This window comes from Eubalaena glacialis, chromosome 2, assembly GCF_028564815.1.
Source record: "Eubalaena glacialis isolate mEubGla1 chromosome 2, mEubGla1.1.hap2.+ XY, whole genome shotgun sequence".
Classification (NCBI taxonomy): Eukaryota; Metazoa; Chordata; class Mammalia; order Artiodactyla; family Balaenidae; genus Eubalaena; species Eubalaena glacialis.
In genome coordinates this window covers 114,204,330-114,348,508 of record NC_083717.1, presented here as the reverse complement: position 1 = coordinate 114,348,508, position 144,179 = coordinate 114,204,330, and the positions used below count along the sequence as shown (strand labels likewise).

The 144,179-nt window shown below is 36.8% G+C and overlaps 1 pseudogene; it reads right to left on the bottom strand.

Annotated features, from left to right (window-relative positions):
• Window positions 1–44,130: 44,130 nt before the first annotated feature.
• Window positions 44,131–127,943, bottom strand: LOC133084658 (inosine-5'-monophosphate dehydrogenase 2-like; annotated as a pseudogene).
• Window positions 127,944–144,179: the final 16,236 nt, after the last annotated feature.

Sequence of the window (144,179 nt, the reverse complement as noted above, 5' to 3'; positions counted from 1 at the left end):
ATAATAAGTAATTGGTAGATCTGAAATTCAAGGCGTGGTCATTTGACTCCCAAAGTAACTCCACAGCTCCTTGTTTAACCACTGTGTTAGAAAGCAGAGGTTTAGTCCAGAGAGAGCATGGGCAGGAGTCCAAAATAAGTTGCTTGAATCAAAAGTCAGGTTAGTTTACTCATTAAAATGGCAAGCAGCAAAAAATCTGAGCTGAGTAAATGCATTGGGCCTCCACGTGCAGGTCTGAGATTAAAGGCATTAGAATTGGCACATATTTACTAGGGCAAGTAGGACAGACACTTTTGGTGACACAGCCATTTTCTACCTTTTTATCCCTGGCAGAGTCCCAGTTTGTATGTGTATTTTTCCCAGCAGTCATGTGCTTGGGGAATAGCCTAATCAATCATGGTGATTCCACACTCCTTACCAGTGAATTAGCCATGATTATGTGAGCCAATTCTGTCCAATGAGAAGTTCCTTCTGTCCAATGAAAGTCTGTTTTGGGGTGGGGATGGAGGGATACAAGGAAAATCTTCCTCTTTCATGAAAAGTGACATAGAAGGAAGTTATCACATGTATTCTACCTCTAATGAGGTTGCATGAGCATGTGACGCCTAGAAATGTAGCAGCCATCCTAGGAACATGAATAGCCTATACACCAAGCCAACATGCCGAGACTGGCAGAGCATAAAGGATGGAAGGAACCCAGCTCCTTGATGACTCCTCTGAGCCATGTAATTAATAAACATTGCACTATCTTTACATGCTATAATACATTTTCTTCATTATTTAAGCCACCAATAAACACTGTTACTTGATGCTGAAAACATCCTAACTGATATTGAGTCCCTTGTTGGCTTATATCAGGGGTTGACAAATTTTCTCTGTAAAATGGCCAGATAATACTTTCTCCTTTGCAGGCCATATGGTTTCTGTCACAAATACTCAACATTATTGTTATAGCATGAAAGCTGCTATAAACATAATGTAAACCAATGTGTGGCTGTATTCCAATTAAACGTTATTTATGAAAACAGGGGGCTAGTTCGGTCCATGGACTGTAGTTGGTCAACCTGACTTAGATGAATTCATGTGAACTTTGGTCTGTTGAGATACAATCTTTTTGGCCAGCCCTAGGTTGGATAGATTTGGGGGTACACTTAACAGTCTCTGTCACACGACTCTTATTCAGCCAACTGACCCATGAATGCTGCAGAGCACTCAGGACCAGCAGTATTCCATGTACTCAGTCTATAAGAATGTTCTGTCTTCTACCTAGTACTTCCCTTTTAACAAGGGTGAAGATGACTACATATTATTTGATATAGTAGTCATAGAACAATTGCCTTTCCTATATGTTTTCCAAGAGATTAGAGAATAATCTGACATAAATAAATACTTGTTCCTTATGTAAATAGATAAATAGATAAAAAGACATGGATGAATGAACAAAAAAGTGAGCAGAGATTGAATTGATAAAAGTCTTAAGGTAAAGTTGTGTGATTAAGCAAAAGGAAGAAAATTTAAGGGGAAGGAAAAGCAGAACACATTAACGAATTTGGCAGAGTAAGAGTCTCCAAATATGTCTACGTCTTAATCCCCCAAACCTGTGAATTTGTCCCCTTATGTGGCAAAAGGGACTTTGCAGAAGGGACTAAGGTTATGGACTTTGAGCTGGGAAGAGTATCCTGCATTATCCAGGTGGGCCCAATCTAATTGCATGAGTCTGTAAGCAGAAAATCCCTCCCAGCTGCAGAAAGAGACATGATGATGGAAGAAGTGTCAAAGAGGTGGGATGCTGCTGGCTTTGAAGGTGAAGGAAGGGGGCCACGAGTCAAGGAATGTGGGCAGCCTCTAGAATCTGGGAAAGGCAAGGAAAGGGACTCTCCCCAGAGCCTCCAGAAAAGAACACCACTCTGCCAACACCTCAGTTTTCACCCACTGAGACCTGTGTTGGACCTCTGACCCACAGAATTATAAGAGAAAAATTTATTTTGTTTTAAGCCGCCAAGCTTGTAGTAATTTGTTATAGCAACAGTAGACACTAATACAACTAATTAACTGTATAATATCTCTAATTTGAAGCAGTTTCTTGGAGATATGCTATTTCTATTTCCATTATTCCTTCTGTATTCTTCTACAACTCTATTCCCTACCCATTGGAGGAGGTCACAGAGAGAACGTGACTGCCAGTTGAGCCATGAACTGGACCCAGGCAATCAGAGGCTCCTTACCCCTCCCCTGTCCTTGGAACGTGCGTTCTGCCCACCGTTCCCAAAGTGGCAGCTGTTTTCAAGGATGCACCCTTGAGAGAGCAATGTGTTATTGACACCACCTGGGTGGTATATGTGATTGAAGCTTGTTAAGGACGCCATATAAATTTTTAAGGTTCTGGTGGGCAGGTGCAAAGATCTGCTCATCTTGTGGTCGCCCAAGACAAGCTTCTTACGTAAGTTCCCTTGCTGATTAAACCTGCTACCTACCAATCTGGAGTGACCTGCCTCTTTCTTTGCTCTCTCCTGGCCCTGTGTATAGGGGCCAGATTCAGATTTAACTCAGGGAACTCCCAGGTTTGTGAACCAACACTTCCCCCTCTCACATATATATATACTTTAGTTCTACATTTAAACAATATTGTCCTCTATTTTAATAACATCAGGACTAAATTTTTTTTTAAAATCCAAACAACATGATGGTTTCATAGTGACAGACCTGACAAGCCAGGCATAAGGCCAAAATAGCCACTATAAAGTGACCAAGAGAGAAGGGCTCTTGTCCTGATCCAGTGTAATTGGCTAGCATGGATCCCCCTTGTGCTACTGGGGACAGAACATGTTTCAGTATCAGTGGATCTGATACTCATAGAGGCATTATGGTAGCCTTCATGTGTAGTTTCCTACCTGTGCTTTACTCGTCTGTGTAAAATTACAGGTGAAACATAATTTTCATTCACCTCTTGCCATTTCTCAAAGATATCATATGTTTTAACTAACAAAAGTATTCCACAGGGCTTCCCTGGTGGCGCAGTGGTTGAGAATCTGCCTGCTAATGCAGGGGACACAGGTTCGAGCCCTGGTCTGGGAAGATCCCACATGCCGCGGAGCAACTGGGCCCGTGAGCCACAACTACTGAGCCTGCGCGTCTGGAGCCTGTGCTCCGCAACAAGAGAGGCCGCGATAGTGAGAGGCCCGCGCACCGCGATGAAGAGTGGCCCCCGCTTGCCGCAACTAGAGAAAGCCCTCGCACAGAAACGAAGACCCAACACAGCCAAAAATAAATAATAATAAAACAAATAAATTAATTTTAAAAAAAAGTATTCCACCAAGAGAAATTGCCAGACCAATGTTAACTAATAATAATAATAAACCTATAAAACCATGTAGGACTCATGTTGCTTCTTTCATGCTCTTGTTCTCTCTCTTCAGCTGCCGTAAGCAAAGAGACCGATAGATACATAGTGCCAGCTTAGTCACTCACACCAAGGGCTCACTCTCCACAAGGACTTAGGTCAGCGTGACTAACTCAAGAGCAGTGGGCTCCCCACCCTTCACTTTCATGTCTCTATACTCTGGGCAGTCAGGCTGGACCAGGATGGGCACTTCTGAAAATACTGAAGGCTTGGCCATGGTGGCATTCCTCTTTCTGGCCATCTGGGCCGTGTCACTGCTCCATGTATCTGTGTATCTTTTAAGCACTGTCCCAAGTCACTGTCCATTACTTGAAGTTGGTTTCAGGGAATACTGTGCACAAAAGACAGATCATTAGCCTCAGCAGAAGACACTGCTTCTCCAAAGCAGTGGCCTTCCCAAATAACCTGACTTTGTATGTTGCTAGTTCAACTCTCCTATTCTTCCAGCAAGTTATTTTGCTATAAACTGCCTTGCAGCCTGAACAAAAGGCAAATCCTTTTTTGTTGTTTATAACACATATCAAGCCAATTTTTTTGATCTGTAAGATGGACTAGTGGCTAACCTTCACTGCTTACACTGAACACCCTCTAAGGTAACTTTTAAACTTCAGTCTCTTCCCAAGAGTTTGCCTAGTAATAGATAAAATGTAAATTCATAATGTTACCAAATATTAATCAATGATACTCCAGCTTCTAGGGCACCCTCAGGCTTCACTCACCTATTTCAGTGCCAGTTTTCAGACTGCTTCCCAAGAGGCAAAAACAGCAACTTGACACTAGTCAAAGATTTCTTTAAAAGTCATATTAAGGAAGAGAACAGGTTCCTGGCTTTCCCAGGAAAGACAGTATGTGGCATTTACTAGTTTTCTAAGATAAGCTTTGGTTTCAGATTAGAGGTCTTAGGAGGCTTAGACAATAGATTCTAGAATCTGGTCTGGTATGATTTCTTCAGTTTGCAGGTTCTAATAAATTGGTCAGGGAAAGCCCCAGAAGCTCTTTTATTGTGGACTAACATCGGGGTCACCTAAATGAAAAAGGAGATTTTTTCTCACAGACTGCACAGCTCAATTCCAGAAAGAAGATGAAGGTTCAGACTATATTGGTGTTTATATTGGATTAAAGAAAACAGGATAGTAATAACCCAGATGTTACTTATTTACTGGACCTGATGAATTATTGTAAAATTCAACTTTTGTGGCTCCAATAGTTTTTTTGATGTACTAAGCAAAAATAAAATTTTCTCTAAATACCAAAAGATTATAGACAAACTGTCATTAAAAAAAGATGCAAGCTATTGTATTAATACAGAAAACTGTCACTCTTACCCTTATATAATGCTTGGCTACCTAAGTCTTAATTTGAAAAAATAAATAAATAAAAATAATGAGCAGTAACATCAGCTATTTGCTACAAAATACATTCCAGTCCCTTCACAATTGTTAACACATGCAAATAAACGGGCAGTGATTTGGATTCACCCACAGGGCAGCTGCAAAAGATCCCGAAGGTTTGTATCTCAAGGACTGGGTTTGACAGTTCAATGAGCTTTCCTACCTCAGGTCTCCTAGTAGTAAAAATTCAGACTTAAACTGTATAGAATTTCATAGAATGGCCCATACAACTTTGGAGGCATTTATGATTAAGATGTATTATATTTATGTTGAATTTATAAAACTCTCCATATGTTATTGTCCTTTTGCAACTGTTTAATCCTATATCGCCCTCTACAATAAAAGGTGGCTGACTGCAAGCACAATCAAATTTAACGATGTTTTGGAAAAAAACTACATACTCTTATATAAGACCAACCCTGAATATAAGATCAGCCTTTATACTTCTAATGAGAATGTACCAAAATCATTTACGAACAAGTTTTATATATATATATATATATATATATATATATGTATATATATATACATACATATAAATATAAAACTTTTAGGGATGTAGATGAAATTGTCAAATATTTACTTATTTCATTTATTAATTTAGTTATACTTTCATATTTAAATTGTCTATATTAAATATGTTACTTGGGACTGTTGCTTCATCTATTTATGCAAAATATCACATATTTTACAAAATAATTTTATTTAAACTTTTCACATGCGTCTTTAATTAACATCAGTTTATTGGTCATCACCAGGGCCAGGGCCTGAGTCATCTGACTCAGCTCTCCAGTGTGCTCTCTCCATTTGCTTCTGCCTGGGTCTGTGAGATACAGGCCTATTTCAATCCACATAAAATGCTGATACTTGCTGTTTTATCCGAAACACCTATTCACAACATTGAAACCGATTTTTTCCCCTGTGGGTGTATATTCTTGATTTCCATGCTAAATTGCTGTGATTTATGTAATAATATCCAACACTTGCACTTTTAATGTTTCATGAAATTATTACTAAATCTGTGTTAAATTTCTTTGTCCTCTTTTGGAACAATTGATTGAGGGAGTTTCAGGCTAACATACGTCTTCCACAAATAATCACTTGTGTCCAAAGTAAAATTACTGAGAAAACACCACAAAAGATGAGAGACTTTGCAAGGACTTGATTATAAAGTCTCTTTCTCTCTCTCTCCCTCCCTCCTTTCATGTGTGTAAAACATCTTATCTTTTTCTATGTATATAGAGATAGTGACATCATCAGTTTTTCAAAATTAATTTACAGTTCTTTAGTATATTCAGTTTTTCTTATGTCCCACTTATTGGTAGGACATAAATGGCAAGCCAGAATTTTTATCAGGGACTTAATACACTGCACACTCAGGTGAATAAAGAAAAAATACTGCATTCAGCTCTGGATTCAGCTTGTTAACAAGTGGAGAGGACTAATGAAAACCACAGATAATCCTCAAACCTCATTTCAGCCATTAGTTTCAATCTTGTCCCCTGCTCCTTCTTTGACCAGAATTGCTGACAAGGAGTAAAGTGGGGCTGACTAGGACTTCTCGTCCTACACACTTCTGGTAGAGGTGCTAATGAACAGCAGAATGGCCACAAGGCAGCTCACCCAAAGGAGAGAAGAGGCAAGAGAGTCAGGTAGTCCTCCAGCTAAATGATAAACCACTTATAATGCCAGCTTAATCTCCACTTCTGTCACCTATCCAGAGGCAGCAATCCTATCATTCTACTCATAAATACTAAATTATTAGAAAGACTTGGCATAAATGATGGAGTTCAACTATTTTGTATTCAATTATGATTGTTTGCATTAAAAGGTTTAGTTTAATATGAGTCTTCTAGCAGAATGTATAGCAAGGTGCGTATGAATTGTTCATTTACATTACCAATTAATAGCACAGTAGAATGATCTGCTAACCAAAGACATTTTGTTCCTGCTGAAACTGAGCTGGCATAGATTTAATATCCTATCAAGCTTGCCTTACAATTATTTGGAGGATATCAAGCTTGCCTTACAATTATTTGGAGGATATGCTTACAATTATTTGGAGGATATACAATTATTGGGAGGATATCCCATCTGTGTTTATTAAATATATACGGTGCCTACATTACCAGGATTTATAGCAGACATCGAGATAAAAATTAAAGACTGTAACATATCCATTCATATTATAGTGCTTCAACATATTTCAGCATAATTATGAAATTTATTAAGCAACTGAGAAAATATAGAGGTACAGATAAAGTTTGACTTTTCTTATTTCAAAATAAATCCAAGTTCCACACAATTCCATTCCTATCCCCGTTAAAGTATTCTTAACCCCAAATTTAAATTTCCTCTAACAGAGGATTCCAGGCTTCAAAAACCCTCAAATACACTGAAATGTTTTCTTTCAATGACCAAGAGCTTGTTGAGAATATGGATAATGCCAGGAGTATGTAAACCCCCAAAACAAGATCACTCAGTGAGCTCATGGAAAATCAAAAGTGAAACTGATTAGAAACAGGCAAAGTATAAAAGAAACCAACCAATTTAGTTTCATTACTCAAGCTGAGTGAAATGCAAAACATAAACAATGTAAGGAGATGCATGTCCTTTGTATTTTAGCAATTCTTAAATTTTTAATGATTCTGGGTTTTGTGGTAGCTTGGGAGAAATGTTTTCATGTAAGATTCATCTTGACAAGAATGTCTACAGCAATGGTGCTGCTTAGAATAGTCCAATTAAAATGTTCACATTTGGTAAGTTTGCATTATATAAAAAGTACACAATGGAATACGGATCATTATCACTTTTCTTTCTTGAAATCAAAGTACTGAATGTTGCTTGGCACCAAAATTGCCCCTCTGACCCCTGAAAAAGCCTAAAACTTCTGAATATCAACCAAGTTAATTAAGTCCACATGGGGAAACAGGAACCCTGGGTACTACTTACTTCTTAAAAGAAAATATATTGATTATAATCCACATATGTTAGCTTCTATTATTTTTATCTTTGTCCAACTATTTTTAACTATGTAAGTATTTGTTTTTATTGTCACCCCCTCCAGATTGTACATTGCATAAGTTGAAGGACTATGTCTGTTTTTAATTTTTTTCACTATTATAGACCCAAATGCCTAGATTTCATGGTTAAAATATGGCAGAAAACTAAACTAGTGCTAGCCTTGACTTATCTAAATAGTTGTATCCGTTCCTCACATCTCTTGGCCAAATCAGCCTAGCAGCTGATTCACTAATGATATACTTGATCTCCAACAATGCCATCATTTGCAAAATTCCCTTTAGCATCTAATGCCTCCTTCTCTATCACGCAGCCCAGGATTCCTGGAAAGGGGGACCCATGTAGGATAGTCCATGTAAAAAAGTCAGTAATTTTGCATATAAGCCATGCACAAGAGTCAAAGGTGGAGGTGGCCTTTGAGGTAGCTGCCCTCCAAAGCAGTTCCTGGGTATCACTTTACCACTGCCACCAGTTCTCTACAAATAACCTCCTCATTACAAAATAAAACGATAATTGGGGGTAAATCAATTTCACCATCTCATTTCACACATGAGTAATTTAAGTCAGGAAGAAATCTGGAGGACTTTCTTCACAACACTAAAGACCACCCATGACACCCATGACCTGTGAGTCTCAGACCACTGTTCAACTCACAGAGGACATTTCTGGAAAATCTTAATCATTTCTGTCCCTCCTGCCTACAGTTATCCTTCAGCTCAAGGAATTCACAAAACTTCATGGAACTGCTAAAGATCCAGCAGTAATAAGTAACAAAAGTATTTTGATCAGTTAGTGAACAGAAAGTTCCACTTAACAGGGGGTTTTAATGATAAATGCTGTGTTCAGACAGTGCTTTAGCACATTGTGGGCATGGAATAACTCTTCAACTGTGACTTCCATTCCTCTCTGTCCCCCAGAACGTACTGCCAGGCCAGACACAGCACTGACTGGTGATAAATAGGATTGTAAGAAAGAACAAAAGTTGAAACAGAATGTCTTTGGAGACTGCATCTAGATCTTTTCTCCACTTTATGACTAAATTAGCATACTTTTATCAGATAGCTATGAATAATATAACAAATATATAGTAATTATGGTTTCAAAAATATCTTGCATGTCATATTAAAACTCACAAAGTTCAAGGCTTACCAACATAAAGATGTTGTCTGAAAAAGAAAAATTAGATGACATAGATAAAAACCGTTTAAAACTTTATGTTGTTACCCTTTGAAACCCTCCTATCTCCTCTTAAAATAATATTTAATGATACTTAAAGCCAGAGATTTTTGCTTTAACTGCTACTTTATAGGCTGCCTTCGTGTTAAATAGCATACTTTAAGGATGATGTAACAATTGGATTTTGACTCCACTTATGGGGTCAGCCTCAGACTAGAAACTGGTTTTCCTCTGGGGAGGGAGGCTCCAACACGCCTCTTACTTTGTACAGACTTCATTGTAATCTACTTCAAGGAGCCACATTGTCTGGCAAAAGTTGAAGGAAATGTCTGTGTCTGGCTTCATTATCACCCTACCTCCGGTAGGGGTGTTTAAAAAGTGGACTCCCGAAATTGGGGTTGTGGTGATACTTGGGTCACAGCCCACTGATAAAATATCATCAGTTTGCTTCCTCCTTCTTTCTAACCTGGGAGGGTGTCATCTAAGAAGGTTCTGGGGGGAAAATAACACATATGGAGGGAAAGTTGTTGCATAAAGTAGGTCCCAGGCCCTGCAGGGAAATATTGAACTGAATATCAAATGACATGGTGTGGGACAGTGTGGATTAGCTCTCTTTGAGGTCCCCAGATTTCAGTCAGTTGGGATAAAGGATGTCAAGTTAGCACCAGTCAGACCAAAGCAGAGTATAAGATAGAGATGGTAGTTTCTTAGGGAAAAGAAACAGAATGTGTAAAAATTCTCAGGTATAATTTTAATGGTAAAAAAAAGAGAGAAGAAAAAAAGAAACCTTAATATTTACCAGAAAAATGATTTAAAATTCAAGCAACACATATTTGCCAGTGTGCACATGTTTCTCACATGTGGCGAAACAGCAACATATCTGTTCAATAAAACATTCACAATATTAAATTGTGGGGTTTTCCTGTTTTTAATTCAAAGGAATTATGTTAAACTTCTAGGGTTACCAAAACAAAAGACCACAGAATGGGTGGCTTAAACAACAGAAATCTATTTCTCACAGTTCTGGAGGCTGGAAGTCCAAGATCAAGCCATTGGCAAATTTGGTTTCTCCTAAGCCCTCTCTCCTTGGTTAGTAGATGGCTGCCTTCCCACTATGGCCTTACATGGCCTTTTCTCTGTGCTCAAGCCCCTGGTGTCTCTTCCCCTTCTTATAAGGACACCAGTTATATTGGATTAGGACCCCACCCTAACTGCCTCATTTTAACTTAATCACATCTTTAAAGACCTTATCTCCAAAAAGGGTTACATTCTGAGGTTCTGGAAGTTGAGATTTCAACACACAAATTTTTTTTGGGGGGGGGGTGTGGGGGACACAGTTCAGTGCATAACAAAAACGTTTAGGACATAGTATAAATTCCAGCTTTAAACTAAGATCCTCTTTCATAGTTACCCAGGACACTAATTGGATTAGTTTTTAACATTCATTCAGCAAATGTTTATTAAGCATCTACTATTCAAAAGGCATGCCAACCAGGTTCTATGCTGGATATAAAATGAGTGACAACAAACAGTCCCTTGTTATGTAAATGTTTATAACCTATTATAACTAGGGGACACCTATCCCAAACACATGAAGTTCTGTGATCAGTCTAATGAGCCTGTGTCATATTCATCAAAGGCTTTCTCCAGGTCATAAATGCTGCTCAAATATTAGGAGGAAAGAATAGTTTTCCAATTAAGTATTTTGTAGTTCATAAAAGAAACTCTTAATGAACTATAAAAGTAGCTCACTCTTTTAGGAAACTTTGCCCTATTTCACCATTTTGCCTAGAGTTGAATATTTATTCATTCATTTATGTATTCTTTTTGTCCAACATTTATTGCATGACTACTGTGTTCCAGGCACTGGACTTTTTAATGATGCCAATGCCGTAAGTAACAATTAAATGAAATCCAAATACAGAGTAGTGTCACTGCCCTAAAAATCCTCTGTGCTCTGCCTATTCATCCCTCTCTCCCCGCAACCCCTGATCCTTTTACTATCTCCACAGTTTTGTCATTTTCCAGAATGTCATGTAATTGGAATCATACAGTATCTAGCTTTTATAGATTACCCTCTTTAACTTAGTAGGATGCATTTAAGTTTCCTCTGGTTTTTTTTTTTTTTCTTTGCTTAATAGCCCATTTCTTTTTATCACTGAATAATATTCCATTGGCTGGATGTACCACAGAGTCTTTATCTACTAAAGATAGTTAGTACTATCTAACTACTAGAGGACATCTTGGTTGCTTCCAAGTTTGGGCAATTATTAATAAAGCTGCTATAAACATCTGTGTGCAGGTTTTTGTGCAAATATAAGCGTTCAATTCCCTTGGGTAAATACCAAGGAGCCCGAATGATGGCTCATACAGTGGGTATATTTAATTTTGTAAGAAATTACCAAATTATCTCCCAAAGTGGCTTACCATTTTGCATTCCCACCAGCAATATATGAGAGTCCCTGTGGTTCCACATCCTCACCAGCATCTGGTGTTATTAGTGTTTTGGATTTGGGCCATTCTAATTTTCTAATAGGTGTGTAAAGGTATCTTATTGTTGTTTTAATTTGCAATTCCCTAATGACATATGATGTTGAGCATCTTTTTATATGCTTTTTGTCTATGTGCATATCTTCTTTGGTGAAGTGTCTTTTCAGGTATTTTGCCCATTTTTAAATCAGGTTGTTCATTTTCTTATTGCTGAGTTTTTGTGTTCTTTGTATATTTTTAGATAACAGTTCTTTAACAGCTATGTCTTTTGCAAATATTTTCTCCCAGTCTGTGGCTTGTCTTCTTATTCCCTTGGCAGCATCTTTTGCAGGAAAGAAGTTTTTAATTTTAATGAAGTCCAGCTTATCAATTATTTCTTTCATGAATTCTGTCTATATATATCTAAAAACTTGCACCATGCCCAGTGTCATCAACATTTCCCCCTGTTATCTTCTAGGAGTTTTATAGTTTTGCATTTTACTCTTAGATCTATAAACCATTTTGAGTTAATTTTCTGAAGGGTGTAAGATCTGTATTTAGATTCTTTTTTTGCATGTGGATGTCCAGTTGTTCCAGTACCATTTGTTGAAAAGACTATCTTTGCTCCATTGTATTGCCTTTACTCTTTCGTCAAAGATCAGTTTACTATATTTGTGTGAGTCTGTTTCTGGGCTTTCTGTTCTGTTCCATTGATTTGTCTAGTTTTTTCATCAGTACCATACTCTCTTGATTACTGTAGCTTTACAGCAAGTATTGGAGTTGAGTAGTGTCAGTTCTCTGACTTTGTTCATCTTCAATATTTTGTTGGCTATTCTGGGCCTTTTGACTCTTAGTATAAACTTTAGAATCAGTTTGTCGATATCCACAAAATAACTTGCTAGGATTTTTATTGGGATTGCATTGAATCTATACATCAAGTTTGGAAGAACTGATATTTTGACAATATTGAGTCTTCCTGTCCATGAAAATGGAATATCTCTCTATTTACTTAGTTCTTTGGTTGCTTTCATCAGAGTTTTATAGTTTTTCTCATATAGATTTTACACATTTTGTTAAGTTTATGTTATTTTTAGTATTGACAATGTAAATGGTATTGGGTTTTTATCTTCCAATTCCACTTGTTTATCGTTGGTATATAGAAACTCCAGAGATTTCCTGGAGTTTTCTCTCAGTCCCCTAGCCCTGTCCCCTGGCATCATATGGGCTCACATGTCTGTGTTTTATGAAATGGAGGAGAATCTTATTCTGTTCTGACCCTTATCAACTACATGAAACTTTATACTACAAAAAAGACACAGTACAGGGAAAGTGTAAAAACCATTATAAACCTTTGTGAGTTTCTAATATATAAAACTTCTGTATTTTAGCAGAGGTTAGAAAGATTGATGCAAGTGTGTTGCTGTCACTTATTCATTTTCAAAATACTGTCTGCTCTCAAAAATAAATAAATCAATGTACACGAGTTTTCAACACAATGTTTCATTGTGTGATTTGTTAAGTCTTGGGAAGGACTTGAACATGAAATGATGGCAAAAACAACTTATTTCTGGGCTTCCCTGGTGGCACAATGGTTAAGAATCTGCCTGCCAATGCAGGGGACACGGGTTCGAGCCCTGGTCCGGGAAGATCCCACATGCCGCGGAGCAACTAAGCCCGTGCACCACAACTACTGATCCTGCGCTCTAGAGCCTGCGAGCCACAACTACTGAAGCCCCCGCGCCTACAGCCCGTGCTCTGCAACAAGAGAAGCCACTCCAATGAGAAGCCCGCACACCGCAACAAAGAGTAGACCCCGCTCACTGCAACTAGAGAAAGCCCGCACACAACAATGAAGACCCAACACAGCCAAAAATAAATAAATTAAATTTAATTTAAAAAAAAACAAAAAAAAACACCCAACTTATTTCTGTTGCTTATAATTTAAGCTCTCATTCACTATGAAAATATAAATATTTTCAGAAACAGGAGGACATCAAGGCAGGGACAAGCCAGCTACAAACTGGTCACAGCATTTTTTAAAGATACCTTTAAAAGCTATCAGAGAGACTTCTGCTTCCAAAAAGATGGAATAGAGATCATTTCCCCTATTTCTTCTGTTGCTTACAACTAAAACCCTTAGATAACACATTTTTAAAAGAAGAAGAAGAAGACAGACTTGTAAGGGATGTAAGACCCAAGAAACAACACATTAGTTAGTTACCTGAGTTTTTCTTTGGCCTCATATATCTGATTCTAGGAGCTAAAGAAGCTGGAAAGCTGCAAATGTCAACTGGCCCAAACAAACAAACAAAAAATCTCCAACAAAGCCTGCTCTCTCCAGAAAAAGGACCAGGAATGGGGAAGCCTAGCAAGATAGAAAATTTTGACAAATGTTTTACTCCAGCCCAACAGCACGGGAAAAAACTGTGGCCTCACCCCTAACCACACTGGCAAAGACTGAGTGGGCAGCCTAGACTTCTACCCTGCCAGGCTGCCACCACCTGCCAGGATGGTATCAGAGAAGATCATGTAAAGAGTCAGACTTTTATCACCACTGAACAGATATGAGGCCCTCCCAATGGATATCATGTGGGCACCCAGAACCTACACCCACCCCCATCCAGCGGTAAAGAACTGCATATCCCCCACCCTTCTGAAGTAGAGCCAGAGGAAGTTTAGTGAAGAATAAGGACTTTTACACCAAACAGCTGTAACAAGACCACTTCCCAGTGGTATCAGTGGAGGACTAACTAGTGAGGAGCTGGAAATCTCACTCTTACCCAGCAATAATGAGGAGCCCCTCCCCAACTTGTGTGTCAACAGAGGCTGAGTGAGGAACATGGACTTCTGTTCCCATTTGCCAGTAGCAGGGCAAAACTTCCACTTCCTATGTCATAGTGGAAACTAAAGAAGCAAGCTAAAACAGAAGGTGTAAATCAGATTCACAGTGTTATAACATAATATCCAAAATATCCAGGTTTAATAATTTTTAAAAATCTGTTACTAAGCACCAGAAAAAATCAACTTCAGTAAAAAAAGACAATCAATAGTTGCAAACACAGAGATGACAGAAATATTAAAATTATCTGACAAAAATATTTGTCAGCCATCATAAAAATGTTTCAATAAGAAATTACAAACACACTTGAAACAAATGAAAAAAAGAGAAAGCCTCAGCAAGGAAATAGAAACTCTCAGCAAAGGATATAAAATATAAACAAGAGCCAAATGAAAATGTTGAAACCAAAAAAAAAAAAATTAAATTAAATTAAAATTAAAAACTCAGTGAATGGGCTTAACAGCAGAATAGAAGGGACAGAGGAAAGAATCAGTGAACTTGAAAGTAGAATGATAGATATTACCCAATCTGAACAATAGAGAAAAAAATAGACTGAAGAAAATTAACTGAGCCTAAGCTACCTGTGGGACTATCACAAAAGATCTAACATTTTTGTCATTAGATCATAAAAAGAGAGAATACAGAGGGCAGGCGGAAAAAGTATTTAAAGAAATAATGGCTGAAAGCTTCCCAAATTTTGCAAAACACATGAACCTGGAGATTCACAAAGCTGAGCAGACCCCAAATAGGAGATAAGCAAAGCAATACATGCCAAGACATATTGTGGTGAAACTCTGAAAACTAAAAACAAAAAAAAGTCTTGAGAGCAGCAAGAGAGAAACAACATTTTACCTATGGGACAAAACCATTTTAATGGGAACAGATTTCTCATCTGAAGCTATGGAAGCCATAAGGAATTGGCATGATGCTTATGAAAGAAAAAGAGTCTCAATCCATAATTCTATATCTGAAGAAATTATCTTTCAGGATTAAAGAGGAAAAAAGCCATTCTCAGACAAAAGAAAACTAAGAGAATTTGTCATCAGTACATTACCTTAAAAGACTGGCTAAAGAAAAGGAAATGATAAAAGAAGGAATCATGAAATATCAAAAAAAGAAGAAAGAACAATGAAAAGAGTAAATATATAGATAAATACATTTTCCTTCTCCTGAAGGAAATTCTAAATTATTCTTGATGGTTGAAGTAAAAAATTATAATCATATCTGATATGGTTCTAAATATATGTAGAAAAATATTTAAGGCAATTATATTATTAACAAAGAAGAGTAAAGAGACATAAAGGGAAGTAAGTTTCTACATGTTACTCAAACTGGTAAAATGTTGATACAAGTAGACTGTGATGAGTTATGTATATACAGTATAATACCCAGAGCAACTACTAAAAGAGCTATACCAAGAGATATTCTTAAAATACTATAGATAAATAAAAAAGAAATTCTAAAAAATGTTTATGTGACCCACAGAAAGGCAAGAAATAAAAAAGGGAAACAAAATACAGAAATAACAAACCAAAAACAAAAAATAAAATATTTGACTTAAGCTCTAACACATCAAAAGTTAAATTAAATATATATGACCCAAGTATGGTGATTTAAAAACAGAGATTTTCATAATGTATTATTAAAATTACCCAACTATATACTGTGTATGAGAGATGCACTTCAACTACAATGCTATAGGCAGGTTGAAAGTTTAGGGATGGAAAAAAGATAGGTCATACAAATATTAATCAAAAGAAAGCAAGTGAGGCTATATTAATATCAGATAAAGTAGACTTCAGAGGAAAGAAAATTAGCACAGACATAGAAGGACTTTACATAATAATAAGAGTCAATTCACCAAGAAGACATAACAATTCTAAAATACAAGCACAAAATAACAGCTACAAAGTATGTGAAGCAAAACTTATAGAACTGTAAAGAAAAATAGACAAATCTATAGTTATAGTTAGAAACTTCCCCACTCTTCTCTCAACAATTGATAGAATAACCTTCTGACACACACACACAGACATACACACACAAATATATACACACTTACATACACACAAACAGATCCAGGCACAGGCATGCAAAGCCTGGTAAAGTCTAAGGTCAGGATAGGAGAAATAAGAGAAACCCTTCTGACACTTTAAATCTTACAATGAATGCAAGCAGTGGCCTCCCATGGCCGGAAGAGAGGTAAAAAAGCTCAAAAAGTTTCCCCATCTGATGTGTAGGTGTGTGAGACCTGCTAAAGAATAAAGGCAATGCAGGAGAACGAAGGAATATCCTTCAGGGACTCAAATCCAAAGCTGTGATAAAAGAAGTATATTGAACTTGCCCTCAAATCATTTGAAGACTGCTAAACTAAATCTAACTAAAAAACAATGTGGCCCAAACTCTACTCAAATAAAAATATATTGACAGTGCTTGCATGACAGAAGAGGCTAACCCTTCTCTTGGCACAAATATTTATTCAATGTCTACATCTATCTTACACAGATATACAGCATTCAGTCAAAAACTGAACCATGCAAAGAAACAAAAAAATGTGACCCATCATTAAGAAAAGAAACAGTCGAAAGAATCAGACTGAGATATGGCCCAGATGTTAGAAAAATCAGAGAGAGATTTTTAAATAAATACAATAAATATGTTAAAGGAATTATGAGTGAATGGCACAAGTGAGCAAACAGAAAATTTCATCAGCGAGATGGAAACTATATAAAAGATCCAAGTGAAAATTCTAGAACTAAACAAGATATTAACAGAGCCTATCAGAATTATTTTCATTCATTCTTGTCAACAGACAAGACACAGAGGAGGAAAAAAATGAGTGAACCTAAAGTCATTCTCATAGAAATTATTCAAACTGCAAAGCAAAGAGAAAGAAAATGAAAAAGATACAGCATCTGAAATCTGTGGAACAATATCAAATGAGCTGATGTACACATAATTGGAATTCCATATAAAGAAGAGAGAGAAAATGTGGCAAAAAAATATGTGAAGAGATAATAATTGAGAATATTGCAAAATTGATAAAAACTATCACCCACAATTGCAAGAAGCACAGTTCCTGTATTTACCCAAAGCAGGATTAATACAAAGAAAACCATACCTATACACATCATAGTCAAAGTGCTGAAAGCCAAATATAATCTTGAAAGCAACCTGAGGGGGAAGAAAAAAAATCACACTTTACGCACCAATGAACAACAGTAAGAATGAAGTATGACTATTCGTCAGAAACAATGGAGAAAGGAGAAAATGGAATGACATTTTTAAGTTCAGAAAGAAAAAACTGTCAACCTAGATTCTATATCCAGTGAAAATATCCTTTATGAAGGAAGAAAAAGAAATTTTCAGACAGACAAAGGCTGAAAGAATTCATCCTTAGCTGACTTGCACTACAGGAAATGCTAAAGGAAATCCTTTAGTCTGAAGGGAAATACTAGAGAAAAACTCACTCTGCATGAAGAAACAAAGAACACTAGGAGAGACACATATATAGATAAATATAAAGGATTTTTCAACTTACTCTGATATATATATAAAATATAAAATATTTTACATATAAAAATGTAAAAATATTTTAAATCCTATAAATTATTCCTATTATATATAAAATATAAAGTGTATTTTTAAATTCTAATATATCTATGCCTTTATCAGAAACAGAGAGCGAGAGAGAGATAAAACTTTTAAAAAGTCTATTGACTGTTAAAGCCAAAATTATATCAATGCATTATGGGGTTTATAGCCTATGTCAAAATAAAACATAATGATAACAGGAGCACAATGCGCAGACATGACCAGTAATTGGAAGTATATAAGTTTAAGGTTCTTGCACTGATTATAAAGAAATAGAATATTTTTTGAATGTAGGCTATGAAAAGTTAAAGAAGAATATTTTAATCTCTACAGCAGTCACTAAAAAATAATACCAAGAGACATAACCTAAAAGTAGGGAACAGCTAATGGAATATTAAATACACTCATTTCATTCAAAAGCAGGCAGGAAAGGAGAAATAGATTATCAAAAAGCAGATAAGACAGAAAGAAAACAAACATCAAGATAGTAAATCTAAATACAAACATCAATAATTACATTGAAAGTAAATGGGCTAATTACTGCAATTAAAAGGCAAAGACTGTCAGACTGGAAAAAAACAAAAACAAAGCTTAACTACATGCTGTTTACCAGAATATGGTTAAAAGATTAAGACACAGACAGATTGAAAGTGAAAGGGTGAAAAAAGTATATCATACAAACATTAAGCATAAGAAAGTTAACATGGTAGACTTGTGTCAGCCGAAGTAGACTTTGAGAAGAAAAGTACTATGAAATAAAGAAGAAAGTTTAATAATAAAAACACCAATTCAACAAGATGTCATAACAGTCTTAAATGTCTGTGAGCCTAATAACTAAGTTCCCAAATATATGAATCAAAAATGAAATAAATAAAGAAATAGACAGATGCACAGTTGGAGATATAATACCCCTCTCTTGACATTTGACAGAATAAACAGATAAATTAGAAAGGAGATAGAAGATTGGAACAACAATATCAACAACTTGGCCTGATATGCTTTTATAGAACACTATAACCCACAATAACGAAACACATTCTTCCCAAGTGCAATGGACCATTCACCAAGAGAGACCGTAGCTGAGGCATTAAGCAAGTCCTAGTGAACTGCAAAGGATCAAAATGATAGAGTATGTTCTATGATCAGAACAGTATTCAATTAGAATTCAGTAACAATAAGATATCTAAAAAATCTCCAAATATTTCAAAATTCAACAACAGACTTCTCAATAACACGAAGATCAAAGAAGAAATCTCAAGGGAAATTAGAAGCCCACTAAGCCTCAGCCACTTTTCCATCTTCACGGGAATGAGATTATCAGATCATTTCAGAGAGAAAGTTTTAATTAGTGGAACAAAAAGGAAGACTTGGAGGAGATGCATCTAAGAAGAAAAAGATCACTGAACATAGAATTAGAGGACCTAATACTGTTACTTACTGGATGTGGAACTTTTTGAAACCTCTTAGAGAATGCACTTGTTCATCTGAAAATGGGAATAATAACACTGCATGTCACGTCTTTGTGAAGTTTAAGTGTAATGCTTGCAAATGCATCTACCATGTCAAGTGCTTGGTCCATCCTTTGGATGCTCAACAAACACTGGTTGGATGAAAAAGTAGTTTGGAGCAATGAAACACAAACTCCATACATCTGTCTAGAACCCAACCTAGCAAGAAAGAGAAAAAAATATATTAGTTACATATGTGGATTTCAAGTCATACCTAACTAGCCCATATGAGAATTCTTTAAAGATAATTGAAAGGACAAAAGTTTTTTAAAGATATCTCTTTGGAGGGAACTAGGAGTTGAGCAAAGAGTGCATGTGTTCATATTCTTCCACTCTCTCTCTTAACGGAACCAATGCATTCCAGCTATTAAACAAACAGTATTTCCACTTCACTGCTATTTACAACCATAGCCTAAAGCACAAAGATCAGACTTAGCGTCTGATTAAACTAAGTTTTATAAAGAATGACAAAATAATTGGTAAAAACATTTCAGCTTGGGTATGTAAAATAGAAAAAACAAAGTAGCAAACGTTCAAAGCACAATGGGTTTGGGGGAACAACACTGTCTTTTCTCTTTGGCATTTCTCTAGGATTCCTATCTTGGCTGGATGACAAAAACCTGTCCATCAGCTACAAGTCTGAGCCTATCAGCCTTACAAATCAGAGTTAATAAAAGTCAATCAGCGATGGTTTAACTTGCTTGCTTCTGCCTGAAGCGGGATTGAGCCCCAGTGTCTGTCATCCACTTAGAAACACTTTCTATGGCCGCCCATAAATTCTAAAAATTTACTTATCTATATTTCTATAGATAGGAAAAAGTGATTTCTATAAATATGTACCAGGCTAACACAGGTGCCTATGAACCCCCTACAGGTAAATGCCCAGATATAAACTTAATCCTCCACAGATACAGATACATAGACGCAGTTTTCTTGAACCAAAACAAACAAAGAAAAGAACCCCACAGCCTCTTTACTTTAGCATTTTACCCTGTAATACATGTCTCTCAGTATGAAAGGCATATGTCATAATTGCCTTTACATGTATGTTGGCTTGTGACTTTTTCAATAAATATGTATTGATATATTCATTGGCCAAATCCTTATGACAACCACCACCAAGATTATGATATTGGGTCTAAAATTCACAAACTAGTAGAGTTGACATTTGCTCCTGTCAGATCCAAGTCTTTGTCTACACCAACAATAGCAGAATTTTCTGCCTCTACTAGGAGCTATCTATGCTACAGCCAAAGATGTGCATACCCAGGTAACTCTCAGAGGGACCCAGTAAGAGAGAGCCGGGAGAATACAAGAATCTAAGAGAGGCTGTTAGGACAAATATTAATCAGAGACAAGTTCTCTTCTAACCATAAATCCCATAGTTTTTGAGTCAAATTTAAAATTCAGAGGTCATGTCAAACAGAATCAAGGTACAATACAACGTGCTCATTCATTCATTCAACAAATATTTGCTGAATGACTACTGTGTGCCCTTTATGTCTACGCTTTTAACAGAAGTATAATGTGAGCCACATATGTGATTTTAAATTTTCTAATAGTCACATTTTTAAAAGTAAAAAGAAATGAGTAAAATTAATTTTAATAATATATTTTATTTAATCCAATATATCCATGTATTATCATGTCAACATGCAATCCATATAAATATTTATAAATATTAATTAAAGAGACAATTTACATCACAGTTTACACTAGCCATATTTCAAGTGCTCATAGCCACATGTAGCTACTGGCTACCATATTGAACAGAGCAGTTCTAAATGCTATGGGTATAGTGGTGAACAAAACAAAATACTTACCCTTGTAGAGATTAGTCCTTGTGGGGAAGACAGACAGTAAGCAAATAAATATAAAATGTCAGGTTGTTAACATGGCCTAAAAGGCCATATGTGATCTGGCCCCAGCCACCTCTCCAAATTCATCATCATCATCACCATCTCCCACTGCTCTCCTGCACTCACTGGGCTACAGCCTCAGTGCCCACCTGCCAGTCTGTGAATAAGCCTGCCAAGCACATACCACCTGAGGGTATGTCCATTCACCTGGAATATTCTTCCCCAAGACATTAAAGTACTTTGAAAACTTTAAAGAATAATGTACATAATAATAAACAGCTATAGAGTGCTTACTCTATACATTACATACATTTTTCTCAATTAATAAACTCCACAACAAAATAATGAGATAGAAACTGTTTTATGTACATTTTATAGATAAAGAAACTGTACTTTACGCTTGTTACGCATATATAGTTTATTTAACCAATCTCTCTTTTGTTCAATTTTTTTTTCATTTTTAAACTTTCATGCTTAGTGAATATTGCCTTAGGATTCATTCTTAGAGGTAGAATTGCTGGGCCAAAAACTAGGGGCACTTTTAGGCTTTCAGGATAGATTGTTAAATTACTTTCCAAAAAAGTTATACCAATTAAAGTCCCACCAGCATAAGCAACAGCCTATCTCTCATCTCTCTCCTGGTCTTCAATTTAGTGTGTTTTTATTTTTTTCAATCTTTACTCGTTCAATACGAGAAAAATAGCTTCTCAATGATGTTTTAAACTTTTTCATTTATTTGATTCTTTGTGAGGATAAATATTTTTCATGTTTGTCGAAAAATTTTATTTCTCCTTATTTAATTCTCCTTGTGTCTACTGTTATTTTTCATTCACATGTTTATCTTTTTTTCATTGCTAATAAGCACATGCTAAACAGGGATATTAACTCTTTGCTTATTTTGTTTATGATGCAAATGTCTTCTCCTGTTTTCCCCTTTGTCTTTTCATTCTGTTTTACTCCTGTTCATTTTTTTTTTCTTCATGATTGCTACTTTTGTTGGCATGCCTTAAAAATTCTTCCCCCCCAAATTTTGGAAATGCTTCTCCATTCTCTTCTTTCTAGCTGCCGTAACCGAGCAGCCTATGGGGCCATGATCTGAGACACTCTCCACTCCAGTATATCACAGAAGAATGGTTTATCTGCCTGTGTTCCCATTCTCCCCTTTTTTCAATCCTCCCTTATTAGCTGCCCAGAGAGTTCACGGAAACTTTGTGCTGGAGCAACCCCATGCCCCATGTCCCTTTAGGATCTAGCTTCCGCCGTCTTTCAGCAAAGCATTGATCTTATGCACTCACCTTATATCATTGTATTTTTGACAAACATCTGACAGATTTTTAGGGAAGTAATAGAAGTGGAGACAGGCCTTAAGTGGAGGAGAGAGAGAGCACTAAATTAGAAGTCAGATCCCTGCATGCTAATTCTGGTTCTGCTATTAACTACATAGTTCTTACACTTAAGTTCTCTGGATCCACTATTTCTTATAAGATAAAAGGGTTGGCACAATGACTATCAGCTGCACTGCATTCAAAGGCCAACATTTCTCATTGAACACTATGATATGAGTCTTCCTTTTCATCTGGCTTTGGGAGAAACATATTCCAAAGTACAGAAGAGATAATCTAATTAAATGACCTGCATAATGAGAGTTCCTGGCATAAATAATTCTGAATGAGGCTCAGCGGTCTAACTTTCTGCTTCTTAAGGCCATTTACTGTATGATAATACAGGGAAAATCAACTTCTCAACAGGCTAAGAAATTTTATTTATCAGTGAAGAGAAATAATCAAGGCTTGAAGATTCTGTACATGGTCATCAATTCAAACAGGAAATTACTTCTAATTCAGAAATATCACAAGTAATAGAGAGTTGACTTTTTACCTGAATTAGAAATAGCAAACTTTATTGGGCTTGGAATCATCAGTAAAATATTAAGCTTCTCTTTCATATCCTACCCAATGAATAATGAAGTGCTTCACTGGACTTGAACTTGTTTAGGACGTGAATTTATTGGACCATTTTCTGAGGGTAGAATTCCAGACCAGAATTATATGTTAGTAACTGAATACAAAAGTTGGCCTTCTTTGTCTAGTGTAGAAACTGCCACCTCTTCTAAAACACAGAACAGATTTTCCGGTTCGTTTTGCAGAAATGGCTTTCATGGGATTTGACAACACAAGAGTCATTCATTAATCTAATTGTCTTCTGCCATGAAATTACGCTTAATGTTAGTAATGTGGAGACAGTAATATTATAAAATATGAACTACTAAAGTAGCCTGGAATACGCTGGCAATTTCCAACCACTTGATGGATTAATGCCCAATTCTTGTAAATTTTAGATTCTGATTGATGAAGCCATTTAAAAGCAAATGTAATTAGGTTTAAACTTTATTTACCATTAAATTCCATATCTTTAAACCCTAAATATAATAACAAGTATGGATGAGAAATTCTTATCAGAAATGACCATCTTTAAAATAATCACTCACTGAAATTATTGCAGCATTTATCAGAATCCAATCCTAGTTCATATTTTCTCCTGTACTGTTGTCTACCTAATATTATCTTGGTAGTATCAATTATAAGAGAATTCATCCACATACATCCACATGCATACATACATTTTCACTTATTCTTTTTTTACCTTTTTTAGAAACTGCTATCATCAGAGAGACTCTAAAGTCATATTTTCTCAACATACATTTCCCTTGTGGGGAAAATATACATTTTCCTAATTTACTAAATAAGTTTGATAAAACCTAGGTGTTTTGGCCTTGAACACTTAAAAATTTTGAGCTGTTTAAACATCATTTATCTTAACCTATAAAATTTAAACTTCTGTGTGTTTGAGGTGTCAGACATTTCTGACAAAGGTCTCAGCCTAAAGAATTATACCTGTGGGTCTTTTCCCCTGATCTTTAGCTTTTTTAGAAGTGAGCCCACAGAGTATCTTGATGCCAGTTATACTAAGACTTAGTCTCAAATCAAATAAAGAACAACGTTTGTTTCTATGGTGAAAAAATGGGGAGAAAGTATTTGTGCAGTGATCATTGCTCCTACAGAGTCCCTCAGTGGACAAGTGCTCCCTGTGTTTCACAGGATGATTCCACCAGTAGCACCATCTCTGGCCAGTCCAGCCCCTTAACATTCCCTCCAGTCATAAACGAATCACAAAGTCAGAAAGTATTAGCTGAAAAGCTTTCTAGGACAGGATTCTCATCATGCTCTTCCCTCCTCTGAAAGTTATTCTACTTACAAATTGATTTACTGGGAAAATGACACCTAGTTGTTACATGTTGTACAATTCAGGGCATCTGAAATCACTGTGCCTTGGTTTATCTTTCAAATCCTGCCATTACCTCATCTTAAAGGATTACTGCAAAATAATATGTCTTGGAAAGGTCCTCAAAATCCAGCAAAGCCTAAATAGAATAAAACCCATCTGGTGGAGAGCTATTCCCCAGGGTGGACAAACACACAAGGGCAGTAATGAACACAGTTGCAGAGTTCCCTTTGGATGCATATTGCTCTCCAGGAAAAAGCAGGCTCACTTAGCAAAACCCTACCATTTGTTATTTTGTTGTCTTCACTCTCTCCTTGCCACCTAAAGAGCAACTACACATGATAATAATGACCGTAATATATTATTAGAGCTCACATCTATTTAGTGCTGAGTTAAGCAATTTACATCGGTTTCCTGATGATTCCTCACTACAACTCGATGAAGTTACAGATGAGAAAACTAGAGTTTAGTCTAAGGTCATGCTATTAGGAGGAGAAAGGACCAGGAGTCAAGCCAAGATTATTTGGCTCCAGAGGCTCAACTAGGAAATACAAGAGGAAAAAAAAAAAGCCTTTCAAAACTATTTTCCTGTCCACAGGTGTTTACAAAGAAATTGGCAAAGATAACCTCTCAACCTATCCCGAAAAAAAATTTCCCTATTAGTTTTAAAACTGCAAATTATCATTTGATCTCTGAGAAAGTATGGTAAATGGAAGTAGACAGTCAAACATGAAAATGATGATAATAATGTCAACTTCATTGCACACCTATTAGGTACCAGCTATTGTGCTAAATGCTTTCCATTCACTAGTTTAATAAATCTTCTCAGCAGTCCTTAAGCTAGGTACTGGTATTATCTCCATTTTACAGATGAAGAAACTGAGGCCTGGATGTTTCAGAGAAACTCATACATGTTAAAAATATTAATAATTTAGTATCTAAAGACAGAACTTTGCCTTTGTAAAAAAAAATTAAAAGGCACAATTATTTAAGATCTAACTTCTTCTGGTTATGTTTTATTTCATCAATCTGATGTTCCAACTATGAAGTCTGAAAATATTTTAAACAACTTGTTCCCATTGTGAGTGATCTAAGGAAGGAAGGAGGGAAGGAATAAATATCCCTCCCTCTCTCCTACCCTCCAGTCTCCCAAAGCCAGGGGCCAGGGGAGTGTGGTTAATGCAGCCCCAGAGCAGCAAAGATAGGTGGAGGATGGATTAGACGGAGGAGGCTTGGGCAAACTGAGAATAACCAGCATAGCCACTCTGTCTCCTAACTGGAAATGGTATTCAATAAGATGCATGTGATTTGGTGCCTAATGTCCACCTAGAGATAGCAGAAGTGATATGGGAAAATTTCCATTGCCTGATCTGCAAAAAAGTAAAATAATAATAATTCCAATGTATAATTTTTAGAGTACCCTATAAAGTATGTATACATACATAGAGCTAAATATTAAAAATGTAGAATGAATCCTGATGTTAGGTCCCAACCCCCTTGCCTAGAGAACAACCCTTAATCAGCATAGCTTAGGGAATAGTTCTGAACCCTTTTCTGTGTCTTCCACGTGGATTTGTGCTGCTGTGTTTGGGAAGACCAGCATTCTAAATTTGGGATTAACTACAGTTGGTGGTATGATTTCTTAAGCACATTTAATTTCTTGTTACTTCTCTTTGTTAACGTTGACTTTATTTTTTCTATAATAAATTCTTAGATGCAGGCTCCATGTCTACCTAAGTACAGGAGTATAGCTGTCATCGTGCTCCACATTCTCTTCAGTGCCCAATAAATGGTATTTGATTTTAAATCATCAAGAAACATGAAAAAAGTTTTTTTTGCAATGATTTGGTCATCTTTATGAAAATTTGAGATTGAAGGGATTGAGAATGCAGCTCTATGTTCGTTATAACCATTTGGTCAAAGTGTTGTTCTTGAGTCTCAAGTAGGTGAAAAACTGTCATATATCTCCATTCCAGCTGACTATAAAGAGCTAGCCACATTTTTTTTTTTTAAATATGGTTTGCCAGAGTCTAGCCCTCCATGTTATCTTGACTACACATATCTCTTGAGACAGATATCCAAAGTCAAGTTTGAAACAGAGGTTAAGAGATAATATTGGGCGGTTCCTACCTTCATTGGGATTACGTTGGTTACACGTTTCTACTTTATTTTCAATGGGGAGACTGCATAGAAGCCAGAGAACAGTGGCCTCAGTCTGAGTTTTAGTAAGAAAATTATTCTTAATCATTCTGGAACAGAAAGTTTGGAGCAGTAGAGATTCTGATATACTAGTGGTAGAAATATAAACTGGTAATTTGGCAATAGCTAGTAAAGCTGAAGATGTGCATACGCTGTGACCCAGAAATCCCGTTTTTTTGGTATGGGTCCTAGAGAAGATCTCATACTTGTGAACAAAGACGTGTGGCTGAGATTTAAATGTGTTCATACTATGAAATACTATGCCACAGTTAAAATGAATAACTTAAATCTACATGTATCAACACGTAAATGCAAAACAAATAATGTAGATGAAATAAGCAAGTTGCAAAAGGATGCATAAGATATAAAACCATCTTCAAAAGGTTTAAAAACCTGTAAGATAGCATATGTGTTGTTCGTAGTTGCAAAAATAGATAGCAAAAATAAAGTTCAAAAAATAAAGTATTTACATGCATAAACTCATGATAGCCATTCCCTTTGAGGAAAGAGAATGGAAAGGGATACATAGGAGCCCTCATCTGTATTTATAAGATTTACTTCTTTAAAACACACATACGCACACACACATACATCTGAAGCACAAGGTTAAGATTTGATAAAGTTGTGTTGTGGGTCCATGGATTTTTATTATATTATTCTCTATACTTGCCTGCATGTTTGAAATATTTCATTATACAATATATATTTTTAAATCATCCAAGCACAAGAATATTTCTCAGAGGGATCACCAAAGCAAGGAAAAATAAAACATCCCACTCAACTTCTTTCCCCTATAAGAAGCCATGAATTATGGAGCCAAGAATGTCTTGTATTTATGAGAGGGATCTTTCTAAAGGATGCCTCACATTTATAAGTGAGTATCCGTGTAAAGATCACTGCTTTTTCATTCTGAATTCCAGACAAGGATATCCCACATTGAATTTGGTATAAGCTCATGATCCCCAAAGTATTAAGGCTAGCTCTGCTTAACATTTTATTTCTTAGCAGAACACTTCAGGAATTCAGAGAGAGGATCACCCAGCTAGATCAGGGTGTTACCCTGCCCTTGGAGCATAGGGGAGATAAGATAACTGCAGAAATGAATGATGGAATGAACTGAGCCCTCAGTGTGCTATGTTGTTTATCAAACTCGTTAAGACCACAGCCATCAGAACATGTGTGTGCATTTTTCCCTTAAAACATCTTTTGAGTGGTAGTTGTGTGAAACAATGATCTGTTGAATTTAATTCACAGATCAAAGAGGGAGGAAATTAACCAACACAGTAAATTGATTATTTCATGGGTGACATAACCAAGGCAATGATTTATCTTAATAAAGAGCAACTTCCCTCTAGTCCTTAACTGAATTCCAGCCAATGCAATAATACTCGGCTGTTAATGACTTTGATGTTGATGTGGAAAAGTGAATGACTGCATAATCACTGAAATGGGACCTCATCACAGTTGGAAACGTTTAAGCCAAATCATTTTGGACTGTGAAAAGAGCCCTGAGTGGTGGAGATTGGCTGGGTCCCAGCTCTTCAGTCTTAACTAAACAGGGCCTGAAAACTTTATCATGTTGCACTGCTCTGGGCTGGACCATAACTCTGACAGCTCACAGGGACTGGAGTTTAATGTATATGTCTGTGGCCTCACAGAGGAAGAAAGAATTCCAGGGCTTATAGCACCGATAATAAATACATGTCTATCAGCATTCAGCTGAAAGTGTAATTAGTTAAATCCGTCTTTGGGAGAGGGAATAGAAGAAAGGAAACAGAAGTCTGCTTAAAAAAAATTGAACCAAAAGCTTATTTTTATACCCCATGTTACTAAATATGGCTTAAGAGCTTGCAAGACAGCATTAGTCATAGATGGCAGCCTCCACCTCCTCCCCTCCTCCACTCCCCATCTCTAAATAATAAAATGAACTAAAATTAGAGCTGCTTTCACGTTTGTTCACTTGTTTATTGTTATTGAATTACAGCTGAGAAGTCTATAAGGAAAGGGAGCATCCTTGGGAACATAAGTGACTCCCCGATACCCACATTTTTGACTTCCAAATGGGGAAAAGGAAAACATCTTCCATCTCAGTGCAGTCACCATCAGCCAACCCAATAGATTTCCTCTTGTGCTAATCAGATCCTGGATAACATCAGCTTCCTAGAGTTAAATTATTACATCCATGTATTATAATGCCAGTCTTTAGCATGTCCCTCCAATACTCCCCCTTTTTCTCCCCATCCCCTTGTCTCCACCCATCCACCCTCCTCACCACCTCCCACTGTCCTCAGATGCTCCTAAGCAGAAGTTCCAGGGAATTGTTCAAGAGAGCCAAGACCAAGCTCTGCAGCCAAAGCTTGGTGACCCAGCTTTACAAGAAATACAGTCGCAGGTAGAACTGGAGGAGTGCCAGGCATTTGGCCGGTTTAAACCCTGCAGAGCCCCCAGGCTCAAGAAACTCAAGATGCCACATTCTGATCATGTAAAAAAAAAAAAAAAAAATCTTTGTTTAGAGGCAAGAATTGTTAAACTGCTCATCCAGTCCTGCAGCTGAGGTTGACTCAGAGTGCAGAGCTGGAAAATGCCCTGGTGGCAGGATTAGAAACTCATTTGTGCGGTTTGTGTGGCCTTGCCAGGAGCCTCCTCTTTTCCTCTCCTCTCTCTTTTAATCCAAGCCTTGATCAGTTTATTACTTTAAAGGCACCCTTTTCCTGCTGGGAACCTGGCCTGGCTGTGTCCCGGCAGATTTTCTCCAGGGCATTGATGACCCTCGAGGTTTCATTCCTGTTCAGCCATCTACTTATGTGAGATCATCTGGGAAACTTTCAAATAGTCTGTATCTTTTTCTTTCTCTCTCTCTTTTTTTAAAATTTTGCCCTCCCCAAGCTGTCCTACCTCATGCACACACAATTCTTTTGTTTTATCCCTTCTCTTCAAGTTCAATCTGAAGCCAAGTGCTTTTGATTTTTAGCTGCGTTTTGCAAGCCTGGACTTTCAGGAATATATGTTATGAAAGCAGGGAAAGAAAAGACTTTCTTGTCATCAAAACCGTAATAATTATGTGTCAAAGATAATTACTGCTTGGTGTGTAATACATCTAATACCAAATGACAGAGAAAGTAGTCTACCGGCAGACGAGGGTAACTGCCGGCTGGCTGAAATCTGATATAAAATTAACCACCAGGCTCAAGCTCTCTGCCCACTGGAATTTTACCAGATAAAGGCCAACCCCACCCCCAAAAAGAAATTTGTAGCAATGGCTAGTTTATTTGTATTTGCTGCTGAGGTACTTTTTTTAAAGTGCATATATCTGCATACATATAAAATATTAGTTGGGTCTCTCATAAGGATACCAGACTACATTTCAAGTGCCTGCATCGCTGTTTGAGGAGTAAAATTATTAACAAAATAGCTAAGGAGCACAAGCAGACTCTGGGCAATAAGACTGAAAGCTTTCAGAGATATGCTAGTAGTTTTGCCCTATAACACCTAGATTTAGAATCTAAATTTTATCTGGAAAACCAAAAATTAAAAGCAAAGCAGTAAAGGTGTTTAGAAGATGAACTACACCACCACTGGAACAAAGGGAGGTGAATAGAAGTCTGGAGATGCTACTCAAGTAAAATGTGATGTTGTTTGAGAAATTTCCCTACATTAGGCTGGGAGTGATGTAGAGTAAGAATATCAAGATCAGCAAGCACGAGAATTCTGCTCCAAAGCTCCTTCTGCACAACTTTATAACTGAGGACGAAGCCCGGCTTCTTGTGGCTCCATGATCCCTCTGCCCCATTTCACCGTGAACAAAATCAGCTGTGCCAGGGAAAAGCTGGCTTGAGCCCAGCAGAGGCAAATGCTGGTTGCCAGTAGGCAAAGCGGCATGGTGTATGCATCACTTGGTGTACATCTGAATCTTACCCACTTCATCAGCAGCAAAAACTGTCTCCGTGACAGGAGAGGCCAGAAAGTTAGATAAAGGACTGAGTGCTTGGAAACTCTTCCCTGATTAGCTAAAACCACTCATCAGCTTGCAGACCTCCACCAGTCTGCTCACTCTCATGCAATAGACAGGCTTGGGTCCAGTTTGTACACAGAGGCACAAGCATGGAAGTTTTTAGAGAACTTCAGTGACCCTCTGACGTTCCAAGGTGACTGGTGGCCACCTATCCTCTCTGTTAGAACTAAGCCTGAATCTAGCACAACCTCATCTCTGCAGTCTTAAAAATGAGTCTTAAGCGGGCTTATTGAGTTCATACTCATCCCCATCAAAAACCCTGCAACTGCTTTATTGGAACATCATTTTGATCTATTGCTAAACTGCTCCTGTACCGTTCAGCTGTTCTGCATCAACTACACAGGAATCCCTCATTAACTTTGTGGGTTAACTTTGGGGGATAACTTTTCAACATTCCTGAAAAGTACTGAGGTTGGCAAAACTAAATTTGGCAAGACCAAGAATCAGAAAATAATTAAAATGGTATTAAGGACATATACTTAATAATAATGTATAAAATTTCTAGAAGGCATCTGATTTCAGAAAACTAGAATAATTCACATTAGAAATCTTCTCTGGTTGGTAATCATTTATTTGTTTAGGAAATATTGTTTCATTATCATGACTGGCTGAGGCAGAATCTCTTGCAAATTTTTTGCAACTCAAACTGCACCAGCTCAAATAGAATTTTTTTTAACTATTCCTCACTGGATTTAAATTCAATGTCCTTTGCACTTAGGTCCTTCCTTTTGATTTTGCTACCTCTGTGAAATTCTGAGATAACTGTCTATCCTTTTCCTAAGCATTAGCTTGCTTAAGTGTATATATTCCTCCTCAGTTTGAGGGGATAGAGCATAACGAATTTCCCTCTACACCATCCTACAGACCCTAACATATGGTCTGCTGCAGGGGTGATGGGACAGAGATGAACTGATTTGAACTGTGCATAAGGAAAACGACCGATTTTTTAAAAAAATATTTACTATACAAGTACAAAACTGTGCTGATCTCAAATCAAGAGCTAGTGAAGCTCAAATTTACTTTCCCTTCTCATCTCTAAGATTTTGATGTAGAAACTAAAGCTGCCTTCCAACTTGGCTGTTCGCAAGAGAAATTGGTGATGATTAAAACTGAAGTGCTCAGACATGAAAAGAATGACACAAAGTGTTCTCAAGAAATAAGGAAAGTATTCATATTGTGGCTTCTATGTTAATGTTTCAGAATTTTTTTCACAAAATATTAAAAAGTGTATTTCCACTATGGTTTTCTCAATACAAACTACTGTCTTGAGTCCACATTGCTTTTCTGAAGACTATTGTTTGAAATGGTTTAGATTTTTTTAAACTCCTGACCTAAAGATATTATTATTTCCAGCTAAAGAAAAAGTAAAATAGCCTTTTGAATATACATATGTATACATATAAACATATTCATATTACATGAATATTAAAAAATCAGTCCCAATAACATTCTTGGTAAGTCATAATGTAACAGAATTTGTGGTAAAGCTTAAGATGGAAAGTAAAGGCAAATATAGACTCTATAATCCCGAAACACATACAAATAAAGACAAATAGAAAAGAAGTGAAATGGCATTCACAGAATAAGTTCTTGACATTTTTATCATGTGGATTATTTAAAATCTTAAATAAAAAGTAGCCATTAGGATACTGTATTGTGTTGTACCATATATATATATATATGTATGTATATCCGTATATAGTCAGCAAGATAAAGCTTCTCTAAGCTACATCTCTGTGAGCCACTAAGGGTAGATTTCTTTCTGGCACTCAAAATAATATTTAAAAACCTGTCTCAACCATACATTTATTTATAATCTGGTTTCCGATATACCAAGTTATTAGATGTCAGTTCTCAATTTGCCAAGCATAAGGTATTATCTCTATTGAAAAGCCATGGCATACTTTAATGTTCCAGCACACTCCACCTACATTGAATTTTGATCCTGGACAGGCTTCAGTGATTCATCATTCCTGGCATCCACTTCCTTGAGACATCTGATTGGATTGAAATGATGTAAAGAGAAAGGCAACATATACAAACCAGGGAAATTCACCAAAAATTACAACTGGATTTCTCTTATTCTTGCTGTTACTGAAGAAAAGTTTTAAAATGAAACATATTTATCTTCAGCTACACACAAAAAATAAATAACCCTGGAAAATTGTAAAAGGAAAGCTAGCAAACAAGGTACAAATAACAAATGGTTAAGATGCTTGTTTTTACAAATCCAGTATCACAGCATACAACAGACAGGCACAGATTCTCAAAACATGCTAGCCATGATATTGCAATAGCAATGGCCCCTAGAAGAAAAGTGAGAAGATGACTAAGGCTGTTGTGAATTGCTTTGTCCAGTGCGATGAATGTATGGGAAACATTTCTGGGTGGCCCTGAAATGTGACCTGGGCCACTCATTACTCAAGTGTGCCTTATTAATTCCTCTTTGATATAAACGTTGTGTATCTGGTTTACCTGCATTTAACTATCTCATGAGTCAAAGCTAACCCTAACGGCTTTCTAGATTTCTTTAATTATTTTCTAGGAGTAAGAGCTGCAATGATTCCATCTAGTAGATACTGCTATTAGTTCTACTACCCAGCTGGTGGAATATAAAAATTACCTAAGGGTCAAAAGAAGCTTTAAATGTTAACAAAATCCTCTGGATTTTGTGTAAGGAAGCTAGCACAAAGTACCTACTCACATGCTATATCTTTACTACCACGCTTCCTCTTTGTTTGGAAATGCTTTTGTTTAGAGTGATGTTAAATATCATCTAACCAGACAGTGACAGGAGCATTGATCTGCTTAACCTTGCAATGAACTGAACATTGTTCATCCATTCCCACAGCCAAAACATGGGCCAAATGGGCGAATGGCCCTGACAGGGAAAAGTGGGAGCTTCCCTGATTAATAGCTAAGATGCAGAGTATTTGCAAAAGAAATTAGAAGAATGCATTATCTGGAGACATTTCCTGCCACCAAATCACCCCCACTTAGGTCGATGACTGAGAAATCCCAGAAGGCATTCTCCTCTGAATGTGGCCTACGTCAATGGCACATTTCTGAATTGTCAGGCTGAAAGCCCATCAATAGTCATAAAGAGAAGGATGTGTCTTCATTGGGGGTGTGTTGATGGATCTGATCCAGAACATGAGAGGTGATTCCCGGGTTAGTTGGATGTTGGGCATATTTGGGTCTGGTGACGGTGCTTCTGATTTTAAATCAAAACCATTCTCCCCGCTTCATTCAGTACATTACATAATATGAGTAGGGCTGTCTATATGCATAATTATCACCGCTCATGAGAAACAGGCCCAAAAGAATTCTCTGACCTTGTGCTGATAAATTGTGCTGAAGGAACAAGGGGCTCAGAACTGCCAGTCTCAGTTACAGAGTCTGAAAAATTAAGTTGGACTGAAGGGAAATCAAGCTTCTGCATGGCACATTTCTCAGTAGACTGATACTCTAATCTATTGAAGTCTGTTCCTCAGGACCCCAGTTCAAGCCCTACCTCTGCTCGTCGGTCAGCACATCATTCCTGGCACTAAACAACATGCTTTGTAATTTCCAACCTGACTGGAATTAGCTCCTGAGAGGAGCGGGGCGGGGGGCGGGGGGTGTGAGGGGGAAGGAAGTTAGAAAGAAATGGTTCAAAAAGTACTCTTTCTAAATCAGAAACATCTGGTAGAGTTATAAATGGTTTTAAGTAGACACCAGCAACAAGGGGGTCCACGTAGCAGAAGTAGAAAGGAACGAAGCTGCCCCTCACTGAAAGTTCCCAGGTAACGGAAACAAAAAATATCACCATATATTAGAGCAAACTTTTGAACCTGCTTGGTGGCTGACACTCTAGCATTTTGAATTTGGTTTCTATTACAAAGAACCACATAATATTAAGGATCTCCATGTGCCGTTCTGAATGCCTGAAGGGCCAGGGCATGTCTTAGCCGCTTTATACTATTTGTCGTCCATTAATCTCATTGAAGACCCTTCTTACTGTAATTCCTAAGGGGGCTTTTCTAGAAAAAGCAAGAAAAAAGAGGGACGCTCCTCGCCCTCAGCTCTGATAAAAGTCACACTCTGACTTACAGAATCTTTCTAAAGACACGAAAAATATGATGCAAAAAGGAGCTTCTATCTCTCTGGTGTCTACATGTGTGTCAATGTGTACTTTAGAAAGATCTTAACATTGGACATCCTAGAAGGAAATTATAAACTACTTGTCTTCTGTGTGAAGCTCTCCCAAACCTGCCTTGAGAAACCAAATTAAAAAATTTTAATTAAAAAGTGGCGGTGTGAGTTTTAAAGCAGTGTTGTCACAAGCACAGAAATTCTTTAGTCATACTTTAATAAAATCAGTCTCACCACACACAAAAAATAAACCTCTCTTCCTAATTCATGTTTTGATTAAAATTCAGAGATTGCCAGAGTTCAGCTAACACATAACCAACGGTGCTGTAGGTGTTTGCCTAAAAGAGGAGTAGTTCAAAGAAATAACCAGGTACCTCAAAAGCAATTGGAAGTTTAGGGGTAAAAATTAGCCAGGACTTCCTCACAATTTGCATTATTGTAACAAATGTGGAGTTACTAGGGAGGGGAGAATAGGAAGCACAGAAAACAGAAACCAACTTTCTTTTCATCCAACCCTGGAAGTCTGAATAAGGTGAGTATTGCTTCGTGATAAAGTATCTGGAGGAAGGAGTGGGGGCAGGTGGTAGGGGAGTAACAGTGAAATAAAGAATTTCTTTAAAAGAAAACATCAGATTGCAACCACATCAATCATTCCCTGATTTTAAAAAAATAAATGAGTGCTTTTCTCCACAGTTGGAAATTTCATTACTTCTGTATGTTCTCCTCTTTGTTTATAAGCTGACTAAGAACTCCTGGAAGTTTTGCTTTCGTTTGGGAAGAGGGGTCAGATTTTTGATGGCCCCAAATGTACCCCAGGGATTCTGCCCCAAGACTAAAGTTTAACTTTATTTTTCCTTCTCTTCTTGGTTTTTTCTTGAGGGGGAACAATAAATATATCTTTCAAATATACCATCATAAAACAGGCTCCCCGCCATGCTACAGTATCCAAAGAGTCACTCACATTATGGGATCCTAATGAAACACAGATCTTTCCAACTCACATCTAAAATGTCATTTTTCACATGACTATTTTATTGCATAAAATGCATTGGTCAAGCAGGCAAATGAGTCATTATTCTAAATTAAAAGACAGAAAAAAATGAGAATGCTTTTTACTTTGCAAAATATTATAAATTAATAATTGGCTGTTCCCCTTGAAAATGCAGGGTTTCAGAAGCCATAAAGAAAGTCCAGAGATGAGCAAGGACAAAAATGATTAATGAAAATGGTATTAGTTTTTGTAAAAGAATAGATGAAAATTCTGGAATTAATTATCTCTGAAAAGAATACAGTAAGGAAAGCACAACTTGGAAATGACTTTATAGCAAATAAGTTCTTCCTACAGAGCCCAGAGTGGAGGCAGAGAAAGAAAAATAAATGGGATAATAAATGATGCAGACAAACACCGGCCAAGTATCTTTCCAGTGATATCAAAACACATTTGGTAAAATTTGCAGGCTCTTAAAATCTTACTTTAAGATACAGGTGGAATATCAAGAGACCTAAAAGTAATTTTCCTTTATATCAGATGACCTGCTGGTACTGTATTTTTCTAAGAATATTTAAGTTTGATGCTGACCTTTAAAGTACTATTCTAGTACCCCGTTATGACACTCAATTCAGAAATACATTCAGATAAAGCAAATAGACCCTTTTTAGCTAATGTAAAAGATGTACATGTCCTAAATCGAATTCTGCTCTCAAGGAAACTCTATGTAATTAAATGTGCTTTAATTGTGTCTCACCAGATTATGTAGTTTGATTGTAGAGGTAACTTGAGAATTAAAACAAAGCAAAACAAAACAGTAACTTCACCACTGAGGGATTTCTTGTTCACTTTTTCATTTCTGGGAATTTCATCAGAGATGCCAGTGTAGTGGAGGCAGAAAGGCAAATAGCTTTAATTCTCCTGGATGATATCACCCTTGAACTCGTGTCCTCAGTTTTATTCTCCAGGACTTTGCTCATCATTTGCTTCCTGGAGTTGTTCTCCTTCCTGCCCCAGTCTATGCAAAGCATGGAGCTCTGCTTCATCACATCTATTGCATGTGATAAAATGTTATTATAGGTTTGCACAGAATGGAGAAGTACAGCACAGATTAATAAGCAATTTAAATTTTTTCTGCCAATCCTCCCAGTGGAATTTCTTACCAGCCAACGTCCTCTTTAACCCCATTGCTGCCTTGTGTCACTAAAGCCCTTTCCTACATCACCCTTCCATGATCCACAAACTCCAGTTTCTTGGCAGCTTTGTTACTAGTGTAATGTAATGGGTCAGATATTTTGGAAAGACCCCGCAAACTAAGTTTCCCTGATATTTAGGCCATTCTTTTCCTCTTTTCCATTCCTATCCTTGAATAATACTTAGCAAAAAGGCTGAAGTTCAGAAAAAGGAGACTAGGATATAGAAGAAGTCTCAGTTACAAAGTAAGAGGGAATATCAATTTACATTCCCACCAACAATGTATGAAGGTTCCCTTTTCTTGATACAGCCACTATGGAGAACAGTATGGAGGTTCCTTAAAAAGCTAGAAATAGAGCTACCATATGACCCAGAAATCCCACTACTGGGCGTATACCCAGAGAAAGCCATAATTCAAAAAGACACATGTACCCCAATGTTCACTGCAGCACTATTTACAATAGCCAGGACATGGAAGCAACCTAAATGTCCATCAACAGAGGAATGGATAAGGAAGATGTGGTACATATATACAATAGAATATTACTCAGCCATAAAAAGGAACGAAATTGGGTCATTTGTAGAGACATGGATGGACCTAGAGACTGTCATACAGAGTGAAGTAAGTCAGAAACAGAAAAACAAATATCGTATATTAACACATATATGTGGAATCTAGAAAAAAATGGTATAGATGATCTTATTAACAAAGCAGAAATAGAGACACAGACATAGAGAACAAACGTATGGATACCAAGGGGGAAAGGGGGGTGGGATGAATTGGGAGACTGGGATTGACATATATACACTCTTGATACTATGTATAAAACAGATAACTATTGAGAACCTACTGTATAGCACAGGGAACTCTACTCAGTGCTCTGTGGTGACCTAAATGGGAAGGAAATCCAAAAAAGAGGGGATATATGTATACATATAGCTGATTCACTTTGCTCTACAGTAGAGACTAACACAATATTGTAAAGCAACTATACTCCAATAAAATTTTTTTTAAAAGGCTGGAAACAAAAACAAACAAACAAAAAAAAAACAAAGTAAGAGGAAGTATTTTCTTAAAACTCTTGCCTCATTCAGTCTTGGAGGGTTCTGAGAAGAAAAAGGAGAAGGGAGCATGAGAAGTTGGGGATGAGAAAAGTGAATTCCCTTCTCTGAATTGAGTCTGGAAAGAGGATGTTATATCAGATAAATTGAGGTGAATATCAGCCTGAAGGACTCTAGGAGGAAACTGGTTCACAGGTGCCCCCATCCCAGGCACACCAATGAGGTGGCCATAGAAAAGTTAATTTGACAGTGATAGCACAGAAATTTGGCAGAAGAGTTGCCTGAGTTTAGTTTTCCTGAACCATTTTTGTTAATATGCTATGTATGGATGGGACCTAGAAGTCTCTAGAAGAAGGAACTCAGAGAACATCTGAGTTGAGAGCCAGCAAGATTCTCAGTGAGGCTCATCATGGGAGTTGGCTGCTGCAGAGTGAGTCCAGGCAGAGACTCAGAGGGGAACTGTGTGAGGCTGCAATAAGGGCCACAGCAGCCAGGATGCATCACTGGGCCTTTTTTTTTTTTTTTAATATCTTTATTGGAGTATAATTGCTTTACAATGTTGTGTTAGTTTCTGCTGTACAACAAAGTGAATCAGCTATATGTATACACATATCCCCATATCCCCTCCCTCTTGAGCCTCCCTCCCACCCTCCCTATCCCACCCCTCTAGCCGACATTGACTTTTAATATTGTAATGTTGCAATGTCTTCTGTAGAAATCAGTGGCTTCAAGTTTTCATTTAATCTTTCACCTAGACAGAACTTTGCAAAATAAAAGCTATGTATGAGACTTGAATTTTTTTTGAATTTCATTTTATTTTTTTATACAACAGGTTCTTATTAGTTATCTATTTTAAACATATTAGTGTATATATGTCAATCCCAATCTCCCAACTCATCCCAACACCACCACCACCCCGCTTTCCCCCCTTGGTGTCCATAGGTTTGTTCTCTGCATCTGTGTCTCTATTTCTGCCTTGCAAACCAGTTCATCTGTACCATTTTTCTAGATTCCACATATATGCGTTAATATACGATATTTGTTTTTCTCTTTCTGACTTACTTCACTCTGTATGACAGTCTCTAGGTCCATCCACGTCTCTACAAATGACCCAATTTCGTTCCTTTCTATGGCTGAGAAATATTCCATTGTATATATGCACCACATCTTCTTTATCCATTCGTCTGTCAATGGGCATTTAGGTTGACTCCATGACCTGGCTACTGTAAACAGTGCTTCAATGAACATTGTGGTACATGATTCTTTTTGAATTATGGTTTTCTCAGGGTATATGCCAGGTAGTGGGATTGCTGGGTCATATGGTAATTCTATTTTTATTTTTTTAAGGAACCTCCATACTGTTCTCCATACTGGCCGTACCAATTTACATTCCCACCAACAGTGCAAGAGGGTTCCCTTTTCTCCACACCCTCTCCAGCATTTATTGTTTGTAGATTTTTTCATGATGGCCATTCTGACTGGTGTGAGGTGATACCTCATTGTAGTTTTGATTTGCATTTCTCTAATGATTAGTGATGTTGAGCAGCTTTTCATGTGCCTCTTGGCCATCTGTATGTCTTCTTTGGAAAAATGTCTATTTAGGTCTTCTGCCCATTTTTTGACTGGGTTGTTTGTTTTTTTTAATATTGAGCTGCATGAGCTGTTTATATATTTTGGAGATTAATCCTTTGTCTATTTATTGGTTTGCAAATATTTTCTCTCACTCTGAGTGTTTGTCTTTTCGTCTTGTTTATAGTTTCCTTTGCTGTGCAAAAGCTTTTAAGTTTCATTAGGTTCCATTTGTTTATTTTTGTTTTTATTTCCATTTCTCTAGGAGGTGGGTCAGAAAAGATCTTGCTGTGATTTATGTCAAAGAGGCATCACTGGGCCTTTAACAACAGAGACCCAGACCGGCAGACCTGTGGACCATCACTTTATCCAAGACAGCCAGTTGGGCAAGCACAAAGGGACATTTTCACAGAAATCAGAGGAACTGGCAGACTTCATGGGTCCAAGGACCCCTTTCCCTCGAGAATGTGTTAGGCCATCTCATACACTCAGATCCCATCTTGGGAAAGAGGAGGAAAGGGGAGTGAAAGATTGTGCACTTACCCAAATGAGACTGAAATTATCAGATTAGACTAAATTTACCCCCCGGCATCCATTCCCCTATTTACCTAGCCAAGAAGAGCATGGGACCTATATATCTCTCCATATATCCATCTAGTATAAATAAGTTTTTTCACATTTTTACCATTAATTATATGTAGAATTTTGGCCTCCTACTTCATTGTATTAACAATTCCACCTTAAGAGCTTCTTAAAACTGTGAAAACCCTCTGAGGTAAATGCTGTCCCTCCCCCTCCCAATAATGCTGAAGCAGGGCAGATATTTGTTATTTGTCTTTCTCCTTCCTTCCTCTTTCTCTCCCTCTGTCCTTTCCTTCCTCCCTTCCTTTTTTTCTCTGTCCCTCTTTCTCTGCTTTTTTTCTTAAGCTATTTCTTTTCTTTTTATACAAGATAGTTTTACCATTAAGGCAGCATTTTGGTATTTTCCAGTATGGATCAGCCTTACAAAGAGGATCTGGGGCAAAGCTAGCAAATATCTTGAATTCCTTGCTCACCGTGAAGCATACTTCCCTATTCATTATTTCGTAGGTAAAAAATATTTTCTGTCTTTTTTCAAGGTATTTCATTAGTTATTTTTAATATACAATGGGAATTTCAAAGACAGAAAGCAAATGAGTAATTAAGGAGGCCCTTCTGTTTGTTTTATTACAGCTAATATATAAGATTTCTCTATTCTATAACATTAATATGCAAACAACCTACTGAATTCTAAGGGGATAAAGGATACAATGACCCATTCCTACGAACACTGATGTCAGAGAACCAATAGGAAAGTCTAAAACCCACAAGTTGATGTTTTTATCTTTATAATTTTAAGATATCACAATAGGATAATCAAACTTAAATATCATCAGAGTAATCCTGGCTGTCTTTGCCTTCTCTTTCCACATTACTGCTTCCACATTACTTTTAGGACTGTAAAGGCCTCAATATTTCCTTTTCACTCTGTCTCATTAGGAAAAAGCTCACCTGTTCTTGCTGCCTCTGGCACAATAAAACTTCTGTTTGCAAAATATTGGCAACTCAGCTAGACAAAGCTAGCATTATGTTCCTTAAATATCAATGCTTTTTGAAGGAAATTAGCTTCTGGTTTTGTGGGGTTTTTTTCACAACTAACGTTGTATTTACATCGCACATTTCCCTCAGTGACTTAAAGTGATTTACAGGTGTTAACTGATTCATGCTAAGAAAGGAGTTGATGGACGATGCGATAGTTTAGTCCCAATGTTAGAAATAAAGGTACAGGGAGATCATCACTCGCATGAAGTCAGAAAAGTGGGAAAATAAAAATCTGCCAATTGAAGCACACTTTGGCCTCATTCACTCACTCACCAAAGAGAGGCACAGTATGAAGAACATATCAGGAGTCAAAGGTGTAAGATAAGCCAGCTTTACTGGATCTCAGTTTCCTATCTTTAAAAAATATAGTGCTTCATATATACAATGGAATATTACTCAGCCATAAAAAGAAACGAAATTGAGTTATTTGTAGTGAGGTGGATGGACCTTAGAGTCTGTCATACAGAGTGAAGTAAGTCAGAAAGAGAAAAACAAATACCGTATGCTAACACATATATATATGGAATCTAAAAAACAAACAAACAAAAAGTGGTCATGAAGAACCTAGGGGCAAGACGGGAATAAAGACGCAGACGTACTGGAGAATGGACTTGAGGATACCGGGAGGGGGAAGGGTAAGCTGGGACAAAGTGAGAGAGTGGCATGGACATATATACACTACCAAATGTAAAATAGATAGCTAGTGGGAAGCAGCCGCATAGCACAGGGAGATCAGCTCGGTGCTTTGTGACCACCTAGAGGGGTGGGATAGGGAGGGTGGGAGGGAGGGAGATGCAAAAGGGAAGAGATATGGGGATATATGTATAGCTGATTCACTTTGTTATAAAGCAGAAACTAACACACCACTGTAAAGCAATTATACTCCAATAAAGATGTTAAAATATATATATATATATATAGTGCTTGATTATTGAGCTTGGAAGCCCATTAAACTCAAAACTGATCATTGCGTTTATTCAGCTACACACACGAGTGCCTGCACACGCACATATATTTGCTTAATTCCATTAAGATGAAATTCTACCCTCAATTTTTGTTTTAAAGAAAAAGTCATTTGGTCACATTAAGAATAGGCAAAACCACATTATTTCATTGATTTCCAGAGAGAAATATACCAAGAAGGCAAATATCTATACTTTGTACAGGCGCAATTTCTTTCACATTTCTTTCTGTTCCACTCCTGCTTCCCCAACACACAAACATTGGCAATATTTATTTCCTGCTAAAGTACTAATGTAATAAGCCAAATATTTCACAATTTTGACAATTAGTTGTGTTTCCATAGTTGAAATTCTGAGCACTTATCATTTTTAAAATGCCTTCTCATATGCCCATTCTTTATCAAGAAAAAAATGTGAAATTTGAGAATTTCAATGGCAGAATTTGTTGTTTTTACTTTTTGCTGCTTTTGGTCCTTTATTTGGTTCCTGAATGGATCTGTGAGTGTGTATGGTTACACAACCTGCACTATTTCCTCATCCCTCCTAGTCTTTCTCACTTGGTTCTACACTGAGTGAACTTGTGCCTACCATTGACATCCAGATAACATGATACTCTGCTCTGCTATTCAACTTTGACCACTTCCCTTTCCACCTTGCACCATAGCACTACCATTGAGAGATGAAAGAAGCAATTAATGATAGAAAATAACAAAAGGTTTTTTTCCTTATCACAGGATTGAGAAATCTACTGGACTAATATCCTTCCTGGGGCCATATTAAAAATGATGAAAATGTGTTGCGTTTGGTACAGTTGTCAAAATTTTCCAAGGGCACAGAATTAATTCAATTCTGTACTTCCCACACACTTCCACAAACTTTTTTTATTAGAATGAACTGGTTTTTTTTTTTGTATGCCCAAGAACGTTTGGGTTATCATTTACAATCAAGGGGAAAACGAATCAGAGTGATAGATCATATGGAGCTGCTTTTAACCACAATATGGTAACTGGGACCAGAAACAGTGGACAAGTTATTTTTTAATTGTTTTGTTTTGGTTTTGGTTCTTAATCTTTTCCATTTCAACAGCCTTACACTATACCAAAATGAGATCACAATCTTGATCAACTTGTGACTTAAGAAGAATACTGAGAGAATCTAAATATAGTGAAAAACAAATGACTGTCACTGATATCCAGGATAAAATATTTCAACCTTGTTTTTTAGAGGATGGGGTTATTTTACATATCCCAAATTAACCTCAACAGGAAAACTGCCTTATTTTGGGTAAATCAGGAAAACAGAATGAAATTTATGAATAGCAAGAATACGTAGTCATTCAAGACAATGCACTTTCTTTTTTGAGGAGTTTTTTTTAAACATCTATTTGAATCGATTAGTGGGAAACAGAGGTAGAACAAAGCCTAGATTTGGGGATTCCTCTTTCCCAAGCAGATATATTCTTCCTGTTAGCAGGGTCAATGTGGAGAGAATAAATAGCAGTGAGAAAATAATTCTTTTTTAAAGGATCATATGCATTATAAAAAGATGATTTGTCAAATAGAAATCCATTAGTAATTTTTCTTTCCAGAATGATATAACTTTGAAAAATGAAGATTATTAAATACAGAAAGTAACCTAACTCACAATAAATTCATTCTCATCATTACTGATAATGATAATCACTCACAAAACATATCCTGAGGTCCTTTGCATATTCATTCATTAACCAAGCTGGCAAATCATCACTTTGACACATGGGTTATCCATGACTATCAGGCACATGGCTCTGTAAGTTATCCAGCCAGGGACCCCTATTTTATCTAAAGAGTGAGACATTGGTCAAAATTTTTTTTTTCAAACTTTTATTGAAAAACCGAGGGTGTGCTGTATCCCTTTTCAGAAAAGACGCTTCTCATATGAGTGGAGGCTGTGGACAGCACCTTCCACCTGAGCTGAGGATGTTCCCTTCTCAAACTTGAGCTCTCCAGAATACATCATGGCTTGGACTTGGGTCGAACTCTTGGCACCAATGTCCTGGCAGGAGTGCTAGATGCTGGCAATCAGGTAGGGAACAAATTTGTGGATGGATCCTTTATCCTGCACAGCCCCAGAGAGCCCCTGGGCCACCTTGATATTGTCAGCTTCACTGAAGTATCGGTTCTGGCTGCTGAGATGTTTGTCCATGGCATCGAGAGAACCCATACCATGATATTTCTTTAGCTGGATCCCATCAGAGAAGAAAACTCGCCAGGGGCTTCAGTGGTAACAGCCAGGAGGGAGCCCATCATGACTGTGGAGGCCCCAAGGGCCAAAGCTTTGGCAATATGGCCCACATTTTGGATTCCTCCATCAGCGATGACAGGGGCACCAAAGCGCCGTCCATATTCTGACACCTTGTACGCTGCTGTTGCTTGGGGCCGTCCACAGGCCAGCACTTCTTGAGTGATGCAGATGGAGCCACTGCCCATTCCCACCCGCAGGGCATCTACACCAGCATCAGTGAGGTTCTTGGCCTGAGCAGCTGTGACCACATTGCCTCCAATGACTTGGAGACTGGGGTATTTCTCTTTGATGTATTTGATCATGTTGATCTGGAAGATGGAGTTTTCCCTGGGAGGAGTCCAAAACCATCACGTCCACACCAGCCTGGGCTAGCAAGTCCAGCCGATACTTGTCATCCTCATGAGTGCCAATGGCTGCTCCACAGAGCAGCTGCTTCTTGGCACCTTTGGAGGCCAGTGGGTAATCTCAGTTTTTCTTCAGGTCTGTCTGGGCAATGATGGCAACCAGCTTATCATCTTCATTTACAATGGGTAACTTTCCCTTCTTGCTGCGCTGCAGAATTTCATTTGCTTCCTTCAGTGTGATGCCTGCAGGGGCTACCACCAAGTCTTCCCTCTTTGTCATGATCGCTCCCAAAAACCAGTCATGCTCCTCCTCCTTGAGAAAATCAATGTCCCTTGAGGAGATGATGCCCACCAGGTGGCTCCCCATCCAGCCTGTGTCAGTGATGGGGATACCGCAGAAGCCATGCCGGGCCTTGGCTTCAAAGACATCCCACACTCGATTCTTGGGACTGAGGACCACAGGGTCCATGATGAATCCCTGCTCATATTTCTTCACTTCGCGAACTTCATTGGCCTGGAATTCTGATGTACAGTTGTGGTGGGTGAAGCCAATACCGCCTGTAAGCGCCATTGCTATGGCCATCCCAGCCTCTGTGACTGTGTCCATGGGTGAGGAAACCAGTGGGGTCTTCAGAATGATCTTTTTAGTCAGAGCAGAGGTCAGGTCCACTTGGTCTGCAGTGAAGTCGATGTACCCGGGGAGAATGAGAAAGTTGCTGTAGGTGAGACTGTCCTCGCAGTTGAACAGCTGCTGTGCAGTGAGTCCATCATCTGGCACGTAGGACGTGCCGCCGCTCTCAGGTAGTCGGCCATGGCTAGCACAGGGCAAGGCCGAGCATCTCCGAGGACCATGCCACAGAGCCAAAATTTTTATATACTGGTAATTTGGGGGGAAAGCTTAAATCATCATTATAACTTCTAGTCACTTAATTCTAAATGACTCAGACTGAATTTCTTATAATGTGTGTTGAGCTAAAAAGAAAAAGTACTTTTGATTATTTAGAAATTTCAAAATTCTGAAATTTGTGAAACACAGTTCTTACAGCAATGATTCATCCTCTAAGAAATAATATAAATGGGGTTGTCTATTATTTTAAGAGTCAACACATTTTTACTGACATGCATGTCTTCTTAAATAGCCTAAAGTTCTTTTCTATTATGTTAAACAACCATTATCCTCCAGATCTGAACTAGACAAACCAAGGTACACATTATTGAAAGTCTTGCCATGAGTCATTTGACAATTATCTGAGAATAATTACCCTTGGAATCCTGACTCACAAATAATTTAGCTATTCAGCCCACCTTCTTTGTACAAAAGCTTAGTGTGAAATGGGAACCAAGGAAATAAAATAAACGTCTGTTTCCAATATTAAGAACATCTGCATGAGTAAAAATTATTCAAAAAGATACCATGAATTTTTTAAAAGAAATGCAGCATGTAAGAATTAAGCACCTGGTCTTTTCCTTTATATTTCATTAAAAAATTCTAACTAGACTATCACCAGCTGTACATTTTACTACATTTTATATTATGGCAGGCAGTCAAAGCAATACTGCATTCTTTCTCATCTGAATTCCACATAAAAATTAATTTAAAAAAAAAAGGAAAAAAGCAGAGCATGTCTTTTGTCAGATGCAACAAAGAGTTAAGGATGTCACACAAACCAAGAAGAGACAATAAAAATGATCCAAAAACAAACTTGATTCCAAATAGAAAGTTTGAGATAAAAGAAAAGTGATATTGTTTGATTTCTTGTTAATATAGACTTCCTAAAAGAAATGGGAATTTGGATAAGAAATTTTGTTTAGCTCTGGAGAAAGGATGTACATAATTTATAAGTAAAAACTGAGGAAATGGAGAAAGTCATCTTACTGGTTATTTTTTGTCCTGTAGCCTGACGATTCATAAACCAAGCAAGAAGAATATGCAAGTTATAAATCAGGAATCAACCAATACCAATCAAGTTTCCATATTTTTAAGAGAAACAAAGAATAATTAGGGAAAACATTCCTAAGACAAGCAAGAATTATTGTCTTAAAACGGGCAGATCAAACAATATCACTTAGGTTCCAGTTGGCATATCCAATTGCTTTATGTAAATTGATTAGTCCAAGGATTTGAAAAGTTTTCCTCTTTAATTTAAAAATATTCATTCTGTTAACAAGTAAGCAAAACAAACATGGCTCACACCCTTAGCTTCATCTGTAAAATGAAAAATAGCATTGAGATAGCATCTCAATTAAGTGTTGTTCCCTTCCCCATTCGCTCTCTATCTCACATTAATGGAAAGTCACAGGCCATACAGAATGAATACCAGATAGATAAGATCCTTTAGGTTAAGTGACAACATGTGTCTTTTGCTTGGCTTTTGGAAAATGTTGATTGCCTCTAACAACAATATTGCCTGCAGTCCTCATCATATAATAAGAAATGAAAATAAGATATTATTATATTTTTCTCTTTTGAAAAAAATGTCATTGAATTTTTAAGATAGATGTATCATATTCTTACATGATAAAGTTTTTTTTAGAAATGCTATACATTTCTGTTACATTCAAAACACTAAACATTACTAAGATGTACCATAAAATTCAAGTATACTGTATATGTTCATTTTAAGACTTATATCCATGCTGTAGATAACGAAAATAAATTGAATGTTCTATAATATTTGTCTTTTAAACCAAAACCCAGGGTGGAGAGAGATGGGAAATAATAACACGGATTTACTTTTTTAATACTTAGCCACGGCTGATCTCATATTTGTAAAGGAAAGTAAAATTATGTTAATATTGTAGAACTGACAACACACTTAAAAGAATGTAACTCTACACTGTTTTCTATTGCCTATGAAATCCTAAGAAAACAGAATTTTATCAACAGAATTATTGCTAGGAAAATTATAATAATAACTGGCAGTATTTTCATGATTTTTTCTATTTACTAGGAAGAAAGTAGAAAAAGGATGAAGCACGTGATGCCTTTATTTAATATCGCACTACCTCACCTTAGCGTATGGCTACATAAGGATTGAAAAAATTGCATGGATTTTGTTTTGAATTTCATTTAAATTAAAATTTCTCACATGTTCAATCTTGTGAAATTTGCTAACGTTTGATCTTCGCTTCAGTAATCAATCTTTTGTTTTCCTTTTTTGTTGTTCTTGTTATGACTTTTTTCCCACTTCTACTATAATCTTCCCGAAAAAAAGTTATTAATATTTGGGCCTTTAAGAATAAACAGTGTCAATGAAAAAAAATCTAATATCCCTATATAATTTATACTATAACTTCTCATTACCCTCCAAAGAAGGGTAAAAACATTTTCATGAAAAAAAGCTATTTTAGTGACCTTTTGTCCCTCCCTAAGAGGAAGAAGTCTGACAGGTAGATATATGGAGAGTTTGTTATTGTAAATTCCAGATCTTGTGATTATCTCTGACTCAACTTCTGGGGTTTTATCTGGAATTCCTGTGAAGGGTCAACAAGTGTATTACTGCCTGTCTTCACCTTCTTGTGACCTTAATTTTAAAACTACACCTTATAGGACTCAGAAAGCAGATTATAGTGCTGCATTTCAGCAGATAGACTTTGGAATGGGACGCATCAGAAAATATATAATTATCTCAAGCAACCAGAAATTTACAACTTTTTAATATATTTATGTATATCTACTTTTGTTTATCTTTAATTGTAGCGTTTAAGGAAAAAAATTTAGGAACTTTTTGAGTCCAATACTTTTTCAGAGCCAAACATCCCACTGCATTATTTCTTCTGGGGGAAAATGTTTTTATAGTATTTCTATAATTAAATGATATCTAATATAGATAGATGTAGATGTATTTACATAAATACATCTTAATAGATAAACCATGGTGAATATTCACATTAAAATTTTGGAAAATAGACAAATGTAGATAAAGCAACACATTTTGATGATATAACTTGTCCACATATACTAGAAAACTGAAATGAGCAATTTCCGAGTAAATTTTAAGTATAAACTTAAGTTCACTGGTTCCAAGCCTCCAATTATTGCTCCAGAGACCTTGAGCAGTGGTTAAGAATAACAGAACTATTACTATTATGGGATGGTGAAAATTGGTTTACTAAAAAGAACACATAACATAGGTAACAAATGGTGGAAACAAAGGTACAAGAAGAAAGGAAATTAAAGATGAATATATAGAAAATTTCCTGGAAAGGAGATATTGCAGTGTAATGCTTCAAGACTATGGTTTTGATGTTGTGTAATGGGTTTCAGACCACTTGCTAGATGTGAGATGTGTGATCTTAGGCAGGTCATTTAACCTCTCTAAACGCATTTTTCTACCAGTGAAAAGAATATAAAATTGTGCCTATCTTATAGGTCTGACATGAGGATAAAAAGTTACACATTTGGCACAATACCTGGCATATAAGCCTTTGTTGTTATGAAAATGTCCACTGTAAATTTAACAAAATAATTGGATGATAAACAAAACCATCCAAATATTATAGATGATCCCAAAATGTTACTATAGTCTAAAATGTAAGGTCCCAATTAATCTCAAATGCAGTTATGGGATAAAATTAAATTCTTATTATTAGAAAAGGAAAAGAATTTCAATAAAGAACCAAGCTATGAATTTGGTTTATTGTCTGAAACAGAATAATACATGGAAATCATGAGCTATGGGTGCAACCGTCTTTTGTGCCATGCTTTATCCCTGTGACATTGTTAAAGACTTACAACAAATCAAAAGTTGAGAACATTTGAATACTAAAAGCACAAAAAATACCCCTAAGAATAATGATTATGTGAGATTAAGAAATCTAGCACATTCATATTTTCAACAGCAATTTTTCAGTTTCTTTTAATTTGAGAAAAATTTCTGCCATCTTAAACATTTTTCCCTGCAATCATTTAAAGACAAACAAGACTCAGAAGTAAAAATCTATGAGACCATTTCCACTTATTACCACATAGAAAATGTGAGCGGGAGCTTTTCCTTTTGATCAAGTTTGACTGGCAAATTTTGTCAAGCTACATTTAAATATTCCATCATGATTCCAATTCTTTCTGCACACATATCTTTCCAGTCATTTTGTTTCAAATGATTGTTAATACCCTGAAGTCCTAAAAAAGTTCAGTCAGTATAGTCAAACTGGATATGTACTTAGAAATAATCACAGAGAGCTCATGGCAATGTGTATTTTACACAATGAACTTGTCTGCTGGTCAGTTATGCCTGGTCTGAAATTAAATACTCTTGACCTATTTCTGTGATCTCTCTTACATTGTTGTCCTAAACTATTTATTATCTAAACATTATAATTTTATATGTTTATTCTATTTCTCAAATATTTATAGCCAAATCTTTTTTAGATATCTTGATGAAGTAACCTCACCGTCTATCTATATATTTACTAGACAAAATAACAGTAAAAATATTTTTTGAGATCTCTGATTCTCTTGGTACCACTGATAATTTAGCATATTGCCCTATCAACAGGCAATAGAATCCTGATTATCTATTAATTAAGGCATATTTTCTATGACAGCTAGGGCCTAACTAAGCCCAATATCTTTGTTTTGCCTTTTCAGTTCCTGCTTGATTGATTAGTTCATTTATGTATCCCAGTGTTCCAATAAGACATTATATATAGGCTTCAAAATATCAAATAGATCATGATTTCTACATTTCTTTTATTTTAATTGAATTTTATTATTAAATATTTGTAAAGAGGAGCATATTTAACATATATGGCTAGCTCAAAGAGTAGTAATAAAATGTATACCGGTTTTCCCATTAACCAATTTATGTAGTTGGGGCCTTGTATTTTCTAAAGCTTCATATTTTGTCATCTTTGCTTGCAATTCCCTCCATCAGAGATAACCAATTAATTTTGTATTATTCATTATCTCTTTTCTCTATGGATTTTGCCACATGTATCTATATACTTATACAACCTGTTCCTTTTGGCCCAAATTTGAACTTAACATGAAATTATACTGAAGAAACTCTTCTGTGACAAGATTTGACACTCGACATTAAGTTTTGAGATATGCTCATGTCTATCATTGTGCATTATTCCATCTTAGTATGATGCCATTGTTGACATATATCAAATTTTATTTATGCACTGCTGACAAATGTGTTGAGGGTTATGTTCTAGTCTGAGCCTCCTATCACAATACAAGAGAGACTTGAGGAGACCTATTGCTGGGTCATAGGGTACATTTTGAACTTTACTTGGAAAAGGCAAATTGTTTTCTAGAATACACCAATTTATAATTCCCACAGCAGTGTGTTAGAGTTCCTATTGTTCCTCATGTCTGAAAATATGTGATCTTATCGGCTTTTAAATTTATGTGTGGTAGGTATATCATTGGATCTTTAACTAATATTTTCCTCAGAACTAATAAACTTAAGCATCTTTTCATATATTTATTAAAATTTGTGTTTCCCTTCTAAGAAATAACTGTTCATAACTTTTTCACATCTTTTTCACTGGATTGTTGGTTTATGTATTTCCTTTTGATTCATGGGAATATACATGGCATATATATATATGCTAATCTGGTTTTTAATTTTCTTTTTACTTTTTTAATGAACATAAGTTCTTAATTTTAATGTAGATGAAACTATCAATTTTTTGACATTGTTTTGAGCTTTTTTAACATTAAGAAAGTATCCTCTACTTCAAGTGCATAAAGATATTCTCTATGATTGATGCTAAGGTTTGAAGAGCTGGTTTTCAGAGTTAAGTTTTTGTCCATCTAGAATTGACTTCTGTGGATGCTGTGAGCTATAGATCTAATGTTCCTGAATTTAATAAGCCATCCTTTCCCAATGCCAACTTTCACCTGTATCAAATGTTAATATAAACACCAGTTTATTTCTGGTTTCTCTGATTCATCAATATAGTTTTCCATCTCTGCACAAATACCAAACTGTCTTATTACAGGTTTATTTTGTCTTGATATGTCCTAGAGCTTAGGTTTAACAAGCCAGATACATTGCTCAGAGACAGGAGGCAAAATGTTGTTACTCTCTTTATTTCTAGAGATGTTTGTACCTTACAATTTATTTCATCCTCTTTCAATACAACTATACACACTTTGTTTTGTATAGAATGGGCATGGTATATCTTTCTTTGTACCTTTTACTCTGAACCTTTCTTTGTTTTTATATTTTACTTGTGTCTCTTATTTAGAACATATAGCCAGATTTTCTTTGTATTTCCATTTTGATAATCTTTTATTTTATTGAAGAATTTAGTCTATTTACATTTGTTGTGTTGTTGACATAAAATATTTGGAATTATTTCTGTCAACTTTTTTCTGTGTTTCTTACTACATTTTCCTCTACTAGTTTCACAGCTCAGTCTTTAATTCCTATTCACTTAGTGGTTACCCTAGATATTTAATTTATGTTACTTAAAAGGTTCTAAAGTTAATAGTATCATTAATTTGAACAATAATAGCATATAAGTTGGAAGGGAGCTAATTAGAATAAAGCAAGCCTAGGTCCTTGTATTATTTGAAGAGAAAGTTACATCTGGAGAACTTTATACCAGAAACACTTTATACTTAATTTTTTGCTTTTTTGTGGGACCACATAGGTAATATGGCTTGGGGCCTCAAACCAACAATAGGAAAGAATTCTTAGGGATTCTCATGGGAGACTTTCTTCATTCACCCAGAGCCGAAGTATCCTCACAATGCCACTCTGCAGAGCAGCTTTATATTGACATGGTTTATTTTTCATTATTTGCTTTTTGTTATTGTTACCGTGGTTTATCCACTGAACAGATCACCTTTGCAAGAATATCAGATATGATCTCCCAATTTTTGTAAACCCATCATTTTGTCTCCCACCTCTGAGCAGTGCATCAGCCTGTTAAACCTAAAGTTCTAGGCCAAAGCTTCTCAAATTACCTGAGGTGAAGAAGCAGGTTTTTTTGTTTTTGTTTTTTAATTTCCAATCCTTTGCAAGCAAGCCCTAGAATCACCCTCTTTTCAAAGGTTCCTTTTATTGAAGAATGGGTTCCAGTGGAACTTAGAAACCAAGATCTGGATACTGGATAGCTTGTTTCTACTGGGGTATCACTGCTTCTAGACCCTCCCAGCAAAGAGAGCTTTGAAATATGTGTATATTAACCCATGTACATGAACATATCTGTAATTATTTATGTGCATATATTGATATATTAAGCTGAAGATAAGTTTGTACTGCCTTTGCTTGAATTCTATATGACAGGGCATATATTTAAGCTTTAAGAATGGTATTTTCCTTATCCACAGAATAAAATTAATTTAAAAAAAATCACCTGGAAACACTAGCTTTTAGAAGCTTTTTGCAAGACGTATATTGATATTTTAAAATAATAAAACTGAGGTCAAGGCTGGAGGTGCCTTCAAGATGGCAGAGGAGTAAGACGTGAGATCACCTTCCTCCCCACAAATACATCAAAACTACATCTACATGTGGAACAGCTCCTACAGAACACCTACTGAACGCTGGCAGAAGACCTCAGACTTCCCAAAGGACAAGAAAATCCACACATACCTGGGTAGGGCAAAAGAAAAAAAAAGGAAACACAGAGACAAAAGAATAGGGATGGAACCTGCACCTCTGGGAGGGTGCTGTGAAGGAGGAAAAGTTTCCACACATTAGGAAGCCCCTTCACTGACGGAGAAGGGGGGTGGGCAGGGGGGGAAGCTTCAGAGGCACAGAGGAGAGCACAGCAAGAGGGATGCAGAGGGCAAAGCGGAGAGATTCCTGCATAGAGGATCGGTGCCGACCAGCACTCACCAGCCTGAGAGTGTTGTCTGCTCACCTGCTGGGGTGGGTGGGGGCTGGGAGCTGAGGCTCAGGCTTCAGAGGTCAGATCCCAGGGAGAGGACTGGGGCTGGCTGAGTGAACACAGCCTGAAGGGAGCTAGTGCACCACAACTAGCCGGGAGGGAGTCCAGGGAAAAGTCTGGAACTGCCTAAGAGGCAAGAGACCATTGTTTTGGGGTGCACAAGGAGAGGAGATTCAGAGCACCACCTAAATGAGCTCCAGAGACGGGCGTGAGCCGCGGCTATCAGCACAGACACCAGAGATGGGCATGAGACTCTAAGGCTGCTACTGCAGCCACAAAGAATCCTGTGTGCAAGCACAGGTCACTATCCACACCACCCCTCCCAGGAGCCTGTGCAGCCCGCCACTGCCAGGGTCCCGTGATCCAGGGACAACTTCCCCAGGAGATCACATGGCACACCTCAGGCTGTTGCAACGTCACACCGGCCTCTGCTGTCACAGGCTCGCCCTGCATTCCATACCTCTCCCTCCCCCAGGCCTGACTGAGCCAGAGCCCCCTAATCAGCTGCTACTTTAACCCCATCCAGTCTGGGTGGGGAACAGATGCCATCAGTCAACCTACACACAGAGGCAGGGCCAAATCCAAAGCTGAACCCCAGGAGCTGTGCCAACAAAGAAGAGAAAGGGAAATTTCTCACAGCATCCTCAGGAACAGCAGATTAAATCTTCACAGTCAACTTGATGTACCCTGCATCTCTGGAATAGACTTTGGGAGCAACTGTAGACTTGGGGTTTGCTTTCTGCATCTAATTTTTTCTGGTTTTATGTTTACGTTAGTTTAGTATTTAGAGTTTATTATCATTGGTAGATTTGTTTAATGATTTGGTTACTCTCTTCCTTTTTTATATATATATAGATATATATATTTTTTCCTATTTCTCTTTTTGTGAGTGTGTATGTGTATGCTTCTTTGTGTGATTTTTGTCTGTATAGCTTTGCTTTTGCCATTTGTCCTAGGGTTCTGTCTGTCCATTTTTTGTTTATTTTTTTAGTATAGCTTCTAGTGCTTCTTATCATTGGTGGATTTGTTTTTTGGTTTGGTTGCTCTCTTTCTTTCTTTCTTTTTCTTTATTACTTTTTAATTTTTAATAATTTTTTTATTTTAATGACTTTCTTTTATTTTATTATTGTTTCTTTCTTTCTTTCATTTTTTTCTCCCTTTTCTTCTGAACCATGTGGCTGACAGGGTCTTGGTGCTCCATCCAGGTGTCAGGCCTCTGCCTCTGAGGTGGGAGAGCCGAGTTCAGGACATTGGTCCACCAGAGACCTCCCAGCTCCACATAATATCAAACAGCAAAAGCTCTCACAGAGATCGCCATCTCAACACTAAGACCCAGCTCCACTCAACGACCAGCAGTCTACAGTGCTGGACACCCTATGTCAAACAACTAAAAAGACAGGAACACAACCCCACCCATTAGCAGATAGGAGCACCTAAAATCATAATAAGGTCACAGGCACCCCAAAACACACCACCGGATGTGGTCCTCTCCACCAGAAAGACAAGATCCAGCCTCATCCACCAGAACACAGGTACCAGTCCCATCCACCAGGAAGCCAACACAACCCACCGAACCAACCTTACCCACTGGAGGCAGACATCAAAAACAATGGGAACTACAAACCTGCAGCATGCAAAAGGGAGACACCAAACACAGAAAGGTAAGCAAAATGAGAAGACAGAGAAATACACAACAGATGAAGGAGCAAGGTAAAAACCCGCCAGACCAAATAAATGAAGAGGAAATAGGCAGTTTACCTGAAAAAGAATTCAGAGTAATGATAGTAAAGATGATTCAACTTCTTGGAAATAGAATGGAGAAAATACAAGAAACGTTTAACAAGGACCTAGAAGAACTAAAGAGCAAACAAACAATGATGAACAACACAATAAATGAAATTAAAAATTCTCTAGAAGGAATTAATAGCAGAATAACTGAGGCAGAAGAATGGATAAGTGACCTGGAAGATAAAATAGTGGAAATAACTACCGCAGAGCAGAATAAAGAAACAAGAATGAAAAGAATTGAGGACAGGCTCAGAGACCTCTGGGACAACATTTAACACACCAATATTCGAATTATATGGCTCCCAGAAGAAGAAGAGAAAAAGAAAGGGACAGAGAAAATATTTGAAGAGATTATACTTGAAAACTTCCCTAATATGGGAAAGGAAATATCAATCAATTCCAGGAAGCACAAAGAGTCCCATACAGGATAAATCCAAGGAGAAACATGCCAAGACACATATTAATCAAACTATCAAAAATTAAATACAAAGAAAAAATATTAAAAGCAGGAAGGGAAAAGCAACAAATAACATACATGGGAATCCCCATAAGGTTAACAGCTGATCTTTCAGCAGAACCTCTGCAAGCCAGAAGGGAGTGGCAGGACATATTCAGAGTGATGAAAGGGAAAAACCTACAGCCAAGATTACTCTACCCAGCCAGGATCTCATTCAGATTCGATGGAGAAATTAGAACCTTTACAGACAAGCAAAAGTTAAGAGAATTCAACACCACCAAACCAGCTTTACAACAAATGCTAAAGGAACTTGTCTAGGTAGGAAACACAAGAGAAGGAAAAGACCTTCAATAACAAAACAAAAACAATTAAGAAAATGATAATAGGAACATAGATATTGATAACTACCTTAAATGTAAATGGATTAAACGCTCGAACTAAAACATAGACTAGCTGAATGGATACAAAAACAAGACCCGTATATATGCTGTCTATAAGAGACCCACTTCAGACCTAAGGAAACATACAGACTGAAAGTGAGGGGATGGAAAAAATATTCCATGCAAATGGAAATCAAAAGAAAGCTGGAGTAGCAATTCTCATACCAGATAAAATAGACTTTAAAATAAAGACTATTACAAGAGACAAAGAAGGATACTACATAATGATCAAGGGATCAATCCAAGAAGAAGATGTAACAATTGTAAATATTTATGCACCCAACATAGGAGCACCTCAATACATAAGGCAAATGCTAACAGGCATAAAAGGGGAAATTCACAGTAACAGAATCATAGTAGGGGACTTTAACACCCCACTTTCACCAAAGGACACATCATCCAAAATGAAAATAAATAAGGAAACACAAGCTTTAAATGACACATTAGACCAGATGGAATTAATTGATATTTATATGACATTCCATCGAAAAACAACAGAATACACTTTCTTCTCAAGTGCTCATGGAACATTCTCCAGGATAAATCATATCTTGGGTCACAAATCAAGCCTTGGTAAATTTAAGAAAATTGAAATCGTATCAAGTATCTTTTCCGACCACAATGCTGTAAGACTAGATATCAATTACAGGAAAAAATCTGTAAAAAATACAAACACATGGAGGGTAAACAATACACTACTAAATAACCAAGAGAGCACTGAAGAAATCAAAAAGGAAATGAAAAAATACCTAGAAACAAATGACAATGAAAACACGTCGACCCAAAACCTATGGGAGGCAGCAAAAGCAGTTCAAAGACGGAAGTTTACAGCAACGCAATCTTACCTCAAGAAACAAGAAACATCTCAAATAAACAACCTAATCTTACAGCTAACGCAATTAGAGAAAGAAGCACACAAAAAACCCAAAGTTAGCAGAAGGAAAGAAATCATAAAGATCAGATCAGAAACAAATGAAAAAGAAATGAAGGAAACAATAGCAAAGATCAATAAAACTAAAAGTTGGTTCTTTGAGAAGATAAACAAAATTGATAAACCATTAGCCAGACTCATTAAGAAAAGAAGGGTAAAAACTCAAATCAATAGAATTAGAAATGAAAAGGAGAAGTAACAACTGCCACAGCAGAAATACAAAGGATCATGAGAGATTATTACAAGCAACTATATGTCAATAAAAAGGAAAACCTGGAAGAAATGGATAAATTCTTAGAAAAGCACAACCTTCCAAGGCTGAACCAGGAAGAAATAGAAAATATAAACAGACCAATCACAAGCACTGATATTGAGACTGTGATTAAAAATCTTCTAACAAACAAAAACCCAGGACCAGACGGATTCACAGGCGAATTCTATCAAACATTTAGAGAAGAGCTAACACCTATCCTTCTCAAACTCTTCCAAAATATAGCAGAGGGAGGAACACTCCCAAACTCATTTTACGAGGCCACCATCACCCTGATACCAAAACCAGAAAAAGATGTCACAAAGAAAGAAAACTATAGGCCAATATCACTGATGAACATAGATGCAAAAATCCTCAATAAAATACAAGCAAACAGAATCCAACAGCACATTAAAAGGATCATACACCATGATCAAGTGGGGTTTATCCGAGGAATGCAAGGATTCTTCAATATATGCAAATCCATCAATGTGATAAACCATATTAAAAAATTGAAGGAGAAAAACCATATGATCATCTCAATAGATGCAGAAAAAGCTTTCAACAAAATTCAACACCCATTTATGATAAAAACCCTCCAGAAAGCAGGCATAGAGGGAACTTACCTCAACATAATAAAGGCCATATAGGACAAACCCACAGCCAGTATCATTCACAAAGGTGAAAAACTGAAACCATTTCCTCTAAGATCAGGAACAACACAAGGTTGTCCACTCTCACCACTATTATTCAACATAGTTTTGGAAGTTTTAGCCACAGCAAACAGAAAAGAAAAAGAAATAAAGTGAATCCAAATCGGAAAAGAAGTAAACCTGTCACTGTTTGCAGATGACATGATACTATACATAGAGAATCGTAAAGATGCTACCAGAAAACTACTAGAGCTAATCAATGAATTTGGTAAAGTAGTAGGATACAAAATGAATGCACAGAAATCTCTTGCATTCCTATACACTAATGATGAAAAATCTGAAAGAGAAATTAAGGAAACACTCCCATTTACCATGGCAACAAAAAGAATAAAATACCTAGGAATAAACCTACCTAAGGAGACAAAAGTCCTGTATGCAGAAAACTATAAGACACTGATGAAAGAAGTTAAAGATGATACAAACAGATGGAGAGGTATACCATGTTCTTGGATTGGAAGAATTAACATTGAAAAAATGACTATACTACTCAAAGCAATCTACACATTCAATGCAATCCCTATGAAACTACCAATGGCATTTTTCACAGAACTAGAACAAAAAATTTCACAATTTGTATGGAAACACAAAAGACCCTGAATAGCCAAAGGAATCTTGAGAAAGAAAAACAGAGCTGGAGGTATAAGGCCTCTGGACTTCAGACTATACTACAAAGCTACAGTAATCAAGACACTATGGTACTGGCACAAAAACAGAAATATACATCAATGGAACAGGATAGAAAGCCCAGAGATAAACCCACACACCTATGGTCAACTAATCTATGACAAGGGAGGCAAGGATATACAATGGAGAAAAGACAGCCTCTTCAATAAGTGGTGCTGGGAAAACTGGACAGCTACATGTAGAAGAATGAAATTAGAACACTCCCTAACACCATACACAAAAATAAACTCAAAATGGATTAAAGACCTAAATGTAAGGCCAGACACTATCAAACTCTTAGAGGAAAACACAGGCAGAACACCCTATGACATAAATCACAGCAATATCCTTTTTGACCCACCTTCTAGAGAAATGGAAATGAAAACAAAAATAAACAAATGGGACCTAATGAAAATTAAAAGCTTTTGCACAGCAAAGGAAACCATAAACAAGACGAAAAGACAGCCCTCAGAATGGGAGAAAATATGTGCAAACGAATCAACTGACAAAGGATTAATCTCCAAAATATACAAGCAGCTCATGCAGCTCAATATCAAAAAAACCAACAACCCAATCCAAAAATGGGCAGAAGACATAAATACACATTTCTCCAAAGAAGATATAAAGATTGCCAACATCACATGAAAGGATGCTCAGCATTACTAATCATTAGAGAAATGCAAATAAAAACTACAATGAGGTATCACCTCACACCAGTCAGAATGGCCATCATCAAAAAATCTACAAACAATAAATGCTGGAGGGGGTGTGGAGAAAAGAGAACCCTCTTGCACTGTTGGTGGGAATGTAAATTGATACAGCCACTATGGAGAACAGTATGGAGGTTCCTTAAAAAACTAAAAATAGAACTACCATACGACCCAGCAATCCCACTACCTGGCATATACCCTGAGAAAACCATAATTCAAAAAGAATCATGTACCACAATGTTCATTGCAGCACTATTTACAATAGCCAGGACATGGAAGCAACCTAAGTGTCCATCGACAGATGAATGGATAAAGAAGATGTGGCACATATATACGATGGAGTATTACTCAGCCATAAAAAGAAATGAAATTGAGTTATTTGTACTGAGGTGGATGGACCTAGAGACTGTCATACAGAGTGAAGTAAGCCAGAAAGAGAAAAACAAATACCGTATGCTAACACATATATATGGAATCTAAAAAAAAAAAAAAAAAAAGGTTCTGAAGAACCTAGGGGCAGGACAGGAATAAAGACTCAGATGTAGAGAATGGACTTGATGACACAGGGAGGGGGAAGGGTAAGCTGGGATGAAGTGAGAGAGTAACATTAACATATATACACTACCAAATGTAAAATAGATAGCAAGTGGGAAGCAGCCGCATAGCACAGGGAGATCAGCTCGGTGCTTTGTGTCCACCTAGAGGGGTGGGAGGGAGATGCAAAAGGGAGGAGATATGGGGATATACGTATGCATATAGCTGATTCACTTTGTCATACAGCAGAAACTAACACACCATTGTAAAGCAATTATACTCTAATAGAGATGTTTAAAAAATAAATAAAATAATAAAATTATATTGCCTTCCAAAAAAATTATATAAGTTTCTACACATAATCTCTTTCAAAGACACCATTCCAAACCACAAGATATTCTACACAAATGAAATTTCCAAGCTTCCTGTGTTTCATAATGCCAAAAATGGGAGTCCCATATTTCTTTTCCTATTCTTGAAAAATTATTTTATATAACTATACTATATTCTTAAGTTAACCTTAGAAACTACTTCTTTTCTGAAAATATTGTGCTGCTGACATCCAAACTTAATTAAACTCATTTCTATATTACTTTCATAATAAAATAACTAGTAACTCTAAATTTCACTATTTATAAAGATTAATATTTTCTTCATCAATGCACATGATAGAGGTGAAGCTTCTATCTTCAAGACAATATTTTTCCATATGATAGCTTTATATTCACACATACACACAGAATCAGGTTTATAAATTTAATTGTGTTGAAAAAGTATATTAACTACTTAACTGTACCTAAACTGCCTTAAATTTAACTTATACTATTTTATGTACTATTTGCTGTCAAGATTGTTTTCTACTTAATAATTAAACAGAAGGGGGCAAATATGACATAGACATACAAGATTTGTGATAAAAATAAAACCAGGCAGGCTGAACCCTGCATTCTAACTTATATACACTCAATAACTGTTATATACCAAGTATGATTCCAGTATCATATATGAGAATTTACTATATTGGGCATGGTGCTACGAAACACAAATCCAAATAAGAAATGATTTTTTCTGACATTGCACTTCATTGAAGAAATTAAAGAGTTATTATGTCATGACTGCTGACAAAAGTGCAAAAATTAATAGAAAAATTAACCTGTGAAACATGGTATCTGACAGCTAATACTGAACCTGTACTATGAAAGGTTAAAGATATTTAAGGTTATTGCTGATAATGGAAGAAAGCAAAACAAGCAGAGACCCTGAGTTATAGCTTTAAATATATGATGTGAAAATAAATCTCTGATTTGAAAGAATGATTTGCTAACCCATTTCCATCCTGTGAAGAATATATAACCTTCTCAAAAATTTTTAAACATATTTGTGTTTGTTATGCATTAATATTCTGGATATTTTGAAAATTATGCAATCATTTTCTAACACAGGAATGAAAACAAGAAATAATAAGACCTTAGCCAAAGGAACTCACCATGGCTAATGCGGGTAGAGGTAGTGCATTTTTCCTGCTAAATTTTATATTTAACCTAATGTTTTCAAAATCATTTGTAAGAATGATTGAAAAAAAATTACTTGCTAATGTTGTCCTTCCACTACCACCCCTTCATAAATGTCATAAATTACAATTTTTCATTAGACTAGAACAATAAATACATTTCTACCAAAACATGTTTATTTTCATTATATTCCCATAACCGTTATAACAGAATTTTAATGCATTTTAATAAATAAATGGGAATGAAAATTTATCAGTGCCTAAAAACTCAGATTTTTTTAAACTACTAAATGATCATGATATTTTAAATACACAATTCTACATTGTTAATATGTATTGAAATAGAATTTATAGATGAATAATCATGCCATAAAGCACCTGTACTTTCATCCAACAGGACATGGAAAACAGCACTGTAACATTTCCAAGAAAATTGATACTCTGTAAAAATCTTGGAATAATTAGCAAAGATACCTCAGCTCCTTTTGCTTAAATATTTTGATAACTATAGATGTTCCATTCAAAAATCATTCACATAAACTTCTAACAGAATATATTCAGTAACAGGCTTAGTATAGATACCAATATTTTCTCATAAAACTTCATTTAACAACTGAATGTACGACTGCCATGTTTTCGTTCTACATATACTTATGAAAGAAGCATTCCTCAGTGATACATCATGTTACAAAATATGCAAGAAACAGCAAATCATTCTTTCAAATCAGAGTTTTATTTTCACATCATATATGGGTTAAAATTTTTTAATATTTCAAAGACTATAAGTGAAGATAATAACTGAAAATATTATACTCAAAAATTATTAGGTACAATAGTTAAGAACCCCCTACTCAGTTATTTTATACTAAAATTTTTGTGTGTGTATTAATCCAGAATAGAACCTGTAGAAAATATCTAATATTAGTCATTTGTATTCTTTACACACAAATGGATTAAAATTGTTCAGAATGTTGTCTCTGATTGAGCTGTACCTAAATTTTAAAAAAAGAAACTTTTAGAAAGTTGCTTTTAATAAAAATAGATAAATTATTAAAGTTGACTTTATCACTTTCAAATAATCTTGGACTATGTATTTAAATAAAGCAATTATTATTGGACACCTTCTATGGGTTCAACAATTTAAATTCTATACTTGTTTTAGCACATCTTATTTCACCTCTTCTACTTCTGCAACCAAAATCATGTCTTCTCACTGGAAAAATATCCTGAGTATCATTCCCCAAAAGAGAATTATAGAATATAGTGAAACAGTATCTTTACCAAATGTGAATTAAGTATTTTATATGGCTAACACTACATGAATTTCTCTCTGTATAAAGCCTTTCATTTAGATCATTGTATTCATAATTGCAGCTCAATTTCAAAAAAAATGTCCTCTGTTTAAAAAGAGAAATAATGACAAACACCTGTTGAAGAGAAAAAATTGTATAAAAATAATTAGGCATGTTTTCATAGCTATTTTGGCTTTGCAGAAGGTAGCAAAATCTTTTTCATGCTACTGAAATCTCTTATTTTCTTACTATCTTCCAGTGTCACTACATATTATAGGATCCAAATTGTGACATCAGAAAAATTAAACTCAGGACATTTGTGCATTCTGCATTCAAGCATACACTAGCAATGTAGCGATTTGACCTTTGAAAGAGGACAATTCATGTGCGCATATCTCATGCCTGTCTGCCTTCCATATACTTAGCAAGATGATGATTGCTCCCAGCTATGTTGATATACTTCTATCCACTTGACTGGCTGTGGATAGGAGGTAAATGATCTATCTGTTAAGAGGTGATCTTCTTTGTAGATGTCTCACCTAATCAGAGTAGAATATTTGTAAACATAAGCAGGTCTGCTACTTCATCTAGTCCCCCTACAACCTGCATAGCTTTCACTTGCCTTATATAAAAGGTCACTGCAAATACTGCTGTGAAATGGCCCAGGGAATGAGTTCCTTCAACAAGCTACCTGTGGCAATGCACAGTAGGAAACCCTTTCTGAGAAATATATTGCACCTCTTCAAAGATAATCCAACTATAATGTTGGTTTAATTTTCCTCAGGGAAAGGAATACTTTCCATTACATACTAGATTAAACTATATAAAATTGCCAACGTGCAAACATTTTTGATCCATAAGAATGCTGATTTCTTATGGTTCAACCTAATATATCTTACAATGTAATATAAAATTTAGGGGAAATTTGTCATCTCTATTTTTCTTTCAGATTTATATATTATTAAAAACAGAAATTTCTCTTTGGTGGCCTATACCTCTGCCTGAATTTCCAGAAACGTTAAAGAGCGACCAATGTAGCAGAACTCCTATAGCATTTTCTGTCAATACTGGTGGTTTTTAAAGGTGTGATACATGACTCACTCAGGTAAGGAGAATTTTGTGGTACACTGATAAACATGAGAGCTACTAGAAAATTCATAGCTAGCATTTTAAACTAGCATGCTTTAATGAGTAATATTTCTTAAAATAATTTAATTTATTTAAGTCTTAAAAAGTGAGTCATTGAAAAAAATTAAGTAGACAAATGGTACTCATATGGATGACAAAAATGTGAAAAACATTGACCTACACAACTACAATTTTCCATATATTACCACATATTATATTGCTGATATCCCAAGTTTCTCCAGAGAAGACAAAAGAACTTATATTTGAATGTACCATATGAATTATCATTTTTATTGATAAAAAACAGACTAATATTATCAATTTCATATGGTTTGACCTAGGTGTAGCTCTTCCACCACACAGCATTCAATGACTAAAATGTATTAAGTAAAAAGTAAATTTTGATTGAATGACTGAATTAACACAAAGACTTTGAGTTTTTCATGTCTCAATATGAATACAAAATATATCAACAAGTTTAAGAAAACTTGCCTGTAAACAAATGTCAACAGAAACATAAGGATAGAAGTCAACATGTTTAACTCATGCGTAAATATTAGAGATGCATGGATTCTTTTTACACAACACTCTTCCCTGATAGCAACACAAAAATAAATGATTATGCCTCCTAAGAACTCACACCTTTGTTGGTCTGCATCCAAATTGGATCAAGATCAAGGATAAATTCATTTCTCCATTTCCTCCAAAGATATGGAGTCTAACAAATTAAGAAAAAAAGACAAACTCAGACAGCCTATATGTCCATCCCATTAGAATAACATAAAATTGGAAGCAAACATTCAAAATCCAACAAACAACTTAAGAGGACTAAATCAAGCATATTTACCCCCCAAAATGTTCCTCTCTGGACATTGAGCACATAATAATGCAATGATGTAAAATATTTACTTTGGCAAACTAACATCACCAGAACCCAAATATCCCAACCTGCCTTAGCAGATCTCTCATCAGTTCTTTGAGAAAAGAATAGAAAGACTATGTATTAGTAATCTCCCCAATAAGCAATTAGAAATCTATTAATTCTTTGAACACTACTTGTATTGTTACCTGGAATAGGGATGCAGGCCAGAGGGAATGTCGAAGGATGACCAGAGTCAGCAACAGGTAAATAACCTTTAACACGCTTTTCACTATTGTATGGTTTCCACCCTTGTTTACTCCACTCAATCATACTCCTCTAGCATAGAATTTCTAGCTATGATAACAGTGACATAAAGAACTTAGGAAAAGGCACCCTTATTTAGAAATGTATGTAGGCCAACAATATAGAAACACACTCTATAAATAGATGTAAATGTTCTTGTGAATTCTGTATACAAAAAGGGTGGTTTAGTTTAGAAAAACATTACAAGTTTGAATTAAATTGCCAAGGAAGAATACTTGCATTTTTATGCCTTTGAGGATATTTCATTTCAAATCTAATGTCTGAATTTATTAACCAATGCTAGTGCAATAAAATCCAGGAAGCTTAAAATAATTAGGGTTACCAGGTAAAACACAGGATTCCCAGTTAAATTTGAATTTCAGGTAAATAATAAATAATTTTTTAGTATAAGTAGGTGTCAAATATTCCATGGAAGCACTTATACTAAAATATTATTCATAGTTTATCTAAAATTTAAATGTAGCTGGGTACCAGGTACTTTTATTTCCTAAATCTGGCAACCCTAAAAATAATGCATATGGAAAAGAAAAACAAAAGAAAACAAAAGTCTTTTTATTGAACAATCTAAAGAACAAAAGAGCATTCCTGGGTTGGTGGAGGTGGTCAAAGGGTCAGAAGTTTTGATTGTTCCCAAAACTAATATCTCCAAAATATCTTCCAGTAGGTCTCCCTTGACTTCACCATGTCTAGAAGTTGTTGGTTCTGTCATCTCTTCCCAGGTATTGTCTTTAGTATTGGCTATAGATTGCATTGGTTCCTTCTCAGATGTAGAAAATCATCAAGAGTTTGCTTTCATCACATCACAAGTTTGCTTTAAATCACATAGATTTAAAATTATGTACAGATTTATATATTTACATGAAGCCAATGAAGACCATCATTAAAAAGTAATACAGCCAAACAAAGTAATTAATTATAAGGTTAGAAGATAATATACTTTTGCTAATTACTCACAGCTTGGTGCCTATTTTTTCACAGCAGCCAACAACTGCATGTTTTTAATCTCCATAATAACAATAATGGCATACATCATTAACCCTATTTTATTCTTTTTAAAAATTTTTTATAATACCAATAACAAAGATCATTAACCTCTATTCTGTTTAACATCTAATCAGCCATTTTAGTTAAATAAATATCATAGAAAACATTAAATATCACTTTGCTAAGCTACACTGGCTCTCAGGAGGGGAATTCTTCCTAATGCATTATATTAACATCAGTGTACTCCACAAGTGTCAAACCATGAATGGTAACAAGGAAATAGATAAACAATAATTTATGACTTTAATCAAGTTAGTTCAAACCTGTCTTTTTCAAAGTAGTTTTAAATCTTATTTGTATAACTGCATTGTGTTTATGAAGTTATTTTCTGAAGCTATTTATAGAATAGAGCTGTCCCATTACTGAGATATTATAAGACAATAGCTCATGGGCATGCCAAGATAGCGAGACCCAATGTGTTTTGGAAGGGAATTTCTGAGAACAACTGCTCTCTGAAGTGTGGAAACCTGTACAGTATTGCTGGCCTTGGTAACAGTTACTCTGAATCAAGACTCTTATTAAGGCCAATATACCTGCTTGCCATAACATTTCTATGAGTTTATGACCTAAGTAACAATTTCACACAATCAGTGACATCAAAAGAACCAAAATGGTAAACAAGACTCCTACATAAAATATTTAGCAAAGCCTTGTCCCAGATCCCAAATAAATGGTCATTTCTCTACACATGAGTCCTTATTAACTCCTTATGAGAATAAGTACTTAGGCAGTCCCGCACTACTCAGTCTGCCTGCCCTATCAGGCTTGGTTTAGGAGACAGGTGAAAGAAAGATGGGTCAGAACCACAGATAAGATATAATATATATAATTTTAATGGTGTTACCCCAACCCTTTTCTTCTTTATAATATTTAGAGAGAGAGAGAGAGAGAATCTTAGCAGAGGCTTTTAGGGGAAACTAGTACTTACTTGATAAATGGCAGTACTTGTAAAATACCTCTGTGCCTCTCCCTAATTTCTGGGCCCAAGATTACAGATTTGCCTATCTTTTGAAAAGCAAAAAAATGATATTATGCCACACTGATTTAACAGCTAGAAATAAAAATGTGCTATTCTTTCCCAACATACATTTTAGCATCCGGTCTAATTTCCTATCATGCACATCCCAGAATACAATTTTGGTGGTTTTCTATCAAATACACTACATTATATATTTCTCAAAAGACATTCAGTTCCATCCATGATGCTTCTGTCTAATATATCTCTCAGTCAGACAGAGGACAGTAACTAAGAAAAGAAAGGAGTTTCTATTGGAGCAGGAAGAGAACGGCGTAAGTGGACTCTTCCTAGCTGGCTCCGATATCTCATATGCACCATGGGATGTACATATAAACAGTAATATGGCTCTATCCACCCTCCATTGTTTGACTCAGCATTAGTTAATCCTCTTTCAAATACTGTGTTTGGCTTCTGAATGCCATAGGCACAATATAGAAAACACAGGGGTCAGAAAACAGAAATTCAAAAATGGTTTGGACAAAAACATGGCTTAGGAGAAGAAGTTAGAAGAATTAGGGTTAGTTCTTCCCCAAAATAATAAGCTAAAAGAAAACCTAGCAATTACTTGATTTGTGTCCTTTTCCCTGAGTACATTTAAACCTTTGCTTTATTTTCTGAAGGAAAAGGAACATGACTTAATAATCAGAGAAGAGGCTCACTTCTCTCTGATTGACTTATTCTTTGACAAATTCACAGAGCCCATTCCACAGCCAGCATCAATGTCTCTGTTCCCCTCTTCCCTAGATGTATCAGAGAGGTGGCCTAGTGAATAGGAAGCACTCTGGATAGGACAGTAAGTGGGACACAGGATTCGGGAACACCAGGCTGTAGCAGACACTGCCACAGTTCTGCTCTCTCCTTTTTGGACTACATGTATTGCTTCCTTAATGCCAGTAACTAAATGGTGTTTATTCTTCCTGAACCTAACTTCTCCACTGAAAATTATAATCTGTATTATACTACTTCCATTCCTACTGTCCTATATTTATTTAGGAGTTCCTCTACTTTATGGACATTCTGGTAGAATATGGTAGAATGCTTTGAGCAATCTTTGATAAATGCAGGTATCTTATCTTAACTAGCCACAGACCTGGATATGTACAAAACTGAGTAGTGAGGGCAGAAACACTTTGAATTTTCTGTACAATGATGTCAGGAAAAAGAGAAAGCCTTTCTGCATTTTCCTATGCCTTATTTTGGCTAAAAATCCTGGTTGTCTAGCTCCCAGTGCAAAACACTTGATTTAAGACACTAAATGAGCTACACTGTCATGTAAGATTTGTTGACATTTCACACTGTCTTTCAAATAATTTATAACTAGTACACAGTTCAAGGAAACAAACAATGATTAAAATTTATATTCATCATAAATTAAAAAGTGATTCCTTTGGTTGTAGCACATTAGAATATCAGAACACAGTAACTATTTGTATTTTAAAATATGAAGCATCAATGCCAAGAAATATCTTTACATAACTCTTGAGTTTGATAGGATGGGCTTTGGTCTAAGAAGAAATACATTGTAAGTAAAAAATATCACTACATGGACATATATGATTAAATATTAGATACGTTTATCACAATAAGTGTTTTGAATGGACAAACTTATAAATATATTCTTGCTTCTTATTCAAAGAAAAGTATTATTACTATACTGTTATTATCATGGTGAGTTCTAATAGGACTGATCAGTAACAATAAAAATGAACAATTTTAAGATTTGTACTAGTCACCCTGCCCCTGACGGCTAGTATTTTGATTTCCAAAAAAAATTAAATCAGTTTTCATCTCAAACAAAATGTTATGTACTGGAGTCAAAAACAGAGGTGATAACTGATGAATTCATCATAAATTTCTAGACCGTCTTGAATCTTCCATCATTAGTCAAGACTCACCCCATAAACCATGCCTTCAAACTTTTTCAGAAACCTGCTCCAAGATGACTCTTCTTGTTAAAGTATGACCTAAATCCCGCCTTAGAGAAGGTAAATATTCTCCTTAATATTTTTTTAAAAAGAACGCAAATAGGCGCAGTGGTTAGGGATCCGCCTGCCAATGCAGGGAACACGGGTTCGAGCCCTGGTCCGGGAAGATCCCACATGCCACGGAGCAACTAAGCCCGTGCGCCACAACTACTGAGCCTGTGCTCTAGAGCCCGCCAGCCACAACTACTGAAGCCCATGGTCCTAGAGCCTGTGCTCCACAACAAGAGAAGCCACCACAACGAGAAGCCCGCGCATCGCAACAAAGAGTAGCCCCCGCTCACCGCAACTAGAGAAAGCCTGCGCGCAGCAACGAAGACCCAATGCAGCCAAAAATAAGTAAATAAACTTATTTAAAAAAAGAACACAAATAGGCTTTACTCTCCTATCCATATTAGTAAAACCCATATGACATTTCGGCTTTTATAGTTTTAAAAAATGGTCAAATATTAACAATTTCATATAGTTCAGCATGTTTTCCGGGCAGGTTCAATGTTCCTTATAAAAGTCATTTGTGAGACAAATATTTTGAAGTCAAATTTTCCTGGCCTTCATTAGGTTTAAAATAGAAAGTGCTACTGTTAGGCTATTTTCCAACTGTAGAAGTTGTATATTCCAGGCTATAAAATTTTCTGAGACATTATTTGATACCTAAACTCAACATTTCACTGAACATATTCTTCCGGTAGCAGTTATAAGAATCTAAGGAGATTTGTAAAACTATAAAAACAATACCACTATTCTAATTTCTTTTTTTGCTTTTGGAAAACATTAGTTATTTTGGAATATATAGTTATTTGCTTTGGAAATGTTTTTATGTTAATTACCATGGGTTTGTTATTTTTAAATGATTTAATGAATAAATATGTTTTAACTTCTCAGTTGTAATATCTAATGTAGTAAATATCAATAGCTATAACCCGCAAAAGTCAAAGCTCTGTGGAGTTTTCAATAATTTTTAAGAGTGTAAAATGTCACTGGGACAAAAAGTTTGAGAACCACTGGGTTAATTAAAGAGATAAATCAGAAAAAGAGAAGGGAAACAACAGACATAAGGCATTTTATAAATCAGACCATTCATTCAGTGCTAAGGGGACCTAGCCTAGACCTGCTTCCAATAAGGGAGTACCTGACTGACAGAATATCTGAGGACCTCATCTCATTTCTCATTTGGGGTGGGGTTAGGAGGGGATTCAGGGCTGAGTGCAGAGATTTCCATGGGCATATTTCTAAGCCTAATCCCATGCAATTTTTTAGTGCTCACAGGTGCTACAGAGAAACCTCTGGGCAAGAACAATCCTATCCATTAATACAGCACAGCAACAGGTATTTTCTTGCATGACTCATTGATTTTAGATATAATTTCAAGGGTCATCAGATTCTTTTTCCTTATCATAACAATCTTGAGAGATTAAGAAAAACAGAGGTGTTTTACTCTCACTTTACAGGTGGGGAAACAAAGCCGGGTTTCAGCGTTTTACCCTAAGGCACACAGGCTGTGTTGGGGCATGTGGTGGAATTTAACGCACCTGCTTCTAAGCACAGAACTTTATCCACCTAGGTCCCTGTCTTTAAAACAGATTTTTAGCACCAGAAATTTTTTAAAGTGAAATCGTACTCAGGAGCCCCATAATAGAGCACAAGAAAAAGAACTGTCGCAGGTGCAGAAGGAGCTGGAGATCTAGATTCCCACCCATTTTGCTTCCCTTCAGCCAGTTTTCTTCCTTTGCTCTCTCCATCTCTTGCCCTCTCTCCTCTTGGGACACCAGTCTGTCCAAGACCTTCTCTTGGTTATTTTTCCCCTTTATACCAAGATCCTGCTTCCGTTACTCTGCCTTTCTAGGCTCCTATTAAATATGCTTACTGTATTTCTTCAAATACACATATTCTGGTAAAATAGGTCCTGTTTTTTGTGCATATGTGTTTAAACTACACAAATGGTATTATGCTGTAAATCACATAAATCACGTTCTCCTTATTTTTGTCCTATTAACATTCTTCTACTCAGATTTTTAATCTCTACGTCTAGCTTATTTTTTATGCACATATGGTTCTATCATATGTATTAACATGCCATATTTTACTTATCCATTCTTCCATTGATGAATCCAACATTCCATCAAAGAAAACTGAAGATTTTTTTGACATATCACCTTGGGGTCAAGGGAGGAGAGTTTCTCTGGGATAGTCACTGGGCTGTTGGGTGTACCCAGACACAATCTTACCAAATGCTACAAAACTGCCCTGCAGAATGGCCCTCCCACCACAGATCACGAGAGTTGCTCTCTACACATTAAAACTTGCTGCTTTCATTTTCTAATATCCCATATGCTGTTGAGTATCAGGTGTCATCTCGGTTTTGTTCTAATTAACATTTCTCTGATAACAATTGATATTGAGCATTTCTTCAAACATCTGTTAAATTTCTGAGTTTTCTTGTCTGTGAAATTGTGTACACCTTCTGTGCATTTTCCTATGAATTTTATGTCTTTTTCTTGGGGATTTCCAGTTTTCTTTTCCATTGTAGGTATGAATTCCTTGCAGGTTTTAGATGTTTCAAACATCTTTGCCCAATATGTGAACTTTGTTCATTGTATCCTTCATTCAGCAAGAATCCTTCATTTTGATATTGTCACATTTCTCTCCCTATTTTTTTTCTTTTTTAATTTTTGGCTTCTTATTTTTCAGTCTTATATGAAAAATTATTTTTGTTAATCCCTAAGTCACAAAGATATCCTCCAACATTTTATTCTTTGTTTTATGGCTTAACCTTCACATTTAGATCTTTATTTGGTGTCCACCTATGTATATAGTATTATTAGGAATCCAGCTTTAGTTTTCTGCATTTAATGAACTAATTTCCTGAACACCTGCTGTCTATCCTTTCCTTCTGGTGCCTTATTTATCATATATCATATATTTTAATCCAATCACTGCTTCTATGTTTCATTAGTAAATTTTATCCATTTACTGTTATATTAGAATGTTTTTCTCCATTTCATATTTTTAGTCATTCTATATTTTTTTAATTTTTATTTTTCTTTCTTTTTTCTATTAGCAAGTATAAAATTTCTTCCACCCTTAAAATCAGATATTCACTTTCTCTTCTTCTGTTTATTGCTCATTCATATTATGTTTATCTGTCTCTAATAATTTCTTAGACGCATCTATACCTCATCTCTCTCCCTTAAAATAGACACATTCTTGGTCTCCTCCTTCATTTCCATTCCAAAATAGCATGTCTAGATTTTTAATTCTGTATTGTTCAGATATTATTTTGTCTGCTTCATTTGTCATGCTTTTTTAAAAAAAAAGATAAAACTAGCACTTAGTAAGATACTCACTCACCTTCTTACTTTCCACTTATTGCTACCTCCTATATTTATTTCTCATTTGTATTAGGAGTACAACCTCTCTACTACATTCACAAAGAATGTCTTTGTGTGATACATTTTCTGATTGCTTGTACACATGAGAATATATTTATTATACCTTTACATTTAAATGAGAGTTTAACTGGATTTTTTTTAAAATCCAGTTTTCAGATAATTTAACTTCAATATTTTAAAATAAGGGCTCCTTTGCCTTTGTGTCCCTTTATTTAGCTTCTTCTATTTGTTGCCACTGAAGGCCTAATGAACCCATAGAGACACAGGAGGAGATAAAAGATGGGGTAGGCTGGGGTGGAGGGGAGAACACACAGAGTGTAAGGAATACAGACTTCAGAGTCACGGGGACATGGATTTGGTTTCAACATAGAGCATTACCAGGCGAGAACAACAACAACAAAAAAATCCCCAAACTAGGGCAGTGACCAGGGTTTGTTAACTCAGGAAAAATAAATCCCCCAGTTTTTCAATGTTATCATAATCCATGAACTTCCTCACTATATTCAAGAGTTGTATCCAAGAACCCTCTTCAATTTCAGGAGCTGATGGCCAGATCCAGGTGTTTCACATGACTTATTATACCTAGGGATTTTGTGGCAAGAAGAAGCTGAAAAAATATACATACAAAAATTGAGGAAGGTTTCTCTGTAAGTTCATTACTTAGTAAATATAAATTTTGATGCTTTGCTGTACAGTACATAAATGTTGATACCAGATTTTCACTGAAGACTATACCTTTATCATTGTAAGATACTATGTGTTTGACTCGATGTGGTCTGATATTATTATACCACCTCCTGGTTTGTTTTTGCTTTGCATTCGCCTCTTACATCTTTGCTTGTCCTTTTCCCTTCAACTTGTCTCAGTCATTTTGATATAGGTGTGTCTTTCATAGATCTAATATGTCAGAAAACAAGGAATCCTTGAATACAGTGATGAACACACTAAACACATGCCCACCGTCATTGAGCCTATGTTCTCCAGGGAGAGCAGACACGAAGGCAGACACCTCCCACCCAGAAACTAGCACAGTGCCTGGCACATAAGAAGGTAGGAATAAATATATATTGATTGAACAAACTTAATTTTTTAAAAAATAATTACTAAGGAATTGAAATTTATGTCCACACAAAAACCTGCACATAGATATTTATGGCAACTTTATTCATAATTGCCAAAACTTGGAAGCAACCAAGACGTCCTTCAGGAGGTAAATAGAAAAATAAACTGTGGTACATTCAGACAATAGAATATTATTCAGCACTAAACAGAAATGAGCTATCAAGCCATGAAAAAACATGGAGCAAACTTAAATGCACATTGTTAAGTGAAAGAAGTCAATCTGAAAAATCTACACAGTGTATGATTCCAAATATATGACATCCTGGAAATGACAGAACTATGGAGACAGTAAAAAGATTCGTGACTGCAGGTGGGGAGGGATGAACAGGCAGAGCACAGAGGATTTTTAAAGCAGTGTGAATACTCTGTATGATACTATAATGGTGGATACATGCCATATATACTTTTCCATAGAATGTACGACATGCAGAGTGAACCATAATATAAAGTATGAACTTTGGGGGATAATGATGCATCACTGTAGTTTCACTGATTGTAACAAATGGACCACCATGGTGCTAGATATTGATAGTGGGGTAGGCTGTGAATGTGTGTGGGCAGGAGTATGTGAGAACTGTCTGCACCTTCTCCCCAGTTTTGCTTTGAACCTAAAACTGCTCTAAAAAAATAAAGTCTTAATTAAAAAAAGGAATTACTTAATAAAAACACTGCTAAATTCTTTGAGGGAGAATTATACAGAGCTAAAGGAACATTTAAAATAAAGACCTAATCTAGGGACCAGAAAGCTCCCCTGATAAGTGACTCTTTAGTTCAAGGATGCCAGACAATAAAGAAGGGGAAGAGTATGCTAGAAAGAGGGAGAATTTTTTTTCTATTTTCATTCAGCCATATTTTCTAGTTTTGTATAGAGAGTAACATTTATAAAGCCAGTAAACATATAAAGTGGAACAAGTGTTATAAATCAAATTTTCTAGCTACTATAAGGGCCTATGATAAACAAAACAAGGCAGGGTAGGCAATCAGGAAAGGCTCCCCCAACAGTGCCATTTAATGGATTGTTATGTAAATATAAAATGAATAAATGGAGCTTTATGAATAAATTAGAAGATCTTTTCATCTCTAAAATGAGATTTCCACTTTCAGAGTTGCTATGAAAATTAAAGAATAGTTAAATTAAGCTGCTTTAAATCTAGTTTCAAACAAGGCAATAAATAATCACATAAAAAAACAAGTAAGGCTCCTAGTACAATGTCTATTACACATTAGGAATTCAGTAAATTGTTGTTGTGGTTATTATTATTATTATAAGTAGATAAGTAAAAATATAGTTTTCTTTGGTAAAATGCCATAATACCGATCTTATGGGATTCTTTTGAGAATTAAATTAAATTAGAAAATGTGTATAAAGCATATATATTACTGTTTAGAATTTCATAGGTATCAAAATTATCATGTTTCACAGATAAACATATATAAATGGCTGTTAGGTAGGTATACAGATAGTCACAGATACTGTTAGCATAAAGAGATTAAATCTGATGGCGAAACGAGTCGACATGTACTTGGGAAGGCAAGGTGTCTCTGGCAAAGTTTCCAGAAGAAACCAGGATCCATAGAAAGGAGAAGAAATAGAATGAATAAGGGAAGAGGACCTATAGTGCTCACAGCAAGGAGTCGCCAGGGGACAGGGACGCTGCCACTCAAACAGAGCCTCAGAACTTCTTACCACTCAAAAACTGAAAATCAAGAGATTTCATAATTCTGTAATGAAGTCAGGGAAGTAACAGAAACAAAGTAAAATTCAGTTACCTATCATTTTACTCCTGGACTGAGAGAGATCTCAAATTCATGAAGAAGAGCAAAACTGCCCACTTTATACAGCAACTGCAAACTCCGAGAGCGTCTCCCATCACGGTTCATGAAAGCAACTCCGGGTGTCTTGTGTTAGACATTTTACACTGGAAAAATAAGGCAACATATCTATACCTTCTTAGGTTAGCCATTAATAGCAAGAGGAATAGAACTCAAAATACAGCTCAAAAATTACGACTTTGAAGGTTGACAGTTAAAGTATGAGACATCAAAGAGGAGAAAAATGAAAAAATAATTAAGCTGCTGGCCTGAAAGTCTTCTTAGTATTTCTTATGAAGATAAAGAGAATAGAGAAAAAACATAAAGGATAGTCTGTAATGGAAGCCCCTTGATAGATTTACTGATGGGTTGGGGAAAGGGTGAGCCTAGAAAAAGAAATAAATGGCATGTCTCAATAGAAGAGGTGGTGAGCATCTAAGCTAAATGTTCTTGTAATCGTTTCTTTTTGAAAAGGTAGATCAGATGGGCTTACAGAAGTTAACAATTAATACCCTCAAATGCACAAACATCATGGAATTACGAATAAACATCTGAGTAGGAGTGTCTGTTTTTATTGCAATGTCTCTATGGGAGAATGCCAGAGATAAAGTGAAACTGGTCAGACACCATAGCCTCTTAAAATGATAGCTTAGGGTTTGCTGCACACATATACTGTGGAAATAAAATGCTTCTTGGATTTTATTGGTTCAATCTATCCAGGATCATAAGTATGTAATCAGGTATGTTTCAGGATATTACATTTTAAAATAGCATTCTTATTTTATTTGCCTAATCTCTTATTGCCCTTCAAATCAGTGATTTGTGCACTTGACTTGGGCAATACATAACCTCATGTTTTCCTCTTGGATTCTGTAAACAATATAACAAAGGAAACAGTTTGGTACCATCAACTAAATATTAACTGAACATTTCAAAAGTAAAGAGTTTTCTTCAATGCTATACTGATTACCTGACACAATCCTTCCCTGGATGTAGCATATATTCTAAAAGCAAGAGCATATCCAAATTCAAAATAAGTTCTATTAGAATAGACTGCTAAGGCAATTATCAAAGATGATTCAGGATAAATTCCACTTTCACCCAAGCCTAAACATTATGCTCAGATGTAAAGACATTCTTAACCTAAATCAGGTACAATATTGTCCCAGTTCTCCATTTTACCAAAGCACCAGAAACACGGTAAAAAATGAAACAAAAAAGTGAATAAAAGTACATGCATATATTTTATATGATGTAAAAAGGGTTGCTTGAATGTGATTACAGGATCCAGTTAAAGAGAAAAAATTGTCATAAATCCCCAGTGTTTGCTTATGTTGCATTTTATAATAATATTACTTAAATTTTCATGGTACCAAAAATTTCACATATGGAACAAATATTTGGGAGGTGCCTACTTTATGCTAGGGCCTGAAATCGTAACATTATATATACCAAAAAAAAAGTAAAATTCAGTTTTTATCCTTGACAAATGTATCAGTGAGAAGTTGCATCCAGCTCCTAATAACAGAGGTGTACCTAAATTGGGTGAGTAGCCCAGGGATTGTATGGTGGTTTCTGAAGTCATCAGGTTCTTGGGCTTCTTGGATCTTTTCCCTTCACTATCTTGGTCCCTCAAAGTCACAATCTGGCTGCTAGAGCTCCAGCAATAAGACATTGGCAAAAAGACCACCCCCCTCCCCATTTAAGGAACTTTCCTCTCTGCCCCCTACAACAACTACAGCTTACATCTCACTGGAGAGAACTTAGAAACATGGCCACACGCAGCTGCAAGGAAACCTGAGAATCTTTTTATTAAAAAGAGGAGGATGGATACTGAGTAGGCAATGAAAAGTCTCTTTCATAACTAACAAAAACATAATTAACAATACAACGTGAGGAATATGTTAGTACTAGCTTTTTAGTATAAGTTTTATGAGTGGTTGGCTGAGTGCAAAGACCCTAGGTAGAATAATTAACATATGTCTGAAGTAATCAAGGAGCCAGTTACATCTGGGGTATGGAAAGAAAATTAGTGTGGATGAAGAGTAGAACACTTTGGGAAGTGATAGGTGAGGCTAAGGCTGGGCATCCTGTTACTCACAGTATAGCATAGAGGTTAAAGCTCAACTCTGGTGTCAAATTGCCTGGATGACCTTCAGAAAGTTAGTTAACCACTTTTTGTCTCATCTATGAAATGAGAATAATAACTGTATCTACCTTATATGAGTATTAAAAGAGATAAAAGTGGAGAAACCCTTAGAAAACATACTAAAATACAGTAATTGTTCAATAAATAGGATCTATTGCTAATAGACTATGAATGGTCTTGCATGTCTTTGCATAAGGAATGACAATCCCACTAACTAGGGATTTTGACCTACCAAGAGACCTGACATAATCAGATTTCTTTCTTTTTTTTTTTTTTTTAGTTTTTTTTTTAATTTTTAAAAACATTTTATTATAGAAAACAATAAAAGCAATAAAATAACAATAAAATATAAACAAAAATAGCAGTATAATGAACTCTTCTGTATCCATCTTCTGTATCTGTATCCAGATTTATTTCTTAGGAAGAAAATCTTGTCTGGTGTAGTAAGATTTAAACCGTTGTCAAGGAGGTTAAGAGGACATTTCAACTGAGATGATGAGATTCTGAAGTAAGTCAAGGAGATTGGCTATATTTTAGACTCTTGATAATATTGCCTAATTGCTTGTTAGAATACTAGCAATTTCGACTACCACCAAGATATGAGATATACCTCACAGAAACTTAACAAATGTGTTCATCTTTTCCTTTAAATTTTTACCAATTTATTAAGTGAAATGGAGTGTTTTATTATTTCTTTAATGTGAAATTCTTTTTTAAGGTTGAATATTTTTCATAAGAATATTAGCATTGTATTTCCTATGTATTTATCTATTTATATCCTTTTCCACCTATATATTAAAAGCAATGGCCCTTCTACTGTTTCTATAACTTCTTTATATATAAATATTTTTAACCATTTACATACCCTATTAGTTTACAAGATTTTAAGGGGAAGGGTCAAAGGAGGACCTCTCCTGCTTTAATTGATATACCAAAAAAGAGACAGAAGAGTGGAGAGATCCCAAGGGGGATGGTTTTGTGGAAAAAGTCATCTAAACCCTCCTCCCAAAAATCAGTGATATTTTTAGTAAATTCTACCGAATTCAAAAATATTTTGAAGAGTATATTTCCTATGGAGAGAATATGAACAATCACTGAGCCCTGCTTTGAAGTCAGTGAGAAGTAAAATCAGAATTTTCTCAAGGGGAAAACCAACCATAGGTTACCCTTATTAAGGTTATACTCATGCATTTCATATAATTGATGTTATTATGAATTGAAATGTTTTTCCATTATGGTTTCAAAGTGGTTGTTTCTGGCATGTAGGAAGGCAGTTTTATATAATTTTAATGGATTCTTAGAAATCCTGAGTTTTTCAGTTGATTGTCTTGAGTGCTAATGATGATTTTAGTGATTATAATTTTTGATTATACTAAATCAATGAGGGGAATATTGTTTAGATATATAAAGATCAAGGAAAGAATAGTATTTTACCAAGATATTCATAAATTATTATACCAGACATTTAATCCTGTTATTCCCCTTGAAATATTAATGTCTTACGTCAACTTAGAGTTAAAACGAGGCTTTGGAGAGCTGTAGTTATTACTCTGGTCACATATCTTCATAACATTTACTCACAAATTTTATTAAATATGCTAACTATATAAAATATATGCAGATTATGTAATTTAAAAAAACTCCCTGCAAACAAAAGTCCAGGACCAAGTGGCTTCACTGAGGAATTCTACCAATCATACAAAGAAGAACTTATACTGATCCTTCTCAAACTATTCCAAAACTCGAAGAGGAGGGAACACAACCAATGTCATTCTACGAAGCCACCATCACCCTGATACCAAAACCAGACAAAGACACTACCAAAAAATAAAATTACAGGCTAATACCTTTGATGAATATAGATGCAAAAATCCTCAACAAAATATTAGCAAACTGAATTCAACAACACAGAAAAAGAAACATACACCATGATCAAGTTGGATTCACCCCAGGATAACAAGGATGTTTCAACATACACAAATCAATCAATGTGATACACCACATCAACAAAAGAAAAGACAAAAACCTCATAATCACCTCAATAGATGCAGAAAAAGCATTTGATAAAATCCAACATTCATTCATGATTAAAATTCATATCAAAGTGGGTATAGAGGGAACATATCTCAGCATAATAAAAGCTATTTATGACAAACCCACAGCCAACATAATACTCAATGGTGAAAAGCTAAAAGCCTTCCCGCTAAATTCTAGAACAAGATAAGGATGCCCACTTTCAACACTTCTATTCAACATGTATTGGAAGTCCTAGCCACAGCAATCAGACAACAAAAAGAAATAAAATGTATCCAAATTGGGAGGGAAGTGGTAAAATTGTTATTATATGCAGATGGCACAATACTATATATAGAAAACCCTAAAGACTCCACACAATAACCACTAGAACTGATAAATGAATTCAGCAATTTAGCAGGATATGAGAAAACATACAGAAATATGTTGCATTTCTTTACACTAACAATGAACTATCAGAAAGGGAAAGTAAAAGATATATATATATATATATATATATATATATATATATATATATATATATATCCCCTTCAAAATCACATCAAAAATAAAATAAAGTAAAATACTTAGGAATAAACTTGACCAAGGAAGTAAAAGACTTATATGCTAAGAACTATAAAACATTGATAAAGGAAGTTAAAGATAATTCAAAGAAATGGAAAGATATCCCATGCTCTTGGATTTGAAGAATTAATACTGTTAAAATGGCCATACTATCCAAAGCAATTTACAGATTTAATGCAATCCCTATCAAATTACCCATGACATTTTTCACAGAACTAGAACAAATAATCCTAAAATTTATATAGAACCACAAAAGACCCAGAATTGCCAAAGCAATCCTGAGGAAAAAGAACAAAGCAGGGGAGGCATAACGCTTCCAGGCTTCAGACAATACTACAAAGCTACAGTAATCAAAACAGTGTGGTATTGGCACAAAAACAGACATATGGATCAATGGAACAAAATAGAGAGCCCAGAAATAAATCCACACACCTATGGTCAATTAATCTTCGATAAAGGAAGTCAGAATATACAATGGAGAAAAAGTCTCTTCAGCAAGTGGTGTTGGAAAAGTTGGACAGCTGCATGTAAATCAATGAAGTTAGAACACTCTCTCACACCATACACAAAAATAAACTCAAAATGACCTAAAGACTTAAAGGTAAGACATGACACCATAAAACTCCTAGAAGAGAACATAGTCAAAACATTCTCTGACATAAATCATAGCAATGTTTTCTTAGGTCACTCTCCCAAGGCAAAAGAAATAAAGCAAAGATAAATAAATAGGACCTAATCAAACTTATATGTTTTTGCACAGCAAAGGAAACCATAAACAAAATGAAAAGACAACATACCGACTGGGAGAAAATGTTTGCAAATGATGCAACCAACAGGGTTTAATTTCCAAAATATACAAACAGCTCATATAACTCAATAACAAAAAAACAAACAACCCAATCAAAAGTGGACAGAAGACCTAAATAGACATTTCTCCAAATAAGACATACAGATGGCCAATAGGCACATGAAAAATGCTCAACATCACGAATTATTAGAGAAATACAAGTCAAAACTACAATGAAGTATCACCTCACACCAGTCAGAATGGCCATCACCAAAAAGTCTACACATAATAAATGCTGGAGAGGGTGTGGAGAAAAGGGAAACCTCCTACACTGTTGGTGGGAATGTAAATTGGTGCAGCCACTATGGAAAACAGTATGCAGGTTCCTTAAAAAACTGAAAATAGAGTTACCATACGATTCAGCAATCCCACTCCTGGGCCTATAGCCAGTGAAAACTATAATTCAAAAAGATACATGCACCCTAATGTTCACAGCAGCCCTATTTACAATAGCCAAAACATGGAAGCAACCTAAATGTCCACTGACAGATGAATGGATAAAAAAGATGTGGTAGATATATACAACAGAATATTACTCAGCCATAAAAAAGAATGAAATAATACCATTTGCAGCAACATAGATGGACCCAGAGATTATCATACTAAGTGAAGTAAGTTGGCCAAAGACAAATATCATATGATATCACTTATATGTGGAATCTAAAAAAATGGTACAAATGAACTTATTTACAAAACAGAGACAGACTCACAGACAAAGAAACTTATGGCTACCAAAGGGGAAACAGGGGAGGGATCAATTAGGAGTTTGGGATTAGCAGATACAAACTACTATATATAAAATAGATAAACAACAAGGACCTACTGTTATGCACAGGAAACTATATTCAATATCTTGAAGTAAACTATAATGGAAAAGAATATAAAAAAGAATATACATAGATATGTATATATAACTGAATCACTTTGCCATACACTTGAAACTAACACAACATTGTAAATCAACTATAGATCAATTTTTTAAAAAGAGTAAAATGTATGCAGATTAAAAAAGTTGTTTGGTGAGGCTAAGATACCAAACGCAGGAATTAAAGGAAAAACAACTTTCCCTACTCACAACACTTCTGATGCCAAATGTATAAGGGTTTTTTTTCCTTATATTAAACAAGTCTGACACTAAGTGCACAGAGTTAGCACAGACTCCAGACTGCACAGAGTTAGCACAGACTCCAGAGGTTAAGGCTCAGTTTACAAGATTTTCCCCCACTTCAGATGATAAACACAATCCCAGGTTATCACATGTACTTCTGAGTGACCAGCTCTAAACTTGGAGATCTCCTGAGCTCTTCCTTGGGTTTGATAATTTGATAGAATGGCTCAGAGAACTCAGGAAAGCACTTGACTTACTATTACTCACTTATTATAAAGAATATAACTCAGGGAGAGTCAAATGGAAGAGATGCATAGGGCAAGGTATGTTGTAAGGGAATGGAGTTTCCATGCCTTCTCTGGGCACAGCACCTTCTGGCATCTCTAAATGTTCACAAACTCAGAGCTCTCTGAACCTCTTCAGTTAGGGTTTTTTTTTTTTTTTTTAAACATCTTTATTGAAGTATAATTGCTTTACAATGGTGTGCTAGCTTCTGCTTTACAACAGAGTGAATCAGTTACACATATACATATGTTGCCATATCTCTTCCCTCTTGCATCTCCCTCCCTCCCACCCTCCCTATCCCACCCCTCTAGGTGGTCACAAAGCACCGAGCTGATCTCCCTGTGCTATGCGGCTGCTTCCCACTAGTTATCTATTTTACATTTGGTAGTGTATATATGTCCATGACACTCTCTCACCCTGTCACATCTCACCCCTCCCCCTCCCCATATCCTCAAGTCCATTCTCTAGTAGGTCTGTGTCTTTATTCCCATCTTGCCACTAGGTTCTTCATGACCTCTTTTTTTTTTTTTTTCCCTTAGATTCCATATATATGTGTTAGCATACTCTATTTGTTTTTCTCTTTCTGACTTACTTCACTCTGTATGACAGACTCTAACTCCATCCACCTCATTACAAACACCTCCATTTCATTTCTTTTTATGGCTGAGTAATATTCCATTGTATATATGTGCCACATCTTCTTTATCCATTCATCCGATGATGGACACCTAGGTTGCTTCCATGTCTTGGCTATTGTAAACAGAGCTGCAATGAATATTTTGGTACATGACTCTTTCTGAATTATGGTTTTCTCAGGGTATATGCCCAGTAGTGGGATTGCTGGGTCATATGGTAGTTCTATTTTTAGTTTTTTAAGGAACCTCCATACTGTTCTCCATAGTGGCTGTATCAATTTACATTCCCACCAACAGTGCAAGAGTGTTCCCTTTTCTCCACACCCTCTCCAGCATTTATTGTTTCTAGATTTTTTGATGATGGCCATTCTGACCGGTGTGAGATGATACCTCATTGTAGTTTTGATTTGCATTTCTCTAATGATTAATGATGTTGAGCATTCTTTCATGTGTCTGTTGGCAATCTGTATCTCTTCTTTGGAGAAATGTCTATTTAGGTCTACTGCCCATTTTTGGATTGGGTTGTTTGTTTTTTTGTTATTGAGCTGCATGAGCTGCTTGTAAATCTTGGAGATTAATCCTTTGTCCGTTGCTTCATTTGCAAATATTTTCTCCCATTCTGAGGGTTGTCTTTTGGTCTTGTTTATGGTTTCCTTTGCTGTGCAAAAGCTTTTAAGTTTCATTAGGTCCCATTTGTTTATTTGTGTTTTTATTTCCATTTCTCTAGGACCTGGGTCAAAAAGGATCTTGCTGTGACTTATGTCATACAGTGTTCTGCCTATGTTTTCCTCTAAGAGTTTGATAGTGTCTGGCCTTACACTTAGGTCTTTAATCCATTTTGAGTTTATTTTTGTGTATGGTGTTAGGGAGTGTTCTAATTTCATACTTTTACATGTACCTGTCCAATTTTCCCAGCACCACTTATTGAAGAGGCTGTCTTTTCTCCACTGTATATGCTTGCCTCCTTTATCAAAGATAAGGTGACCATATGTGCGTGGGCTTATCTCTGGGCTTTCTATCCTGTTCCATTGATCTATATTTCTGTTTTTGTGCCAGTACCAAACTGTCTTGATTACTGTAGCTTTGTAATATAGTCTGAAGTCAGGGAGCCTGATTCCTCCAGCTCCATTTTTCGTTCTCAAGATTGCTTTGGCTATTCGGGGTCTTTTGTGTTTCCATACAAATTGTGAAATTTTTTGTTCTAGTTCTGTGAAAAATGCCAGTGGTAGTTTGATAGGGATTGCATTGAATCTGTAGATTGCTTTGGGTAGCAGAGTCATTTTCACAATGTTGATTCTTCCAATCCAAGAACATGGTATATCTCTCCATCTATTTGTATCATCTTTAATTTCTTTCATCAGTGTCCTATAATTTTCTACATACAGGTCTTTTGTCTCCTTAGGTAGGTTTATTCCTAGGTATTTTATTCTTTTTGTTGCAATGGTAAACGGGAGTGTTTTCTTAATTTCACTTTCAGATTTTTCATCATTAGTATACAGGAATGCAAGAGATTTCTGTGCATTAATTTTGTATCCTGCTACTTTACCAAATTCATTGATTAGCTCTAGTAGTTTTCTGGTAGTATCTTTTGGATTCTCTATGTATAGTATCATGTCATCTGCAAACAGTGACAGCTTTACTTCTTCTTTTCCGATTTGGATTCCTTTTATTTCTTTTTCGTCTCTGATTGCTGTGGCTAACACTTCCAAAACTATGTTGAATAATAGTGGTGAGAGTGGGCAACCTTGTCTTGTTCCTGATCTTAGTGGAAATGGTTTCAGTTTTTCACCATTGAGGACAATGTTGGCTGTGGGTTTCTCATATACGGCCTTTATTATGTTGAGGAAAGTTCCCTCTATGCCTACTTTCTGCAGGACTTTTATCATAAATGGGTGTTGAATTTTGTCGAAAGCTTGCTCTGCATCTATTGAGATGATCATATGGTTTTTCTCCTTCAATTTGTTAATATGATGTATCACGTTGATTGATTTGCGTATATTGAAGAATCCTTGCATTCCTGGAATAAACCCCACTTGATCATGGTGTATGATCCTTTTAATGTGCTGTTGGATTCTGTTTGCTAGTATTTTGTTGAGGATTTTTGCATCTATGTTCATCAGTGATATTGGCCTGTAGTTTTCTTTCTTTGTGACATCTTTGTCTGGTTTTGGTATCAGGGTGATGGTGGCCTCGTAGAATGAGTTGGGGAGTGTTCCTCCCTCTGCAATATTTTGGAAGAGTTTGAGAAGGATAGGTGTTAGCTCTTCTCTAAATGTTTGATAGAATTCGCCTGTGAAGCCATCTGGTCCTGGGCTTTTGTGTGTTGGAAGATTTTTAATCACAGTTTCAATTTCAGTGCTTGTGATTGGTCTGTTCATATTTTCTATTTCTTCCTGGTTCAGTCTCGGCAGGTTGTGCATTTCTAAGAATCTGTCCATTTCTTCCAGGTTGTCCATTTTATTAGCATAGAGTTGCTTGTAGTAATCTCTTATGATCGTTTGTATTTCTGCAGTGTCAGTGGTTACTTCTCCTTTTTCATTTCTAATTCTATTAATTTGAGTCTTCTCCTTTTTTCTCTTGATGAGTCTGGCTAATGGTTTATCAATTTTGTTTATCTTCTCAAAGAACCAGCTTTTAGTTTCATTGATTTTTGCTATTGTTTCCTTCATTTCTTTTTCATTTATTTCTGATCTGATCTTTATGATTTCTTTCCTTCTGCTAGCTTTGGGGTTTTTTTGTTCTTCTTTCTCTAATTGCTTTAGGTGCAAGGTTAGGTTGTTTATTCGAGATGTTTCCTGTTTCTTGATGTAGGCTTGTATTGCTATAAACTTCCCTCTTAGAACTGCTTTTGCTGCATCCCATAGGTTTTGGATCGTCGTGTCTCCATTGTCATTTGTTTCTAGGTATTTTTTGATTTCCCCTTTGATTTCTTCAGTGATCACTTCGTTATTAAGTAGTGTATTGTGTAGCCTCCATGTGTTTGTATTTTTTACAGATCTTTTCCTGTAATTGATATCTAGTCTCATAGCGTTGTGGTCGGAAAAGATACTTGATACGATTTCAATTTTCCTAAATTTACCAAGGCTTGATTTGTGACCCAAGATATGATCTATCCTGGAGAATGTTCCATGAGCACTTGAGAAAAATGTGTATTCTGTTGTTTTTGGGTGGAATGTCCTATAAATATCAATTAAGTCCATCTTGTTTAATGTATCATTTAAAGCTTGTGTTTCCTTATTTATTTTCATTTTGGATGATCTGTCCATTGGTGAAAGTGGGGTGTTAAAGTCCCCTACTATGATTGTGTTACTGTCGATTTCCCCTTTTATGGCTGTTAGTATTTGCCTTATGTATTGAGGTGCTCCTATGTTGGGTGCATAAATATTTACAATTGTTATACCTTCCTCTTGGATCGATCCCTTGATCATTATATAGTGTCCATCTTTGTCTCTTGTAATTGTCTTTATTTTAAAGTCTATTTTGTCTGATATGAGAATTGCTACTCCAGCTTTCTTTTGATTTCCATTTGCATGGAATATCTTTTTCCATCCCCTCACTTTCAGTCTGTATGTGTCTCTAGGTCTGAAGTGGGTCTCTTGTAGACAGCATATATATGGGTCTTGTTTTTGTATCCATTCAGCCAGTCTGTGTCTTTTGGTGGGAGCATTTAATCCATTTACATTTAAGGTAATTATCGATATGTATGTTCCTATTCCCATTTTCTTAAATGTTTTGGGTTTGTTATTGTAGGTGTTTTCCTTCTCTTGTGTTTCTTGCCTAGAGAAGTTCCTTTAGCATTTGTTGTAAAGCTGGTTTGGTGGTGCTGAACTCTCTCAGCTTTTGCTTGTCTGTAAAGGTTTTAATTTCTCCATCAAATCTGAATGAGATCCTTGCTGGGTAGAGTAATCTTGGTTGTAGGTTTTTCTCCTTCATCACTTTAAGTATATCCTGCCACTCCCTTCTGGCTTGCAGCGTTTCTGCTGAAAGATCAGCTGTTAACCTTATGGGGATGCCCTTGTGTGTTATCTGTTGTTTTTCCCTTGCTGCTTTTAATATGTTTTCTTTATATTTAATTTTTGATAGTTTGATTAATATGTGTCTTGGTGTGTTTCTCCTTGGATTTATCCTGTATGGGACTCTCTGTGCTTCCAGGACTTGATTAACTATTTCCTTTCCCATATTAGGGAAGTTTTCAACTATAATCTCTTCAAATATTTTCTCAGTCCCTTTCTTTTTCTCTTCTTCTTCTGGGACCCCTATAATTCGAATGTTGGTGCGTTTAATGTTGTCCCAGAGGTCTCTGAGACTGTCCTCAGTTCTTTTCATTCTTTTTTCTTTATTCTGGTCTGCAGTAGTTATTTCCACCATTTTATCTTCCAGGTCACTTATCCGTTCTTCTGCCTCAGTTATTCTGCTATTGATCCCATCTAGAGTATTTTTAATTTCATTTATTGTGCTTGTCATCGTTTCTTGGTTCCTCTTTAGTTCTTCTACGTCCTTGTTAAATGTTTCTTGCATTTTGTCTATTCTATTTCCAAGACTTTGGATCATCCTTACTATCATTATTCTGAATTCTTTTTCAGGTAGACTACCTATTTCCTCTTCATTTGTTAGGTCTGGTGTGTTTTGACCCTGCTCCTTCATCTGCTGTGTGTTTTTCTGTCTTCTCATTTTGCTTATCTTACTGTGTTTGGGGTCTCCTTTTCACAGGCTGCAGGTTCGTAGTTCCCGTTGTTTTTGGTATCTGTCCCCAGTGGCTAAGGTTGGTTCAGTGGGTTGTGTAGGTTTCCTGGTGGAGGGAACTAGTGCCTGTGTTCTGGTGGATGAGGCTGGATGTTGTCTTTCTGGTGGGTTCGTCCACGTCTGGTGGTGTGTTTTGGGGTGTCTGTGGCCTTATTATGATTTTAGGCAGCCTCTCTGTTAATGGATGGGGCTGTGTTCCTCTCTTGCTAGTTGTTTGGCATAGGGTGTCCAGCACTGTAGCTTGCTGGTCGTTGAGTGAAGCTGGGTCTTGATGTTGAGATGGAGATCTGTGAGAGATTTTCGCCGTTTGGTATTACGTGGAGCTGGGAGGTCTCTTGTGGACCAGTGTCCTGAAGTTGGCTCTCCCACCTCAGAGGCACAGCCCTGATGCCTGGCTGGAGCACCAAGAGCCTTTCATCCACACGGCTTTTGGGAGGTCTGACGTCTTCTGCCAGCGTTCAGTGGGTGTTCTGTAGGAGCAGTTCCACGTGTAGATGTATTTCTCATGTATCTGTGGGGAGGAAGGTGATCTCCGCGTCTTACTCTTCCGCCATCTTGCCCCTCCCCCTTCAGTTAGGGTTTTTATGGCATCTTCATTACATGGAGTTAAATGAACAGAATAACAGAAATAACAGAAATTATGTGTGTGTGTGTCTGTGTGTCTGTGTGTGCAGGTGTGGGTCATCTTTTGCTTCATTTCAAATCTGTTTCTTATCTAAATCAAATTCCTTCTTGGGATTTTCTTTAAGTATATCTCCAATATTCTAGCTCTGTGCTTGTATTTTTGTATACAGCTTAAAGATTTGTTTGAGTGTCTCCACTTTCCTAGCAGGAAAGTGGTACATGACTTCAAAGTAAATATAAAACTTTACTTATTGATATTCAGTTCTCCAAGTATTTTTTAAAAATAACTTTTCTCTCTTTATCCATCATTTCATGAACCTGAGATACAACTTCTGGAACATTCTCATTCTAGTCTCCTTGTTTTAAAATATAGAATTTCAAGTTATATGGGTTAATCAAACAAAAGAGGAAAAATCAAATAAAGGAGGAAACCTCATTAATTCCATTACTATTTTGTTTCTCTGCCCCCTAACTTTGGTAACATCCTGGATTCAGACATAGAAAGTCAATGGCTTCTGGCATCTATTTTAGAAGGTTGGTTTGCTTGTGCAGGGGATATTTGTATGTGCAATTGTGGTGGTAAGTTATTTTCATATACAGTCACTGCATTGAAATGAAAGGGACTGAGCATCAAACTCAAATTTTGTGGAAAACAAGACCGTAGTGTAATTTGAAAATAAACATTAGGAGATTGGTTCAAGATGGCAGAGTAGAAGGACGTGCGCTCACTCCCTCTTGCAAGAGCACTGGAATCACAACTGCTGAACAGTCATTGGCAGGAAGACACTGGAACTCACCAGAAAAGATACCCCACATCCAAAGACAAAGGAGAAGCTACAATGAGACGGTAGGAGGGGTGCAATCAAAATAAAATCAAATCCCATGACCGCTGTGTGGGTGACTCACAAACTGAAGAACAATTATACCACAGAAGTCCACTCACTGGAGTGAAGGCTCTGAGCCCCATGTCAGGCTTCCCAACCTGGGGGTCCAGCAATGCGAGGAGGACTTTCCAGAAAATCAGACTTTGAAGGCTAGTGGGATTTGATTGCAGGACTTCGACAGGATTAGGGGAAACAGAGACTCCACTCTTGGAGGGCACACACAAAGTAGTGTGCCCATCAGGACCCAGGGGGAAGGAGCAGTGACCCCATAGGAGACTGAACCAGACCTATCTGCTAGTGTTGGAGGGTCTCCTGCAGAGGCAGGGTGTGGCTGTGGCTCACTGTGGGGACAGGGACACTGGCAGCAAAAGTTCTGGGAAGTACTCCTTGGCATGAACCCTCCCAGAGTCTGTCCATCATTAGCCCCACAAAAGAGCCTGTAGCCTCCAGTGCTGGGTCACCTCAAGCTAAACAACCAACAGGGAGGGAATTCAGCCCCACCCATTAGCAGACAAGCAGACTGAACTTTTACTGAGCTCTGCCCACCACAGCAAAACCCAGCTCTACCCACCACCAGTCCCTCCCACCAGAAAGCTTGCACAAGCCCCTTAGATAGCCTCATCCACCAGAGGGCAGACAGCAGAAGCAAGAAGAAGTACAATCCTGCAGCCTGCAGAATGAAAATCACAATCACAGAAAGTCAGACAAAATAAAAAGGAAGAGGATTATGTCCCAGATGAAGGAACAGGGTAAAACCCCAGAAAAACAACTAAAAGAGGTGGAGATAGGCAACCTTTCAGAAAAAGAATTCAGAATAATGATAGCGAAAATGATCCAGGACCTCGGAAAAAGAAGGGAAGCAAAGATCGACAAGATGCAAGAAATGTTTAACAAAGACCTAGAAGAATTAAAGAACAAACAGAGATGAACAATATAATAACTGAAATGAAAAATACACCAGATGGAATCAATAGGAGAATAACTGAGGCAGAAGAACGGATAAGTGACTTGGAAGACAGAAAGGTGGAATTCACTGCCATGGAACAGAATAAAGAAAAAAGAATGAAAAGAAATGAAGACAGCCTAAGAGACCTCTGGGACAACAGTAAACGCACCAACATTTGCATTATAAGGGTCTCAGAAGGAGAAGAGAGAGAGAAAGGACCTGAGAAAATATTTGAAGAGATTATAGTTGAAAACTTCCCTAACATGGGAAAGGAAATAGCCACCTAAGTCCAGGAAGCTCAGAAAGTCCCAGGTAGGGTAAACCTAAGGAGAAACACACTGAGACACATAGTAATCAAATTGAAAAAAATTAAGGACAAAGAAAAATTATTAAAAGCAACAAGGGAAAAACAACAAAAAATATACAAGGGAACTCCCATAAGGTTAACAGCTGATTTCTCAGCAGAAACTCTACAAGCCAGAGGGGAGTCACATGATATATTTAAAGTGATGAAAGGGAAGAACCTACAACCCAGATTACTCTACCCAGCAAGGATCTCATTCAGATTCGACAGAGAAATCAAAAGCTTTACAGACAAGCAAAAGCTAAGAGAATTCAGCACCACCAAACCAGCCCTTCAACAAATGCTAAAGGAACTTCTCTAAGTGGGAAACACAAGAAAAAAAAAAGACCCACAGAAACAAACCCAAAACAATTAAGAAAATGGTAATAAGAATATACATATCGATAATTACCTTAAATGTGAATGGATTAAATGCTCCAACCAAAAGACACAGACTCGCTGGATGGATACAAAAACAAGACCGATATATATGCTGTCTACAAGAGACCCAGTTCAGACCTAGGGACACATACAGACTGAAAGTGGGGATGGAAAGAGATATTCCATGCAAATGGAAATCAAAAGAAAGCTGGAGTAGCAATACTCATATGAGATAAAGTAGACTTTAAAATAAAGAATGCTACAAGAGACAAGGAAGGACACTACATAATGATCAAGGGATCAATCCAAGAAGAAGATATAACAATTGTAAATATTTATGCACGCAACATAGGAGCACCTCAATACACAAGGCAAATGCTTAAGAGCTACGAAAAAGGAAATCGACAGTAACACAAAAATAGTGGGAGACTTTAATACCTCACTTACACCAGTGGACAGATCATCCAGACAGAAAACTAATAAGGACACAAAAGCTTTAAATGACAAAATAGACCAGATATATTTATTTGATATTTTTAGGACATTCCATCTGAAAACAGCAGATTACACTTTCTTCTCAAGTGCACACGGAACGTTCTCCAGGATAGATCACATTTTGGGTCACAAATCAAGCCTTGGTAAAATTAAGAAAATTGAAATCATATCAAGCATCTTTTCTGACCACAATGTTATGAGATTAGAAATAAATTACTGGGAAAAAAACGTAGAAAATACAAACAAATGGAGGCTAAACAATACATTACTAAATAACCAAGAGATCCCTGAAGAACTCAAAGAGGAAATCAAAAAATACCTAGAGAAAAATGACTGAAAACACGACGATCCAAAACCTATGGGATGCAGCAAAAGCAGTTCTAAGAGGGAAGTTATAGCAATACAATCCTACCTCAAGAAACAAGAAAAATCTCAAATAAACAATCTAACCTTACACCTAAAGGAACTAGAAAAAGAAGAACAAACAAAACCCAAAGTTAGTAGAAGGAAAGAAATCATAAAGATCAGAGAAGAAATAAATGAAATAGAAACCAAAAAAAACAATAGCAAAGATCAATAAAACTAAAAGCTGGTTCTTTGAGAAGAAAAACAAAATTGATAAACCTTTAGCCAGACTCATCAAGAAAAAGAGGGAGAGGACCCAAATCAATAAAATTAGAAATGAAAAAGGAGAAGTTACAACAGACAACGCAGAAATACAAAACATCCTAAGAGACTACTACAAGCAACTCTATGCCAATAAAATGGACAACCTGGAAGAAATGGACAAATTCTTAGAAAGGTACAGTCTCCCAAGACTGAACCAGGAAGAAACAGAAAATATGAACAGACAAATCACAAGTAATGTAATTGAAACTGTGATTAAAAATCTTCCAGAAAACAAAAGTCCAGGACCAGATGGCTTCACAGGTAAATTTTATCAATCATTTAGAGAAGAGCTAACACCCATCCTTCTCAAACTCTTCCAAAAAATTGCAGAGGAAGGAACATTCCCAAACTTATTGTACGAGGCCAACATCACACTGATACTAAAACCAGACAAAGATACGACAAAAAAGAAAATTTTCTTCTGATGAATTTTTATGCTGATGAATATAGATGCAAAAATCCTCAACAAAATACTAGAAAACAGAATCTAACAACACATTAAAAGGGTCATACACCATGAGCAAGTGGGATTTATCCTAGGGATGCAAGGATTCTTCAGTATACGCAAATCAATCAATGTGACACACCATATTAACAAATTGAAGAATAAAAACCATATGATCATCTCAATAGATGCAGAAAAAGCTTTTGAAAAAATTCAACACCCATTTATGACAAAAACTCCCCAGAAAGTGGGCATATAGGGAACCTATCTCAACATAATAAAGGCCATATATGACAAACCCACAGCAAACATCATTCTCAATGGTGAAAAACTACAGCATTTCCTCTAAGATCAGGAACAAGACAAGCATGTCCACTCTCGCCACTATTATTCAACATAGTTTTGGAAGTCACAGCCACAGCAATCAAAGAAGAAAAAGAAATAAAAGGAATACAAATTAGAAAAGAAGTAAAACTGTCGCTGCTTGCAGATGACATGATACTATACACAGATAATCCTAAAGATGCCACCAGAAAACTATTAGAGCTAATCAATGAATTTGCTAAAGTTGCAGGATACAAAATTAATGCACAGAAATCTCTTGCATTACTATACACTAACAACAAAAGATCAGAAAGAGAAATTAAGGAAACAATCCCATTCACCTTTGCAACAAAAAGAATAAAATACCTAGGAATAAATCTACATAAGGAGGTAAAAGACCTGTACTTGGAAAACTATAAGACACTGATGAAAGAAATAAAAGATGACACAAACAGATGGAGAGATATACAATGTTCTTGGATTGGAAGAATCAATACTGTGAAAATGACTATATTACCCAAAACAATCTACAGATTCAATACAATCCCTATCAAATTACCAATGTTATTTTTTACAGAACTAGAACAAAAAAATCTTTAAATTTGTATGGAAACACAAAAGACCCTGAATAGCCAAAGGAATCTTGAGAAAGAAAAATGGAGCTGGAGGAATCAGACTCCCTGACTTCACACTATACTATAAAGCTATAGTAATCAAGACTGTATGGTACTTACACAAAAACAGAAATATAGATCAATGGAACAAGATAGAAACCCCAGAGATAAACCCCCTCACCTATGGTCAACTAATCTATGACAAGGGAGGCAAGGATATACAATGGAGAAAAGACAGTCTCTTCAATAAGTGGTGCTGGGAAAACTGGACAGCTACATGTAAAAGAGTGAAATTAGAACACTCCTTAACACCATACACAAACATAAACTCAAAATGGATTAAAGACTTAAATGTAAGACCAGACACTATAAAACTCTTAGAGGAAAACATAGGAAGAACACTCTTTGACATAAATCACAGCAAGATCTTTTTTGACCCACCTCCTAGAGTAATAGAAATAAAAACAAAAATAAACAAATGTGACCTAATGAAACTTAAAAGCTTTTGCACAGCAAAGGAAACTATAAACAAGATGAAAAGACAGCCCTCAGAATGGGAGAAAATATTTGCAAACAAATCAACGGACAAAGGATTAATTTCCAAAATATATAAACAGCTCATGCAGCTCAATATTAAATGAACAAACAACCCTATCAAAAAATGGGCAGAAGACCTAAGTAGACATTTCTCCAAAGAAGACATACAGATGGCCAGGAGGCACTTGAAAAGCTGCTCAACATCTCTAATTATTAGAGAAATGCAAATCAAAACTACAGTAAGGTACCACCTCACACTGGTTAGAATGGGCATCATCAGAAAATCTACAAACAACAAATGCTGGAGAGGGTATGGAGAAAAGGGAACCCTTCTGCACTGTTGGTAGGAATGTAAATTGATACAGCCACTATGGAGAATACTATGGCGGTTCCTTAAAAAACTAAAAATAGAATTACCATATGACCCAGCAATCCCACTGCTGGGCATATACCCAGAGAAAACCGTAATTCAAATAGACACATGCACCCCATTGTTCACTGCAGCACTATTTACCATAGCCAGGTCATGGAAGCAACCTAAATGCCCATTGACAGATGAATGGATAAAGAAGATGTGGTACATATATACAAGGAATATTTCTCAGCCATAAAAAGGAACGAAATTGGGTCATTTGTAGAGATGTGGATGAACTTAGAGACTGTCATGCAGAGTGAAGTAAGTCAGAAAGAGAAAAATAAATATCGTATAGTAACACATATATGTGGAATCTAGAAAAATGGTACAGATGAACTGGTTTGCAAGGCAGAAATAGAGACACAGATGCTGAGAACAAACGTATGGACACCAAGGGGGTAAAGGGGGGGGGTGGGGAGTTGATGGTGGTGGTGGGATGAATTGGGAGATTGGGATTGACATATAAACACTAATATGTATAAAATAGATAAATAATAAGAACATGCTGTATAAAAAAAATAAAATTAAGAAAAAGAAACATTAGCCTTACAGGTGTTAAATTAATTAAACAAGGTGGTCATTAGACTGAGGTGGTTCTAATACCTTAGCAGTCTGCTTAAGTAACCCAAAACCTAAGCCTAAATTCCTCACGGTTAAGAAATCAAAACCTAAGGGCAACCAATCACAAAAGCCAACTCAGCTTTTTCATATAAGGCAAATGATTAAGTTACAGCCATCAAATAATTTCCATGCTTTGCTTCCACCTTTTCCACCAGTGGCACACTCCTAAACACTTCAGTTTGGTGCTGGCACTTGGAATCAATTTTTGCTTAAACTCTTAATTTTTTAAATATGCCTCAGTTTATCATTTAACCCAGGTGAAAGTCAACTTCAAACATTCATATTGACTACAACATGAATTAATATGGAATTTTTTGGAAGAATGAACACAATCAAATCTTTATTTTTATAAATGTGATTCAAACGTGTCCACCAATAGTTTTTCAAAAAAAAAAAACCACTATAAATAAGCAAACTGTATCTGCTCATTGATATGGAGATGGATACCCTAGGTGTCTCATTGGGCTTAATTAAGGGCCATTCACATTTTTAGTATAAAGTGTAGCATGATGTTAAGCCATTTTAGCTTTCACACATACATGTTGTACTTCTGGCTGAAAATGCCAAAAAAAGTGAAATGCGTCACCAATTTGCATGTCATCAAATTAGGTCATACTAATTTGTGTATCAGTCCAAATTTAGTATATGTGTTGCCAAAGCAAGCTCAATATTGGCACTTCTAATAAAAGTGAACTTTGAAATACTTTAAAATAATGCTACTTTATTATTTTGAGTGACTCAGTGGTTAAAATTTCCTTTCTCCAGAGCACATTTTGCATATTTCTTCTCTTTTCTCCACATAAACACTCAATTATCCAGAAAACTTTGAGTAGTTAAATTGCTGGGGAGTCGGTTTTTGCCCCTCCACCTGATAAGCACTGCATATCAAAGGTCTGGAGCTGAAATTTCTGAACCACAGATACGAAATGGCCATATTGACAATTATTCAATCCTTAGAGAGACAAGGACCCAGTGTTCTATCCTTACTGGGCAAAATTACTGTCCATGTTTAGCTGATGGGAATTCATTTGTCCCAAATCCAAAAGGTCTCTGAACTCATTCAGGACACAAAAACAAATTATAATAGTTTTAAGGCAGTGGAATTCTGAATAAGGATAAAGTAATATTTTGAGTTTTTTCTGCATCTTAGAATGCACACATCCTGGTTTAAGATTCAGACCAACAATTATGGTTGACCAGTAGGCTTTTTAGCTGACAAATGACTGGCTGACTTGGAAATCCATTCTGAAAGCCTCCAGAGAGCAACATGCTCATATCCCTGAGCTTCCAGCTCCTGGATTTCTCACATAGTTTTTACAAAAGAAACACCTCAGGTGTATCAAAGCTTTGTGTAATGAAATCTTTCAGAGCAGCCCAAAAAATATAACTTCCCCACCTGGATTCAGTTGTGAGTTAGAGCACATTTAATTTCAAGTCAATAGATTCCCTGCACATCAGCCCTTAAGGGATTAAAGACAATTCTAGTTTTGTTGCCCTAAATGTACTGTTATTGTTATCAATTCATGCAGCCTTGAAATAAGTTTTCAATAAATCTAAGATTAACTATTATTTTCTCACCTATAAATAAAATATAATCATCTTAAAAATCAATGAAGGGAAAACCATCATATCCATTAACCTGGCTCAGAATCCCTCTAGGCCCTTGCTATGAAACACAGTGCTGTGGATCTTTCATTTTATTGAGCTATATCTCTTTATATGGCAACCAGCAGGCAAAAGAAAAAATATCATATCTAAAAATCAAAGACTACAGTTTTTTGTTCTGGAAACCACTGAGGCAGGGGCTGAATATTCTTTTCTGCCTGCGGTTAATTTTTTTTACACTTTAATTTGCAATCAGATGCAATAAAAGAAAAAAATAAAATAAAATAAGGACATTGCCTCAAGCAGCTAGTGGCTTTATTACCATCTCTACTGACAGTTTCCACTTTTTATCACTTCCAAATCCTTTGTTTTTAAAGTCACCTGCACAACACTGCAATGTTATAAACACCTTTAGTTGTCTTCACCAACTGTCATTTCATACCATCTGCTGTTACAATCTCAAAAGCAGTAATGCTTGGGGGTCAAGGCCACTTTCTCTCAGGAAACTAAAAAACAACAGAGCCAAGTCATTTAGTGTTTTTTTTTTTCTTTCCCCTGTCAGCTTTACTACACCCTGGAGTGGACATTTTCCTTGCCTTTCAGTTGTGAATGTTCCTCAAAAGACGTGAACTTCACAATAAGGTAACCATACAAAAACAAGGTTTTATAGACAACCCATTATCAACTAGCAGAAGGGGGTGATTAGTCATCTGCTCCTCTTGAAATAGATCCAAAAACTTCAAGCCAGTACTGCAAAGAGAAATGCATTCATCTCAAGAATCTAGAACTAGAGCAATGTGAGGGTCATCTGCAGCAACCTTTTGAAAGGCTGTTAGTAATCTCAAAAGCTGAGCAACGAGGAGTTGACCAGCTCTCCCACTGCCCAAGATACAGTATTTTCCCCACCCCCATAGCGCCTCACCTTAGATGATCCACAGTTTTGACCTATCTTTGGACTAGAGTCATATAGGACCACCTTTTGTTTCTGCTTTTGCTGGCTACTAAAAATGATCTATTCAGTTTATCTAATGCAACCACTTTGTCCAGTTAGATTCTCTAAAGTCATAACCCTTTCTTAAAATGAAAGGAGTATTTATCAGCATGTTCCCCTCTCTTTATTTCAAGTCATTACAAATTCACGTTAAGATTTTTCAACGTGTGAGAGGCCTAGTTTGCCCTCAAGACAGTTCACATGCAATTCCAAGTTTTCCCCACATAAATAAAATATAATCACCTTAAAAATCAATATGAGAAAACAATCAGGACCATTAACCTATCTCAAAATCCCTTCAGCCACTTGTATCAACCACACAGTGCTGAGTCTTTCATTTTATTGAGCTGTAGAATTCTTTGTATGGCAACCAGCAAGGGAAAAAAAATCAAAGACTCGGGTGTTGTGTTCTGGAAATCGAAGAGAAGTGAGAATGTGAAAATAGATTTTGACCTTTTTTGATTGTATGAAAAAATAGATTTTGGAGACCCAGGAAACAATGGTTTTGAGATACTGTAAAGACATTAGCTTGGTTTGGATTCTGACTTTGACAATGCTTCATCATGAGCAAGTTATAAACCTGGGCATCAGTTTTGAAAATTGTCAGAAACTTTTCTTTAAGATTTAAAAAAAAAAAAAAGGAAGAGAAAGAAAAGACTGATTTTAAAAGTGGAAGTGTGTGTCAAATGCAATGAAAAGACAAGACTGATTCAGGCTCAGACCTGTAATAGATGAGCTGAAATGTAAATACTCATATGAACTTGGTCACTGTCACTGCTTATTGGTTACCTATTCTCTCCTTTCCCACTGAAATTTCTTTGTAAGGTTCAATAATGAGGAAAAAACAGAAACTTTAACTGGACTTTAAACATCTAATTTTATCAATGTTTGTAGAATCTCATAATACATTATAATATATCTCACTGAGACTCTTTAAGAAAATATCCTTCTTCCTTAACAATCCCCCATCCCTTTGAAAAACTGAAATTCCTCTTCAATTAATGCAAGGATAAAGTAAATAATTTTCTAGTAGTGTATCTAACAAGCCATGAACATGTTAAAAATATAAATAAGGACATTATTATAAAAACAACATAATAACTCTGTATAGGATGGTAAAAGGTATAACTGGGTAGTCAGTCATTATAAAAATTGACTAAAAAGCCAGTTTTTGGTAGAACTTTGAGAAAACAATCTCGTATTTTTAATGTTTGAGCAAAACAGAATTTAAATTATCGTTTTGCTCAATATCCCTAAACCCAACATAATAGCTAAACATTTATAGAAAGAAAACTATATCTGATTTCCTCAGGAAGAATGCAATAAGAAAATAATAGAATCTAAAATATAAATGCTATTTTCATAACTAAATGCATAAAAATCAAATTAATTTTAAAGTTTTAAATTGCATCTTATGCCAGAAAATTAAAAGTACTCCACAAAAGAGTAGAAGACATAGCATTCTTTACCAGCATCTAACATATGGCCAAGTACTCAGCCCATTTGATTTACTGAGATGGTTGGCTTTATTCCTTTAATCTTATTTTCTTTTTAGTGTTTATCTTAATTTAATATTGTTTCTTCTGTTTCCCTTTCTTACACTTTACTGGCTTGTCTACGTTTCTCTTCATTCTCCCTCTCACCCTCCCTCCCAGGTATTTTGGAAATAAAGTTCTGCTCATTGACTTCTCTAGTGATTATAGTCCCATCCCAAATAAAGATAATTTATAATATATATGCTATTAATGTGTCAACATTAAATAATATTTGTGCTTCACACCAATAGGCTTGCTTAATCACTGCTTCCTCTCCTCTTTCCCCTGCCATCGAAAGAGATTATCAGGATCTCTTATTCCCCAATTTTCCACCTTTCCCCCACTCTCAGGGACCATTAGAATGTTTCTCCCTGCCACAGAATTTTACTTAGATAGTCTATAATTTTTAATTTCAAGCTATGATTATGTTATCCTTTTCAGTGTTTCTCTTTTGTTTAACTAATCCTCACTTTATATAATAAATTCTCACTTAATTTTTAATCACCTACTGAGGCTTAATTATTGCAAGATTTCTTACCACTCTTTCCTCCCCTCATCTGCCATTGTCTTGAGACAGATGACCTGACCTTTGGCAAAAGATTGGAATTTCAAGGATTTTCTTCAAATAGGTGCCTGAGTGGTATATTCTCAAATGCTTTAACTTTGTCTTGCCCTGCCAGATAAATGATCTTGGATAGGTAAAGAGTCTCTGGTTAGCAGTTCTTTTTTCTGTTTTCTTTAAAAAAACAAAACCAAAAACAAAACAACAAAAACCTGTCTTTTCTTTATAAAGAATGATAAGATGTTTATTCTAGACTGATTCTCATTTTGTTTCCTTTATAATTTATTCTTAAAAATTCACCAGGATATATTTAGTTGTAAATTTGTTTGTTTTCCTTAATTCTCTTTGGGACTGAATGAGCCCTTTCAATATAAAGATTCAAGTCTTTTTTCAGCTCAAGGAAATTTTCTTCAATTATGTATTGAATTGTGTTGTATTTTTGTCATATTTTTACTGTGATTATGCTGCCTAACCTATAACCCCAAAATTGTACTGAGTTACAACAAGCCTGCTCCCAGGTCCATAGTTTGGCTACAGGTCAGCTGGTCTTGACTGGGCTCAGCTGGGCTGGTTAGTCCAGACCCTCAACCTTGTGTAGGGTTCAGATTAATTCCACATGTCTTTGTCCAGGACAGTATCTTAAGGAACCAGAGCTCTAGGGCATGTACTTCTCATGGTGAAGAAAAGTAGACACTTCAGAGAGCTGGCAGAAATTTGGCTGACTTCTGCAGGTCTCAGCTCAGAAACTGGCATACTGTCCATGTGGCCAAGACCAGAGTCAGTGGGGCAGGAAATACATTCTGCCATGAAGGGGTGAGGTGAAGAGTCTTTTTGAACAATAATCTAATCTTCCACCTATTGCTTTTTCATATATTCTATTTTCTCTTTCTAGAAGTCCTGTTATTCACGTTATATTTCCTGAATATTGCCTGATCCCTGCAGTCATGTTCCCCTGTGTTTTTGCTGTGTTGTATAAGTTATTTCTTCCCCTTGATCTCCCCGAACACTAATTCTATTCTCAGCAAACATTATACTCTTTTTCAGTTCAACTATTAAAATTTTTTCATTTGGAAATCAGTTATGGACTGAATGCTTATGTTCCCCCAAAATTTACATGTTGAAGCCATAACCCCAATGTGGTGGTAGTAGCAAGAGAGGCCTTTGGGATGTAATTAGGTTTAAATGAAGTCATAAGGGTGGAGCCCCCAGGATGGGATTAGTGCCCTTATAAGAAGAGACACCAGACCTTCTTCTCTCCACCATGTGAGAACACAAGAGAAGGCAGCTGTCTGCAAGACAGGAACAGGGCCCTGAACAAGAACTGAATCTGCTTACACCCTGATCTTAGATTTTCCAGACTCCAGAACTGTGAGAACTAAATGTCTGTTGTTTAAGTCACCCATACTCTGGTATTTTGTTATAGCAGCCCAAGCTGATTTAGCCAGTTCTCAAAAATCCTTTTTATACTCTAAATGTATCTTTGAGAGTCATTACTTTTTTGCTTAATTTCTCTTCCATCTTTTCATTACTTCTAATTTGATAGAACCCTTTCTATCCTAGTTATTCAATTTGGTCTTCTTTCCTCAAGTGACTTAGTCTCCCCAAATTAGTTGTGCTCCTTCTTCGTTTCTACAGGATTGTGTTTTCTCTCAATGTTACTGCAGGTCAGCCTCTTTGTCTCTCTCAGGGAGTGGCAATCAGACTCATGGTAGAAGGCACAGAAGTTTCTGTTTTTATGAGCTAGCATCAGAGCAGCATAAACTGGCAAAATGACATCCTTCTGCTGATACTTGGCAGAAGGCATACTCCCCACCTCTCCCAAGTCCCTCTTGGAGTCATCATATAGCTGCAAGACCTAGAGATGCTTCAACACTCTGCTGTTATCCTCCTTCAAGGGTCCCCAGTTAGCAGATCTAGCCGCCCCTCCTGGCCAAACGCAGTGAGCCAATAGGTGTGCCCCTTTCTGAGGAACCTCGAAATGGAGGCTCTTACCCTAGATCCTGAACAAAGGCAAGCCCTCACTTCCTACACTGGTCCCAGGTGTTTTCTCAGTGATACGAGCAATTCTCACTAACCAATATGGTAGCCACTGACCACATGTGACTATCAAGCACTTGAAATATGGCTAGACTGAATTGAGACGCCCCATAAGTGTAAAACATGAGCAAGTTTTGAAAGATTAGTACAAAAAAGATATCTTATTAATATTTTTACATTGGTTACATGTTGAAATGATAACATTTTACAATGAGTTAAATGTGTTATAAAAATTAATTTCTCTTTTTCCTTTTTTTTTTTAACGTGATTACTAGAAAGTTTTACATTATATATATGACTCATAACATGGCTCACTTTATTTTTCAGTTGGACAGTGCTGCCATGGAGATGGAGGCTCTGTTCTGGTCAATCTCTTCTAGGAGGTTTAGGGATAGATATTTTAATTTTCACATTCAGTGACTCAGAGTCACATCTGAATTTTGACATTACCCAACCTATTAACTTAGGTACCACCAACATAAGGGAATAAAGAGGCAAGGGATGTCAGAGCAGCTTCTTCTCAATGGCCTTGTCTTTTTTGTTTTTTTTAACATCTTTATTGGAGTATAATTGCTTTACAATGGTGTGTTAGTTTCTGCTTTATAACAAAGTGAATCAGCTATACATATACATATGTCCCCATATCTCCTCCCTCTTGCATCTCCCTCCCACCCTCCCTATCCCACCCCTCTAGGTGGTCACAAGGCACCGAGCTGATCTCCCTGTGCTATGCGTCTGCTTCTCACTAGCTATCTATTTTACTTTTGGTAGTGTATATATGTCCATGCCACTCTCTTTGTCACAGCTTACCCTTCCCACTCCCCGTGTTCTCAAGTCTATTCTCTACATCTGTGTCTTTATTCCTGTCCTGCCCCTAGGTTCTTCAGAACCATTTTTGTTTTTTTGTTTTTTTTAGATTCCATATATATGTGTTAGCGTACGATATTTGTTTTTCTCTTTCTAACTTCACTCTGTATGACAGACTCTAGGTCCATCCACCTCACTACAAATAACTCAATTTTGTTTCTTTCTATGGCTGAGTAATATTCCTCAATGGCCTTGTCTTAAAAGTAAGAATAAATCTCATTTTTGTCCATGAGCTTTACTCTTCAAATTATTTGTGATTTTTATTTTCTCAAATGGACATTTCACCTTGAAAAACAAGAGTAATTCCTAGGAAAATGATGTAAATTGAGAAATTCAGCTTTCAAAATATTTCTAATTAAGAGATCTGAGTGAAAGATTTTCAACATTCAAACACATTTGAAGTGTTAATAACAAATTTCTTTAAACATTCAGAATATCCAGTCTTCATTTGCACAGACTTTTGAAGGCACTTAACATATCTGAGATTTATATTATGAAATCTATATCCGGTTGTGGTTACAAATGTACTCCTAATAACTGGAATGTTTGACTAGTTCATACCAGACCAGAGAATTCCTAAATTTTAGAAGATTGAACAATGGGCATCACATTGTTATGGCCTTAAATCATCAATAGAGAAAAATAAAATAACCAGAGCCAGTTGGTTTTAATTTTGTTTCTAATCACTTGAGTCTTCCAAATTTATTGAGCCATTAGTGTTTATATAGCTCAATCATCTGTAAGCTTTTATTCATGGCATAGCATGCAAAATCCACAACCACACTTACAGGTTAAGCACACAGACTTAACAGAGGATGTTTAAGCAAAGGATGTTGGTCATCATATCTTCCTATCACAGCCTTCTTTTGCCAGCACTCAAGCACTTGGTGATGTTTTCAAGCTATGGGGGTCTCTTCCCCTCTCGTTCTGCAAGGTTCTTTCTCAGCCTTACCTCTCCTGAAAGGATGTTGTCCCCTAAAACTTGATCCTTCTTACTATCCCTGAAAACGTTTGCTATCTCTTTGCCCCCAAAACCCACGTCTATTGTCTAGGTTAATATGTTGGGGTAATGTCAAAATATAAATGTGACTCTGAGTCACTGACTGTGAAAATTAAAATATCTATGACTTATACGACACATTCTATAGAGAAGACCTGCAATTTGAGGCAACTTCATATATTATTTCATATCATTGTCAAGACTTAGCTTAGTCATCAACTAAAATTTTAAGGACTTCCTATTTAACAAAAATTTTTAATAAGAACTGTGAGAAAAATAAAAATTATAAGCTATAATCAACTCAAGAAAAATTTACTTGGGCAAATTTAAAATAATAAGAACTTTGAACTTCTAAGCACATTGTTAAACACACTCTCTTTTACTCAGATATTTAGCAGACTCTAAAATCCTAAACTACAGGTTTACCAGAGATTTCTTAATATTTCTTATCTATTTATTATTTATTTTAGAGATATATTAGAACTTACTTTAACTTACAACCCAGTAATAGAGAGAAGGCTTAAGCTTTGCCTCATAAGCTAACAAGGTCATGACATCCAGCAACATCTACCATATTTCTCTTTGATCCCCAATTTCCATACTGACCTATTAACTAGCCCTACAGTACTAAAATCCAAGTTCTGGTATTGCTAAGGTATTATTTTTCTGTAGGGGGAAATGTGACGAAGCTTTCAGCATCCTTCTCCTACAACTAGACATTCTATTTTACCGCATGCTCCAATTACGGGTTCAAATCCTAGCTCTGCAATTTGCCAGCTGTGTGGCATTGGCCAAGTTACTTAATAACTCTCTGAGCTTCAGTTTTCTCATCTTCATAGCAGAGATAATCCCTGTTTTAGATTGCTGTGAGAATTAAATGAGTATGTGAATCATGTAGAACACTGCCTGTCAACAAAATATGTATGCAATTAAAGTTAGCTAATGCACTGGTTCTCAATGTTGGATGCACATTCAAAGTACCAAGGGAGCTGTTTTAAAACACTGATGCCTGGACCCCTACCCAGACCAATGAAATTAGAATTTGGGGAGTAGGGCCCAAGGTTTTGTATTTGGTAGGACTCTAAAGCCAGAACATCCTTTAAAATAACAAGAATGAGAATTGTTATTCTTTGAGTCCTAATTTTGTGTCAGGCTCTTCCTTAATCACTTTACTTACACACAGGAAATGGGGTGATGCATGTGATGTAGTTCTATAAGTAGTCATAAATGTGACCTTCTTCATGAATGAGCCCAATCAAGATTAAGCTGGTGAGGTGCACTATTTTACAAGGTGTTCTCAGGAATTTGGTCCATTAAAGCTTGGAGCCAGGAGTTCCAAGAGGAGAAAGTAAAACTCACAAGCCACATTTCATACGTGGGCCTGAGAGTCTAGTCTCCTTTGTGGAGCTTTCCTAGCTATCACAGTTCGTGGCTGAAAAGTTTAAACTGGGGGCATGGGAGAAGAGAAGAAGAGACTGTTCACTGAATGAAGAACCAGCCTACTCCTTGACTTTCTTTCCCAAACTGCCCACACTTGCCCCTTTTCCATACTGGATGGATTTATAACATAAATTATATATATTATATATTAATGGTACTACAAAGTAGATATAAAAGTCCAACAGTTACCCCCTGCTATTGGTTCTTGCATAGATATTAGTGTGGATACTTTAAGAAGAAATATTAATTTAAAAATTAACTTACAAACACAACTAAAAAATTAATTTCTTATAAAAAATTAATATATGCTATGATATAGTAGAAAATGTATTCTAATATTTATGATATATTGTGAGTGAAAAAAGCAAAATATAAAATAATATGAACATTATGATCCTGTTTCTGCAAAAATTATTTTCAATTAATATTGTATACAGATATAGTCATGTATATTCATACCAAAATATTATCAGCCAGGCATACATATTATAACTATACCATTAACATCATTTTTAATAATAATTCAAGAATAATTTTAAGTTCTTTAAATAAAGTATGATACTGAAATGACCTTTCCATGACATAAAATCACCAAAAACAAGTCTAACATAATTTTTCCAAAAGACGTAAGGACAAAAATGTTCATGGTATTTTGAAAGCTTCTTTTTCTACATAAAAGCATGCTATGTCATATTTCTACATTCTATTGAACTTCTATTAAAAATATATGTAATCCAGATGTTCCTTGATTTCAAAAAGCAATTTTTCTTAAATCTGAACTTATTTCCATTAGATTCTTCTTTTTAACAAAAAAAATCAGAGAAATGTTCTTTTAAAGCACAAATTCCTCTGTAAATTTATTTAATTAAAATTATATGTTTCAACTCATCAGATGTTCCGATAATATAAATTACATTAGGTGTCCATATTATTTGCTTGTAAAATATAGTGACTAGATTTATGTACAATAATTTGGGAGGAGGTCACTTCCCCAATGCCCAAAGAGTGGCAGTCCACCTGTGCTTTTTCTACTGATGGAGGAAAAGGAATGTTATTCAAGGCAATGCCTCCTCCATTACCCCTCAGATCTCAAAAGTTGTAATATCTTATGCAGAATTTTTAGATGGCAACTTTAACTGTGGATCCAACTTCTAAATATCTCTTTCCTAATGAATTAATGTAGTTTTAATTCTTTCAAACTTTTTTTTTTTTACTAAATATGAAAAATATTAAAATGGAAAATTAAAAGAAATAACATTTTTTCTTAATATTTGCAATGAATTTTAGAAAGCTCACTCCAGTAGACTTGATATTGGTGACAAAGGCAATAGGGAGATAATTCAGGAGTCTATTAAAATAGCTCATGCCAGACATGATAAAATCCTGAACTCCAGGAAGAGCTGAGAAACTGAGGGGAGGTAGGAGAAGATGGAGAATATGACAGACACCCAATAGCTACTTTCTTACTTTCCTTCCTTCCTGGCAGAGCCCACTTCTAACTGCAGAGGCCCAGAGGGCCAGATAGGCAAAGAGCCTAGGTGCTGTAACCCAATCCTGCCCAAGGGACCTGAGGGAGAGCTGATGGTGGATGTGTGTGTGTATGTATGTATGTATTGGGTGGCAGGTAGAGGGGAACTCCTAGGAAAGATTTTCCACCCTGATAAAGATATTGAGGATTTCAAGAAATAACTTTATCCTTTTGGCCTCTGGATAATATTATGTGGAAGAGTGATGCTTACTGCTGCCCTACTATATGCAGCCCAGAGAGGAAGGCCAAAGACATTGCAGAAAAGATATCCTAGAGCTCTGACAGCTCTAGACTATCTAGACTGCTGAACTAGAGCTGGAGATAGCTTAACTCTAGTATCTTTGTCATGTGAAATTCCAAAGTCCTTGATGTTTAAACAACTTTTAGTCAGGTTGCTGTTATTATAAACACAACAGAGTGTATGGATTAAACACAATATTCAGTAGGTGGGATCTACAGTCCTTGATCAATGACAGATTATAGATGATGAGGAAAAGAAAGAAGTTATAGGATGACTCCCAGGAAATCTAGGTTGAAGGGCTTAGGGTAATATGATTTACAAAATAGAGGAATGGAAATATAGAAAAAGTAAAGATGGCAGGAGAGTGGGGAAGAATTAATAAAATGTAGGACATGTTGGGATATGTTAACATTTGTGTTTCTCTGGGACATTCAGATGACTGCATAGTATGTGGTGGGTTACAGTCCTAGAGCTCAAACATTAAACGAATGGAAGAAATAGAGTGGATAAGATTTGATATTTGTTGGGCTCTAGGCTATTTATCTAAATTTCTAGCATGGATTTCTTGCTTAATCCTACCTCATATATCTAAATGCCTAAAGTAAGTCACTTTAGAAATTTCACAGCTACCTTAAACTCAACATGACCACACCTGAACATCTAATTTTCCCCTCTTCCCCTGCTCTCTTTCCATTCTTGTATGTAATATATAAGATTATGACAAGAATGAATATTCTCCAAAAAGGCCAATGGGTCAAGAAACACAGTGGTTTTAAAAGCAGTCAGAGGAAGAAGTTCTCATGAAGAAACCAAGCAAGAAGAGCAAGGAAGATTGGAATTGACTCAGAAAAGTTTAGTAGGAGCAAAAGAATACAGTTTTATAGAGGACATGGTCAATAGTGTAAAATGCCACCCACATAGGGGCACAATGAAATACGGGCTTATAAACCAATGTCCAAAAAGGGTCAGCCACTTGCCCATAATGGAGACATTCAGTCATCAAAAACCATTTAGATAAGGACATTATTCATAGAAAACTACTTTCTAATATTAACACTACAAATACACTGTATAATTGCACATTTAGTGTTTTAGATACTTTAACCGAAAAGGTTAGAGGTGATTTTTAAATAAAAGTGTGAAATTAGAACTCAGAATCTCTTTTCTTAAATATCCAAAAAAGTTACAAATCGTAGTTTAAAGGCAGGTGGGGGCGTTGATCAGCAGCAACAACTAAACGTAAAAGGGGTATAAAATTACGAAAAGTAGACCTTCAAGATGGCGGAAGAGTAAGACAGGGAGATCACCTTACTCCCCACAAACACATCAGAAATACATCTACACGTGGAACAACCCCTACAGAACACCTACTGAACGCTGGCAGAAGACCTCAGACCTCCCAAAAGGCAAGAAACTCCCCACGTATCTGGGTAGGGCAAAAGAAAAAAGAAAAAAAAGAGACAAAAGAATAGGGACAGGACCTGCAACAGTGGGAGGGAGCTGTGAAGGAGGAAGTTTCCACACACTAGGAAGCCCCTTCACTGGCGGAGACGGCGGGTGGCTGGGGGAAAGCTTCGGAGCCACGGAGGAGAGCGCAGCAACAGGGGTGCAGAGGGCACGGTGGAGAGATTCCCGCACAGAGGATTGGTGCCGACCAGCACTCACCAGCCCAAGAGGCTTCTCTGCTCATCCACAGGGGTGGGTTGCGGATGGGAGCTGAGACTCCAGGCTTCAAAGGTCAGATCCCAGGGAAAGGACTGGTGTTGGCTGCGTGAACACAGCCTGAAGGGGGCTAGTGCGCCACAGCTAGCTGGGAGGGAGTCGGGGAAATGGTCTGGAACTGCCTGAGAGGCAAGAGACCATTGTTTTGGGGTGCGCGAGGAGAGGGAATTCAGAGCACCACCTAAACGAGCTCCAGAGACGGGCGCAAGCCGTGGCTATCAGCGCAGACACCAGAGACGGGCATGAAACGCTAAGGCTGCTGCTGCAGCCACCAAGAAGCCTGTGTGCAAGCACAGGTCACTATCAACACCTCCCCTCCTGGGAGCCTATGAAGCCCACCACTGCCAGGGTCCCGTGATCCAGGGACAATTTCCCCGGAAGAACAAATGGCGCGCCTGAGGCTCATGCAACGTCATGCCGGCCTCTGCCGCTGCAGTCTCACCCTGCATTCTGTACCCCTCCCTCTCTCCGGCCTGAGTTAGCCAGAGCCCGCTAATCAGCTGCTCCTTTAACCCCGTCCTATCTGGGCAGGGAACAGATGCCCTCAGGCAACCTACATGCAGAGGCGGGGCCAAATCCAAAGCTGAACCCCAGGAGCTGTGCGAACAAAGAAGAGAAAGGGAAATCTCTCTCAGCAGCCTCAGGAGCAGAGGTTTAAATCTCCACAATCAACTTGATGTTCCCGGCATCTGTGGATTACCTGAATAAACAACGAATCATCCCAAATTAAGGCGGTGGACTTTGAGAGCAACGATATGTATGTTTTTCCTTTTTCTCTTTTTGTGAGTTTGTATGTGTATGCTTCTGTGTGTGATTTTGTCTGTATAGCTTTGCTTTTAACATTTGTCCTAGGTTCTGTCTCTCCGTTTTTTTCTTTCTTTGTTTGTTTTTTTAGTATAGTTTTTAGCACTTGTTATCAGTGGTGGATGTGTTTCTTGGTTTGGTTGCTCTCTTCTTTCTTTCTTTCTTTTTTTTTTATTACTTTTTAATTTTTTTATTCATAATAATTATTTTTTATTTTAATAAATTTATTTTATTTTATTATATTTATTTTCTTTTTTCTTTCTTTTTTTCTCCCTTTTATTTGGAGCCGTGTGGATGATAGGGTCTTGGTGCTCCAGCCAGGTGTCAGGCCTCTGCCTCTGAGGTGGGAGAGCCGAGTTCAGGACACTGGTCCACCAGAGACCTCCCAGCTCCACATAATATCAAACGGCGAAAATCTCCCAGAGATCTCCATCTGAATGCCAAGACCCAGCTCCACTCAATGACCAGCAAGCTACAGTGCTGGACAGCCTATGCCAAACAACTAGCAAGACAGGAGCACAACCCCCTCCATTAGCAGACAGGCTGCCTAAAATCATAATAAGGTCACAGACACCCCAAAACACACCACAGGACGAGGACCTGCCCACCAGAAAGACAAGATCCAGCCACATCCACCAGGACACAGGCAATAGTCCCCTCCACCAGGAAGCCTACAAAACCCACTGAACCAACCTTACCAACTGGGGGCAGACACCAAAAACAACGAGAACTACGAACATGCAGGCTGCAAAAAGGAGACTCCAAACACAGTAAGGTAAGCAAAATGAGAAGACAGAGAAACATACAGCAGATGAAGGAGCAAGGTAAAAACCCACAGGACCAAACAAATGAAGAGGAAATAGGCAGTCTACCTGAAAAGAATTCAGAGTAATGATAGTAAAGATGATCCAAAATCTTGGAAATAGAATGGAGAAAAGACAAGAAACGTTTATCAAGGAACTAGAAGAACTAAAGAGCAAACAAATAATGATGAACACAATAAATGAAATTAAAAATTCTCTAGAAGGAATCAATAGCAGAATAACTGAGGCAGAAGAACGGATGAGTGACCTGGAAGATAAAATAATGGAAATAACTACTGCAGAGCAGAATAAAGAAAAAAGAATGAAAAGAATTGAGGACAGCCTCAGAGACCTCTGGGACAACATTAAACACACCAACATTTGAATTATAGGGGTCCCAGAAGAAGAAGAGAAAAAGAAAGGGACTGAGAAAATATTTGAAGAGATTATAGTTGAAAACTTCCCTAATATGGGAAAGGAAATAGTTAATCAAGTCCAGGAAGCACAGAGAGTCCCATACAGGATAAATCCAAGGAAAAACACACCAACACACATATTAATCAAACTATCAAAAATTAAATACAAAGAAAAAATATTAAAAGCAGCAAGGGAAAAGCAAAAACTACATACAAGGGAATCCCCATAAGGATAAAAGCTGATCTTTCAGCAGAAACTCTGCAAGCTAGAAGGGCGTGGCAGAACATATTTAAAGTGATGAAAGGGAAAAACCTACAACCAAGATTACTATACCCAGCAAGGATCTCATTCAGATTCAACAGAGAAATTAAAACGTTTACAGACAAGCAAAAGCTAAGAGAATTCAGCACCACCAAACCAGCTTTACAACAAATGCTAAAGGAACTTCTCTAGGCAGGAAACACAAGAGAAGGAAAAGATCTACAATAACAAACCCAAAAGAATTAAGAAAGTGGTAATAGGAACATACATATCTATAACTACGTTAAATGTAAATGGATTAAATGCTCCAACCCAAAGACATAGACTGGCTGAATGGATACAAAAACAAGACCCGTATATATGCTGTCTACAAGAGACCCACTTCAGACCTAGGGACACATCGAGACTGAAAGTGAGGGGATGGAAAAAGATATTCCATGCAAATGGAAATCAAAAGAAAGCTGGAGTAGCAATTCTCATATCAGACAAAATAGACTTTAAAAAAAAGACTACTACAAGAAACAAAGAAGGACACTGCATAATGATCAAGGGATCAATCCAAGAAGAAGATATAACAATTGTAAATATTTATGCACCCAACATGGGAGCACTTTAATACATAAGGCAAATGCTAACAGCCATAAAAGGGGGAAATCGACAGTAACACAATCATAGTAGGGGACTTTAACACCCCACTTTCACCAATGGACAGATCATCCAAAATAAAAATAAATAAGGAAACACAAGCTTTAAATGACACATTAGACAAGATGGACTTAACTGATATTTATAGGACATTCCATCCAAAAAACAATAGAATACACTTTCTTCTCAAGTGCTCATGCAACATTCTCCAGGATAGATCATATCTTGGGTCACAAATCAAGCCTTGAGAAATTTACAAAAATTGAAATCGTACCAAGTATCTTTTCCAACCACAACGCTATGAGACTAGATTATCAATTACAGGAAAAAATCTGTAAAAAATACAAACACGTGGAGGCTAAACAATACACTACTTAATGACCAAGAGATCATTGAAGAAATCAAAGAGGAAATGAAAAAATACCTAGAAACAAATTACAATGAAAACACGATGACCCAAAACCTATGGGATGCAGCAAAAGCAGTTCTAAGAGGGAAGTTTATAGCAATAGAGTCGTAACTTAAGAAACAAGAAACATCTCAAATAAACAACCTAACCTTATACCTAGAGCAATCAGAGAAAGAAGAACAAAAAAACCACAAGGTTAGCAGAAGGAAAGAAATCATAAAGATCAGATCAGAAATAAATGTAAAAGAAATGAAGGAAACAATAGCAAAAATCAATAAAATTAAAAGCTGGTTCTTTGAGAAGATAAACAATATTGATAAACCATTAGCCAGACTCATCAAGAAAAAAAAGGGAGAAGACTCAAATCACTAGAATTAGAAATGAAAAAGGAGAAGTAACAACTGACACTGCAGACATACAAAGAATCATGAGAGATTACTACTACAAGCAACTGTATGCCAATAAAATGGACAACCTGGAAGAAATGGACAAATTCTTAGAAAAGCACAACCTTCTGAGACTGAACCAGGAAGAAATAGAAAATATACACAGACCAGTCACAAGCAATGAAATTGAAACTGTGATTAAAAATCTTCCAACAAACAAAAACCCAGGACCAGATGGCTTCACAGGCGAATCCCATCGAACATTTAGAGAAGAGTTAACACCTATCCTTCTCAAACTCTTCCGAAATATAACAGAGGGAGGAACAATCCCAAACTCATTCTACGAGGCCATCATCACCCTGACACCAAAACCAGACAAAGATGTCACAAAGAAAGAAAACTACAGGCCAATATCACTGAGGGACATAGATGCCAAAATCCTGAACAAAATACTAGGAAACAGAATCCAACAGCACATTAAAAGGATCATACACCATGATCAAGTGGGGTTTATTCCAGGAATGGATTGAAATGAAATGAAAGGATTCTTCAATATACGCAAATCAATCAATGTGATACACCATATTAACAAAGTGAAGAATAAAAACCATATGATCATCTCAATAGATGCAGAAAAAGCTTTCGACAAAATTCGACACCATTTATGATAAAAACCCTCCAGAAAGTAGGTATAGAGGGAACTTACCTAAACCTAATAAAGGCCATATATGGGAAACCCACAGCCAACATCGTCCTCAATGGCGAAAAACTGAAACCATTTCCACTAAGATCAGGAACAAGACAAGGTGGCCCACTCTCATCACTATTATTCAACATTGTTTTGGAAGTTTTAGCCACAGCAATCAGAGAAGAAAAAGAAATAAAAGGAATCCAAACCGGAAAAGAAGAAGTAAAGCTGTCTCTGTTTGCAGATGACATGATACTATACATAGACAATCCTAAAGATGCTACTAGAAAACTACTAGAGCTAATCAATGAATTTGGTAAAGTAGCAGGATACAAAATTAATGCACAGAAGTCTCTTGCATTCCTATACACTAATGATGAAAAATCTGAAAGAGAAATTAAGGAACACTCCCATTTACCATTGCAACAAAAAGAATAAAATACCTAGGAATAAACCTATCTAAGGAGACAAAAGACCTCTATGCAGAAAACTATAAGACACTGATGAAAGAAATTAAAGATGATACAAACAGATGGAAAGATATACCGTGTTCTTGGACTAGAAGAATCAACATTGTGAACATGACTATACTACCTAAAGCAATCTACAGATCAATGCAATCCCTATCAAGCTACAACCAGCATTTTTCACAGAACTAGAACAAAAAACTGCACAATTTGTATGGAAACACAAAAGACCCAGAATAGCCAAAGCAATCTTGAGAAAGAAAAACGGAGTTGGAGGAATCAGGCTCCATGACTTCAGACTATACTACAAAGCTACAGTAATCAAGACAGTATGGTAATGGCACAAAAACAGAAATATACATCAATGGAACAGGATAGAAAGCCCACAGATAAACCCACTCACATATGGTTACCTTATTTTTGATAAAGGAAGCAAGAATATACAATGGAGAAAAAACAGCCTCTTCAATAAGTGGTGCTGGGAAAACTGGACAGCTACATGTAAAAGAATGAAATTAGAACACTCCCTAACACCATACACAAAAATAAACTCAAAATGGATTAAAGACCTAAATGTAAGGCCAGACGCTATCAAACTCTTAGAGGAAAACATAGACAGAACACTCTATGACATAAATCACAGCAAGATCCTTTTTGACCCTCCTCGTAGAGAAATGTAAATAAAAACTAAACTAAACTAATGGGACCTAATGAAACTCAAAAGCTTTTGCATAGCAAAGGAAACCATAAACAAGACTAAAAGACAACCCTCAGAATGGGAGAAAATATTTGCAAATGAAGTAACTGAGAAAGGATTAATCTCCAAAATATACAAGCAGCTCAATATCAAAAAAGCAAACAACCCAATTAAAAAATGGGCAGAAGACCTAAATAGACATTTCTCCAAAGAAGATACACAGATTGCCAACAAACACATGAAAGAATGCTCAACATCCTTAATCATTAGAGAAATGCAAATCAAAACTACAATGAGGTACCATCTCACACCAGTCAGAATGGCCATGATCAAAAAATCTACAAACAATAAGTGCTGGAGAGGGTGTGGAGAAAAGGGAACCCTCTCGCACTGTTGGTGGGAATGTAAATTGATACAGCCACTATGGAGAACAGTATGGAGGTTCCTTATAAAACTAAAAATAGTACTACCATACAACCCAGCAGTCCCACTACTGGGCATATACCCTGAGAAAACAATAATTCAAAAGAGTCATGTACCACAATGTTCATTGCAGCTCTATTTACAATAATCAGGACGTGGAAGCAACCTAAGTGTCCATCGACAGATGAATGGATAAAGAAGATGTGGCACATATATACAATGAAATATTACTCAATCATAAAAAGAAACGAAATTGAGTTATTTGTAGTGAGGTGGATGGACCTAGAGTCTGTCATACAGAGTGAAGTCAGAAAGAGAAAAACAAATACCGTATGCTAGCACATACATATGGAATCTAAAAAAAAATAAAATGGTCATGAAACCTAGGGGCAGGATGGGAATAAAGACACAGACCTACTAGAGAATGGACTTGAGGACACGGGGAGGGGGAACAGTAAGCTGGGACAAAGTGAGAGAATGGCATGGACATATATACACTACCAAATGTAAAATTGATAGCTAGTGGGAAGTAGCCACATAGCACAGGGAGATCAGCTCGGTGCTTTGTGACCACCTAGATGGGTGGGATACGGAGGGTGGGAGGGAGAGAGATGCAAGAGGGAAGAGATATGGGGATATATGTATATGTATAGCTGATTCACTTTGTTATAAAGCAGAAACTAACACACCATTGTAAAGCAATTATACTCCAATAAAGATGTTAAAAAAAAAAAATCACTAAACATCTTTTCAGTGGGGTTGCTACCATTCCCAACCCAAATGCACATCCTGGAGGTAATACCAGAAAAAGAAGGTGAGTCAACAAAACCTCACTAATAGCCCCGATTGGTTCAAGATGGTGGAGTAGAAGGACATGCACTCACCTCTTCTTGCAAGAGCACTGAAATCACAACTAACTGCTGAACAGCCATCAACAGGAAGATGCTAAAACCCACCAGAAAGCACACCCCACATCCAAAGACAAAGGAGAAGCCACAACGAGACATAGGAGGGGCACAATCACGATAAAATCACATCCCATAACTGCCAGGTGGGCAACTCACAAGCTAGAGAACAATTATACCACAGAAGTTCTCCCAATGAAATGAAGGTTCTGAGCCCCACATCAGGCTTCCCAGTCTGGGGGTCCAGCAATGGGAGTAGGAATCCCCAGAGAATCAGACTTTGAAGTCTAGTGGGATTTGATTGCAGGACTTTGACAGGACTGGGGGAAACAGAGACTCCACTCTTAGAGGGACACACAAAGTCTTGTGTGCATCAGGACCCAGAGGAAGGAGCAGTGACCCCATAGGGGACTGAGCCAGACCTACCTGCTAGTGTTGGAGGGTTTCCTGCAGAGGTGGGGAGTGGCTGCATCTCACCACAGGGACAAGGGCACTGGTAGCAGCAGTTCTGGGAAGTACTCATTGGCATGAACCCTCCCAGAGGCCACCATTAGCCCCACCAAACAAGCTGTAGGCTCCAGTGCTGGGTTGCCTCAGGCCAACAGGGAGGGAACACAGCCCCACCCATCAGCAGACAAGCAGATTAAAGTTTTACTGAACACAGTCCTGCCCACAAGAGCAAGACCCAGTTCTACCCATCACCAGTCCCTCCCATCAAGAAGCTTGCACAAGCCTCTTAGATAGCCTCATCCACCAGAGGGCAGGCAGCAGAAGCAAGAAGAACTACAATCCTGCAGCCTGCAGAATGAAAACCACATTCAAAGAAAGTCAGACAAAATGAAAAGGCAGAGGATTATGTTCCAGATGAAGGAACAGGATAAAACCCGAGATACAACTAAATGAAGAGGAGATAGGCAACCTTTCAGAAAAAGAACTCAGAATAATGATAGCGAAGATGATCCAGGATCTCGGAAAAAGAATGGAGGTAAAGATCAAGAAGGTTCAAGAAATGTTTAACAAAGACCTAGAAGAACTAAAGAACAAACAAACAGAGGTAAACAGTACAATAACTAAAATGAAAAATAGACTAGAAGGAATCAATAGCAGAATAACTGAGGCAGAAGAACGGATAAGTGATCTGGAAGACACAATTGTGGAAATCACTGCCATGGAACAGAATAAAGGATAAAGAACAAAGAATGAAAAGAAATGAAGACAGCCTAAGAGACTTCTGGGACAACATTAAATGCACCAACCTTTGCATTATATGGGTCCCAGAAGGAGAAGAGAGAGAGAAAGTACCTGAGAAAATATTTGAAGGGATAATAGCTGAAAACTTGGCTAACATGGGAAAGGAAACAGTCAACCAAGTCCAAGAAGCACAGAGAGTCCCAGGCAGGATAAACCCAAGGAGGAACACACCGAGACACATAGTAATCAAATTGACAAAAATTAAAGACAAAGAAAAAATATTAAAAGCAACAAGGGAAAAATGACAAATAACATACAAGGGAACTCCCATAAGGTTATCAGCTGATTTCTCAGTAGAAACTTTGCAAGCCAGAATGGAGTGGCACGATATATTTAAAATTATGAAAGGAAAGAATCTACAACCAAGAATACTCTACCCAGCAACGCTTTCCTTCAGATTTGATGGAGAAATCAAAAGCTTTACATACAAGCAAAAGCTAAGAGAATTCAGCACCACCAGACCAGCTTTGCAACAAAAGCTAGAGGAAATCCTCTAGGCGGGAAGGAGACTAGCAACTTAAAAAAAAAACCTTGTACGTACATAGACTGCTATATCAAAACCTCATGGAAACAGCAAACCCAAAAACTACAATAGATAAACACAAACAAAAGAAAAGGAAACCCAAACACAACATTAAAGATGGTCATCAAACCACAGGAGAAGAGAACAAAAGAGGAAGGGAAGAAAAAAGACCTACAAAAACAAACACAAAACAATTAAGAAAATGGCAATAGGAATACACATATTGATAATTACCTTCAAAATAAATGGATTAAATGTGCCAACCAAAGACATAGCATGGCTGAACGGATACAAAAACAAGACCCGTACATACGTTGTCTACAAGAGACCACCTCAGACCTAGGGACACATACAGACTGAGAGTGAGGGGATGGAAGAAGGTATTCCATGAAAATGGAACTCAGAAGAAAGCTGGAGTAGCAACACTCGTATCAGACAAAATAGACTTTAAAATAAAGACTGTTATAAGAGACAATGGCACTACATAATGATCAAGGGATCAATCCAAGAAGAAGATATAACAATTGTAAATATATATGCACCCAACATAGGAGCACCTCAATATATAAGGCAAATACTAACAGCCATAATGGGAGAAATCGACAGTAACACAATAATAGTGGGGGACTTTAACACCCCACTTTCATCAATGGACATATCATCCAGACAGAAAATCAATAAGGAACCATAGGCCTTAAATGACACATTAAACTAGATGGACTTAATTGATATCTATAGAACATTTCATCGAAAAGCAGCAGAATATACATTCTTCTCAAGTGCACACAGAACATTCTCCACGATTGACCACATGCTGGTCCACAAGGAGAGCCTAGGTAAATTTAAGAAAATTGAAATCATTTCAAGCATCTTTTCCAACCACAACACTATGAGATTAGAAATCAACTACAAGAAAAATAACTATAAAAACCACAAACATGGGAGGTTAAACAATATGCTACTAAACAACCAATGGATCACTGAAGAAATCAAAGAGGAAATCAGAAAATACCTAGAGACAAATGATAATGAAAGCACAATGATCCAAAACCTATGGGATGCAGCAAAAGCAGTTCTAAGAGGGAAGTTTATAGCAATACAATCTTACCTCAGGAAACAGAAAAATCTCAAATAAACAACTTAACCTTACACCTAAAGCAACTAGAGAAAGAAGAACAAATAAAACCTAAAGTTAGTAGAAGGAAAGAAATCATAAAGATCAGAGCTGCTTCTTTGAAAAGATAAACAAAATTGATAATTCTTTAGCCAGACTCATCAAGAAAAAAAGGGACAGGACTCAAATCAATAAAATTACAAATGAAAAGGGAGAAGTTACAACTAACACCACAGAAATACAAAGGATCATAAGAGACTACTACAAGCAACTGTATGCCAATAAAATGGACAACCTGGAAGAAATGGACAAATTCTTAGAAAGTCTCCCAAGACTGAACCAGGAAGAAATAGAAAATATGAACAGACCAATCACAAGCACTGAAATTGAAACTGTGATTTAAAAACTCCCAACAAACAAAAGTCCAGGACCTGATGGCTTCACAGTTGAATTCTAACAAACCTTTAGAGAAGAGCTAACACTTATCCTTCTGAAACTGTTCCAAGAAATTTCAGAGGAAGGAAAACTCCCTAACTCATTCTATGAGGCCATCATCACCCTGATACCAAAACCAGACAAAGGTACCACAAAAAAAAAGAAAATTACAGGCCAATATCACTGATGAACATAGACGCAAAAATCCTCAACAAAATACTAGCAATCCAAATCCAACAATACATTAAAAGGATCATACACCATGATCAAGTGGGCTTTATCCTAGGGATGCAAGGATTTTTCGATATCCACAGATCAATCAGTGTGATACATCACATCAACAAATTGAAGAATAAAAAATATATGATCATCTCAATAGATGCAGAAAAAGCTTTTGACAAAATTCAACACACATTTATGATAAAAACTCTCCAGAAAGTGGGCACAGAGGGAACATACCGCAACACAATAAAGGCCATATACAGCAAAGCTACAGCTAACATCATACTCAATGGTGAAATGCTGAAAGCATTTCTTCTAAGATCAGGAACAAGACAAAGATGTCCACTCTCGCCAATTTTATTCAACATAGTTTTGGAAGTTTTAGCCACAGCAATCAGAGAAGAAAAAGATATAAAAGGAATCCAAACTGGAAAAGAAGAAGTTAAACTGTCACTGTTTGCAGATGACATGATACTATACATAGAAAATCCTAAAGACGCTACCAGAAAACTAGTAGAGCTCATCAATGAATTTGGTAAAGTTGCAGGATACAAAATTAATACACAGAAATCTGTTGCATTTCTATACACTAACAACAAAAGATCAGAAAGAGAAATTCCAGATACAATCCCATTTACCATTGCATCAGAAAGAATAAAATACCTACGAAGGAACGTACCTAAGGAGACAAAAGACCTCTACTCCAAAATCTATAAGATGCCAATGAAAGAAATCGAAAAAGATACAAACAGATGGAAAGATATACCAGGTTCATGGATTGGAACAATCAATATTGTCAAATGACTATACTACCCAAGGCAATCTACAGATTCAATGCAATCCCTATCAAATTACCAATGGCATTTTTCACAGAACTAGAACAAGAAATCTTAAAATTTGTATGGAGACTCAAAAGACCCCAAATAGCCAAAGGAATCTAGAGAAAGAAAACTGGAGCTGAAGGAATCAGGCTTCCTGAATTCAGACTATACTACAAAGCTATAGTCATCAAAACAGTATGGTACTGGCATAAAAATAGAAATATAGATCAATGGAACAGGATAGAAAGCCCAGAAATAAAACCACGCACCTATGGTCAATTAATCTACGACAAAGAAGGCAAGACTACACAATGGTGGAAAGACAGTCTCTTCAACAAATAGTGCTGGTAAAACTGGACAGCTACATGTAAAAAAAATGAAATTAGATCATTCTTTAACACCATACACAAAAATAAGCTCAAAATGGATTAAAGACCTAAATGTGAGACCAGACACTATAAAACTCCCAGAGGAAAACATAGGCAGAACACTCTCTGACATAAATCGCAGCAATATCTTTTTCAATCTGTCTCCCAGAATAATGGAATGAAAACAAAAACAAACAAATGGGGTCTAGATAAACTCAAAAGCTTTTTCACAGCAAAGGAAACCATAAACAAAATGAAAAGGCAACCCACAGATTGGGAGAAAATATTTGCAAATGATGTGCCCAACAAGGGATTAGTCTCCAAAATTTACAAACAGCTCACGAGGTGTAATATTATCAAAATAAACAAACCAATCAAAAAATGGGCAGAAGACCTAAATAGACATTTCTCCAAAGAAGACATACAGATGGCCAAGAGACACATGAAAAGATGTTCAACACTGCTAATTATTAGAGAAATGCAAGTCAAAACTACAATCAGATATCATCTCACACCAGTCAGAATGCCATCATCAGAAACTCTACAAACAATAAATGCCGGAGAGGGTGTGGAGAAAAGGGAACCTTCCTACACTGTGGCGGGCAGGTAAACTGGTACAGCCACTATGGAGAACAGTATGGAGGTTCCTTAAAAAACTAAAAATACAGCTGCCATATGACCCTGCAATCCCACTCCTGGGCGTATATCTGGACAAAAACATGGTCCGAAAGAATACTTGCACCCCAATGTTCATTGCAGCACTGTTTACAATAGCCAAGACATGGAAGCAACTTAAATGTCCATCAACAGAGGAAAGGATAAAGAATTGTACATATATACAATGGAATATTACTCAGCCATTAAGAAGAATGAAATAATGCCATTTGCAGCAACCTGGATGGACCTAGAGGTTGTCATACTGAGTGAAGTAAGTCAGACAGAGAAAGAGAAATAACTTATGATATCCCTTATATGTGGAATCTAAAAAGAAATGATACAAATGAACTTATTTACAAAACAACTCTGCTCAATGTTATGTGGCAGCCTGGATGGGAGGGGAGTTTGGGGGAGAATGGATACATGTATATGTATGGCTGAGTCGCTTTGCTATGCACCTGAAACTATCACAACATTGTTAATCGGCAATACTACAACATAAAATAGTTTTAAAAAAACCTTAATAATAGCCCCAAAATTCAGAAACATATATATAGCGAAAGAATAAGTAGGCAACTCAGAAAAGTTTCAAGAATAGGAGCACCCTCCTAAGACTCCAGGATGACAGCAGAAATAGTTACCAGGGTCTTAGCATTTGTGGTCTCTATTTTGGTCTTTCTAGGAAGGAATCAGTAGAACAGGAAAGGAAAGTGACTGCAAACAGCCAAAGCTATTTACCCTTAGCAGTTAAACACGGATTTAGAGAACTGAACCCAAAAGAGGAGATAAATAGACAAGATCCTGTGGGACATCATAAGATTTTAACAAAACTTCAGTGCTGACTTTGCAACTGTTTCATTTCCTATTAAATGTATGGAATGTATAATTTGTCCAGCTTACCTGGAAACAATATTGCCCTCAGTCATTTGGTAATTGGGTAGATATTTATTGTAACATCTCATACTCTCCATGTAAACAATTGATATTACTAGCTATTCATAACTGCAGCTTGGCATGTTCATGAAATTAAACAAAGTAATTAATTTAGTTTCAGGCATAAAACAAGGAAATATGCAGGGCTACTGAAGCAGCACGCACATATGAAAACTCATAGAATTATTGCAATAACAAAAATGTGTAGCCTGCAGTAATAAAGTGATTTTTAAATTATTTTGTCAAAGGAATACATTTATCATTAGTAGCCTTAAAGATACAAATTTTAATATTTCTCCCTTACATTATCAGACTACTTTCCATATATATTGACTATAATTATTCTGTAAGATCCCAAATTAAACTACTACACGTGAGACATATCATTTCTTATGTCTGAAAATCTCCTTATTTCACTAAGGCAAAACATCAACAGGATAATATCATTCAAAACCACCTGTAATCTAGCGTGAACATCATGGGAGGAAAACAATCATGAATATAATCAAAGTTAAGGAGGTAGGAGAAAAGGAAAAAAAAAAATCTTCTCTGTTCTCAAAATGTCACCTAGTTTAGGCATCTGACTTGGTATCCTGATTAATCCATCAGCAACAAGAGAATGCAAAGTGCTTCAAAATATTTATATAAAAATACTACCTGGCATGGATGGAGAATGAAGCATTCTAGTCAACTTTCACGTAGTCATTATATACGCCACACCTGGATTTCCACTTCTCAGATGATTACAATATAGTAAAAAAACTATAACACTATAACCCACACTGGATAGAAGTTATTCTTTCACAATTCCAAACTTTATGCATAATCTTGCCATATCAGTATGATCATGAATTATACTGAAGCTACATAAGAATCCCAGCTAAAGTGTGCATATTGGTAAAAGGCTGGGTAGCAGAGCATTTAATATATTTCAAAACTAAAATGTGATTAAAATTATACATTAAGAAACAATTCTCCATTGAAAAGGTGAACAAATTAAAGGCAAATGACTAACTTAAGATTTACATATCAACTACTGAAATTTTATTAATAAAGCATTGATTTATGCCTTGCATGCTTTGTACATTTAATAAACATTTTGGGATAATAAGACAGAAAGAAGGAAGAGTGAAAAGAAAGAAGGAAGGAAAAAAGAGGGGGAGGGAGGAAAAGAAGGAGAAAAGCAGGCAAACCAGGGGTGAAGTGAATTACAGGGACCACCTTTTTGTAACATAATTTTTTTCTCATACCTTCAAAAAATCATTTTTCATCATATTAAATGAGACAGAAAAAATATCCCTCCACAACCTACAAGTTGTAATCAAATCAGGAACATCAAAAGGGCCAGTCATTTTAAACACCATATTTAGTAAAGGTGAGAAGAGAACGTTGCTAAATACAGTAATTGAAAGGAAGAAAGAAAAAGCTATGTGAGAATTAACATGGCTTTGGCTGTAGAAATCTCCCACTGGTGGTTACCACTTTTCTGTCTCTGTCTCTCTCTCCCCAACACCAAAGAAGGTTAATATTTTCCCCTTTATTTTGCCAAACCTGACAAATTGCTTTGTTTGTTCATTTAAAACTCAGAAATCCTTGAGGGTTGGTGATGCTCTATCCATGCTAAAGACTTTAAGAATTCTGTTGCCCCATTGTCATAGTGAACAGTGGCTAAGAGTTGTCCAAAGTTATTAACAGGATGCTGCTCCTCACTCAGCCTTCTGTCTTCACAGCTGTGCTTAGCTTTCTTCTCTCATTTCTGCTGAACTGAAGCTGCCAGATGGGGCACAAAAATCCTTTTTATATTTTTCTTTGACCCTATCAACAATGAATGTGAGGTTTTGGAGGACCCCACAGCTCAAAAATTTTGTATCACTACCATTTCTAAACATGCACACACACAACTAGCTTTTCAAATGAACAAATAGATGCCAGTGACAAACCACAGTAGTTTTTCTAGCTTTGTAAAATTATCCTAGAGTTTGAAAGTTTGAAATTTCAGTTTGTTTCCAATGACAGTCAAAAGCCTATCTTTTTTTTTTGGAGTATGTTGTTGTGGCTATTGTTATAATTTGCTTGGTTTAGTTTGATTTTTACTGTTAACTCTCCATTGAGAATTAAAAGCAAAATTCACCAACACCATTTCTCTTCTACTATTGTGTTCTGCTTTATTAACCTGACTGGGTTATTTGGTTATGCCATAAGGATATTTTCTGTCTGTGTAAATCAAGTGTCAAAATACCTGTAAATGTGGTGAGGGACACGTTACCAAACCAAAGCAGGTTGGGATCTACCGGTAGGGTCCAAGCCTGCTCAACTTATGCTTCACTTGCAAAGCACTGCTAACAAATCTCATTCTCTGAAGTTTTCCAAGTTTCCAAAAGTAAGAGAATAAGCACTCCCACTATAACTGAGACGCATACAAATGTCTTCCTCACTTCACCTTTTATTAATATCACCTCCAGATTTGGGGACTTAACTGCCAACACTACACCCAACCACTTCAGTGATAATAGAAAGATGACCACTGAAAAATTAGAACTAGCTTCATCTTACAAAATTGTTGATAAATCATCACCAAGAAAATCATTCTTATTCTGTATTTACCTTCAGATAATGGTTTTCAATTAACAGATTTATCAGAGAAAGGAGACTTGATTCTGATACGTAAGATACTGGCTTACGGGAACCACTAAAATACTGAATTAGCCAAAATAATTTATTTCTTTTGCCTCATAAATTAAGCATATCATTTAACTTATTTCTGCCTCCATTCCCCATATTATAAAGTGGTTAGAAAAACTAGTGTTCTTCACCATGCTACAGAAGACTAAAAAAATCATTAGATAACAAGCATGGTATCTTTATAAAATGTAACAGTAAATCAGTCAAGCTAATAACTTTCTATATGAATTAATTTCTAAAGATAGGTTTTGAGGAATTTTAATTGAAGATATCTATTTCTCTAGTCTTTTCCTATACTTAATGTGCATTTTGTTATTATGATCTTGCTAGGAGTTCTGAGTACATTCATCTCTTTAGAATCTCAATTACAAACCAGATTTATTGCACATTTTTATTTTGTTATATTCTACATCTTGACCACAGTTGGGCACTGGGTTGGGAAAAAAAGGAAATTGAGAGAAGGAAAGGAATGGGGATGGGTTTTATAGGACATTAAAGGGATATCCAGGATGAACTGATTTCCTTACAGGGAATGTGTGTAAATAAACTGAAATGACACCATTTCACAGAATTAAAAGTAAAACTTGATTTATTGAAAAAGAATAAGAATATAAACAATATGGGGTATTATATAACATAAGCCTGCTACATGAGTATCTTATTACCCCATATATTGTATTCATAAGATTGCAGATTTCATAGGATAATCAGAAGCAGCTCTTGAATGAGGAAGTGTCCTCTTTCTCTCATTTAAAATGAGGGTATAATCTGCAGGCACCCTGCAACACTATCAGAATATTCTGTCTGACCATTTCTTAGGCTCTCCCTCTCTAACTGATTACAGCCCATGTCTTTAATGCAGCAAAGCTATCTACCAAGTTCTTAATTGGAAAAGACACAAAAACCCTTTCTGATGGGAAACCCTGATTCCAGTTTGTACATAGCCTGCCTTATGTAGCTTGTCTGTTTGAATGGTGGTGTCTTCCCTTAACTGCAAGGAAACAAATAAGGTTCATGCACAGGTTTCATTTGGCATCGAGCTCCCACTTAGTCCCTTGTGCTTGCTTATTGCACATCTGCAGCTGTTCCTCTTTTTCCTCCCCTGTCTGCTGCTTTCCTCCACAACCTGCGGGCTGTCACTCCTCTTGGTTTTCCCCTTCAGTGTGTGTGCCCCATTTTCACTGATGACCTTATCCTTGCCCTGCGGAGTAACTGAAAAACATTTTCTTCATAATATATTTTTGAATAACATGTTCGAAAAGAGTATCTGAGATTTCTTTTTAATCATTACTTTTTAATGAATAAAAGAAAAACCAAATCAAATGCCAGTATGTCTCGTGTTGCAAAGTTGATGAGATTTTACTTAACTTTTTCTCCTTTAGTTCTTTTTTTGCTACGGCCCAAGACTCACAACAAAATACTAAATGTTGACTAATTCTCATAATGGTCTCTCTGGAAAAACAGCAATGAGCTTCTAAATTCTGGGGTGTCAGATTGCTCAAATTGTGCAAACTAAGAAGATTAAGAACAAAATCTTTAAAACGCTTCATCAGGTCTCAGCAGAGTCTCTTGGGATAGTAGGCAAAGTCAAGTGGTGCCATTCTTTCTTAATACTGGAATTCTCAAATGATCATCTGTGATTTTGCCACTCCAACAATGATTCTTCCCATCTTCCTTCAAACTCCAATTCGATTGTTCTTGATTTTATTCCTGAAATCTCACTCCCTTATGTATTCATCAATTCATTTATTCATTCCACAGTTATTTGATAGATATTTAGTGGGACCCTGGGGCCAGACGCAGAACTTCAAAGGAAAAAGAGTGGGGAATGGGGAGAAAAGAGCACTGGATCTAGACTTAGAAGACCAGAGTTCACTGAGAAGCAGGTACCAGGCTACCTGACCATCCTCACACCACTCTGTAGATCACCCTGGCATGCATAATAAGAACAAATATACGTTCATTACCTCGGGCTATCTGACCATGTAAAGAAACAGATTCCATAAATGGCACAACAGGTAAGCATGTGCCCAGAGTACCTGGGTTCAGATCTCAATTTTGCAGCTTTTAGCCATATGACCTCAAAAACACTCCATGAGGGGCTTCCCTGGTGGCGCAGTGGTTGAGAATCTGCCTGCCAATGCAGGGGCCACGGGTTCGAGCCCTGGTCTGGGAAGATCCCACATGCCGCGGAGCAACTAGACCCGTGCGCCACACCTACTGAGCCTGCGCGTCTGGAGCCTGTGCTCCGCAACAAGAGAGGCCGCGACAGTGAGAGGCCTGCGCACCGCGATGAAGAGTGGCCCCCGCTCGCCGCAACTAGAGAAAGCCCTCACACAGAAACGAAGACTCAACACAGCCAAAAATAATAAATAAATAAATAAAAATTAAAAAAAAAAGAAACAAACACTCCATGAGTCTTTGCCCATAAAATGAGATAATAATAGTAACTACCTCATAAGTTCTCATTAAATGAATCAATCGTTGTAAAGTACTTAGAACAGTGCCTGGTACAGAGTAACTGCTATATATATTTATAATACTTATAAATGTTTACATAAATTTATATTTATATAAAGTTTCTTATATTTGTTAAATAAATAAAAACAAATTATGTAAGTTATGAACATTAAACGAGTTAGTACATATGTAAAATGCTCAGACCTGTGCCGCGTGTTCTAACTAAACATTAGCTATAAATACAACAATCCCCTTCTGGGAAGCCCAGGCCCCTTCTGCGGGAATTCCTACATACATTTCACCATGATACCTGCCATCCAGTCATGACTGGCTTGACTACAGAGAAAGCACCTGGCCAAAGGCTGATGCTCCACTATGAGTCACTGGACCAATCTGATTGACCCTCTCTGGAATTTCCACTGAGGATACAGGAGAGAGTCAGTGAGTTGGTAGTAAGAGCTAGAGTGAAAATTCACACAGAGAAATAGCAGGGATTGGGAAGGTAGCTGAGGCGTATTCACAGCACAACATGAGAAGGGACCCCTGGACCCCTGCTGATCACTCGGCTACACAGCTTAACCCTGAATCACCTTCCTATCTCTGAACTTCAATCCAGTCACCCGGGCATCCAAGCATGCTCTCTGTCCCATACTGCCTACTGCCCAGCTGTTGTTGGCTTCCCTGAGCCACAACCAAGTGTCATGATTCCTCTCTTTCTTATTTCCACTTACATCTTAACACTAAACCACCAGAATGTATGGAAATTTCTTGCAACTTAAATAGCCTCCTCACTAAATCATAAGGAGCTATTGGGTAAAGAGCAAGTTCAAAAGGAAGCTTTCAATCCTGTCTGGACATCAGAATCACCAGGAATGATTTTCTGAATGCATGGCCTGAGCCCTACCAACCAGATGCTAACTTTACAGTCTGGAGAAAAACTTAGACATTAATATATTTCTAAAGTTTCATAGAAGATTATCAATGTACACCTCAGGCTGAGAATTACATAAAGAATGACATAGGCCAGGACCAGGAAAAGGAAGAGAACAAAATTAAGATCGTGATCTCATCACTGATCCTGTACCAATGGACACTTTTCCAACCCATTGTAATAGGGTGTAGGATAATCTTTCCAGAATACGTAAAACTCTTTCAAAACCTTCACTGACTCCCTACTGGGTGTAAAATAAAGCCCAAATCTGTAGCCCAGCATTCAGGCCCTCCTTGAATGACTCCAAGTACTTCTTTCCACACCTTTCTATTCCAGTCACACCAGTGTTCTGGTCATTTCCCGAACACTCTTGTGTCATTATACTTCCATGCCTTTAATTCATGCTTGTCTCTCAGCCTAAATGGCCCTCCCATCCTTTCTGTCCACCTCAAAGTAGTAATTGTAAGAGAAATAACAATTTTCAGATCACATTATGCTTTCCTCAAACACTGTTACATTTCTTCCTCACAGCAGCAACCATGAAAAATAGGCTTTTTATCTCAACTTTCTGATCCAGAGACTGAGGCTCACACAGGGTAAATGACATACCCAGTGTTTCACATATAGGAGAAAGTCAATAAAAATTGACCAGAAATAGGAGACTGAACCAAGTATCTTAACATCAAAGTCCAATTTTTTTATATTTTTCACTTTGTTTTAATTAACTATACCACACTACTTCCCAAGGTTGAAATCTTAATTTTTCAAAAATCAGATCCAATGACATGCCATTAAATCTTCCATAATATCCCTAATCATAGTACTTATAATGATTAATAATGATAGCCACCATTTTGAATACTCCATATAGGCCCGGCATTATGATAAGGGCTGCAGATATATTACAGCATAGCGGCTTAGGGGCTGCTTTATCAAGGAGGAGATAGGTGTAGAGAGCTGAAAAAACTTGTCCAGCTAATAAGTGGCAGAGCCAGGCCATTGATTACAGAGCTCATGTGCTCAACCCTTATGCAATCCTCCCTCTCTACCTGGCTATTACTTTGTTTTGCTTGCTTTCAGGTTAATTATTAACATAACTTTCTTCTCTCCACTCTCAAACTCTTTGGGTTTAGGAAATTTCCCTCATCACATCCCACCACCATGGTGCTTCAGACATTTAATAACTATCTAGAAAACTTGTTAATGTGAGTCTGCCAAAGATGAGATGAGAATTTTTGAGAATCAAATGCTCACAAGAGATTCAATTTAATTTCATTTGATCTCTAGTTACCTTTATTTTCATGGTGGCTCAACAATTCACCTTGGACAAAACACTTCATGAAAGCATTTTGCTGGTAAACCTTCTTTCACCCTGCCTGCCAAATGAGGGTCAAATGAGGTAAGGTTTGGGAATTCCTAGGCAAGTATGAAACAGCTGAAAAATCTGTGCACCCCGAACCCCTGCAACATGTCATGCTCCAACGAGAGTCAAGTATCTGTTCCAAGATGCTCTTCACCTCAAAAGTTGGGTACTCTCTTTCTCAATACCGTATAGGTTTTCTGAAGCTGTGGAGTCTCCTGACGACTCAATGCCTAGCTTAATTAGTGTAAATAATATCAATGGTGAATGAATCCAGGAATCCCAATCTTCCAGACTGCCATGCAGTGAGTCATAATCTCATCCCTTGGAAACACACTCCTGCCATGCTTCTGACGAAGTCACACCTGTTTCTGCATTCTTTGTTCTTGATGTTTTCATCACCATGTGACTCATTGTTATTTTACCCATCTTATTTACACTATTTTGACCTGGATCCCTGATGATTTTCACCATTCCCAAACCTGTCTGGCTTACAGGTGGTTCTCATTGCAACCCATTTAAGTGCATCAACAGCGGTTTAGCAACAGGGACGCTGTTCTCCCAAACAGCTTGTGACAGTCCATGTGCAGATTTTTATCTCTTTACATAAAACTCCAGCAATGTTGCAGGCTCAGACACAGAACTTTAAAACCATATGTTTCTGATATTTGAGGTTTTTTCCCCCTTAGGCTTTGTGAGTGGAAGAGAGATATGACATCCTTCTTGTTCTTTCACTGACAAAGGGTTCATTCACACAACCTAAAGGCGTTTGAGAATGAGTCTTCATGACGCCTTATTTTCAAGTATTGTTATCAATTCTGTCAAATTTATAAAGATTGCAATCCATGCTCACATAAGAGGTACACTCAGTGAATCACTCTTGTCCCAGAATAGTCAGTATTTTATATTTGTCCACTTTTAATAATAACGTTTCAGCTTCCACTCTCAGAAAGCATTTAAAATGTCTCCCCGCTGCAATGTTTTCACAGGTGATGAAAATAAGAATGAATCCAAGTTATTTTTTTTAACCCAATGTGTTACCAATAGGGTGTTTCAGTTATATGAAGCCAACACTGATTTTATGGACTGTATGTTTACCATGATCATATCAGCTTCCATGTATTAGCTTCTCTTGTGACTAATTATCTAAACTGTATTGTGCACATGCTAAGTGCCAGGACCTCTCTGCTAAGCAGATTCCACACAGAATCTCATTTGTAGGAGAGGTATACTATTATTGAACTCATTTTACAGGAGAAGAAATTGAACATAAAGAGATTTAGTAAATTTTTCAGGCACCCAGCTAGTAACTGTGGAGCTAGGATTTGAACCTAGGTGTGTCTGCCTCCAAAGCCCAAGCTTTTAACCACATGAACTAATTACAAAGATGCTGACTCATTACATAAGATGAGCATTCTGTCCCAGTCAGGGTTCAGTGGGCTCTACTGACTGGTTTTTCTTTGTGCACAATCCATGTAATAGTCACACCAACTACACTGGCCATTTAGCAACAGCTGTGTCTGACCTTCTTGCTCCTCAGGCCTTCCATTGTAATTGGAAAGAAACGGAGATCAGTGATGTCCTCCTCCAGATTGTATTGAAAGGGATTTTCCAGAACCTATTCTCTGTTGCCATCAGTTCAGTCTCTCTACTGCCTTTCTTCACATTATTTTAGCTAGTATCCTGTGGGTTATGCAGTAAAAACTGCCCAGGTTTTAGTATGCTTAAAAATAAATCTCCTGGACTTCCCTGGTGGTGCAGTGGTTAAGAATCCGCCTGCCAATGCAGGGGATATGGGTTTGATCCCTGGTCCGGGAAGATCCCACATGCCGCGGAGAAACTAAGCCCATGCGCCACAACTACTGAGCCTCCGCTCTAGAACCCACGTGCCACAACTACTGAAGCCCACACACCTAGAGCCCCATGCACTGCAACGAAGACCCAACGAAGCCAAAAATAAAAAAATAAAGTAAATAAATTTAAAAAAATAAATTTCCATGTCAATTTTTACCCCCTCTTTCCTCTACCCAACATAAAAAACCTCCCAAATTCCTAATTTCCCTGGCCAGAGGAATAGGGAATTGCATAACAATTTGCAATATATCTTTCCAAGTACCCTTTCAGGGGTCTCTGACATTATGTGGAGTGACTATGTAAGAGCAAAATCAAGTCTCTGGAACCGTTCTCTGCTACAGAGTGACAGGTTATTTAAGATTTTAAAAAACCTTTACCCTAGATAATACTTGAAAATCCAGCCACATATAAAGAGTTGCTTTCTCTTCTTTAAATCTGTTCCAGGGCCTCAATTCCTTGTTTCCCAGCCTACATACGCCATCATATATAATGTCTGTGGAAACATATTGATTTAAAGATCAAGTCAGCAGTGGAATTGGGCTCTTTGCAAGTTACCTTGGTTTAACTACTGAAAACCTCTGTAACTGCCTCGGAGCCGTGAGTCACTGGAACTTTAATTCACTGGTGCTCTCACATGGAAGAACATAACCGCTCACTCTGGGCTTCTCCTCCTAAGTACCTTTGGAAGGGAATGACAAACCAAGCAAACTGCCTGTTTGTGGGCATGAGGGGCAACTCCAGTAAAACCTTAGCCACAAATAGCATTCTGGATATTACCCATCTGTAAGACTGGTTATTTGCCACAGCTGTCTTGGGAATCATACAACCTATGACAGTCATGAATTTTAAAAAGTACCCTGACTTCTGACCTGTTGATTTTGAGAAGGTGAGTAAGCAAACAGTAGAGACTGTGACTCAAAGTTAAACATATTTCAAGGAAAACCTGAAGGAGAGGTCAGAGCAGTGAAACTAGAAAGCAGAGCAATGGCTTCTCCAGAAGGAACTTTCAGTTTCCCAGTGGGGCACACAGACTTTCCATGTCTCCTATGAAACCATGTAAATTACATACTTGATATCTGTGTGAACAATTTCTTGAATTTAAAGGGTACTTTTCCATAAAAGTCCAAAGCATTTTCTTGTTTCAAGATACACTGAGGCACTAAAAAATTATGTGTAGGATACCTCTAGAATTAATTTATTGGACTCTCCCCTTTCTCAATCAACTGTATTTTGTATATACATGCATAAATGTGTGCATAAGATGTTACCATTGTTCAAGGCCACGTGGTAATGAGCTTTTTAATGTTTTCATATGTATGCATGTATGTTTCTTGTCGAGACAGTTAAGTGAGTTATCTGTCAGTTCATCAGTAAGAAACAATATTGAAAATAATTTCCTTTTCCTATTATTTGCATTGAAAACGAAAAGTCATTGTGTAGAAAGATGAAAGAAATACCAGTCACTCCTGATTTTTTCACACTAATGTACTTTTTTTTTCCCAGTTTAAACCCCATGAATTAATCAGCGTTCTCCAGAGAAACAGAACCAACAGGATGTACATATATAGAAAGAGATTTATTACAAGGAATTGGCTCATGTGATTATGGAAGCTGAGAAGTTCCAGGATCTGCACTTGAAAGCTGAAGAGCCAGGGTAGCCAATGGTATAGCTCCAGTCTGAGTTCAAAGGCCTAAGAACCAGGAGAGGTGATAGTGTAAGAGTCGACGTTTCAGTTTGAGTCTGAAGTCAGAAAAAGACCAAAGTCCCATATCAAGCAGTCAGGCAGGAGGAGTTCTCTCTTGCTTAAGGGAGGGTCAGACTTCTTGTTCTATTCAGGCCTTTGACTGATTAGATGAGGCCCACCCATATTAGGAAGAAAAATCTGCTTTACTCAGTCTACTGATTCAAATGTTAATCTCATCCAAAAACAACCTTACAAACACAACCAGAATAATGTTTGAAAAATCTGGGCACCCTGTGGCCCCATCAAGTTGACATCTAAAATTAACTGTCACACCCCATACTATAACCTTTCTAGTTCACTACTTGGATCAGACCTAATTTTACTCTACTTGACATCTTACTGAGGTTTAGTAAGTTAGTCAAAGATATTCACTAAGTTTAATAGCAATATTTTTTAAATATTTAAGAGGTAAAAGTGCTTTGAGAGTTAATATACTATGAGGTAGGCAAAACACTTTATTTCCCAAGCCATTTATTTATCTTTCTCTATGGTAATGCATATAAAACAAAATAGGAATGATCCTCTTGCTGAATGGATCTTAATTAATGTCAACAAAGGAAGGTTTCAATAAAATATGATGTGTTATTCTGTATAGTGTGGTCAGGTCAATAGGTCTGAGATTTTCTGTATCAGGAAGGTGGCTCCTTCCAACTTACCCACAAACACTTCAGCCTCAGAAGCTTGGTGGTGGAAAACAAAGCTAGAAAGTTTCTAAAACTACCGTGGACCTTCTTAAATGAAATTCCAAAATGGCAGAGCCAATATTCACAAGTTCCCTAGCTTAGCAAGCAGACAAGCAAATGTTTCAGAGTTCCTGTTTTCCATAAATACAGAAATCTTGTAATTATCTCAAGAACCATACATTATTTATTTAGTTTCATGCCTTAATGAAGGAAGACTCAAGGTTTATCATATTAAAATGAGAGGGTGGGGTGATAAATGTGGCTGGGGAGGAGAAAAGCATGGTTCTTTTCTTAATGAATCTCGCCTTATGTTTCTTCAATTTTTTTATCAGCAATTTTATGCTCTGCAGGTAGTAAACAAAAATGGTGACAGCCAAACATGCATTTTGCATCATAACAAACCTGTTGGATCTGCAAACAGTTGTTTAAGGTGCACCTTTTCCATCAGGAAAAACAATAGCATTTATTAGCAGTATTTCACTCCACTCCCATGATTTGTGTGTTCTTCACTCTCAAAGTGTCAGCTGTCAAATGAAATGATGGGGACTGACAGTTCAGAATTTTAAAAGTTCAGCTCCTTTCAAATGCACTAAATGAACAAGAGCTGCCTAATTTGGGCTGAAGAAAAAGCAACAAAAATCCCCTGTAAGTATGCAAGGTTTTATTCTACTTTTGCATGCTTAGTATGCACAGAGAATGTTAAATACTTTTCAGCTGGAGCTGGATACACTGTTAATTCTATGAGTGAGAAAGATTTCATTAGGTGAGCTTCAGGCAAGAGTGAGCTACAAATGGAATTCCCTTTTATTTTCTGAAATTCACAGTATATGACCCATATCCAATGATAAATGGTCTATAAACTCTCTTGCTGTATTTAATTGCATAAACTTCCATTATATTCTACTATTAACACGGGAACACTTTGACACAAGATGTCAGAAGGGAGAGAAAAACGAGCAAAAAAATAAATAAAACTTTCGCTCTTAACAAAACCTACATAACCTTAGTATCCCTCAGAATCACATTCAACATGTAAGTTCCAAGCACACTATTTTAAATATTTTTTCAACCAATTAGTTACTTTTAATTTTGGTAGCACAAAAATCTATTAATCACTATTTAATTATCTGGAGTTCTTGCCTGCCTAATTAGTGCTTTCCGTATTGCATCTTCAACTAAACTGGGGACCCTATCAACTCATTTATCTGATACCTATTTGGTGCACTGGTGACTTAATTAATGAAAAAAGAAAAAAAACTCATTTAAATGGTCATTCAAAAAAAAAAAAAAGCTTATTAAACACTTTGAACATTAAATAAGCTGACCGATTTTATTGGGTTTTCATTGCCCTAAAAAGCATTATATACATGCAAAATCCCATGTGACATTTCTGGGTAAATATACATTATAGAAGGAATCAGAAGCTGCAGTCATCAGTTGAGTAACAATCCCTCCTAAGTACACTGCCTGAGGTAGCGGGCTTTTGAAATCTTTCATACAAAAATGGGGATAATGATTAGACATAAGATTTTATTTGGAATCTTCTGGTGTTAGGAACACTAAGCATGATTGTAAATGAAATTATGTTGTTATATTCCAGGGAACATACTGTAACATGGTCTATAACTATGCTTATAATACTGAAGAAAACAAAGAGTAATTTCCAGAATGCAACCCATCCCTTTACCACATCTCCATTTGGCTCTGCCTTGCCAAGGTCTGTGAGCTTGTCCACCAGCATTCTAGCTCACACAACACCCCGAGACAACCCAGACAACTGGGTGCCTTCCTCTGGCACCCCAGTCTAGGTTAGAGGCCTCCCTGGATGCTCTCACAGCACCTGGGCATAAACCTTTGTCTTTTCACTTACTGTGAGGAAGCAGTGTGGTACAGAACATGGCTTTGGCCTGACAAGGTCTAGATTCAGCCACCAACTAGGTTGTTAGGATCAAATGAAATGGTCTAAGTAAAGCATCTGGTGCAGTGCCTGACACATCGTAAATGTATCATAACCATTAGATATTTTTTTTAAATCATACTGTACTATACTTGTCTCTTCAGATGTTTCTCCTACTAGATCCTAAGCTCCTTGTGTAAAGAGACACATGATCCATCTTTGTATCTCCAAAGCCTGGCACAGTGTCTGACAGACAGTAAGCATTACATATGCTTGTGTAACAGATGGACAAAGCAACAAATCTTCAGTAAAGGAATCTAAGGGATTTAAGAGTAAAATAAGCAAACAGAAGTCAAATTGCCCCTCCTTCTTACAGAGGGCAGTAAGAATTCTGAGGCACAAATCCATACATGCTTAGTGCTTATATCATAGTTCACATGTTTAAAAAATATTAGTTACCTAGCTGTTATTAACACCTACATTGTTTTCTCTGGATCTCCAATAACTTGTGAAATAGACACAGGTATCTAATTCCTAATCTGACTATTCATTCTGTGAGTCTCAACAGTTAAAAAATTATCCACTGGAAATCAAAAGTTGTCATTACATGAAAATTATCAGCAGTGAACTGACGACTTTTAGGAATAAGTCAAACTCCCTCTGCATTTAACATCCCACCTATTTTAATCCATAGAATCAACATCTTGACAACATCTTGATTCTGCTGAAAATATGATGTCTACAATTTCCTATGCAAATAGAATAAAAATTTTAAAGTTAAACTGAAAATATTTTCAAAATGCAGGATTTCATAAAGTTTATTAAAGTGATATTGGAGACGTGCTCAAGTCACAGGCAAAGACTGTGGACATATCAAGGTCAAACTGAAAAAAAGGAAAATAAAGCAGATGAGATTCAAAAAAGACCAATTTGAAAACCAAATGATTTAGGAAAACCCATTTGAAACTTAATAAAGCCATAGCATATTTTTGCAAAATTGAACCTTTTTTGTGGGAAAAGATTATTCAAAGATCTAAGACTTGGTTAATTCTTCATTTGTTTTAAAGATTACAGAATAGTTTTTATATAACCTAAATTTTGTTTTTAAAATATTTTCATTAGTTTTAATTTTATATATCTAGATAGAGTCCTAACCAAACCTTTCCCATCACTGTCTATAAAATATTGGTTTCAATTTTAAGTAAATTCACAATAAGTTGTCTTTTCTGGTATCATCTAGACACTGGTTTGAGAGAGAGAATTGTTCTTTGATGTTGCAGCCAGCAGTACTCCTGTTTCCGCATCCTACCATCTTCTAATAACTTCCAGGGGAGCCTAGGATGCTAATGTGGGGCATTCTTCAATTCAAGTTCACAGACAATGCACTTTTTAAAGGGAAAACAAATGGAGTTCTGCAGAGATCTTATGAGGCAACTCTCACCTCAAGAAAAGTCCCTTTTCATGGGGTAGTGCCCATTTTGCAGAAACTCTTTGTTCCAGAGAAATAAGGTGATGGAAAGATCCTAACTCTACTGCACTAGGAAATGGGTACTTAATCCACAGGGGCCTCATAACCAAATCACATTCACTGCCAGACACTGCAATGCTCCAAACAGTCAATGATGACCATGTGTTGCTGAATATATTATGTACAATATTCCAGAATGTTTTTAATCCTCTCCCACCTTGTTTTGCTTTGCTTTTTCTTTCCTGGTATAAGAAAAAGAGAGAATCTTTAAAATAATATTTTATCTAATTTCTGATGTTGAAATTACTGAAAGGAAAAATACATAATACTAAACTATTTGTACTTTTTATATAATACTTCTAAAAACATATTATAGTTCAACACTCTTTAAAACTATTCTATGGTCTGTGAATACCATTTGCCCAAGGATATTTACTTTATATTATTGGTGATTATATATTATACATCCTGTGTTTTTCAAATATGACAAGGTATTTTTGTTTCCGTTTGAGTGATATCTTTAAAGAAAAATTCAAACATATTCATCAGAATTCGAAAGATAATTTTTTTTCCTCGATCTCTCTGTCAAGTCAATTCAGCTCTAATTCAGTTAAATTCTGGACAGATATCAGAGTTCTATTTACTGATTATTTCTTCTTCCCTTTGGGATCATAAGACTTTAAGTGAAAACAAATCTAAAAGATTTATTGCTAATGGGATTCTACAAATGTTATCTTTGTTCAGAGAAAAAGTAATATATGATCCTGGCTTTGTACAGCATCTTTACTGTTCTTTTTTTGAATATGTATAACTCATTTAGAGACTAAGGATAGACAGTAACTCATCAGTTTTGCTACCTGCCTTAGAATATCTGCATTTTATCTGTTTGAAAATAATATAAACTTGTGATTTAATTTATGTCATAACTTCGATTCATCACCACATTCATTGTAAACAAAGAGGCTCTGAATAATGAACAAAATGCTTATTGTTTACCAGAAGAAAGGTCATAACATGTTATATTTACATTTATGTCATGTCTTATTATTAAATCTGTATAAACCATCTTCCTTCATTATTTCTGAATGGGAGACTGATGATAAGTGCTATTTTGAAGATTTTTTTTATCATTTTTATTTGTCTAGCTAATTTGTGTGCTGACGCATTTCAAGGCTGACTCTATGTTTTGCTTGTTAAGTTATTAGGGATTTGTAGCTCCTGAAAATCAAGAACAAGTTCCTAAATTTAACACCTGATGGGTCGACAGCTTCAGGGGAGAGAGGTCAGCTGCCCGGTGAAAGAAGAAGAAATCTGTCTGCATGATCCTAATTTGCTTTGTATAACTGACATCAGGCTTGGAATTGGGAATGATTTGTTGTTATGTTAAGCAGCAGGGAAGCTTATGGCTTATTATTTTTACTCCTGATACAACTGAAACAATGGGTGAGTAATGAGGGGACCATAGATAATCATAACGATACTAGGCAATGAACTGTGTGCGCCCGGGTGATAGGGCAGGTTTTCTCAGACTGTGATGGCCAGTAAGCTAATACAAACTATAAATACACAGATTAGTCAAATCTTTATTACATCTGTAAACAGCCACTGGCGTGTTTTTCCTCTCCCACTTTATAATTTTGATGATTCTGACTCCAAGCCCTATCTTACATTCAAGGAAATTTAAATTAAAATTTAAATGTGACAGGGAAATAAAAATGTTACCCAGTAACACCGAACAGTCACACAATTAAAGGACCGACATGAACACTGGTTTTCTATCCCTAAAACACCTAGAAATTGATTCCTTACCCAGTACAAGTCTATCCAATTTTCACCCCTTCTCCATCCCTCCCCACCCATTTCAGTGAACTTAGCTAGCCCAAGATTTCTCATTTGCTATGCTCTGTCCCTTGTTTAAACTAAAGAAAATACAGGATCAGTCCTCTTTTTTTCTTACTGTAAAGTCTCTTCAGAATCTAATTCAATGAGATTGTATTTGTTACAATGAATGCAGATTGTTCAATGGGGCAGATTTAAGAAATGCTGAAAAAGAGTTCAGGGGTTCGCAGGGTGGGGGCTTGCTGTATGGTGGGGGGTGGAGTTTTATACATCACCCCATGTTTGTTAAGGTCTAAAAGTACTGAAAAGGATTTGTTCTGTTTGTGTGAAGGGCCTCCGTGCTCTGGGTCTCTAAGATGTTATACCAAGCTTTTCAGCACATGCACTCTCTCTTGATCTTGGGCCTGACATGACCAAAACCCAGGGCTCAGGCTCTCCAGGACTGACCCCCCTTGTCACTCCAATCCGGCATCCAGGAGTCTGCTACCCAAACAGTTGGCTTCCTGCAATTAACATGTTGTTTATTTTAAAATATGAATTTGGAATATTGTTTCTGCATATCCTAGTATTTCAAGGAAGCGTTTTGTATGCTAAATGTTTTCACTTACCAGATTAACTGTTACTAAAAGATCTGAGATCTCTCAGGAAAATGCAGATCTTTAATCACGTAATAGGAACTAAACAATCAATTTTTAGAGTCATTGACAATACTGACAGCCCTAGAAAGAGTTCCAAGCCATAGGGTTGCATTCTCCAGTTATAAGTTGCCAGTCATAGACCTGGGTGCTATTCCTTGACTCCATCACTGCCCTGTGCTCTATGATTGGGAATTCCATACAACTCCATTTCACTATTTACCATGATGTATAGGCCAAAGGGCTTAGACATATTTCATCAACCTGGAAAGAATGCATCACTGAGAAAATATGTAGATCCATATATGTGTGTGCATGTGTGCATATATTACACAGGCTAGACTTGATGGGGTACAATCAAAAATTAGCTTTCTTCTTCTCTGCTACTATTTTAAGAAATTCTCTGTTAGATCTCCCTTCTGCTCTCTTGGAAAATATCTCGGGCAGTCCCCTGTGGTTTTGTGGTCACTTCTGGTTATCAGAACAGTATTATTTTCAGGTGTGAAAATATCCAATCCAATCTAAATCAAAACTTGAATCATTTCTAAGCTTTCTCCCCTCCCCAGCCCATGCAGGACTTGCAACTTGAGTACAACAAATGGGAAAATGAGGGTAGGGAGCAGTCTGAGGAGGGGGACAGATGGGAGGGACAAAGATTTTCTTGATCAGTGTGTATGTAATGTGGTCCTTTCTCTTCATGGACTGCTCTGGGGACTCTGGAGATCCCCAGACAGGGACGTAAGTACTACCCCATCACTGCACAGGCAATACATGCTCGGGTTAACTGCTTCTGATTCTGCCTCAGCTATTAATTTGGTTCTACATCCTATGACTCCTGCCCCTGCATCTTAGTCATTCAGGCTGCTGAAACAAAGTATCTTAGGATCCATGGCTTATAAACAACAGAAATTTATTTCTCACAGTTCTGGAAGCTAAGAAGTCTAAGATCAGGGTAACAGCATGGTTGGGTGAGAGACCTCTTCTGGGTTGCAGACTTGTCATTTTATCCTTACATGATGGAAGGGGCAAGGGAACTCTCCTGACCTCTTTTATAAGGGCACTAATCGCATTCATGAGGGCTCTACCCTCATGACCTTATCAGCTCCCAAAGGCCCTCCTAATACTCTTACATTGGGCATTAGGATTTCAACATATGAATTTTGGGTGGATACAAACCTTCAGACCATAACACCCTGGAAGGCAACACTCATGTGCAGGGTCCTTTCTAAGTGGCTCTAGCCATCAACAGTTCAGGTATCCAGGTGGCCCGTAGGAAAACTCAGCCTCAATGCCCCTCAAACTCTGAAAGTAAAAGTCACTCTTAACATAGCTCTCTCTCCAGGCTCTTTTCCAACTCAATGTTAATTCTGGACCTGGAAGTTTCAGAAGTGGGGGAATGATATGTCAGTCTTTTCTTCTGACAGACACCTCCAATGTCTGTGTATCATTCTTTTGAAACTTTCACATGGCTGGGGGAAACTGAGAAGAATGCAAACTTTTACTACAAATGAAAACTGATTTAAAAATGGGCAAGAAATCTGAATAGACAGCTCTCCAAAGAAGATATATAAATGACTCCTAAGCACATGGAAAGGTACTCAATGTCATTAGCCATCTTGGAAATGTATATCAAAACCAAAATGAGATACCACTTCACACCTACTAGGATGGCTATCATAGGGTAGCTAATAACAAGTGTTGGCCGGGGTATGGAAGAATTGGAACCCTCATACATTGCCAGTGAAAGTGTAAAATGGTTCAGCCACTGTTGAAAACAGTCTGGCAGTTCCTCAAAAGATTAAATACAGAGTTACTATACTAAGCAGCAATTGCACTCCTAGGTATACACCTCAGAGAAATAAAAACATACGTGCACACAAAAATTTGTATGCAAATATTTATAGCACCACTAGTCATAATAGCAAAAAGTAAAACTAACCCAAAGGTCCATCAACTAATGAATGGCTAAATAAAATACAGTATATCTATATATTGGAATATTATTAGGCAATAAAAAGAGGTACTGATACATGCTACAATGTGGATGAAACTTGAAAACATTATGCTAAGTGAAAGAAGGTAGTCACAAATGTCAAACAAATTGTATGATTTCATTTATATGAAACATCCAAAACAGGCAAACCTATAGAGACAAAAACTAGATTAGTGGTTGCCTAGGATTGGGAGGTGAGAAGGAGGTGATGGCTAAGGGGTGAAGAGTTTCTTTTGTGGGTAATGAAAATGTTTTAACATTGATTCTTGTAATGGTTTCTCAACTCTGTGAATATATTAAAAGACACTGGATTGTACACTTTACTCTGATGAATTGTATATTATGTGAATTATATCTCAATCATAGAGCTATGTTAATAAACATATCCTCACTCTCTTTCTTCAAAAGTCTGTAGAATTCTGTTCTATCCACTAGAAGAGAAAGGTTAGTCCTGTACAGACGAGCTTCACACCCTTCCTTAGAATGTGCAGTATTTATCATTGATTTCTTCAGCTTTCACGTCACAACCAAGACACCAAGATAGAAAGAAAATCCCACTTAACAATCTGTAAAATTAATAAAACTCTAAAACATTACTCATAGCATTTCATTTGTCTTTTCTTCATGCTCCAATTTCAGAATAATAATTTAAACTTCCAAACTTTGCAGAATGGTACATATATTTCATAGGCCGCATTACCGCAGTTTCCCATAACTCTGCTGGTTATGTATTTCAATTAAAGGATTAAGTGCTAGTCTTACAATAAACTCAATAAACATTTGAGGACTGCCCAACTATTCTAATATGAATATAGTATATTGTTTAATGAATTCCAATATTCTAATCTTTAAACAACCCTATAAGGTAAGTGTTATTAAATAATCATTTCACAGGTAAGGAAACTGAAGCTCAGAATGGTTAAAAATGTACGCAAAATAAAGCAGTTAATACGTGACTGAGCCAGGACTCAAATCAGCATCTCTGTCCCTCACTCAAAGCCTCTGAGGTTCTTTTTTTTCGGCTGTCCAATGATAAGAGAAATATTCACATAATTTGTAAATAAAATGCCTAATTGCTGCTTCTAAGGGTAAGACCTGAAAACATACAATAGTATGCAAAGTAAGTTTGAAAAAACTTGGCCTTTTGCCATAAGCAACTTATTTTTAAGTTTTCGAAATTGGGACATAGATTGTCATCAGTCAGGCTCTGTCCATGTCTGAGTGTGTTCTCTCTTAAACACTGATGTCACTTAAATTTTATTTTGGAAATGCATTCTTACAAAAACAGTGGAAAATGTGGCAGAGATTATCATGAGAATAAAAACTGAGACTGTAGATTCTGAGAAAGGCAATGAAACAATGTGAGAATGTCAATGGCCAGTTGAGAGAGTCACATCAACACGCAGAGTACTTTGTCATCTCAGTATTACCTTCCATAAAGACTCATCCAGGAGACCTTCAAGATGCGGAGGAGTAAGACGTGGAGATCACCTTATACACACAAATACATCAAAAATACATCTACATGTGGAACAACTCCTACAGAACACCTACTGAACGCTGGCAGAAGACCTCAGACTTCCCAAAAGGCAAGAAAATCCCCACATGCCTGGGTAGGGCAAAAGAAAAAAGAAAAAACAGAGACAAAAGAATAGGGAGAGGACCTGCACCTCTGGGAGGGAGCTGTGAAGGAGGAAAAGTTTCCACACGCTAGGAAGCCCCTTCACTGGCGGAGATGGGGTGGGGGGAGCTTCAGAGCCACAGAGGAGAGCATAGCAACAGGGGTGCAGAGGGCAAAGCAGAGAGATTCCCGCAAAGAGGATCAGTGCCGACCAGCACTCACCAGCCTGAGTGGCTTGTCTGCTCACCCACCGGGGCAGATGGGGGCTGTGAGCTGAGGCTCGGGCTTCAGAGATCAGATCCCAGGGAGAGGACCGGGGTTGGCTGCGTAAAGACAGCCTGAAGGGGGCTACTGCACCACAGGTAGCTGGGAGGGAGTCTGGGAAAAAGTCTGGACCTGCCGGAGAAGCAAGAGACCATTGTTTCGGGGTGCGCAAATTGAGGGGATTCCTGCTCCGTGTGCCCACAGAAGGCAGAGCACCGCCTAAGCGAGCTCCAGAGACAGGCGTGAGCCATGGCTATCAGCTCAGACCCCAGAGACGGGCATGAACTGCTAATGCTGCCACCACTGCCAACAAGAATCCTGTGTGCAAGCGCAGGTCACTACCCACACCCACCCAGGAGCCTGTGCAGCACGCCACTGCCAGGGTCCCGTGATCCAGGGACAACTTCCCTGGGAGAACACACAGTGTGCCTCAGGCTGTTGCTATGTCACGCTGGACTCTGCCACTGCAGGCTCGCCCTGCATTCCAATTATGACTACTGTACCCCTCCTTCTCCGCAGCCTGAGTGAGCAAGAGACCCCTAATCAGCTGCTGCTTTAACCCCTTCCTGTCTGGGCAGGGAACAGATGCCTGAGGG